The sequence below is a fragment of the Amborella trichopoda genome, chromosome 11 (genome assembly GCF_054954075.1).
Source record: "Amborella trichopoda isolate Santa Cruz 75 chromosome 11, AtrichopodaSantaCruz75HAP2 v2.0, whole genome shotgun sequence".
Classification (NCBI taxonomy): Eukaryota; Viridiplantae; Streptophyta; class Magnoliopsida; order Amborellales; family Amborellaceae; genus Amborella; species Amborella trichopoda.
The window spans coordinates 46,487,378-46,618,723 of NC_142346.1; the positions used below are offsets into that span (position 1 = coordinate 46,487,378).

Consider the following 131,346-nt stretch of genomic DNA (forward strand, 5'->3'; position numbering starts at 1 on the left):
AAGAATTCGATATAAGACCAATTTTATCATCCAAACAAGTTAATAATCAATTAATCATAAAAAAAAAAATTCAAATTTTCAACTACAAACATACATACAAATATATCATATATGGAAAAAAGTTTAAAAAAATAGTCAAATAATTCAAAACATAATTTGCTGTAGCATAAGAAAAGTAAAACCCTTATTCAAGTATCATAATAGTATAATGCTCTAAAAATATCAAAATGAAAACGATATCGGCTCAAACCGCATCTATTCGATAGCCAAAAGTCCTTACTATTGACCACTAGAAGCTTCAAAACTGCCATGAAGCATTGCCTTTGATTTCGGAAAAAATCGAAAATTTATCGATCTTTCAATAAATCACAAAATAGAAGGTTTTGAGGAGTTTTTGTCTCTCTAGATAGCACGGATTTAGTTTTGGGGGTTTAGAATGTCCCCCAAAACCCTTTACCCTCCCCTTTTTTTTTTGGAGGGGGGAAAGGGGGAGGGAATTACTATTTTAACTGTAGCAGAGGGCATTTTTCTGCTCTCAGCAACCTGCATCGAGGCGGCACCGTCGCTATAGCGCCTAGGTGGTGCCTTGCCCGCCTAGACGCAAGCCTCCTTGGTGCTTCACCTAGGCGTTTCAGGCGTTTGGCCACCTAAGCGGCTGGGTGGCCGAATTTTCAAACACGACTCAAATAATTACAAGCAATGAATGTACATCTTTACACTTGCTGAAATCTATATAGAGAAGAACCTTAAAATATATATAAAAAATAAAAAGTAAAACAGAAAAATTAAAAAGAAAATGGGTTATGAGGAGCTAAATGCCTTTGATGCAGCATAAAGAAAGTCCAAGAAGCCTGTGCCCCTGAGGAGTCCTTTCCCAGTCAACAACTCAAAATCAAGAAGCAAGAGAAACCCAATAACAGCAGCCTTTCCATTGATCAACTCATTCTTAGTTGTGAAACCAAACCCCTCCAACCCTTCATCAACCACCATTCTCACCTGCATATCCATCAATCTTTGTATTAACAGTCATGGAATTCTAGCTGGAGTCTCTCCCAGAGAGGCTGTCTATGTAGAGAGATTGGGAGAGGAGACAGAGGTCTTTTAAGTAGAAAGAACATAAAGTAGAGAGAAAGGGAGGGGGGGGGCTGCTGTATATGTAGAGAGAGCGAGGAGAGAAAGAGGTCTACTAAGTAGAGAGAACATAAAAGTACATAGAGAGAGGATGAAAGGTTTTCTATGATTTCCTATGTGAGAGAAGATCACTTTGGAAGAAAGTAAGTTCATGCCAAGTGCCATCCATGTTAGGATCGGATTCACCATGCGAAATCCTCATACTTTCAAACCCAAATACAAAAATCACTTAATCGCTATATAAAAAAAAAACAAAAAAGAACACAAAGTTCTGCTGCTGCAAGAAAAAAGTTATGCAGAGAGAGAGAGAGAGTGAGAGAGAGAGAACACAAGAAAAGAATACCTCATCCAGACACATATCTGATGCACTATGTATCCATAACAGTAAAGAGAGAAAAATTAAGCCGCACAAGTATTACCTCATCCACATTGACATCAGATGCAGTGACACCAGGTTGAGCTTTCCCACTGAAAACTATCTCTGCAGAGCCTCTTGATCTCACCCCTCCTTTCATGCTTATGTATATGTTCTCTGAGTCTGTTTTCACGGGATAAACAAGGAGTGTTCGAAGAGGTGGAGTGAGAACTCTGAGAACTGGGTTATTTGGGTACCATTCCTTAATTGTCCCAGTCCTTAAATCGAACGTGCTATCTGTTGAGGGGCAAACTATGCATCCATCCTACACAGAGTTCACCATATTTATAACTGAAATTGTGAACGACAAGTCAAAACTGCACACGAATTCACAATGTTCATGACCAACATATCAAGCAACATTAAATAAATCTATTATCGAAATTTCAAATAACAGGTAAACTTAAAAGATGAGTTCCATCTCTAATTAACCACTGTAATAACATAGGCATTAACAAGAGTTCTTACTACCAATATTCAGATTATGAAAACAACAAAAGAACTGTGGCACTACTCTTTATATTAATGTCCATATTACATATACAGACAGGCATTTCACAGTCAAGCAATTGGGTCTCAGGAGAGAAATTTCATCCATGCAAAGAACATCAAAAGTTTAAAAGCCTGCATTCACTAGTAGATCTTATTATGAATGAGGTTGAGAACTACACCAAAAAGCAATAGTTCAAAATTCACCCTACCAACTTAGAAGAAATTCAGTCCTATTTTATTAGTAAAATTGGAAATTCGATTCATCCCTACCAGGCTTTAGAAAGTTACAAAAGATCTTACCTAATTTAGTGTCGAGGAAATTCAGTAATGAAAATCTTGATATGTTTTCGTCCAACTATATTTGACACAACCCAGGCAATATTTGACACCACCCTCGTGCCTGGGTTAGAAACCACTAATATGGAGATTCGCCCAAACTATCCAGTTTTGACTAGTTTCAACAAAAATTGGTCTCTCATCCATCCAGTCCAGAACTCTCTACACACACTCGGGATCAAATTCAGCAATTTGTAAACCATGCTTTTCACCAATATGTTCAATATTGTATTAAAATCAAAGAAGGCCCAAATCTACCCAATCCCTCCAACATTTCACATTCCTATGCATTTTATTTTCCTAGGAGCCACCCTTTTCTCTTGTTCCTTGCATAGCTATCCTCATAACAAGGAATGGGATAAAAAAGAGTCAAAGATAGTTTCTTGGTTGGCAAGAAAATTTACTTCCCAAAGTAGCTAACGGAACAATCTTTCATCTTCTTTCCAATGAACTTGTGCACCTCAATAGGTAACTCCTACCATAAACTTCATCATCATCGTCAAAGCCTTTTCTCAACTAATTGGGGTCAGCTACACGAATTCCGGACTGCCATTCTACTCTATTAAGGACCATACCCTTAGTGAAGCCATAAGTCCCTATATCGTTTCTCACTACTTCCAACCTCGTTCTTTGGGCCTACTCCTTACGCTTTTTTAGCCTTCCACTTGAACTAATTCGCACCTCTTGAACTAATAATTGAAAATTTCTTGCTCCCTCTTTCCCTCCTTAAACAACCGAATATGTTTCATTCCATCATCAACCATCAACTTGGAAGATGAATGGCCCACGATCATAACAACATCAACAAACTTAACTTTTCACTTCCCAGAGTCTATAAAACCATTCTGATCAATGAGAGGGGATCCTTCATATTTTGAACATGGTGAAGCACAAAGCAAACCCCCAAGCAGCACAAATCATTGTTCTTAGAGTAACTACAATGAAAACTCATCCATCATATATCTCAAGGGTGAGGCACAACGGCTCAGCGGTATTATTCTGAGTACACTTCCTTTAACTTGGAATGACCGATCAAGGGGGTTCTTGCTTGCCTAAATGAGTTGGTGGATGTAAATGAAACAAATGTCTCTTCAGTAGCATTTAGAATTCTTCTCGAATAAAGAGATTTCGAATTTGTTTCGTCATTGTGTTGTCTTCTCTGGTTGTTTTGGGGTTTGTTTGTTTTCATATCCTACAAAGACACATTTGACCATATCACCCATAAAAATGTAAACATTTCTAAGAAGTGTTACCAAGACTGGTGCCTTGGCCAGTTTGGTCCAAGAAAAAGCTAGATTTGGTGAAAAATTGATCTAAACCAATGCTTGATCAGTTGGACCAACAAACAAGATTAGGTAGACTTTTTGTAATATATATATATATATATATATATATATATATATATATATATATATATGAAAAAACCTAAAACAAGCCTATAATCGAAGTGCTGCAGTGTTTCGTCATCGCCACGGACTTGCTATGTCCGTGGCAGTTCATTGAACGGACCCACAACAGACAACTCGCCATCTGTTGCGGTTTCACGTGAATTTTATACCGTCACGAACCTAGCATATCCGTGAAGGTACCGCCATGGACATGCTAGGTCCGTGGCGGTCAAAAAATGCACGTCATTTGATTTTTTTGGACGGTGATGAGCCTATGGGCGAAAACACTATTTATTTTTGCCCATAAGCATTGCTAGTCTCTTCCATATATATATATATATATATAATTTTATTTTATTTATTTATTATTATTTTTATGGGCAAAAACACTATTTATTTTCACCCATAAGCATTGCTAGTCTCGCCCATAAGCATTGCAAATTATTTTTTTTATATTTTTATTAGGTGCGGCTTGATGAGAAGAACACACGCTCCAAATTTCAAGTGATTTGGATTTGTAAAAAAAATTAAAATTCAAACACTACCGGACATCTGTGATCGTCAGATCGGTCCAGATTCAATTTGGATGTTGGGCTCATTTTTTCTTGTGAGCTAGTGGGCTCACCCAAGCATCTTCTTATATAACACATACACACACACACACACACACACACATACACACACACACACACACATATATATATATATATATATATATATATATATATATATATATATATATATATATATATATATATATATATATATATATATATATATATAATATTTTCTTACTATTTGAAATTGGTCCAATCAGTTCCACTAGTGGTCAGACCACTTTTGACTGGATAGGTCGAACTGGACAAGATCTTTGACAAGTCATTGGCTGGTCCGGCACTAAAGACATTGTTTCTAAGTGTGAGTGCAGAAGAGTTGGTAGCTAATTAAAAGTTCAAGGGACATCATCTAAGATACGATGTTACATAACATGCTAAACATACAAGTGTTAACCAAACTTCCCATGATACCTATAGTATATGATATACAATACGAATAAATAAAATTATGGATTTTGATGTGATTAATCAAAATTTATGATACGTCTATACAGCATGATATAATTTGAATATTTTAATATCTATAGCTAGAGCATACAACATGATACTCAAATATAAAGCAGGCAAGGTACTAACAAAATAAAGAACCATAAAGATATATCATAACTCTATAGCTATATATCATAATTTAGGTACCATATAAGCAAACTCATACTTTGTATGCCTGGCCTGGATTTTTTTGATATCCCAGCTCCATGTATTATGTCCATATCTATGCATTTTAGGCCAGCATGTTGTCATTTTCTCCAATACCTAGACAGATAGGTAGAGATCTCATGGCTCTAAAGCAGTTTTAGGAACAATGCAGCTGTAGTAGGCCTTGCCATACATGCTCTTTCCTTCATGCTGTCATCCATTTAAAAGTTCCTTATTGAGTCGCTCTTCCAGCTTGATCCCTAAAAGATCTCGAACAAAAAGTTTAGATAATCAAAGAACTTAGGACTACCATTGGTATTGTTCCAGAGATCTAAGGGAGTTCTGTTGAAGCTTATCGGCAGTTTAAGAAGTATGTTTAGTGGACAGCCCCTTCATCAGGCTCTCTTTGCTTTCCAAGGGCTTGTTCTTCTAAATTATATTTTCCTTATTTTACAAACAAAATTGTTTTAAGTTCCCACTGTGCTCAAGTCAAGTAACACAAGGAATCTACAATCATGTTGACAAACAGGGCGTTGAGCACATATGATTTAACCTCCTAGGGAGGTTTGTTTCAATTTAGTTCTCTCTCCTATTTTTTCCTTGCATCATGTCATCCTATTTGTTTCCTTTCTCTCACTCTCTCTGGAAAGCTCATCGACTCCTTTAAGAACTAGCAGTTTTGAAAGTCCAATTTCTTTTTCTGAAAATTGGAAAATGTCGTTCTTGAATATTTTGTAATGTCTTCCTTGCAAAGTCTTATGGTATTGCATCAACCCACTAGATAATTAGTAGCAACATGATTTTAATGCTTCTTAATTGTTCTGTCTCATGTAGGGTTTGATTCAACTGCTTGTACTGTGAAAAGTGGAAGCATTTTTCATTGCAGTTGGAAATTTATACCAGTCTGTTATGGTGACCATAGTAGAACTCCGGACGAACATTTAAAAAACCAAATTATAACCTTGGTAATTCAATAAACCAATGCTCAATTACTCAGCATGGGCTCAGGAATCAGCCCCTGCCCAATCTGAGTAACTCGGGCAAGTCGGAGTGTATGCGCCTGAGTCATGTAGGAGCCCAAGAAGGGTAAAAAATAGAGAAATAAAATATATAAAATTTGCTAAAAAAATCAGTAAAAAGCAACTGAAGCTATGGTAAGCATTTAAAGTCCATAAAAATGGAAAAAAAAAAAAAAAAAAAGTATAGAAGAGGGAATATGAAAAAAAATTCATTTATAGTTTGAAACAATTCAGAAAAAATAAAAAAAAAAGGAAAAATAGAAAAATACGGCATATAACCAGAAAAATTCATAAATAATCATAAAAAACATAAAAATTATATAGAAATATATTTATACATCATCTCTTAGCGATTTAGTAATAAAATTATATAGAAATAATATCACTTTTTAGTTAGTACACCAAATTCGCCTCGGCACCCTGCCAAGGCCAAGTAAATTGGCTGACTTGAAGTCGACACGGCTGAGTCTTTGAACACTTCTATAAACACATAGAATGTCAGCCAATTGTCTCAAGTGCTACTTTAAGCAAAAAAGTATCAATATCTTTGTGACACATATTGCTTGAGGAAATTTTAGTCGCACGAAGTGAGAAGTAGGGGAAAGAGCAAGTGTACGTTGTAAGGATTTCGTGGAGGATGGCTAAGATTGAAGAATATGGTAAAGAGGCAGTTCCTAAAAATCTTGAGAGAAAATGTAGGTTTTAAGGATTTGATGGAGGATTGCTAGGATTGAAGAACTGCAAAAGGCATGAAATCATGCCTAAGGTTTTATCTCCTTCCAAAAATTAAGCAAATAATTGGTTTTAAAACACACAAGAAAAGGGTTCTTTTAATACTATTTACACAAGAATATGGAGCAAAATGTGAATATATCCAGACCGGCACTAAAGCACCAACTGTGAATATGCATTATCTATCGCCAATTCAGTGATCTAGGAATGTTTTCCATCTACATATGGCGCAAGCATTCATATATAGAAAGCATCAGGAAGAAATATAAATGGACCTTACCACAAGTTTAATAAACTTCAAGTCTTGAGAAGCCTACTGTTATTATCTTCAAGCATGAACATTTAATAGCATAATAAATTATCAGTGGTCTCCAAATGCATGCTCGTGTCGAGGATGATATCGTTGAGATATCCAAAGAAAAAGTTCAATTGTAAAGAGAACAAAAATGAAGCAAAAAAATCATCTAAATTTCAGAATTCCACTTTCCTAATAGACCAAATTTCTGGACTACTTGAGCAACATCACAGCCCAAATTTATGGTACATTTCAGGCAAATTCCCCATCTTCATAATTCTAGGCCAAGCCAAATTTCAGCCTGAGTTCATTGAACTTTAACCAATTCATTCTACCAACTATTCCTCATTTCCTGGGAGGTTTGGGCCAAATTTTGGAAAATTTTCACCAAATCTGCCAAAAAAAGAGAAGAAATCTAGCGATTTCAGTGCAATTAATAAAATGAGATTCTTATTGTTGCCAGATTTTGATCCTAAGTATTGGCATTATTTTCACCACCAAGAAGGGTCCAATAAAAATATCTTCCATTAAAGCGATCCCAACTTTCACCTTATTTTCGGCAAACTTCAGACCTGACAAAACCCAATGTAATCTATGTTTTGGGAAAAATTTCAGTGAAATACTTCTATCTCGACTCCCATCCAACATCCAGTGAAATACTAAACTGCTGAAACAAAATATCACCAAATTTTCAGCAAACTGTTTCTTTTTCCTTTTTCTTTTCTTTTTTTTACTTTCTAGGGAATCCATTATTCTACCTAATGAGAGAGAGAGAGAGAGAGAGAGAGAGAGAGAGAGAGAGAGAGAGAGAGAGAGAGAGAGAGAGAGAGAGAGAGAGAGAGAGAGAAGACCTGTGTGAGCTTAGCATTCAGAAGGCCTTCACTGTAGGCCCCTTCCGCCGGAGACCTATTCTCGATGGCTAAGACGTCATCTTTGTACCATAACAGCAAAATGGTCTCTCCACTCTGTATAATCACACGCCTTTCTCCCTTTGGCAGAGCAGCCAAAGGGACCACAGGAACCCAATTCACACCATTGGAATCAGACTGCTTCTCTTCTTCATCTGATACAACTGAAGCCTCTGTTGCATCGCATTTTATGGAGAGATGAATTGACGGGGGATAGCGTTTCGTGATGAAGGATTTGTGGGGGACAAGACAAAGAGGAATTCGGGCTGAGGGGTATTTTCTGGAGTTGAAGGGAGGTGGAATTTGGGGTCGAGGAGTGAGAATGGCTGTGAATTCCGAGGCCGCCATGGTTGGGGTGGAGAGAGGAAGGATTTGTCAAAAAAAAAAAGAAAAAAGGAGAGAGTAAGGGGGGATGGGGTAGAGTATAGACCCCACTTAGACAGAGAGAAGCATTATGGATCAGGTTTGGGTGAAGAGAAAGAGAGACCAAACTGAGAGACAGAAAGTTATGCGTGTAAATTAGTTTTAACTTTAGAGAGAGGAGAGCATAGACTCCACACAAACACAGGGTCAATGTGGTAGTATTCCAGAGAATCCAGACCACAAAGAAAGAAACGGCACTCTGTGTGTGTGAGAGAGAGAAGTCTTCCAGAAAACAAAGAAAGAAACGGCAATGTGTGCGTGAGAGAGAGAGAGAGAGGGGGGGCACCTTGGTGCAACGATGGGGGAATGAGTAAGCAAGGCCACTAGTTTGGAAGTGTAGACAAAATCAACCGTTTGATAGATTTTAAAAACAATGACCAAACTGCCCATTACTATCAACGCAAGCATCCCTACTCCTTGGGGCCCATGATCACTAACACTCTCTCTCTCTCTCTCTAGAATTTCTTGTTTCCCCTTCTCTCCCTGGAACTCTTCCTCAACTTCATTGTAAGTAGAATCAGTTTCGTGGTCCTCTTCTATACCCAATTTGCTTCAAAGCAATTGAATTGGAGCCAAACTCACTATTCTCTTCCATACCAGCAATCTCTCTACAATTCTTACCTTCAAGTCCTTAAACCATCATTCTCTCTCTAGAACTCTGCCACCATGTCATGGATGTAATCTCATTTGGTGGTTCTCCTCTGCATCAGAAACAATGTATCCCCACCCCACCTCTCTCTCACCAAACCATACTCCACTACTCATCAATGTCGAACAAATGCAACCTTCTCTCCTATTCATGACCTTCCCAAACCAGTCCATGCTTCAACCCCTCCAATACAACCTGCATCTCTCTAAACTGCACGTTCGACATATCCCCAACAACAAACTCGTGCCTGACCCCGTATATTTCGATTGAGCTGCAGCCCGGCACCTTTCTCACTCCTCTCTCTCTCATTCTCTCTCGAATTTCTTCTTTCTCTCTCCACCTCCCAGTCGCCCCATATATATTTGAAAGCAGAACATAAGAGCTACTTTCATAAGGCTCCAATTCTATCAGTTCCTTTGCTGCAAGCTCTGCAATTGTGATATCCCCATAGTTAACGCAACCCCAAAGTAGAGCTCTCCATATATATTCATTTGGCTTCAAGGGCATGGCCAGCACCATTTCTGTGGCTTTCTTTAGTAGACCAGCTCTACTGAGAAGATCAACCATGCACCCATAATGTTCAATTTTGGGTTCGATTTGGTGCTTCTCTCTCATCATCTCGAAACATATATAGCCTTCTCTCACTAGCCCCGAATGGCTACAAGCGCTCAAAACACTAATGAAGGTCAAATTGTCGGGTTTCACCCCTTCTCTCTCCATCTTTAGAAACAATTCAAGTGCTGTTTGCCCATGTCCATGTGATGCCAAGCCTCCTATGATTGAATTGTAGTGATCCAAGCTCTTTCTAGAGAGAGAAAGAAACACTTTCAGAGCAACCTCCACACTGCCACACTTGCAATACATGTCTATGAGAGCAGCTCCAACCACCCACTCAATGGAAATATTCTCTCTTTCTATGTAGCCATGGATCCACTGGCCTTGCGCCAAACTACCCATGTCAGATATTGCAGAGAGCACCGTACAAATTGTGGATTCATCAGGACTTTTTCTCTCTACAAGCATTTGTCTAAAAAGCCCAACTGCCTCAACATTTCTGTTATTCCTTCTATACCCCCCAATCATGATATTCCATGAAATCACATCTTTTTTGGGCATTGATTCAAATAATTGAGCTGCACTTTCATGAAAACCAGCATTCATATAAGCAAAAATCATCGAATTATACGAGACCAAATCTCTCTCTGGCATTTCTTCAAAACAAGTTTGAGCATTTTCAATATCACTATATTTTGAATATCCATTGAGCATAATGTTCCATGTGATTGAATTCTTGCAACCCATTTGGGTAAAAAGCCACAGCGCCTCGTCAATTTCGCCATTTTTCAAATAACCAGCAATCAAGGAGTTCCAAGCTATCGGGTTTTCTCTCTCTTGAATCATGTCAAAAACTTGGCGAGCCTCTTTGAGATCGCCCCATTTGGCATACCAATTGACCAAAATGCCAAAAGAGATTTCATCTTTTATCGGGCTCTCGTCAAAGAACCTTTGGGCAGATACCATGTCCCCCATTTTTGCATAGCCCTCAATCATCGCATTCCATGAGAACCCATCTCTCTCTACCATTTCATCGAACAGCTTACAGGCTTCCTCTAAAAAGCCAAGTTTTATATACCCATCAAGTATTTGATTATAGGCCATCAAATTCTTCACAGGAATCAGTTCAAAGACCAATTTTGCAGAGCTCATTGATCCACATTTTGCATACATATGAACCAGAGATCCCTGAGCATGGATATCATACTGTTTTGAGGTCTTGGCTATGCGACAATGAACCATTTTGCCCTCATTCAAGGCTTTGAGGAGAGCGCAGGCCTTGAGGGCAAATGGGTAAGTGAATTTGTTAGGTAAAACTCCATTTCTGATCATTTCACGGAAGAAGAGGATGGCATAAATGGGTTTTCTTCTTGAGTAAGCTCTGATAATGGAGTTGAATTCGATCTGGCTTAAAAGAGACCATGAATCGTTTAGGCCATTTACTATGAGTTGGGCATGGAGAATCTCTGGCTTTTTCACCACTTTCATAATGGATCTGCATTGTTTGAGCGGATGCAGTGTTATTTGGTGCTTTCTTTCACCTTTTTTGAATCTGAAAATTGAAAATGGCACTTAGGATTCGCTTTTTGTCTTAAAAAAAAATCTATCAGAAAACTCAATAAATGCAGTAAACATTTGGAAAACAACTGAAGAAAAAGAAGGAAAAAGAAAACCTTAAATTATTTTCACTTGGTTTCATAAAAAATTGATGTTCGATTATTCTTTTTGGATAATTTGTGTTGTTTATTAATGATTGTATAATGTCATCGAGATATGAGATAATCAAAACAATCAAAAGAACGACCCTCCTCAATCCCTTTGCCAGAATTTAGCAATGATGTCATTAAAATACCATTTCTGATCAGTTCCATAGATGATCTCAAGTAAGAAGAGAAATGGGCCTAATGTCATGGAGACACGAGAGGACCGATTTCTCTTAGTTGTTGAGTTAATTGCCTTAATGATAACTATCTCCTCACCCGCTTGCGCTTCTTACTCTTCAACTTTCTCTTGGTGCAAAACTTTCGAAGGCACATTAGAAAGGTTACAAGAAAGGAGCTTCTCACTCGAAAATGCTTATTGGATGAATCGCTCAGAAGCATTCTCTGTACCTTCTTGATCATCTTCTTTCACCCCAAAGTACAAATATCAGCTAAATTATTTGTTCTTTTTGTATATGCTTTCACCCGAAAGTATAAATATCAGCTAAATTATTTGTTCTTTTTGTATATGCCGTAGCATGGAAGAATTTTATATTTAGATTTTTATATTTAAATTATTTTACTCTTGACCTCCCCCTCTAATAAATCTCAATTTTGTATTTAGATTTCCATATTTGAGTTATTTTGCTCTTGACTCCGCCTCTAGTAAATCTCTTCTCATGGAGAGAGTTTTGAATGATGATTCTCTCAATGCACTTTATTAAGGTTGAAATTATCATCCTTGATGCAATCAAGCTCTAAATTTCTCCTCATGAAGTTCTTTATCTTAAACTTCACATGATTCTCTCAATGCACTTTATTAAGGTTGAAATTATCATCCTTGATGCAATCAAGCTCTAAATTTCTCCTCATGAAGTTCTTTATCTTAAACTTCACATTGTACTGGCTTTTTCTATTCCATTGGACTAAGCACTTGTTTTGGTTTGATTTATGATATCTACCGCTTCTTTTTTTGTCAAGCCACTCAATTTCGAACGTGAAAGGTTTGAGGCCAAGCCTTTTCTTCTCTAACATAATCCTAAATCCATAGGCAAAAATAAATAAGCACATGCTTCTCTCTTTCTAGTAGCCATCAAGAATGGATTAGATAAGTGGTCGAACCGGTGCCTTGGTTGGTATGACATAGGTTAAAAAATGGTTTTGGTAAAAAGGGTCAAAACCAGCAATTGACGAGTTTAGTTTCAGCCGATTCGATTGGTCGATTTCAACTTTTTGGACAGCCAAAAAAAAGTACGTAGTACATATTTTTAAACTATTATTCTTTTCTTTTTTTTTTTCATATTTTCAATATTTAGTCAAACAGGTTTGATTGACATTAGTTTGGTTGCCAGTACTATATTTTAAACTATTATTCTTTTTTTTTTTTTTCATATTTTCAATATTCAGTCAAACAGGTTTGATTGACATCAGTTTGGTTGCCGGTCCGATCTTGATAATACTACTCTAAAGCAGTGTTTAGAATCTGTTTTGCTTAAGTGAAAAAGCTATGTACCACGTCGTTTAGAATTTGTCTTGCTTAAGTGAAAAAGCTATGTACCACGTCCCAATCATCTCCCGAACTTATCTCGACGACTTGTCTGACTCATTTATTTTTTAAAAGAAAAAAAAAATAGAGAAAAAAAAAACACATAAAGTGATAAAATCAAAACCAAATATTCTACATTGTCTAATTAGGATCTTTCAATAAAAAAAAAAGAGTTAAAATAAAAATATTTTAAGAAAATGACAGACAATAGCAAAAAAACATGGATCTTGGATAATTTTTATTTCGATTCAAAAAAATATTACCAAGGCTTTTGCAAGTCAAAATCTTATAAACATTTCGCAACAAATTTGAACAAACCTATTGGAATTTGAGTGAGAAATATCGAGGATTTTTTATTCCAGGTGAACAAATATGTTATAACTAGATCTCTCCACCTAAGGGCTCTGATCCAACAAATTATGTTAGGGAAAATATCTCTATACCCCCCATTTTTAAGTTTTATATCTCAATAGACCTAAGGTTTCAAAACATATATTGAATCATAAAAATTCTAAGTTTTATATCTTTTAACCCCTTAACCTAACTTTATCTCCTTTAAATCTATGTTTTGCCCCAAACAAATATAAGAAAGACATATCCTTTCTAAATACCGTCTTTTCTTTCTCTTTACGTGATTTTCTCCTAAATCACTCTCTATCTCTTTTTCCACTTTCTCTCCCTCGTGTCTCTCTCTCCACCATTAGAGAGACTGAGAATGAATGTTAGAGAGAGAGATATTTGAGGGAATATATCACCTAAAGAGAGGAAAAGTTTAGAATGAACATATCTTTTTTATATTTATTAGGTTAAAAAAAAAGTTAAAAGTGGGTAAAGTTAGTCTGGGGGTTAGCAGATATATTTTGAATCTTTGGGTCTATTGAGATATGAAAACAAAAAATAGGTCCAAATGATCATTTTAAAGCAACTTTCAAAAGATTTGATGGAGAATTAAAGGAAATATCGATAGAAAGGTGAAATGGGTTTGAAAAATAAGGGAAAGAAAAGGTGAATTGTTATTTCGAGATTTCTTAGATTTTGGGTTTTGATAGGAAAATTTCTTTATTGTTATTACATATCAACAAGATATAAACAAATCAGGACAAGGAGAAATAAAAATATTTCCTTTTTGGTTTCTAAAAAGTGGGGCGACTGGCCAGATTTCTATTGGGGAATTGGGCCAATCTCCCATTGGTTTCCATTTGAATCGATTACTTCTAGCAATTTTTAAAGAAAAAAGTTTTTATACAGCCGAGGCTCTAAACAATCAAATTAGAGTCCACCTCAAAAATTTTATTGGACTAGGTTATTTTGATGCTCAAATATCATCAAATTAATCATCTCGACATCAAGATGCATGAACATACGAAAAAAAATGGATTTCAAGTGTTGAAAATAGAGCATCTTGTAAAGCATTTTTGGACCGTTAATTTTCAAGATTTTCAAGTTTTCATATATCTGCTCGATCTACACTAGTTTTGAAGCTTTAAATTTTATAATTAAAGGTGAAAATATATTTTAAGACTATCACAATGATTTCTAGTATTGAAATCACATTTATTGACACTATCTAAAGGTGTGCTTTACTTTGATTGTTTAGTGCCTTGGCTCTATACAAACCGCACCCATTTTTAAAACCTTTCTCTAAAGAAAACCTTTCTATGCGGGCCCACTCTCATGTAAAATATATGTTAATCTTATTGTCAACCATATGGTCTAAATAGATGGTTAGGATAGCTTCTGTCATAGTCGTGGCTAAGATAATTTTGTTTTTAATCTATTTTCGTAAATCATGTTGCTAAAAAAATTTCGGGTGTTTGCACAACTACCTACGAGCATTAAGAAATTATATTTTTTAGAAAACAAAATGACCAAATTAACCCTACAAGTGTCATTTTTATTATTGAAATTATTGTTATTTTTTAGTTAGGAGCACCTTAGTGAGAAGGGGAACCATTCAAATTTCATGCCAAAATTATTTTGTAAAAGAAAAAAGAGAAAGGTACTAAAAGTCAAATGCTCTTAGATGTCCGATAAAGATCAGACGATCAGGGATATTTTTGTTTGGTTGAAGGAACTTCTTTAAGCACACGAGCAAAGGTATTTTTATTTGATTGATGGAACTTCTTTAAACACAACTTTGTGGTGTAAGCTAGGGCAAAGGGTGCCATGGTGAGGGTGTCATGTTAGCTTCATCAGGTCTGGGTGCAGTGTTTGGTTCATGTGGCCTTTAAAGGTCTTATGAGTGCTTGTAAAATGAAATGATATAGTGTAACATGAACTCAGTGGGAGTGTGATCCCTCGTGGACCATATTAAGCAAACGATGATTTGCTAATACCGATCTGTGTTTAACGATCTAAGCCAGTCGGTTGGAAAAAATCCATGTTACTTGGGCATGAAGAATAAACCAATGACGGTTTATGGGTTAGCCCTTGATGAGGTCGGAGAATATGTCCGGATGAGTGAGCCGAGGGACTGTATAACCCTTGTATGTGATGGTGGCCTACAGAGACGGGGGCCAAAGCCTCATCCATATGCCATCACACGACATGAATATCGATAGATCGTTCTAGAAAGCCAGAAATCCAACTTTTAGGGTGAAGTGTATGCATATGCGAGAGATACCCCTATGCACTATAGGAGCTATGGTTGCATCAGGTCTAGGTGACCTTAACTCGTCTCTAGGGGAGGACCTAAAATCCACAGACTGGGATTATGATCCATTGGCTCATTGACTGGACTTTGGTGACTTGCTAATGAGCCCCTGCTTGGACTGTGGGTCATAAGAAACACTAGGTCGGTCTGATAAAACAAGTGTGGTCTGTAGTCTATAGTTGAAGGTGGAGTGCCCCATGATTATTGATTCCTAAACCATATGGATCATTTTCCCATCAAATTAATTTAATTGTATTTGTTTTATAATGAAAATTATTTTAAGATTATTATTTGAATTTTTATGAACCATTGGATATCTTATTTATAATTTTTGGATTTATAAAAATAAAGATATTGAATTTACAATTATTTAAATATTCAAATAATATTTTAAAATCCTTTAATTAATTTTAAATATATAAAAATATTATGCAGGCCCATTGTACATATGGGCCCGCCATATTTTTAGAAGGTGGGGCCCATGAGTGCCTCTCTTGGGTGGCACGCCCCACCCTTATTCTCTTTCCTTCTTTTTTTTTGTGATATGACATGTGGCCATATGGTTGGAAGATATTGACTAACTATTGACTAGATATATCTTTGAAAGATTTTGTTGAAAGATTGAGTAGACTTGTACTATTTTATGGTATGCAGAATATTTTGATTAGATTTAATTTATTTAATTTTTATTGATGAGAAAATGGTTTAGGAACGGGGGATAATCGTTCATGCACCTTCTATAATGTTGATGGCCCATCTATGGAATGGATGGCTCAGATCTCTCACCCCACAAGTCACCCTTGATCGACGGTCTATGTTCAATCTCACAAGAAGAAGCAAGCCAAAGAAAACCCTAATAAATCCTAATTTTATTCAAAAGCCTATAAAAGTGGATGGTCTCTACTAAAAAATCTCTACACCTTATCTTTCTATATCTCTCTCAAGAAAGAAACCCTAATTTTATTCAAAGCTTACAAAAAGGGATTGTCTCTACCAAAAAATCTCTACACCTTATCTTTCTATTTCTCTCTCTTAAGAAAGTTTATCTCTCTCATGTTTGATCTCTCTCTCCCACATTGTGAAAGAACCTAAGGGTTTAGGTTATGGAGTTATTCTCTCCTATCTTTCAAATATGGAGCTATACATTGTGAAAGAACCTAAGGGTTTACGTTATGGAATTCTGCTCTCGTATCTTTCAAATATAAATTTATAGCAAAGGGTTTTAGGGTTTAGCAAAAAGAGAATTCATCTCTCTCAAACTATGTTTCTAAGAGAATTCACATAGGGTTTGAGTTTGTGATCAAAGGGGTTCATGTTCCATTGGTGTGGCTTGGACGAAATTTACTTTCTCGATTCGAGATTGAAGCTAGACCGTTGATCCCACACCATCGGATGGTGGTGACTCGGTGTGGGGTGTAATAAGCCCGGTTGAAGTAATCTTCGACACTTTTCCTTTTGTTTCTTGCAATCTTATCTTTTATTCTCAAACATAGTACATCGTTGTTTCAATGATATCAAGTTGTTAAGATCTTGGTTTTATTGTTATGTTGATTTTATTTTGAAATTTATCTTATTATAATAGAGACCACATGTAAGTGAACTTTGTCCAAAAGAAAGAGGTGAACAAAAAAAAAAAAAAAATATTATTTCAAACAAAATTGGTTTAAAGGGAAACTCCATTATGGTGGAGAGAAAAGACAATTTTACTAGATAGTGTTCATCATGGAATTCTGTAGTATGATTTATTTTGTGACATGAATGTCACTTATTTATTTCTTTAAAGAAAAATATTATTTGAGATTCAAACTATGATGTTATGATTTGGTTTTGAGTCTAATTTTCAACATTAAAGATTTTAGGAAGAAATTCATTGAGAATTGAGAGAAACAATTTTTTATTGAGAGGTGCTCAATCTGATTTTCTGTTGAGAAAATTGTATTGTGACCTAAATATCACTGAAACGGAGACTCACTATATGGAATGATTTAGAAATGGGACTGAGCATTATTTTATATTTTTGAGTCTATTTCAATACTCAAAAGAATTTGGAGATAAGTAATTAAAAGATGTGGCATGTTAAGACACATCTTTGGATTCTTAATTATGAAGACCTTTTTTTTTGGAGAGGCTCATTTAAAATTTTTTTATAGTGTGCTATGAGTATAGTTTATTATAATAAAACTTCAGAGAGAGGTAATATAGAGTTGACAGGATATGACACTCTATGTAAAGAGTATTCGATCTGGGAATAGCAGAAAGAAGAAGAAACACAATATCTATAAAAACGTCTTGGTTTCTTCGAAATGAAGGGATATATAGAGAGACTTGGTGGTAGCATAGAAATTCTAAAGGTCAGTGGAAGAATCGAAATTGTGATATTATAAATAATGGGATGAAGAAGATATTTTCTTCACGGCATAAGACAAGAGAATCCAAGTGCCGAAGAGATGGACACTTCGTGACATGTGAAACCAATGACCAATATATTCTCCATCAGTTGTGCACTTCCAAGATTACAAAAACTTGCCAGCAAATAAAAGCGATGAATCAAGAAAGCCCAGGTACCACACTACATGGTTTTGAGGTATGAAATTTATCCCACATTATATAGTAAGGTCATATAGGGAAAAAGGATTCAATAACTTTGTTTAATGTGCTTTGGTTATATTTTGGCTAATTGTTTTATGAATATGTATGGACATTAAGTGATAAGTGCTAACAAGTTTGAAAGTTTCGGTTTTGAATACCTTGTGTTTTTGTACCTCCTTGTGCTTGAGTATAAACTACTTAAGGTAGTGATACACAAGGAGATGTGATTTGATCAAGGGCTTTGAGCCCTAAGGATAAAACACGAGAGATGGGTGTGGCTCATTCAAATATGTAAGCACAAAGGGAGTGTTCTGATGGAACTTGGTCTTAGTGACCATCCTTTCAATAATGTCTATAATATGATGTATTGCATGTGATGATGATCTCTTAATAAATTCTCCATAATTGCCAAAAAGGAAATATTTTGTCGATGCTTTAATAGACATTATTTAGTCGTGCTTTATTTTGGATAAAATTATAAGATGATATATATGATTTGTTTTTATGACCATGAACTTAACTTGGTATGAAATTAAAAGTGAATGCGGTAAAATGATTTATGAAGGCTAAATATGTATTTTATAATTAAATTTGATGATTTGAGAAAAGCTTAAGTCTATGAATATGGTTTTGAGAAAACCACATAGTTTTGCAAGGTCCATTAAGTCTTTATGAAAATCATTTAAACTGTCATACTGTTATATAACTATTGTTTGTAAATGCATATATATATATATATATATATATATATACACCAAGTAATTTTTTTTTTTATTAAAAAGAAAAACATTTTGTCTGGAAGGTATTTATAAAAGTGGGAGAAAAACTATCATGCATCGTTTTTTTTAAAATACCTATGTGCCTTGACTTATGTTTCTAGTTATTTAGAATCCTCGATTACCCAAGACTTTGAACCATAGGGAATGTTGTAGGAATGTCATCATGTTGGGCTTCCCTAACACATAGTGTGTTGATTAGATAACTTGGTTTATATGAATTTACTATCAAAATGTCTAGTGTGGTTGAACCTTTATGGTTCATGAAGGTTTTTGCATATTGTGAAACCAACGGGTATTGAATTACATATTACATAAGACTTGATATACTACCTCATGATATATGCATAATAATGTTGAAAATGTATATGTTGTATGTGCAATAATTGAGTGGGAGCTTCTACAGTCCTATTTTTTTTTTAGCTGCTTGGATATATATATATATAGGTACAAGCTATCTCACAGATCCAGGTGATGCGAAGTCTACATCTGGATATGTGTTTATGCTTGGAAGGGGTGCAGTTTCTTGGAAATAAAAAACAACAGAATGTGACGAAATTGTCCACCATAAAGGCAGAGTATGTGGCATGTTGTTTGTTGATCGAGGATGCTATATGAATTAAGAAATTTCTTAATCGACTTGACTTTCACCTCGTACGTTGTAAGGCAGTAAGAATTTTCTACGACAACACGGTGGCGATATGCGTGTCAAAGGAGCCACGATTCCATAAGAACTCTAAGCATATAAAACCATGTATTTATCACTTGAAGAATGAGGTGAGATTGAGAAAGATCGGGATCCAGATAAACTAAATATTTCAGTAGGAGCACCTGCTAGTATTTTGTATGCCAAATGTAACAACAGACTATAATGTTGTTCACCCATGGAACCCAAATATTTTGTACTAGTTGTATGGCTACAAAATAGAGCAGCTTATTTGAAGAACTCTTTTGAGCCCATGAATATACGACCACATGCGATGAGGGTACGTGATGGTCTTTTGCGACAACAGGTCCATGATTCACGATGTGATGTGAAAGATGAGCTACGACCAATTTTGGGATGAGATCCAAGCAGCAAAAAGGAAAATATGTTGCCTTTATGAATCCTTTTGTGAAAGGATTGATGGCGAAACCGATGATTAATGTATTGAGAGAATAAGTAAAACTGTTTGAGAGATATTGTAATTGGGATGGGAATGAGAGAAAATGAGAAAGAGAGAATATAAGGCATTCAAAGGCCAAGTGAGAGATTTTGGGTTTATGTGGCCTTTAAAGGCCTTATGAGTGCTTATAAAATGAAATGATATAGTAGAACATGAACTCAGTGTGAGTGTGGTCCCTCGTGGACCATACTAAGCAAACGATGGTTTGCTGATACCGATTTGTGCTTAACGATCTAGGCCAATCGGTTGGGAAAAACCCATGTTACATAGGCATGAAGAACAAACTGATGAGGGTTGATGAGTTAGCCCTTGATGAGATCAGAGAATATGCCAGGATGAGTGAGCCGAGGGATTATGTAACCCTTGTGTGTGATAATGGCCTACAGAGACGGGGGCCAAAGCCTCATCCATATGCCATCACACGACATGAATATCGATAGATCGTTCGAGAAAGCCAGAAATCCAACTTTTAGGGTGAAACGTATGCATGTACGAGAGATACTCCTATGCACTATAGGAGCTATGGTCGCATCAGGTCTAGGTGACCTTGACTCGCCTCTAGGGAGGACCTGAAATCCACAGACTGAAATTACAATACCTTGGCTCATCGGCCGGACTATGGTGACCCGCTAATGAGCCCTTGCTTAGACTGTGGGTCCTGGGAAACACTGGGTCGGTCTGATAAAACAAGTGTGATCTGTAGTCTACAGTTGAAAATGGAGTGCCCCATGATTGTTGATTCCTAAACCATATGGATCATTTTTCCATCAAATTAATTTAATCGTGTTTTTTTTATGATGGAAATTACTTTAAGATTATTATTTGAATTTTTATGAACTCCTAGATATTTTATTTATAATTTTTGGATTTATAAAATTAAAGATATTGATTTTACAATTGTGTAAATATTCAAATAATATTTTAAAATCCTTTTATTAATTTTAAATATATAAAAATATCATGGGGGCCCATTGTGCACATGGGCCTGCCATATTTTTTAAGGTGGGGCCCATGAGTGCCTCCTTTCGGTGGCACGCCCCACCCTTATTCTCTTTCATTTTTTTTTTTTGGTGATATGGCATGTGGCCATATGGTTGGAAGATATTGATTAAATATTGACTTGATATATCTTTGAATGATTTTGTGAAAAGATTTAGTAGACTTGTACTATTTTATGGTATGCACAACATTTTGATTAGATTTAATTTATTTAATTTCTATTGATGAGAAAATGGTTTAGGAAAGGGGGATAATGGTTCATGCACCTTCCATAATGTTGATGGCCCATCTATGGAATGGATGGCTCAAATCTCGCACCCCACAAGTCACCCTTAATCGACGGTCTATGTTCAATCTCACAAAAAGAGGCAAGCCAAAGAAAAACCTTAATTTTATTCAAAACCTATAAAAATAGATTGTCTCTACCAAAAAAATCTCTACATCTTATCTTTTTATCTCTCTCTTAAGAAAGAAAGCTTAATCTTATTCGAAGCCTATAAAAATGGATTGTCTCTACCAAAAAATCTCTACACCTTATCTTTCTATCTCTCTCTTTTAAGAAGGTTTATCTCTATCATGTTTGATCTCTCTTCCACATTATGAAAGAACTTAAGAGTTGAGGTTATGAAGTTCTTTTCTTCTATCTCTCAAATATGGATTTATGGTTAAGGGTTTTTGCTATATATTGTAAAAGAACCTAATGGTTTAGGTTATGGAGTTTTTCTCTCTTATCTCTAAAATATGAATTTATGGCTAAGGGTTTTTGCTATACATTGTGAAAGAACCTAAGGGTTTACGTTATGGATTTCTTCTCTCCTATTTCTCAAATATGGATTTATAGCTTTAGGGTTTAGCAAAAAGAGAATCCATCTCTCTCAAAATATGTTGCTAAGAAAATTCACCTAGGGTTTGAGTTTGTGATCAAAGGGGTTCACGTTCTATTGGTGTGGCTTAGACGAAATTTACTTTCTCGGTTCAAGATTGAAGCTAGACCGTTGATTCCGTGCCATCGGATGGTGGTAACTCGGTGTGGGGTGTAATAAGCTCGGTAGAGATAATCTCCGGCACTTTTCCTTTTGTTTCTTGCAATCTTACCTTTTATTCTCAAGTATAGCGCATCGTTGTTTCAATGATTTCAAGTTGTTAAGATCTTGGTTTTATTGTTATGTTGATTTTAATTTGAAATTTATTTTATTATAATAGAGACCACATGTAAGTGAACTTTTGCCAAAAAGAAAAGGTTGAAGAAAAAAAAAAATTTATTTCCCAATAAAAGATCACATATGTCTTTCTTTCATGCACAACATAGATCATGCTTCTATTATGGGAGTATCTTTTCAAGATATTTTATGGGAATGTCTTTTCAACAAATTTTCAGGGAAGAGAATGAGTTCGTTGATTCTCTCTCGCTAGGAAAAAGGCAGTGCTCAATGTTTTGGTTGTTATTGATAATGTAAACTCTTTTTTGTAAAGTCAGTTTTGATTAATAAAACTATCAGATATTGTAAAAAAAAATTCAGACGATCAGAGACTAACTTGACCTCAGTTTTGATATATAAAATTATCAGATATTATAAAAAAAGCTAACTTGACCTCAGTTTTGATTAATAAAATTACCAGATATTATAAAATAAAAAAAATAAAAAATCAGAGGTTGAGAGACTAACTTGTAACATTAGGACTGAAGCTACCTCATTCATTATTTAGATAGAAAGGGAAGATGAAAGCTACCCATCCATCCATCCATATTATTATTTTTCAGATAGAAAGTGAAAGGTTTGAAGGTGACAAATACCATCCATCCATTCATATTATTATGATCGAAAGAGAGAGGTTTAGAAGAGAAATACAAATATAAAGATACAGGCTTGGAAGTGAGAGCTACCCATCCATTCATATTCATATTATTATTATTATTGAAAGAAGGAGGTTTAGAAGAGAAATACAAATATAAAGATACAGGTTTGGAAGTGAAAGCTACCCATCCATTCATATTATTATTATTGAAAGAAAGAGGTGATACATGAAAGCTACCCATTTATTCGTATTATTATTATTGAAAAAAAGAGGTGATACAGATTTGGAAGTGAAAGGTACCCATGCATTCATATTATTATTATCGAAAGAAAGAGGTTTGGAAAAAAAAATTTCTGGTTATATATCTAATTATTATTAATTATTATTATTGAGAGAGAGATTTGGAGGATAAATTTTCTTTATATTATTATTGAAAGAAAGAGGTGATACATGTTTGGAAGTGAAAGCTACTATCCATTCATATTATCGAAAGAAAGATGTTTGGAGGAAAATTTTTCTGTATATATATCTAATTGGTTTGGAGGAAAATTTTTCTGTATATATATCTAATTATTATTATTGAGAGAGAGATTTGGAGGAGAAATTTTTTCTATACATATCTAGTTGATATCTATTTTTGTGTATCCATATCTAGTTTCATTCTTGATATATTTATCAGTCATCATTTTTTGGAAAAAGTTAAGTCTCCTCCCATGTTTAATTCATATGCTATTAGTATAATTCTTTATTTTATAATACATTATCATAAATAAATATATTACTAATTTATTTTTTTTAGCTTAAAACTACCTCATTAACCTCTAAAATCAGTCCCTAAGAGTCGCTAATGATATTGGTTTATATTTCTAACTAATGTATTCTAAATTCAAGCCACGTCTGAGCCTTTCCAAAAAGCATGACAGGATTTTATATCCATGCATCGTTCTCACTTAAAATTGCAAAAGCGTGAGAGGATCCTATGATGATGCATTGTAAGTATGGTATGATATTCTGATGATGCATTGTAATATGGTATGGAAAATCTAATTCATAAGGGCCCACATAATATTATTCAGGTAGCCATGATAATCAAATGCCCAGGAGGTCATGATGATATGACTGTGCATATCCATATAAATATGGGGAAAAATATGAGGTAAAAAACCACTATACCTTATCAATTTTACCGCTCCTCAAATTTCCAACTTTTTTTTTTTAAAAAAAGGTACGATTTATATAAGGTGGAAAATAAGGTTACAATTTTTTTAACTATCTACTCCAGTTGGACAGTATAGGTTAGATATGTTTTTTTATAACATTCTCAAGAACTTGAGACCTAAAAAGTCGAGAGTTATACTTACCCAAAAACAAGAAGTTCTAGAGTTATTTTTTTTTTCAACGCGAGCCTACTTTGTACATGGAAAATTCGAATTTAAAACTTCGAACTTTTAAGGTCCAAAGTTACCGAAGTTTTTTTTTTTTACAATTTGAGGTCTTGAATGTATCCATGTCAAAAAGAAAAAACGTAAAAAAAAAAAAAAAATGACTTCGGTAACTTCGAACTTTCAAGTTTCGAATAGAACCAATTTGGGACCTTGAACATCTTGTATTTAAAAATAATAATTTCTTGAGACACAAACATAAAACTTCGGGTCTTCACGATCCAAAATAAGGGAAATCTTGCTAAAGGAACTCCAAAATCCAAACTAAGGCAATCTAAAACCCAAAGAATAGATGATCATCATCATCATTATTCGAGCTTTATCCAAACTAATTGAGATTGGCTTAGTGAAATAGATGTGACAAAAGATTGATATTAACTATCTAAAAATAAATAAATACGAAAGCAATATCAAACTTTAATTTATAAATAACAATAAAATTTTCAATTTTAGACCATGAAATCCAAGGCTATATTTTTCAAATCCACCATTATTGTCGTTGAAAAAGATCAAAAAAGAAAAAGAATATTGACTCGAAGAGTTTGGAAAAGCCGCTTTATCCCCTGAAGTTAGAGCCCACTTCAAATAGGTAGGGATATATTGCTTAGTTGAGCATAAATCCGTTGTAGTCTAGTTGGTTAGGATACTCGGCTCTCACCCGAGAGACCCGGGTTCAAGTCCCGGCAACGGAAATCTTTTGAGGGGTTGTGGTTTGATTTCAACCGGAGCTCCCTACACTCATCACCGTAAGAGGTTTTGACACCCAGGCTTTTTTAATCATGGCCAAAAATGATAACTTTTTATCATGGCCAAAATTGATCCAAATGGATAGTCTGGATGATGTTTTAGAAGATGAACTTAGGTCAAATGATTAATCGAAAAATTTTTTATTTATAAATCTATTTTTAGATAATATGTTAGAATATGCACTATTTTTTAGAAATTGAATTTTATTTTTTCTTTCATATTCATACATATCGAGGTCAAATGATTAATTGGAGATTTTTCTAGTGACGAAACAACATTTTTCAATGAGTTTTTTAGATGCACCTCACTTTGTGCTAAATAGTTTAATTACTATTATTGCTAAATACAAGGTGCTAAATACTTTAATTATTGTGTATACTAAATGCCAGTAAATACTTTAATTATTGTGTATACTAAATGCCAGTAAATACTTTAATTATTGTGTATACTAAATACTTTAATTATTGTATTATTGCTAAATACACGGTGCTACATACTTTAATTATTGTGTATACTCCGATGAATAATTCAAGAAACGATGCTAAATACTTTAAGTACTTTAATTGTTGTGTATCCTCCGATATATTTTTCAAGAAACGGTGCCAAATACTTTATGAATTTTTTAAGAAACGGTGTTAAATAGTTTAATTATTGTGTATACTCCGATGAATTTTCATATTATGTAAAGGGTAAGCTTTCCAAAAAAAAATTTCAATTCTTTTTTTTTTCACAAAAATTTATGGTAGTTTTTACACAAAAGAAAGGGATAAACATGGTGTCAAAGAATTATATTGTTAAAATGCAAGTTTTTTTCAATTCGTTTTTTTTTTCACACAAGTTTATGGTAGTTTTCACACAAGAGAAAGGGATAAACATTGTGTCAAAGAAATATATTGCTAAAATGCAAATTTTTTTTCAATTCTTTTTTTTTTTACAAAAATTTAACACATTTTTCACACAAGATAAAGGGATAAACATGGTGACAAAAAAATTATATTGTTAACATGCTAAATACTTTAATTATAGTTTGTATTCCGATGAATTTTCATATTATGTAAAGGGTAGGCTTTTCATATTTCTCCTATTGTATAAAACTTATATAATTCTCCCTATCCAACTGTTTATTCTGAATGGAAAGCTGAGATGGTCCAATCACAATGTCACTTCTCTACAATATTATACAAAAAAAATTTCTACTAAAATAAAATGATCGAAATACCCTTGAACACTTTAGAGGTATTTTGGTTATTATATTTGTCAAAAATATTTTTTAATATTATTTTTAGATGCACCCCATAGAGATGATATCACATACCATATTTTATATTTATATAATTTGTAGAAACATACTACCAATTAAAAGGCATCAGATTTAGATTAAATGGCCAGTGGCTCACTTGATCTAAATTGGATGGCTAGATGGTGAGGGGATATATCTTCTATACAGTGGATGAAGTATAGAAATATTTCCCATATGTACAAGATGTGTGATTTATATAACGATGCATGTGGTGTTCTACCTAATACATTTTAGTTGGGTAATGTAGATTTGACCTACCTTTTTAAGATAATGTCAAAAATGTCAAAAAAATTCTATATATGTTGAGACAATGTCATATCCACATTGCTCAAACGTAATAGATAGTGTAAATTACCAATTTGAAAATATTTACAAAGGTTACTTGTGCCGGTTGAAGAGAGGTGTCATGCTAATAGAAGGGGCTGTGGTTGTGCTTGTAGCACCACCACACCCTAGTCAACACGTTGTCATTTTCATTCCCGTTGCACTACCTGTTAACACCTTCAAGAAATAACTATTAAAAAATAGGTAGGGGTATCCTAAAAAGAAAAAAAAATAAAAAGGGGCATCTGGGATTATTATCAAATCATTTTAGTGATGGACGTAGCTCATTCAAATTTAGGTGGTTTGCCGTTATTCTATGATCTTGACCATTCATCTCAATTAAATTCAATCGATGGAAAAACAAGATGCCACCATAGCATAGGCTTTAACGTGATTAGCTTGATTCGAACCATTTACAATGAACCTTACTAAAAGTTTCTCTCTATGCCTTTACATAGGAATGCCACTATATTTGCTCTATCCTACTCAAAATAAATTGAAAATTTGTATTTCCCTAAAGATAAAGGGAGAAAATGATCAAAATACGCATATGAGATGAACTATTACTATTGTGTCCATATTGTTTAAGTTAATTTCCAACTACCCATAAATGTAAAATACTAATAGTACATCTATTTTGGGTATTTTTATGAGTCTTAGGACTCATATGTACAAATGAGTGTGCTCTTAAAAATCCATTTTTGAGATAGATTTTAAACCTAATTTTTTTAAAATATATAATTTCTAACATGGAGATCATGAATATATATAAAAAATAAATTTTTAAAAACTGAAAATAATAATTTTATGAAGAAAATATTTAAACAAATAATTTTAACTTTGTTTGGAGGGACACTCATTTGCATCCATCTTTAAGATAAATGTTTTATTCTAATAGATATAGGAGTGCACCTCCTATATATACAACAATTATCTTTTTAAGAAAAGGAAGCAGCACTTAAGAAAAGCAAAGAGCATTTTTTACCACATCCTCTTTTCTTCTTCTTTTTTTTCTTTTTTTGTTTGAGTATGTCATTAGCTAGAGGGAAAAGTTTATATAGAGCCTAAGCTCTAAACAATCAAATTGGCGCCTACCTCAAAACTTTCACTAGAAGAGGTTGTTTTGATGCCCAAATATCATCGAATTGATCATCTCCACATTAAGATGCATGGACATGAGAAAAAAATAGATTTCAAATTTTATACATAGTGCATCTTGTAAAGCATTTTTGGACGGTGAATTTTCAATATTTTCAAGTTTTCATAGATCTACTCGATCTACACTATTTTTTAAGCTTTAAATTTTATAACTAAAGATGAAAATATAATTTAAGACTATCACAAAACTTTCCAGTACTGAAATCATATCTCTCAACACTATTTAAAGGTAGGCTTTAACTTGATCGTTTAGAGCCTTGGCTCTATACAAACCGCACCCCTAACTAGATCCATATAACTTTGTTTAAAATATATCCCATGTGAAAGTGGAGAATAATGTTGAGTTATGGGCTGTTTATTTGATTTGTGCAAGTGACTAATATCTTTATCCCAAGTGCTTGCCCTTTGTCTCTACTGATCTATCCCCAAAATCAGAAATTGATGGTTAAAATCTTAGAAGTCCTCCTCTTTTAAAGAATGGCAAACGTACCCATAACATTTATGAATATCATTTGTTAAGACACTAGGCATTCTTGAATAAACAAAAGAGCATGCATAGTATGCTATTTGTGGGAGCATATGTTATACACCTACTGCCTCTGTGAGATGACCTCCTTTGGAAGATCTTTTTAATTTTAAATTTTGAGAACCACCCAAGAATCAATATATGATTAGTTTTAAAAGAAATAAAACTTGAATTTACCTTCTAAATTAAACGGTCTCTGTTCAATCTTGAGACATTATTTTTTTCAGCTTGGCAATTTTGAAATCTTTTTATAGAGGCTAGTCTATAGATGAAAACAGACATTATTTTTTTGAAAAGTTGCAATTTTGACCGGTCAGTTTTGGTTGTCCGGCTGGGTATTTTTATCTAAATCTCAGCCCAATGGCTATATATTATAGGATATTTTGATGCGCTCGATTTATCTTTTTAATCAAGGATCAAGCGTTAGTTTAAGCATAACCCCATCTTGGTCATTATGCAATTTTCACTTGCAGCTATCATGAATTTGAAAAAAATCAACGGTTATCCATGAACCTATCCCGGCAACGGTGATGTATATTCATAGCGAAGGCCACAACCGCACATTAATAAAGATTAAAATTTGTTTCAATTAACAATAATCCGTTGTAGTATAGCATGGTTTATATACTCGATTCTCAGTCAAGAGATTCGGGTTCAAGTTCCGGCAACGGTTATATTTTTAAGAAACGGTCCAATTATTATTTAAATCATATTTGTCTTATTTATTTATTTATTTATTTTACAACCTTTTTTTAAGAAACGGTCCAATTATTTTTTTTTGTAAATCATATTTGTCTGCTTTTTTTTTTTTTTTTTACAACCTTTTTTTTTTTTTTTTTTTTACTTTAGATTTTACAAAAATTCCTATGAACATGGTGTCAAAGAATTATACTTCTCCTATTATATAAAACTTATATACTTCCCTCTATCTAATCCTTCAAAGAATTATATTGTTAAATACTTAAATTGTGAGCTCTATATACTTCTCCTATTGTATAAAACTCGTGTATTTCTCTCTATTCAATCCTCCATTCTTAATGAACAACTGAGATGACCCCAATCACAATGCATTGCCTCTACATTATTTTATTTTATTTTTATAAAATATTTTGACATCAAATTTTGGGTGTTCACTCTTCTCTTAAACTCTCTACAAGTAAAAAAATATAAAAAATATTACCAATAAAATAAAATAACAAAAATACCCTTGAAAGTTTTACTATATTGGCTCTATCCTACTCAGAAAAATAAAATAACCAAAATACCCCTTGAAAATGTTATTATATTTTCTCTATCCTACTCAAGATAAAAAGGAAATTTACATTTCTCAAATATAAAAGAGAAACTTATAAAGAATACCCATATAAGATGAAGGACCCATATTGTTTGAGTTAATTTCAAACTACGCATAAAAAGGCTCATGATCATGAGCTGGAATAGTATAAAAAAAAAGAAGTAAAATACTAATAGTGCATCTCTCGTGAGTATTCTGATCAAATTTCCAAGATATAAAAAATCATAAACGTTTTCACCACATTATAATTTGCTTTTAGTCTATGTACTATTTGTACACAGCTTCTATGACTCCTAGGACTTGTATATAAGAATGAGTATGATATTAAAAATTAATTTTTAAGATGGATTTTAAACCTAATTTTTAAAGAATATATAATTTATGATATGAAGATCATGAATATGAAAAATAAATAATTTTTAAAAACTAAAAATGATAATTTTATGAAAAAATATCTAAATAATTAGTTTTAACTTTGTTTGGAGGAACACACCCATCTTTAAGATGGATGTTTTATACTAATAGATGTAGGAATACCACTCCAACGCACACAACAATTTTCTTTTTTAGAAAGGGAAGGACCCTTTTTTAGTAAGGGGAAAAGCACTTAAACCTTCTTCCATTTTATTTTATTTTTGTTTTTAAGTGTCGAGGGAAAGAGCACTTAAATGCTCTTCTTCCTTTTTATTTTATTTTTTGTTGGTCTGTTTGGACTATTGAGCACTAGATCATTGTTCGAAAAATCAAACTCACCTCGAAAATAGCCAAGGGCGGGTTCCAAGTAACCGGTAAACCAGCTGGTTCAACCGGCCTAACTGGGCAAGTACAGGCCGGTTAAAAAAGTGTTAAAAAATACAAAACAACTCTAAAATAAATGAAAAATATATTTAGAGCATGATTAAAAAAAACAAATCCAAATGAAGTTGAAAATTAGCGACAAAATTGGATTTTAAAAAAATCAATATGTGCCCAAAGGTATTTATGAAATTTTTTTAAAGAAAATGAAAAAAATGTAAAAATAAGTATTCATGGCCAAAACACTTTTCAATCTTTGTTAAAATGTTAAACAACATTAAAAAATACATTACAAACAAATCCTTTATATTTTGAAATTTTATATATTTTTTAAAATTTATTTTTAAAATATCTGACCAGATCACCAAAAACCGGCCAAAACTAAAATCGGCCACTGCCTAGTTCCATTGTGACGGGCGGTTGAACCAAGAACATCGCTAATGGATATGAGCTTTATTTAAATTATACCCAAATGAATGGCGTGAATAACGTGAGTTGTGGGTTGTTTGTTTTATTTGTCCACGTCACTGTTACCTTATCCTAAGGTATGCAGTTAACATGAAGTCAATCATAGAAATGTGGGTTTGGAAATAAATATATTTTTTAAATATAATTTAATTTTAATTTTAAGATAATAAATATATTTTTTAAATATAATTTTTTTTTAATTTTTAGATAATATATAATATTTAACATGAAGATTATAAATATGAAAAAAAAAATTAAAAGTTAAAAATAATAATTATATTAAAAAAACATTTTGATGGTTAGTTACAATTGTTTTTAAATAGACCATTTATTTGTATTTATCTTTAAAATGGATGTTTTATACCTTTGGACCGCATATCATAGAAATGCAATCGAGCCCGCTCCCAAGTGCCTTGTCCTTTGTCCCTAATCTACCCATGGCTGGTTAAAATCTTTGACATCCTTATCTTTTCAAAGAATGACAAAAGTACCTTTATCTTTTGTGCATATCATTTGTTAAGATACCAACTTTGAACAAACATAGGTACATGTAGCTATTTGTAATTTTTTATTTTGGAAACCGCCCAAGAATCAATAGATTATTTTTTAGAGAAAAATTATGAATTTCACCTTCCAAATTGAACATCTTTGTTCAATCTTGAGGAATTATTTTTTTGAAAAAGGCAATTTTGAAATCTTTTTATTGAGATTAGTCTAGAAGAGGTTAGATCCTCAAATTTTAAGGTCCTAACATTACTCCTAGATCGGTTTTTACTCGAGGGAGTAAATAGTGGATTATAAAATCTCTTAAAACTATAAATAACAAATATTAAAAGCGTCTAGAAATCAAGAAAATCATTTGTCCGCCCTAGTTTTCTAGAGATATAGGATCCCAAACACATATGAGAATATTATAATTCCACGTTGGCCTCAAATTTATGATTTTGGAGCACCCAAAAATACGAAAATCTGATTATTGTTGAATAATTAAAATAAATTTTTTTTTTACTATGAGTCCATTTATTATTGATACAAGGTGGTCACCATTAATCTTGATCATTAGATGTGACATTAGATGGCTGCATTTAATTCATTTGCAAAGCTCAAATTTCAAAAGAGATTTTTTCGAAATTTGTGATATACCCATGATATCAAATTTCACATCGGATGGTTGCAAGTAATTGTGACCTCCTTGTATCAAAGATAAATAATTTTATTGTATATAACCTTTTAAAATCCAAAAAAAAAAAAAAATACAAAATAGAGCTCAAGTTCTATTTCTATATTCATAGTCATGGTATTATAGGTGATAGAACTGCAAAATTATGGATCCATCCCTAAGATGTACAATACGTGGCCATCAAAAAATAAACTCAAAGCTCTCTATCCCATTTTTCTCTTAGCTTGTGCGTGTATGTTTGACTCACTCTCCTCCTTGAATCAGTTAAAAGAGGAAGATGTGGCATTTGATGTTCTACAAAGATAGGAAAAATGCTATTCTATTGGAATTTAGTTTTTAAGCGCAGCATCGGTAAGGCCTAGGCCTAGGCCTTATTAAAAATAAAATAAAATAAAAAATAAAAAAAAAAAAAAGAAGAAGAAGAAGAAAATAAGTAATGCCTCACCTCAAAACATTGTCCGGGAAATACTTTGATCATGGGAAATCCCTAAGATTGTTCTAAAATTTTTTTTCACTATAGGTTATGAAATTTGTAGCTAAAAAAAGAAGTACAAATCATGGAAGATCTATGAACACTTGGAAAATGACGGTCTAGATAATACGTTACAATATTTTTGGGCTTGGGCTTGAAATCCTAATTTGTTTTCGCAACTATAATGAGAAGGTTGAGATGACCGATTTGAAGGTTTCCGGATATTAAAACTATATTTTTGGATGAGTTTGAGGTGATGCTTAAATTGTTTTTTATAAAGCCCATTTTTTTATGCATTTTATATTTTTAAAACTGTTACTTCTACTGTTGTTCCTATTTTCTTTTTTTTTTTGTTTTACAAAATTCGATCCAACCTTGTCGACCAGTAGTTGCGTCGGTTTTGTTGATCGTACTTATAACCAATTCAGTTGCTAGTCGGATCTTGAAAACACTGGTCAACCCAATTTTTTTTTTTTTTGGGTAGATACAACCCCAGTTTTTCTCTAATATCGATCTGTTGCGCAAAAACTTTGTTATTTTTCATTTCTTTAATGCATTAGTAGTTGTTTAAAATTAGTGTCTTAATCGGATACGATTGTGATGTGTATGGTTGTAGTTGTTTAAAATTAGCGTCTTAATTGGATACGATTGTGATGTGTATGGTTGCCATCATAGTTAGCAAGACCGGACTAGATCATGCAATCAGACTGCGAACTTGTGTTTTGGCTGATCCAATCTAATATATATATATATATATATATATAATTTGGTCATAAACCAATTAAATCAATATTAGAGCGACCAAATTTCAACCTGTTAAACAATGTTGAGAAAAAAAGTTCTAATATATTTTATATTTTTTAACTAGTTGCAAATATATTTTGAAATCAGTTTGACCCAATTCAATCGATAGTTCGACGAATTTAGATTGGACCAAATCCTTCACTGATTTAGTGGCCGGTCTAATCCAGATAACTATGTTTGTAATATTTATTACTATTTGAAGCATGAATTTGAGTTATGCGAAACAGTGTCATTGTGTGGGGAAAGTAGACCTCTACCTTGAGAGAAAGTAGAGAAGTTTTTTTTGAAGTCGATTATTCTTTCTATTGTGTTTCAAATCGATTATTTGCTCTTCCTTAGTATAGGTGTGGTGTTATATTCACAAATTAACATTTGATGGCTCTATTCTTTAACAAGTTGAAGAAACACACAAGTGCAAATAAACTAAGAAAGTTAACCACAACAAAAAATCTAAACTAAGTTAAACATGAGAAAGAATGTCAAGTAAGATTTAAATTTAAATGTAGAGTAGTAGAGTATTACACCAATAGCATTCAGCCTTTCTCGGTCCCATACCATGCACATGTCTCATGAAAACATTGTGAACCAGGCCTTTGGTCATAGGGTTGGCTAGTATAGCCTCGGTGTATATATATGCCAAATCAATTTCACCAGTCTCGATCCCATCTCTTATGTAATAAAACACAGCTTTTATATGCTTCAACTTTCTAAGAAACCATATGAACGCATTCGGTATCTACAAAGTGGACAGGTATCAGCCTTCTGAAGCCACTTGCATATGCAGGTCTTATGAAATACATGGTTGCAACCCATTGCCCTAACATCAAGAGGATCACTGCAAAATTCCCTGAGACAAATAGAGCAAAGATCCCCTTCACCTATATCCTTCACTGTCCTCAAGCCTTTCTGAATACTATATTCGAGCCTTTCATCGTCCATCTTCTCAAAAGCTAGGACTAACAAACTTCACAAAAAGAAATGAAAACAAAGCATAAGAAGAAAAACTTGTCAGAATCTTGGAGAAATGGAGAATTAGATTGGTTTGGGATGGAGAGCATTCCTATAATTAGAACTGAAGTATTCCTACACAAGGTCTAAATTTCTAAAGTAGATGTTAAAAAACAAATGAAGATCAGAAAACCACAAAATTGTCTACATTTCAACCAAAATAAATAATCAAACTTATGCGGAAAATGATTCAAGGGAAAACCTCTCTCTCTCTCTCTATGGTGGGAAATGATTATGTAAAATTTAAGGCTTTTCTATGCACATTTAAGAAATAAGATTATATATAAATAAACTATTTACTTGTTGTACAAAGTGGTCACAGTCATTCTAGTCCTTTAAATTTCAAAACAAGTGGTTATAAGAGTGCTGTTGAATAGATACAAAGTTTCAAAAAGATAATTCTCAAACTTTTGTGACTCTATCCAATTTGACATCTAATGAGTAGGGAGTAAGGATAGTTGTGACCTCCTTGTAATGAAGATAATGGTATCTTTGTAGACAATCCTTAAGAAATGATCTAAAAATAAGGGAAAATATAAGAGTAAGTAGTTATGGAAAAATATTTTTTAATTTTTTCCAAAATGATAGAAAACCTAATATATACAACTAAATTTCTTCTTTTTCTGATTTTTTATTCCATTTTTTAAAGATCCACCGCCTAACTTGGAGATACTTGGACGATTCAGAGTTACTCAGGCAATCCGAGTTGGCTCGCCAGAGTTTTTGCACATTGCTCTCTCTCTCATACAACAGAAAAAGAAATGAAGGAAAAAAAATTAAGCGCAATATGGAGCAAGAAGAACATCAAAAAATTAAAGAAAACTGAAACTGAGCAAAACTCAAAGAAAGGGAACACTAAGAAACTGAGAATCAGATTACAGAGGGTCCAGAAAAGCACAATTCAAGAAAGGACAGAACAAAATGGAAATAAAGCAAAGGCAGAAAGAATTATTGCGAAGAATTATTGCAAAGAAACAAATATTTTTTCCATTAACCCGCATAAACCAGAATGGAAATGAACTTAAGAAATTGAAACATAATAAATTTACTTCAAATTATGACAACGATTTGAATTTAAAAAGAAAAGGAAAAAAAAGAAAAAAGAGTGTGAAGCCTAACGAAGATGAAGAACGTCCCCAACGTGGAGGAGTCTTGAGGAATTGAACAAGCAAGAAGGCGACGAAAGTAATGAAGGTCTTTCTCTCTCTACCTCTCTCTCACTATATATATATATATATATATATATATATACGATAGTAGGGTGGTTGAGTAAGGGTAAAATCAAGAGAGAAAAAAAAGATACTTTCTCTCTCTAAAGAACTGTCCTATCTTCGCTGAATAATCAATATCCTCTCTCTCTTATTCATAAATTAATCGGTACATTGATTTATTGGACCAGCCAAACCGGCCAATCAAAAAAGTGTAAAAAAATTAAAAATAAATCAAAGTATCTTAAAACCTATGAAAAATATAACTAAAGCACGATGAAAAAATATACCTAAAGCACTAAAGCACGATGAAACAAAACCCATACAAAAAAGTTGAAAATTTACAAAAAAAAAAAAAAAAAGAAATTTGATTTTTGAAAATCTATTTTTGTCAGAGGTATTTTTAAATTTTTTAAAAAAAATGGGAAAACGTAAAAATAAGTATTCATAGTAAAAACACATTACAAACAAATAAGCTCAACTTGGGCCATGGATCACGGCCAGCCTAATCTGACCCTGTGTTGTATTTTTTTCTCTTTTATTCTTTCAGGCCCAGACTAGTCTGATTCTGACCAAAGTTGGCCAGTGGTGGGCGAGCCCAAGGACGGTGCCAGGGGCAGCTGAGGCTAGAGCACAAAGGTGCCACACATAGAATACAAAATAGATAAAGCGCGTATGTTTATCAAAATAATTGAGAAGAATGAAAAATGGTGGTAAACTCGGTTAATTTCCATATTGTTTAAGTTAATTTCCAACTACCCATAAAAAGCCTCTTGATCCGGGCATAGTGCCAAAAATATAAAATACCAATAATAATAGTACATCTATTTTGGGTATTTTAATATATTTCCTAAGAAAAAAAAAAATCTAAAACGTACCCATCACCTTATAATTTGCTTTAGTCTGTGTACTAGTACACGGTTTCTATGAGTCTTAGGACTCATAGGTACAACTACGTCTGCTCGTAAAAATCCATTTTTGAGATAGATTTTAAACCTAATTTTTAAAGAACATATAATTTCTAATATGGCGATCATGAATATATATAAAAAGTAGATTTAAAAAAACTAAAAATCTTAATTTTATGAAGAAAATATGTAAACAAATAATTTTAATTTTGTTTGGAGGAACACCCATTTGCATCTATCTTTAAGATGAAAGTTTTATTCTAATAGATGTGGGAGTATACCTCCAATGCATACAACAATTTTCCTTTTTAGAAAGACAAGGAGCACTTTTACAACAATTTTCCTTTTTAGAAAGACAAGGAGCACTTTTAGAAAAGCAAAGAGCACTTTTTACCACCTTCTCTTTCATTCTTTCATTTTATTTTATTTTATTTATTTATTTATCTATTTATTTATTTTTTGAGAATGTCATCTATTTCTTTTTTTTCTTTTCTTTTTTTTTCTCTTTTCTCTCTTTTGAGAATGTCATCTATTCCTTTTTTTTCTTTTCTTTTCTCTTTTCTCTTTTTTTTTTTTTTTTTTTTTCAAAGTGTCATTAACTTGATCGATATAAACTTTATTTAAATTATATCCCATGTGAAAGGGGGGAATAATGTTGAGTTATGGGCTGTTTATTTGATTTGTGCAAGTGACAAATATTTTTAGGGCAACCTTTGTATACTTCCTCTACAACATCCAAGTTCTATCCTCCCTTTTATCCAACTATCCATTTTGATGGACAGCTAAGATTGCCCCAATCACAATGTCACGTCTATACGCTATTTTATTTTTAATTTGTTTTCTATAAACTATTTTGACACCAAATTTTGGACGTTCATTCCTCTATTAAACTTGCACTAGCGAAAAATATAAAAAAAATATTCTCATTAAAATAAAATAACCAAAATACCCCTGCAAGTTTCTAAGAGTATTTTTTAATGTTTTTTATAGGTGCTGCCCAATGAGAAGATAACACATACCAAATTTGATATTCATATAATTTGTATAAAAAACACTAAAAAAAAAATATTTTTAGACATCAGATCTAAGATCAAATAATAAGTGACTCTCTTGATCAAAATTGAACAGCTAGATGGTAAGGACAAGATAGAACTTCTTTGCCTTAGAGAAAGCACATAAACCTTTCCCAAAGCACATAAACCTTTCCCATATCTTTCTCCCAAGTGCCTTGTCCTTTAGTCTCTACAAGCCAATCCCCAAAATAGAAATTGACAATTAAAATCTTAGAAGTCCTCCCTTTTTCAAAGAATGGCAAAAGTAGACATAACATTTATGAATATCATTTGTTAAGACACCGGGCATTCTTGAATAAACAAAAGTACATGTGGCTATTTATAAAGAGCATGCAGAGTATGCTCTTGTGGGAGCATATGTTATACGCCTACTGCCTCAGTCAAATGACCTCTTTCGGAAGAATTTTCAAATTTAAAATTTTGAGAACCACCAATAATTTTAAAAGGAATAAAACTTGAATTTGTCTTTTAAAGTGAATGGTCTCTGTTCAATCTTGAGAAATTATTTTTGTGTTCAATCTTGAAAAATTATTTTTTTCAACGGGGCAATTTTGAGATCTTTTTTATAGAGGCAACCCTATAGATGAAAATGTTAAATCCCCAAACTTTGAGTTCTTAAGATTACTCCTAAATCGGGTTTTACCCCAATGAAGGAAACAAAGATAAAATAAAAAGATCAAGAATTGCAATAAAGCCAACCAAAAAGCAGATGAGTCGAACATCACGATATTCAGATTTCACCCAACTAACTCAAGAAACCAAAGAACATGGTGCAAGAATGTAAGAAATAATTAAAAATAAAGCAAAGAAAAAGACGGAATTACACCAAAGAGAATAACATTCACCTGAAAACACAGAAAAACCAACTGAGATTCAAATAAGTGTTCACAAGCTAGGCCGGTCCAACTTGGAACCGGCTGGTCAAACTGGGCGGTTTTGGTTGTCCGGCAGCCGGGTATTTTTATCTAAATCTCAGCACAACAGCTATATATTATAGGATAACTTAATGTGCTCGATTGATCTTTTTAATCAAGGATCAAGCGTTGGTTTAAGGATAACCTTCTCCTGGTCATTATGTAATTTTCAATTGACAGCTATCATGGATTTGAAAAAAATCAACGGTTATCCATGAACCTATCCCCTTAAACCCTCTCCTGGTCATTATGTAATTTTCAATTGCAGCTATCATGGATTTTTAACAAATCAACGGTTATCCATGAACCTATCCCGGCAACGGTGATGTATATTCATAGCGAAGGCCAGAACCAAACATTAATAAAGATTACTATTGTTTCCATTGATAATAATCCGTTGTAGTATATTATGGTTTTCTTTTTTTTTCACAAAAATTTATGGTAGTATTCACACAAGAGAAAGGGGTAAACATGGTGTCAAAGACTTATATTGCTAAAATGCAAAAAAAATTCAATTCTGTTTTTTTACAAAAAATTATGGCAGTTTTCACACAAGAGAAAGGGATAAACATGGTGTCAAAAAAAAAATTTTGTTACCATGCTAAATACTTTAATTATTGTGTGTATTCCGATGAATTTTCATATTATGTAAAGGGCAAGCTTTCCGTATTTCTCTTATTCTATAAAACTTATATAATTCTCCCTATTCCACTGTTTATTTTGAATGGACGGTTGAGATGGTCCCAATCACAAAGTCACATCTCTACAATATTAAATAAAAAAATTCTTAATAAAATAAAATGATCAAAATACCCTTAAAAATTTAAAGGTATTTTGGTTATTATATTTATCAAAAATATTTTTTAATATTATTTTTAGGTGCGCCCTAGAGAGATGATATCACATACCAAATTTTATATTTATATAATTTGTAGAAAAATATTACCAATAAAAAGGCATTGGATTTAGATTAAACGGCTAGTGGCTCACTTGATCTAACTTAGATGGCTAGATAGTGGGGGGATATATCTTCTATACAGTGGAGGAAGTAAAGAAACATTTCCCATATGTAAAAGATGTGTGATTTATATAACAATGCATGTGATGGTCTACCTCGTACATTTTAGTTGGGTAGTGTAGATTTGACCTATCTTTTTAAGATAATGTCAAAAAAATTCTACATATTTTGAGACAATGTCGTATCCACATTGCTCAAACATAATAGATAGTGTAAATTACCCATTTGAAAATATATACAAAGGTTACTTGTGACGACTGAAAGAGAGGTGTCAAGCTAATAGAACAGATTGTGGTTGTGCTGGTAGTAATGTTCGCAAAATCGAACCAGATCGGTTAACCAGTTTTGGGGCTGGGAGCGGTTTGAACCGGAACTGGACTAACTGGAGCGGTTAACTGTTTTAATCGGTCAAGTAGTTTTTTTTTTTTTTAAAAAAAAAGGGTAAAAAATGTCCAAAAATATTTTAAAAAAAATTGAAAAAAATAGAAAAACTTAGATTAAGTATATACTATTATATTACATACATTTATCTTACAAAAAAATTTGAAACAACTTTTTATATAAATTAATATTTGAATACTATGAAGATATGCAAGACAATTTAGAATTTGACATTAATTTCAATTAATGAATTAAGTCTAACTAACAATGCTAGTAGTAATAAGAGCGGCGAGGGGGATCATGGTATTATTGTGCTTCACTATCAGGATTTACGAGGAGAAAAATCTGAGTCAGGCTTGGTGGAGTCTATAATGCCGTAGTTGTGCCCCCTCGTCAGTCATGAATATTTCTTATAGTACCCCTTTGGCCAAAGTCTCCAAGACTCATCCAGCCTTCATGCTCTCCTCCACCCTATTCTTTGTTACCCCCACCCTGTTCTATGTTACCCGCACCCTGTTCTGTGCTACCCCCACCCTGTTCTGTGTTAGCATATTCAATATTGTCATCATCATGAATAACCAGGTTACGATAATGGTTACGGCTTCATCTTCCCTTGTTGAGTAACTCTTATGCCTCAGTGCCTGGACTTCGTCTCGAGCCAATTTCATTAAATCTTCCTGCTCATCAGGCATCACATCATGTTGCGCCCCTTCACATTCCTGGATGACTGGTTCTTGCCAATTGTTTTCCATTGTCCTATCTGTTTCATCATCATGTGCCTCATCTTCATCCTGTGTATAATCGTCATCCATGTCCATTATCATGTCTCCTTCATTTGATGCTGTAACATTCACATTATTATTCATATCGGCAACTGCCCCTACTAAGAAAATCTTGGTCTAGTAGTGGGGTCCTTAGTGACACCTACTCATCGACGAGGTCTCTCCGGAAGATGTAATCAAGGTTTATCAGCGTGTAGTCTGTGGGGGTCATCTTTATATGTTTATCTCTCAATTTCAAATTATAATTAACGTACACTAAGTTGTGCAGCGTCTATGTCTTTAACCTATTCCGCCTCGAGGCGTGTATCCACTGAAATGTACTCCAGTTTCTCTCACAGCCCAAGGCAGCACAAGTTTGACACAAAATTCCGACGGCAATCTTTTGCAATTGCTTTGTTCGAATTTCGTGTATCGTCCACCATTATGCTGGCACAGACAAACATAGAAATACTTAACAATAGAAAATAAATTGATTTTAAAAAAAACCACAAATAATAGTGTACTAAACTATTGCAAGTTTTAACTTAAAACTAACCTGAATGTAATTTTGCAACTGCTTTTTTGGCATTGTTGTATGCAAAGTCCCCATTTTTTCCCATGTACATAATAAGCTAGAAATAACAATATGCATATACAAGAAATTAGTACTATATAGAAATGCAATTCATTATTGTAAATGGAAATTTTATTACATACGCGTTTTGATTAAGGTTTACCTGTTGCATACACTCCATCTGAGTCTCAATAAAAAACATGCATGTGTGCCTCTAGACCATGAAAGCTAAAAAAGCCATGCATGAGGGGAATGCATTAAGAAATGTGGTGAAATATGTTTTCTAGAGGGCTAAGGTCAAGTAAATCCTTCAATGGCGAATATGAATAAAAATAAGTTCCCAAATCTTTCCCAAAGTACATGGTACACCATGAAATTGAATAAGAGCAGTAACCTATTAAACAAGAAGTAATTCATATAAAGATACCTCAATTCCTGATGAGCGGTTTGCGTTTCATGTGATAATGACCCTTGCCATGAATAGATATTCAAGGTAAAAAGTATTTCTCAAAAGGTTCTAAATGGATGCATCAGAAAGGAAAAATAAATCCACTTTCCAAAAGTGGAATTTAATACCCTCCTTGCTATAAGTTTAAACTATAAAGCATGCATTGCTCCAAGGAGTTTTACAAGCTAGTACAATAGATCAATTCTGTATGTTGATCAAAACTAAAGATCCGATATGATGCCAAAACTGAAACCTCTATAAAAATGGGCTTTAAACACAATTAAAGTTGAACAACTAAATATATCCATTTTTCATAATATTGCTGCATACATAAAGATATAAAATGTTAATTGCAGCATACATAAAGATATAAAATCTTAGGGCTTTATGACACAATTGCGTAATGAAGTATTGCCAACAGGTAGTCCGATACTTAAAGAATACTTGGAATACTTAGTGTTTTTTGAATCAAAATGACACCACAAAATCAAATCATTCATAAAAAATGTCTCCCTAAAATTTAAAGAATACTTGAAATACAAATTTTTTTTATTGAATATATATATATATATATATATATATATATATATATTCTCATATTCATCACAAAAAAATTATTTTTATAAATATATGTATTATATAACATTAAAAACAATCCTCACAAAAAAAATATCAATTTTATTTTTCATTCAATAAACCCTAAAATCCCGAAAATCCCCAAAATCGACCTCCAAATTTTTGTTTATATTCTAAAATTCGTTCATTTATTTTATGTAATCAATAATCTCACACAAATATTGTTTATATATATTCTCATAATCATCACAAAAATATATATTTTTATAAATAAATAAATAAATATATATATATATATATATATATATATATATATATATATATATATATATATATATATATATATATATATATATATATTATATAACATTAAAACAATCCTCACAAAAAAAATATCAATTTTATTTTTCATTCAATAAACCCTAAAATCCCCAAAAATCCCGAAATCCCTAAAATCCCCAAAATCGACCTCCAAATTTTACTTTATGTTCTAAAATTCGTTCATTTATTTTATACAATCAATAATCTCACACAAATATTGTTTATATATATTCTCATATTCATCACAAAAATATATATTTTTATAAATATATATATTATATAACATTAAAAACAATCCTCACAAAAAAAATATCAATTTTATTTTTCATTAAATAAACCCTAAAATCCCCAAAATTGACCTCCAAATTTTTGTTTTTGTTCTAAAATTCGTTCATTTATTTTATGCAATCAATAATTTCACACAAATATTGTGTATATATATTCTCATATTCATCACAATATATATATATATATATATATATATATATATATATATAATAACATTAAAAACAAAAAAAAAACCCTAAATTCCTAAAATCGAACTCCAAATTTTGTTTTTGTTGTTAAAAAATCGTTGTTTTATTTATTGCAATAAATAATATTAGTCAAATATTGTCTGAAATATCCTAAAACAGCTGCAAAATTAAGAAAAAAATTAAAAAAATTTGGGTTTGGGATTACTTTGTATGCTTCAATCTCAAAATCGAGCCCCAAATCTCACAATTTCAATGAAATCAGGAGTATTGAAATATATATGTACCTCTGTGATCATCAAAATCCCCAATTTTTTATCGAAAAAAACTGAAAAACCAGGCCAAAATCAAACTAATGGCGGATTTTTCATAAGAAAATGAAGAATACAAGAAAACGCACCAAAAATTTGCCAAAATTGATCTAATCTTGGAGTTTTTTATTCAATATTGATGGAGTTATAGAAGATTTGAAGGACTGGTACAATAATTGAACCAAAAAAAGGACAGAAAAAAGCATCAAAAGCTGCAAAAAATGGCGGATCATATGTTCTACCCAAATAACGGGCACTGTTACAAATAATGGCCGTTATTTGCTGTGGTGCCATTATTTTGTTATATCGCCAAACCGGATCGGGTTTTAGAAAGCCGGTCGGTTTGGTAAAAAATCGTCGGTTCAAGGCCAAACCGGCCGGTTATTTAGTCGATTTTTTTCAGTACGATGTGTTTTTTTTCTAGTACACTAAAACCGGACCTAACTGGAGTCGCCACCCCACCGATAGCGAACTAACTAGCCGATTTTTCAAACACTGGCTGGTAGCACCACCACACTCTAGTCACCACTTTGTCATTGTCATTCCCATTGTGCTACCCGTTAACACCTTAAACTTACTCCTAAACTACTTAAAAAATGGGTAGGGGTATCCTTAAAAAAAAAAAAAAAAGAGGCGTTTGGGATTATTATCGAATCAATTTAGTGATGGACCCAGCTCATTCAAATTTAGGTGGTTTGCCCTTATTCTATGATCTTGACCGTTCATCTCAATTAAATTCAATCGATGGAAAAACATAGAGTAGGTTTTAACGTGATTAGCTTGATTCGAAACCTTACAAACAGTTATCTCTATGCCTCTACATAGGAATGCCCTCCCTCCTTTGATTGCACCACCCTCGTAATAACATTACAGACCTCAAATGGCCAACACTCCAACGGCCTTTGAGGGTGGGGACATAAACATCTCAAATGTTCTCGACGACAATTGGCTGGATTCAGGTGACGTTTCAAAGGATTCTGGGGAAGAAGACGGGGGTGGATCCCTGGATTCCGGCGAGAATGCGTCTTTTTGGGAAGTGCAGCGATGCTTGGTAGAGGTACAAACATAGAGCAAGAAGATCAAGAATTGCAGTAAAGCCAAGCAAAAAACAAATGAATCGAAGACCACGATATTCAGATTTCACCCTACTAACTCAAGAAACCAAAGAACATGGTGCAAGAATGTAAGAAATAATTACAAATAAAGCAAAGAAAAAGACAGAATTACACCAAAGGGACTAACATTCACCCGAAAACACAGAAAACTAACTGAGATTCAAATAAGTGTTCGTAAACTAGGCTGGTCCAACTCGGAACCGGCTGGTCAAATTAGCCGGTTTTGGTTGTCCGGCCGGGTATATTTATCTAAATCTCAAACTTCAAAATAAATTTTTTCGAACTTTGTGACATACTCATGATTTCATATTTCACATCAGATGGGTGCAAATAATTGTGATCTCCTTGTATCAAAGATGAATGTTCTTATTATAAACTTTTTAAAATAAACAATAAAAAAAAATACAAAATAGAGCCTTTTAAAGCTCAAGTTCTATTTCTATGTTCATAGTCACATCCCTAAGATGTATAATACCATCAAAAAATAAACTCAAAGCTCTCTATCCCATTTTTCTCTTAGCTTGTGCGTGTATGTTAGACACTCTCTTCCTTGAAAGTTGAAACAGTTGAAAGAGTAAGATGTGGCATTTGATGTGACACAAAGGTGGGAGAAATACTATTCTATTCGAATTTATTTTTACTACTAGTTGTGAAATTTGTAGCTAAAAAATTATAAATCATAAAGATCTATGAACGCTTGAAAATTGACGGTCTAGATAATACATTACAGTATTTTTTGGGCTTGGGCTTGGGCTTGAAGTCCTTATTTGCTTCACTACTATAATGAGAAGGTCGAGATAATCGATTTGAATGTTTTCTAACATTGAAACTATATTTTTGGGTGAGTTTGAGGTGATGCTTAATTTTTTTCTATAAAGCCCATTTTTTAATGTATTTTATATTTTTTAAAATATTATTTCTACTGTTCTTTCTTTTTCTTTTTCTTTTTTTCAAAAATCCGATCCAACCGTTTCAACCAATAGTTGGGTCGGTTTTGTGGACCGTACCTCTGACCAATTCAATTGCTAGTCGGATCTTGAAAACGCTTGTTAATACAATTCAAAACACACAACCCAACTTTCTTTTCTTTTTTTTTTTGGGTAGATACAACCCCACTTTTTCTCTAATATAGGTCTGTTATGCAAAAACTTTGTTATTTTTTATTTCTTTATTGTATTTGTAGTTGTTTAAAATTAGAGTCTTAATTGGATACGATTGTCATGTGTATGGTTGCCATCATAGTTAGCAAGGCCTGATTAGACCACGCAGTCAGACTGCTAACCTGTGTTTTGGCCGGTCCAATCTAAAACAAAAATATAATTTGGTCATAAACCAATTAAATCAATATCAGAGCATCCAAATTTCAACATGTTAAACAATGTTGAGAAAAAAAAAGTTCAATTTTATTTTATAACTTGTTTCATATATATTTTGAAATCAGTTTGTCCCAGTTGAATCGACAGTTTGATTAATTTAGATTGGACCAAACCCTTCACTGATTTAGTGGGCGGTACAACCCTGATAACTATTTTCGTAATATTTATTACTATTTCAAACATGAATTTGAGTTATGTGAAAAAGTGTCATTGTGTGGGGAAAGTAGACCCTTGAAGTTTATTAATAGGTTTTGGGTCTACCTTGAGAGAAAGTAGAGAAGTTTTTTTTGAAGTCGATTATTCATTCTATTGTGTTTCAAATCGATTATTTGCTCTCCCTTAGTATAGGTGTGGTGTTATATTCATGTGTTTCAAATCGATTATTTGCTCTCCCTTAGTATAGGTGTGGTGTTATATTCACAAATTGACATTTGATGGCTCTGTTCTTTAACAAGTTGAAGAAACACACAAGTGGAAATAAACTAAGAAAGTTAACCACATCAAAAAATCTAAACTAACTAAGAAGGTTAAAACATGAGAAAGAATATCAAGTAAGATTTAAATTTAAATGTAGAGTATTACACCAATAGCATTCAGCCTTTCTCGGTCCCATACCATGTACATGTCTCATGAAAACATTGTGAACCAATCCTTTGGTCATAGAGTTGGCTAGTATAGCCTCGGTGTATGTATATGCCAAATCAATATCACCAGTCTCGATCCCATCTCTTATGTAATAAAACACAGCTTTTATATGCTTCAACTTTCTAAGAAACCATATGAACGCAATCGGTATCTACAAAGTGGACAGGTATCAGCCTTCTGAAGCCACTTGCATATGCAGGTCTTATTTCATGCAAGTCTTATGAAATACATGGTTGCAACCCATTGCCCTAACATCAAGAGGATCACTGCAAAATTCCTTTAGACAAATAGAGCAAAGATCCCCTTCACCTATGTCCTTCACTGTCCCCAAGCCTTTCTGAATACTATATTCGAGTCTTTCATCTTCCATCTTCTCGAGAGATTGGACTTACAAACTTCACAAAAAGCAATGAAAACAAAGGATACGAAGAAAAACTTGTCAGAATCTTGGAGAAATGGAGAATTAGATTGGTTTGTTTTAAAATTTCGCAAGAGGAGGAGATGGATGGAGAGCATTCCTATAATTAGAACTGACGTGTTCCTACACACAAATGAAGATAAAAAAACCACAAAATTGTCTATATTTCAGCCAAAAAAATAATCAAACTTATGCGGAAAATGATTCAAGAGAAAATCTCTCTCTCTCTCTATAGTAGGAAATGATTATGTAAAATTTAAGGCTCTTCTAAGCACATTTAAGAAACTAGATTACATACAAAGAAACTATTTACTTATTGTACAAGGTCACAATCATTCTAGTCCTTGAAATTTCAAAACTAGTAGTTATAAGAGTGTCATTGAATATATACAAAGTTCCAAACAAATATTCTCCGACTTTTGTGACAAGCCATCTAATTTGACATATATAATGAGTGATAATAGTTGTGACCTCGTTGTAATTAAAGATATTGGTATCTTTGTAAACAATTCTAAGAAATAATCTAAAATAAGGAAAAATATAAAAGTAAGTAGTTATGGCAAAATATTTTTCAATATTTGCTAAAATGATAGAAAACATAATATATACAACTAAATTTCTTTTTTCTGAATTTTTATTTCATTTTAAAAGATTCATCACCTAACTTGGAGATACTTGGAAGATTCAAAGTTACTCCAGCGAGTCCGAGTTGGCTCGCCAGAGTTTTTGCCCACTGCTCTCTCTCTCTCGTACAACAGAAAAAGAAATGAAGGGAAGCAAATTAAGCGAAATACGGTGCAAAAAGAACATCAAAAAATTAAGGAAAGCGAAAACTGAAACAGAGTAAAACTCAAAGAAAGATAAAACTAAGAAACCGAGAATCAGATTACAGAGGGTCCAGAAAAGCACAATTCAAGAAAGGACAGAACAAAGTGAAAATAAAGCAAAGGCAGAAAGAATTATTGTGAAGAAACAAATATTTTTCCATTAACCCGCATAAACCAGAATGGAAATGAAACTTAAGAAATTGAAATTCATTTGGTAAGACTGTTCTAATTCACCAAACAATCCACACAAGACTAAATTTATATTCCTAATCATGCAAAGAGGCTAAAAAAATAAAGCAAGGGCCAAGCAGTATGCATTCATTATTCATAAACGAAAAAGAAGCACAAGAAACATAATAAATTTACTTCAAATTATGAGAACGATTTGAATTTTTTCAACACTTAACATAAAAAGAAAAAAAAAAGAAGATAAGAGTGTGAAGCTTTACGAAGATGAAGAACGTACCCAAAGTAAAGGAGTCTTCAGGACTTGAACAAGACGAAAGTAATGAAGCCTTTCTCTCTCTACCGCTCTATAGGGTGGTTTATGGGTAAAATCAAGAGAGAAAAAACAGGATTCTTTCTCTCTCTAAATCACTGTCCTGTCTTCGCTCTCTTGGCCTGAGTAAGAAGCTATCCTATCCTTCTCTTTTATTTATAAATTACACTCTATCTTTATGTGTTATTTTTTTTTCTTTTTAATCAAGGATTGGTTTAAACTTTAAAGATAACCCTATCCTAGTCATCATGTAAATCTCAAGAAAATAATATTATTTAGCAAAAGGCCCTATAATCTTGGAGATATTTTTGGTAACTTTTTCCAAGTTAGTAATCGGTAAATTGATTGATTAGACCGGCCTAACCGGCCAATCAAAAAATCTTAAAAAAAATAATGAAAACTAAATAAAAAAATATCTTAAAACCTATGAAGAGTATATGATGAAACAAAACACAAAGAAGTTGAAAATTAGTGAAAAAATTTTAATTTTAGAAATTTTATTTTTGTCAAAGGTATTTTTATAAATTTTCAAAAAGGACGGGAAAAAATAAAAATAAGTATTCATAATAAAAACATATTACAAACAAATAAACACTAGTTGGGCTAGGGATCATGGCCAGCCTAACCGGGCCTTGTGTTGTATTTTTTCTCTTTTATTCTTTTAGGCCTAAACTAATATGATTCCAACCAAGGTTGGCCGGTAGTGGGCCCATCCCAAAAACAGTGCCAGTGCCTGTTAAGACTAAAGCACAAAGGTGGCATAGTAAGAATATAAATCCCTGTATTTTTTCGAACTAGATAAACCCGGTGTAAAAAAAAATAAAAAAAATAAAAAGAATACATCATAATAGAAACTAGGAATGAGAGAGATTACTTAAAAGTCAAGGAGTAAAAGGGGCCATATCAAAACTCAAGGATGGAACGGTCATTTGGTACAAAGGCACGGTGATTTCTGACCCTTGAATTGGCTATATAAATTCTTAGCCTCTCTCTCTCGTTTGATTCCACCATCCTCGTAATAACATTACAGACCTCAAATGGCCAGCACTGCAACGGCCTTTGATGGTGGGGACATAAATGTCATTATCTCAAATGTTCTCGACGACAATTGGCTGGATTCCGGTGAAGTTTCACAGGATTCCGGTGAAGAAGAGGGGGGTGGATCCCTGGATTCCGGCGAGAATGCGTCTTTTTGGAAGGTGCAGCGATGCTTGGTAGAGGTAATTTTGGGTTTTTTGTTTTTTCATAAAAAGTGATGAATGATGAAAAGTCCTTTGCATGAGATAAAATTGTGAATTTTACTCAAATTTAATTTGAATAAAAGTAAAAACCCTTTTAAGCCAAATCTTGTGCATAAAAGCTTAATTTTTTTGTTGAATATTAAAAAAAAAAGATTTATAGTTACATCGGTTAATGGTGTGTTTGAATTAATGATAATTCAGACAAGATTTGGATAAACATCTTCTTTTTTTCTGGATTTGAAAAATGATAATGGAATAGGTAATGAATGTATTGTTTGATTTTTAAACATTTTATATGAAAATTATTCAATTTGTGATAGAGTTTTGCCTCTTTTTTTTTAGAGATAGATCGATTGATATATCCTGTCTGGTTGCAAATTTTAGATCTCAAACGCTGGTTTAGATGACTGAAAATCTCTTAGATTTTTTTTTTTTTTTTTTTTGGGGACTCTTCAAATAATATTTGAGCTTCTTAAATTAGAAGATGATTCTTAATTCTTTGTTATTTTTTGGCTGACCGTTTTTTCTATTTTTTAAGAAACTTTGATATGGCATTTAATGTGGATTTATGAATGTCGTCGCTGTTCTCTTGATTTATCATCTAGAAATTAGAAATTAAGAGAGAGAGGGAGAGAGAGGATCACAGAAAATGGACCACAAAAAATAAGAGAGAGAGAGAGAGAGTGGACCACAAAAAATGAGAGAGAGAGAGAGGGAGGATGGAACTAGAGAGAGAGAATGTGGACCATAAAAAAATGTGAGAGAGAGCATGTGGATCACAAAAAATGAGAAAAAAAATGAGAGAGAGAGAAAGGTGGTGTAACTAAGGCCCACGGAAATAAGACACATGGCGCGAGTGAACTTGGATTGTGGACCACATAAAAGAGGCGATCATGGTTTACATATTGATTGGTGAGAATCACCCTGCTTGCCTATCCAAACGGTGGTAAGTGGCCACATCATCAAGTAATCCAGGCACAAATAATATTTTTTCTATAGGATTGTATATAATGGAATTATTTATCTTTTGTATAAGGAAATCACAATTATTTACAATAATATGATGTGAAATCTGATAGTTTAGACATGTCATAAAGTTCGAAAAAGCTGTTTTTGAACTTTGAGTTTGGTCAATGAAATAAATGTAACCATCTAATTTCACATCCAACGGTCAAAACTATTGATAATCACCTTGAACCAAAGATGAATAAAACAAAATTTATTTTTAATCCATTTCTACCAAAATTTAGGTTAGACAATAGGCAAACATGCGCACCAGGGCTAGCATTGGGCCACGCACTCTGTCCGGCCCAACTCTCAGCCTATACTTCAAAACTAGGGCTACGCCACAAATTGTGGCCCGAGAATAGGGCATGGATAATGGTCACAACATGAGCAGCCATGTTTTTGCTTTTGCCTTTTTGGCCCCAGCCGGTCCAAGATTGGGCTAAGACTAAGCCCAGGCCGGCACTATAGGGACCCAAGAGTCACGACCAAATCCAGCCTGCTACCAGCCCAAATAGAAGAGAGATTTCCTAAGTGATAAACACAGGCAAACTGTCCCCTAATGCAATAGAGCACACACAAATGAACTAAAAAAATTTATGGTATTGTATACAACGAGATCATTTATTTTTGACATAAGGTGGTGACAATTACTTATAGTCATCCGATATGAAATCCGATAGCTTGGGTGTGTCACAAAATTCGAGAAATATTTTTTTGAACTTTTAAATGTAGTGACCGAATTTTACATTCAACGGTCAAGTTATATACTTTTGCAAAACTTATTCTCTAAAAGAAAAATATAGAAATATGATCTTTATTTGAAGTCTTTAGATTACATAACTGCAGGAGTTCATAGAAGTAGGCAATTCAGACGAATCAAAACTCCAGCAAGACGTGATCGGGGCCCTTAAGATTGCCAGATCCTCGGAATTTTGCACTTGTGGGGGTGGCCCATGCACCGCATGCTTGAAGCACGAGGTCGCACACCTTCTTCGAGTTTCTGGCTATGATGCAGCTCTCTGTAAATCCAAATGGAGGACCACAAAACACATTCCTAAAGGTATTTTTTTTCCCTTTTTTCGTTTTTTATGTTAACGACAACTAAAATCAAAATCTAGATTAGTTAAATTTATTTGGAAGCCATAAAAAAGAAAGCACAATACATTCTATAAGAAAATGTTTTAATAAGGCTGCAGTTTTCTACAATGCCCAAATGATAGTAGTGGACTAAACATCGTGTAGTTCTATAGTCCATTGAAACTGCACTGTCCAAGTAATAGTATTGGACTGTATTATATAGTCCAACACTGTATACTCCATTGCAACTGTAGAAATTTATTGGTCCAGTAGAGCTTGTGAATTACATTGATGAATAGTGAGAAAGGCAGAAAATTGGGGCCATGTTATGTTAACTGTTGGATCCACTTTTTCGCAGCTACCATCTTTTGATCAAGTCATGATCTAAAGATTGGATGGTCATGAGCTAATAATAGAATGTGATTTTGATAATCCCATGGCACTAAACTTTGTCATGAAATGAATAATTTAGTACGAGCGCAAAAGTGTTGTTTTCGCAATGGAGAACCCTCTACATAGGCGATCTGGATACAAAATCACCGGGTTTTAAAATACTACCCAAAAGTGTTGTTTTGGTGTTTGAGAACCCTCCAATTGATCATCTCGATCTCAATATTTATGAAAGGAAAAAATTCAAATCTTAAAAATAGTGAATCTTGTAATATGTTATCTATACCATCCCTTCTCAAGATTTTCACGTATTCATTGATATGCTTAATCTCCATTGGCTTTAAAGTTTTAAAATTCATAATTATAGATGGAAAGGACCCGGTTTCTATGCGGCCAAGCCTGCATATGTAGAAATGTGGGCCTCTTAATCAATCTATTTTTGAGATGGATTTTTTTAAGGAAACAAATTTTCAGGCTATCATAAATTTTTTGCACTAGAACTGCTGAGTTGAAAGTGCAGGTTTGATTTCTAAAGGTGGATGCCTTACATAAACAAATTGTATCCTAAACTAAATGGTATAGCATATTAGAAGACCACTTACTTCTTTGTATATGGATATCACAATCAGCTTTAGTCATCCTTTGTGAAATTTGACAACTTAGAGGTGTCAAATAATTTGGAAAATTTGACCCCTTAGGGACTTGGAAATTACAAGCATCATATGGCGATTTTCAGCATGTAGATATGGTCATGTAGACGTAGTGACATTAGAACCATGTAAATCTTGACATTCTTATGATTTTCAACTTCCGGGTCAGGTTTATATAAGGTGCCCATCTTATACTATACAAGCAACATGCACCTCCAAATTTTGTCAAAAGATGTAGTTTTCATGTTCAAAAACCTTAAAATGACTTAAAAATCTGCTTTTCTCCCTAATTGTGAATTTTTAAATTTAAAAAAAATGTACAAATTAAGGAAATCTATGAACTTTTGAAATTCTTAAAAATATATGGTCCAAACAACTTGTTATAAGATGCAATATTTATTTGAATTAAAATTCTTTTTCTCTTCATATCCATAAAAGTTAATGGTCAAGATTCAAGATGATTAAATGGAGGGTTTTCCAACTTTGGAAACTCTGTTGTAATGGATTTTTTTAAGTGCCCATTACTTTTATAGTATGAGGTTTGTGAGAAATTTCTCTCTTTTCTATATTCAACTTCTGGGAGAAAATCCCATATATATGTACAGAGGTAGATACATTATACCGTGTGACATACAAAAAGGTGTAAAAAAAAAAAAAAAATTAATATAGCCAGCCTGATTAGGGAAATATTACGTAACTACAAAATATATAAAGAAATGTACATGATTTCATAAGGTTATCACCTGATATAGACTTTGTCCATTTCTTTTGATTATATTTGCTTTGTATTGTTGATGTTCACTGTTGTTTTCTCTTGTTTTCTACACTGCCATTAACCATCTGCTATGGTGCTAAGGTGTTCTGCACAACAACTCATGCATTAGCTCTTAAGACATTAACCATCCTCTCCCTTTTTTGAATGTTTTACCAACCTTTCCCTGATTCCTGCCTCTTCTTTCTTTTGCAATTTCAGGAAAACATGAATACTTAGATGTAATCCTTGCCAACGGATCTCGACTCATTATCGAGCTCGATTTCAGGGCCGAGTTCGAAATTGCAAGATCTAGCCAAGACTACCATAGCCTTGTCAACCTATTACCGGAGGTTTATATCGGAAAGCCTGACCACCTAGAGGCCATATTATCCATAATTTGCGAGGCCGGAAAAAAGTCATTGACAGAGAGGAAAATGCACATGGGCCCATGGAGAACTCGAAGGTACATGCAAGCCAAGTGGCTTGGGCCCTACAAGAGGATGGTCGACCCCACGGATTCGCCAAAATTTACTTTCTCCGCAATGATTCCAGCAATCGGGTTTCTCGGGTCACTGGAATCTCATTTACCGGCTATTATTCCAGCCACAGTGAGAGTGGCTTGAGGGTGTTTTTGAAATTTTGTAATAACAATGATAAAAAATACCCTCGATTTTGAAATAAGTAAATTTTTCCCTTATGCAGTTTGAGCCACGTCATTTACTTGAGATGAGGCTTTGTAATATTAGTTGGTGAGAAATTTTTGGTGCAATGTATGCAATTTATGAGTATTTTTTAAATATATTATTTTAAACTTGTTCTCATTTTGAAGTGCAACTTTACCATACATCACAAAACTTATGCCACTGCCCTTCAAAAATCGCACCCTTTAGGCCTATTTAGATGTACTCTTCATCACTAATAATTTATTATTCGATAAATTTAATTTCGAGAATGAATTATCTATATTTTTGGCAATGTCTATGGTTAAGTAATATGAGATAAACTTATAATAAACACTTTTATGCATTGCCTAGGCTCTAAACAATCAAATTCGAGCCTACCTTCAAATAGTGTTGAGAAATGTGGTTTCAATACTGGAAATCTTTTTTATAGCCTTAAAATATATTTTCATCTTTATTTATAAAGTTTAAAGCTTCAAAAATAGTGTAGATCAACATATTTATAAAAAATTGAAAATCTTGAAAATTGACGGTCTAAAAATACGTTACAAAATACACTATTTCCAAAACTTGAAATCCATTTTTTTCTCATGTCCATTCATCTTGATGTCGAGATGATCAATATGAAGATATTTGGGCATCAAAACAACCTCTTTCAGTGAAATTTTTGTGGTAGGCTCCACTTTGATTGTTTAGAGCCTCGGCTCTATATAAAATTTTCCCTTTTTTTAAAGCTATTTTTATTTTATTTAAAGTACTTTTCTTGAAATCATGTGTTTTTAGAAATTGCTAATAATAAAATATAGATCACCAAAAATTAAGTAATCAAATAATATTATATACAATGCAAATTATGTACCAAATGTCAAATGTCTAACAAAATAATATCACCAAAATATATTAATTTTAGATAAAATAGTATACTCTCGACAAAATTAAGCACAACTTCAAATAATATTTGTGGTACTAATTTGGGATTGTATCGTATACTTTACTATGATATGACAAACTCATTCTTCGCTATCAAATATTATTCGCAAGGGACTCGTTTTCCTACCCACTTTTTCAATGCCTCCCATTCTTCTCCTACTTTCAACCAAACACCTATAAAACCACTAAAGGAAAAATTAGGCGGTCTAACTGATAACCGCTTAGTTAGATTGAAACCGACCCAGTAAAGGAAAAATTAGGCGGTCTAATCGATAACAGCTCAGTTAGATTGAAACCAACCAGTGGTCAGTGGTTTCGGCCAGTTTTGATGGTTGGAAACTTATATAAAATCATAAAAAATAAGATATTTTGTTTGTAATGTATTATTTTTTAAAAAAAATTTCATCATTGTAGAAAAAATTAGAAATTATTTTGGCTATTATTTTTAACTTTTTCCATCTTTTTATAAAATTTTAAAAATAGCCCTGGGTACAAAACAATTCTTTAAAATCCATATTTTTCATTAATTTTCAACTTCATTTGGATATAATTTGTTTAATCATTATTTAAGTATACTCTTCAAATTTTATTAGATTTTTTTACATTTTTTTAACATATTTTTTTTACTGTCTAGGACTTATACGGTTAAAATGGTTTAATTGATCTGTTTACTAGTTAGGTTGAACCGCTTCCGGGCTGATGTCAGGTTAACCATTCCACTTCGATTTTTCCTAAGATAAAACTTCCACTTCGATTTTTCCTAAGATAAAACTCAAATAAGGTCATCAAGGTGACCTAATTGGGGTAAAACAAATAGGGTTATTTTTTTCCTTTACATAGCAAATCCTTCCCTTTCTATCTTTCTATCAGAGAATCCCTCACTCAAGGAGAGAGAATTGTTTACCAATCTACTGTGTCATGTTTGTTTTTATGGGAAAGTGGATCTAAAGAATTTTAAATGTTTACACTAGTATTATCAATTATATTATATTAGCCAGTAAATATTATCAAGATCGGACTAGTAATTAATAAGTGAGGAGTTTCGTCTAATTAAACCAATTGACTATAAGTAGAGTCATTTGAATTGTATCTTAAAAATAGGAAAAAAAATAATAAAAAATTAATTTAATATATATATATATATATATATTAAAAATTTATCAAACTTTATTTAACTGGTTGAACAAATCGGCAGAACTATCCAAACACTAATTTTGACTGTCGATCCAACCTTCTTGTTATCTAAACCAAACCAATCAAAGCAGCAGTCAACCCATTGTGCTGATCTTGATAACTATGTTTCACATTACCATGCAAATTTACGACGTGCCATGGGAAAGTGGTTTCATATCCTCATGTCTAAGCATAAAGCTGAATTCTTGAATTTCTCTCTGCTTGGAATATTTTTCCTTGAACCAAACATGAAAAAAAAACCATTTTAGAAATGAGAAAATTTTTCCTTGAACCAAACATGAAAAAAAACCCATTTTAGAAATGAGAAAAGTTTATCTAAGGTTGAATCTTTAAAATGTAGAAATACCGATGCACCTAAAAAATCCATCAGAAAATATTGTTTTATTGTTAAAAAAACCCTCTAGTTGATCATCTCAACATAGAGATGTATGAATATGACAAAAAAAAAAGATTACGATCTTGGAAAAGGTGCATCTTACAACACATTATCTAGACCGTCCATTTTCAAGATTTTCATATGTTTGTAGATCTACTTGATTTTAACTATTTTTGAAGCTTATAATTTTATAACTAGATATGACAATGGATTTTCAGATAATAAAATAGAGGCTCTATCGTTATTAAACAAAGGAAAATTGTTTGATTGCATTTTTACAATAGGCGGCCCTAAAGTATAAAGCATTTATCTTAAAAATGGATGTAAATAGGTTGTCATTTAAAAACAATTAAAACTAATTATCCAAATATTTTTTAAAAAATTTTTATTTTTAATTTTTAAAAATTATATATTTTTTTATGTTCATAATCTTCATGTTATAGAATATTTTTTTAAAAAAATTCTTATTTTTAGTTTTTAAAAATTATTTATTTTTTCATGTTCATAATCTCCATGTTATAGATTACATGCCGTTAAAAATTACATCCAAAAATCGAGATTACATGCCGTTAAAAATTACATCCAAAAATCCATCTAAAAAAAGATTTTTAAGAGGACTCATTTTTATATGGATTCATATAAACCGTGTCCTTAAATAAATTCTAGGGTATTTTAATTGTGAGAAAACAAGTGGCCTAAAATTGAAAAGAAGGGCAAGTGGTCGGTGACAACCAGGCCTAAATCTTTGGCGCCTCCGCCTTTTCATGACTTCTAAAAAGAGGGAAAACGTATTAAATTAAATAAATAAAAAACAAACTTTTTCCTTCAATTTATAAATGCACCATTTTCCATTGTTTTATCTCTCTTATTTGCAGGAATTCTCCTGCAATTATCTCAGAAAAATCCCCTTTTTATTTGTCCAGTGCAAATTTGAATTATGGTTGATTTGCAATCAGTTTGAAATGGCGGGAGCTTTGAATATTAGTGTTTGTGGGTGTGAAAAGAATGCTGGATTTGTTGCAGAGAAATTATGGTTTTCTTCTTGTGAATGCAGAGGATCTAGAGTGTGTTTCAGGCTTTGTAAGGTATGGAACTGATGGATTTATCAGTTTGTTTTTCTTCTTTTTATTTTTTATTTTTTCTATTGCATGGTTTGAATATTAGATTAATTTTTCGATGATTTTTAGTTCAAGTTAAGGATTTTTGGTGTCTTCGTGGCCATTAGTGGAGAAAATAAGCTTTTCTCTGGATAATTTTGAGGACAGAGTACTGGTTTATTGGTCTTGTGCGTGTACAAATGATGGATCTTTTGAGAAAATATTAAATTAAGTTGAAATTAGGGTCGATTGATTTGTTTTTGCTGTTAATGGATAGGATGAGCTGGTTTTGTTGCATTTTTATAAGGTACATGGTGGATTAGTTCATCTACAATGTATAACCAGATGGATACTTTATTTCCACCTTATTTCTATTATGTTTTAATGCTTTTCTATGGCATACAAAGTATGAAATCTTTGCCATGAGTTCAATTCCTTTTTTTAAAAAAAATGGGTTGTATTTTTTTTTGTTCTTCTATTTATTTATTTGTATGACTGGTTATTTCAACAGGGGGCCATTTGCAAGATCTGTTTTATCTTCTCCTTGTGTTTGAATTTCTATTGTATATTTTCCTTTTCCCTTTGTTGTTTTCATTTGTTCTTTTTCTGCCGTTACATGTGTAATTGTCTTAAAACAATTCAAAAAAAAAAAAAAATCGCCGCATATAGAATTTTCCTTTCAGTTTGGTATAAATTTCATGGTTCCTTTCCTAAGAGTTGGAGTGATTTGTTTCATTAATATTTCTAATCCTCCTTCTCTCGCCTTATTTTATTGATAGAAAAAACAGACCAAACGACTGCGATTGGGTTTTCTTCGCTATTGGGACATATCATAAATTTCAAAATATCAATTCTAATCTCCACAAGAGAATGAACATTGTTCTATATATGAACTTCTTTGTGTTGGTTTAATTTACCCACCAAGTTTGTGTTCTATTTATTTATTCATTGGCTCTGCTTCTTTATCTTTCTTCAAAATTCTCGACTGGCCATTAGCTTTGAAGGCTGTTAAATTGACACCTGGTGAAGCTGCTGTTCGCCAACTGGGGTAGAAGATTTTTATGCCTGTGTAAGATGAAACCTTTCAGAGCTTGTGTAGATAAATTTTGTAGTTTGGGAATTGAGCTTGGCATAACTTGGGCTTTATAGATGCGGTAGCTTTCATGGTGATGGTAACAATATGACCTGATTGAATTCCTTTGGCTCCTGCTGCAGCCTTTTCTTAATGCACATCTTTCTTTTGAGTGGTCTTCTTCTTCTTTCCCTTCTTGTTCTTCTTTGTGTAAAAGATTTTAGTTCCTTTCTGGGATACACCAGCAGAGATCAGATGTTCTTGACAAGGGGGTTAACAACTTTATTAGTTTGCAAAGTTTTATTTTTGATGGTACATCTCTGTTCTTGCACAAAGAATTATCTGGAAAGAATAGTTTGCATATTAGATGTATAACTATGAAAAGAGAATGGTGCTGATCGGTGTACTTGTGCAGTTGCTTGTGTTTGTAAAACATGTATATTTGATGTAACAAACTTATCTTTTGCATTTAGGATACATCATTCAATGGAAAACAATTAGTTTTAAGTCGTTCAACTAGAACTTTTCATGGTGTTTCAAGGAAGAGTTCCCCAGTTTGCATGACTATGGTCGACGAGAGACCTCCACTAGGTCAAAATGTCAAGAAACATGCCGGTGTCTTGGTACTTATTATCTTTTGCCTTTTGTTCACTTATCTTATTACTTGACCTAGTCTCTTACCTCTCAGTCTCTGCACTGCCTTTTTATCTTTTTCCCTTTTTTATGTATGTGGCTCTTATTCTTTACTTTTGAGTTTAACTGAGTACTTACCGTTTCCTAAACTATTCCGTAATTTCACGCAGGCCTACGATTTGGTTCAAGGAGCTCTAGTAAGTTCATGGTTATATATCCTTTCCCTTGCCCTTTCCAAAGCTTGCCTGATTAATTAAGTGTTTTCTTTTTAACAAACTTTTTTGTTCATGGATTGAAAAACCATGCATCCTGTATTTTATCTTCCATAATCGTGGATTGGGTATGTAATAATGAATATGTAATAATCAATTCTGCATTATTTTTCTATTCCCTTATTGACAATGTAGCTTTGCTTGTAGCACGTGCTTGTGAAGTCACTTGGAGTAACTGGTTTATTTGTTGCAATCAATTGAGGGGTGAAGTTGTTTGGGTTTCAAAATGCAGTTGTAACATACATCTATAGAAATAGGTAAACTATAAACAAATTTAGGAATTTTGAGATCTGATGACCCCAATGATTTTAAATCAATGTTCTGAGACTTCGCTCAGACCTTGAACTTGGCCCTGGCTTTATCTGAGTTATAGGGCTGAGTCCACTCCTGCACAACACCAAAATAGGCTAAAAAATCCAAAAGAAAATGTAAAAGAATAAAAAATAGCAAAAGCTAAAATAAGTAATAGAAATCATTACAAACTATATTTAAGCAAATTTTGTGATTTTTATGGGATTTTAAGCAGAGGATGCCTTAGGAGTTTGGATACGGTACGATGCACTTTCAAATCCGTAGTCGGACAAATATGTGTATCTTGACTAATGGCCGATTATAAAAGACCATCAATTCATCTTAATTCGAGTAGACTTTGGGACATATACTCCCTAGACCATGATACGCCTTTCCACATGATATTAAACGGTTCGATGCGGTACGATTCGTCTTTTGAATCTGTGGGCTACTAAAGGAGTATTTGTCAGATGGAGCATAAGGAAACCTCACCATATGATATCACATTGAGGTATGTCCTTGCAAATCTATCCATTGCAAAAATCATACAAATTGGACATCATTCGGCCCACTGGCCTGATTCATCAATGGTCAAGATATGCCTTGACCAACAACCCTGAACTTGATAGTTTGGGGATTGATCCAAATCTCTTGAGAAATGATATTTGAGGAATTATATCCCTCATCCTAATGTTTCAGGTCATTCGGAGTTGGCCTAACTCATCATCCGCATTCGTCGGTAGCCAGATTCTTATGCGTCGACTGCCAGGCAGAAAGCCACGGTACCTCCAGTCACTAATATTGAGATTTTTCTCTTGAGACCTGGACCATTAGATTCCTAATCCAATGCCCTATTATCCATAAAAGTGCAGCATCACATCAATCTCTTAGGAGAATGTGAGTCATAAAAAACTATAAAAGAGTTTGACCGCCTCCGAATGATTTCTCCCATGATATGGAGAATCTTGAACCCGATTTTTTTGGAGATGTGTGTCATAGTCCCCTCCATAAGATTATTATATCCCCAAGGTCTATAATCCCTTGTGTTGGAAGCAGTTGTACACGGAATCCTTAGATTTGCTGTTGTAATTTGCAGCATAAATGAGTTCACTATGACAAGCCATATCTCTCTTGTTTGTGATCCATTTGAAGTGAGGTTTGAACCATTGTGTTCATCTTTGAGTCCTCTATCATCTCTCAAAATTCAAGAAGAATGAATTCGTCATTAGAAAGTAGCAGAGGAAACACTCAGACATGTCAACATATCGTTCTGCAAATTGATTGACAATGGATAAGAAATAACTGATTACCTCGATTTTCTCATCAATATCGCGATAAATCTTGGCAGTTGCGTATTCAAATTCGAACATCAAGACAAGATCAAGATCAAGTAACGACAAAGTTATCATTAAAACCATCCGGAAGCGTTTTGAAATTCGAACAAATATACAAGCTTATCTTTTTAAACCGAATCCTGAGAGATAGATGAATATGGTCAATGATTTAGATATGCTTCACAGACTTTCATCCTTATCATTTTAGGAAGTCTATTTAAACCCACTTCTCAGTGAGAGGGGAGGAGGGCGAAATTGATACATGCCTCATTTCTATTTTGTGCGTGATAAAGAGATAAGAAAAGTGATTACTCATTGGACCGTCGGTCAAGAAATAGGCCCTCGATATTGCCATCTTCTGATCTGTGGTGCAGAAATCATTAAGAGAGAGGAAGGTTGTTGATCCCACCTCACTTGAAGCCTCAGCTCAAGAAGGAGCAGACCTATGGACAATACCCTTGCACATAGTCAGGTATACGGGCACCCTACGCCCTTGGTATTGATGTGTTTTCCACTTGTCTATGTATGTGTCCTTTTAGAACTGTGAATATATAAGCTTCAAGGCCTGAATCAAGGGTGTTCGACCTTGCATAGCAGGTTGATGTAACAGGACTTGTAAGTTCTTGGACTCTGCATGTACCCAGTATATATGTAAAAATAAACCTTATTGTTTCCATGATATGAACTTAAGGGCAAATTGGGCCCCGTTTGTGTTAGTCCACTGGTTATTTCTCTGATATGGAGTCATAATGTCTTAAGCATAATCCCCCTAATACATTTTTGGAGCGTCCAATGACATGATGACCCTTATGACTAAAATAATGTTCTTTTTTTCATGTTATGTACACACTACTTCAAGCTTTAGTGGATATACCTAGGGAGAAGAAACTAATATATCTTAGAGGCCATAGGTAAAAATCAACATTATGCTAGTATGTGGAAAGGTTTGTATTGAATCCAGTAATGAACTTCTTCCGGGCATTTTGGCTATAGACCTCATGTGCAAGCCTTATGGAAGAAAAATGTGTGTCCCTTTCCCAATCATTCATACACGTGAAATTATAATAAAAAAGAGAACCTTCGCGGACCTTTCTTTCAAATTGTAACTTAATATATTCCCAAAGATTTGTTTAGGAAAACAATACCTTCTTAATATATTCCCAATGATTTGTTTAGGCAAACAATACCTTTTCTTTTCAGATGCTCAAATTTGGGAGCAGATTAGGCCACTCCACTCATTTACTAATAGTTCACTCTACACTATGGGCGGCCATCACATAAGACCTGCGTTGCCCCCTAATTTTAGGGTGGCATAACAAGAACCACCAGGTCCCCCCTCCTCCCCCCCCCCAACCCCCACACCACCAAAAAAAAAATTGTGTTCTTAAAATTTCTAAAAACAAACTTAGTCATTGAAAGTCACTTGATGACATTTAGTAATCGCCACTCAATTTTCTTGGATAAGTAACATCCATTTAAATTTAACAATAATGCTATTAAAATATTATAGTAAATTTGAAGAATTACAGAGCTGACTTGTAATTATCATAATAGCTAAAATAATCCAACTACAAAAAGGACATCTCCAAATAAAATATGGCTTCTTAACTTGCAAAAAATATTTATAAGAACAACTGTCCTGGAAAAAGTTAATGTGGGTTGTGTGGCATGATTCAAATATGGGCCTGTAGTAGACCAAAGGTATTAATTTCATGCACTTTACATTTCACTCTTCTGTATTTCCTTTGTACATCTTTCACGCATCAATTCAACTGCTGGGTACCCACTCAAAACTCTTCCAAACATGACAGAAAAAAAAAGAAAATTATTTGGTTACTTACTGTCGGACTATTTTTTCGACACTAACTTCTTATGATCCAAAGTAAGCGATTAGTGCACTCTACGACCATACATACCTTTCACTGTGAATCAAAGTTAATGCTTTCTGTTCCTAATCAACACCTAGATCCAGTTCTAACATCTAAAGTTATGATGCACAATGTCTGGCATCTCAGTGGTGGAAACTGCATGTACTTTGTATGTGTACTACGAAGAGTTTGAAACAAAACACAAACTTCTACCTTCTAAGCTCACAATCACCCATTTGCATGGATTACATTTGTCTGGTATTGGAGTTGGTATAATATATGACTCACGGTGAGGGATTCACTTGTGTTCCTTGCCTCTTAGCAGACATCTGTATAACATGCGAGGCAAGCCATGGGGTGCTTCTTGTCCTCTAACAAGATGCAACAAACCAATTAATTTCTATTATCCTTCCCTACAAACTGCTATTCGGACAAGTAGCAGCTGTTAATAATTAACCAGTAGGAGAAAACCACCTGGAATGCTTGGCTAAAGAGTGTATGTGTGGAGAATCTTGACTACCAGGTAAGAAATTCTATAAATCACGAGGCTACATGGCCATGTATGCTTGTGTGGAATTCATATAAAAAGGAAACAAACGCGTTTGCAAGCCATAATCTTAGACATTGCCCTCCACCTTAGTAATTGCAGGTATTTGTTCCTTTGGCTCAAAGACAACTTACGAATTTCTAGTAGGCATATAGAATCATAGATTTGCTTACTTCTATTTCATATATTTCATTAATTTAATGTTAAACATAGCCCAAGATAATAACCTGAACTAGAGTTTCGACACATGAGGTCATGTATGAATATACGACTTTTGTATTCAAATATGCAACTTTGGATATGCAGTTTAGATGGAGCACCGTTATGGACAGGGCAATACCAGATCCACCAACTGCTGTTCTTTTGCATGGTATTCTTGGTGCCAGGAAGAACTGGGGTATGACTCTCACTGAAGCAGTTTATATTTCATTTCTGTGGTCTAGAAATTCACACAATTTTTAATTTCATAATAGCATCTCTTATGTCTAGAACCCCAACACTGCTTAATGTGGATCATTATTGCTACTGTCTCAAGTATGTCTTTATCCAACTACTGACAAATTAGTGCAATTTGATATATTAAACCTTGAACAATGGATCAAATGTGTCATATGTTCATGAGTCTTTAAATATGCTGCTCCTTTTTCTTTATATTCTTTTTTTTTCTGGCACTCAAAAGAACATGATTCAGCGGTTAAGTGTGTGGTTTGGCAACTGATCGAATTTTTGTTTTGATTGTCAAACATCTGCCGTTGTATCCATTTTGGCAGTATAGTGGAGTTACTGTGAAGTACTGCAAGTAGTTCAGGGAATGAACTTATTCTTCTTTGTTCAAAAAATTTAAATTTCTTTTCTAATTTTATTAAGATTCCAACTTGTGAATGCAATTTATGCTTCAGGATCATTTGCAAGAAGACTGGCACAAGAATTTCCCACGTGGCAGGTATGTTCTCTTAAGCTGGAAGACCTAATTGACAGGTTGTTTCTATTTTTCAATATTAGCTCTTACAGTGATTGTTTTTCCAAAGAATCACACTTTACGTGGAAGTATATGTAGATATGCTTTTCAATTGCCGAAGTGAAGTTGTTCAACATTCTCGCCTAATGCTTTATGCAAAACATGGGCTGTCCGGATTAGCTCTTATGTAAATCTTTGCTTGAAATTAATGAAATATATAGGCTCTAATTTTATTTCGTGCAGTTCCTCTTGGTCGATTTGCGCTGCCATGGTGACTCAGCTTCAATCTACAAAAATGCTCCTCATACAGTTGCCTCAGCAGCACTGGACGTTTTAAAGCTGGTTAGTTGTTGTACCATGGAATTCCCTTTCTTACTGAGTGAATGCTGAAAGAAACAAGCAAGACCTCAACTCCCATAAATCATTTCACACAATTCATGAGAAATCTCTCAACCAGTATTTTAAGCCAAGGACTCGGGTTGAGACTTCCTAGGGTCCTGAGCCTGAGTAAAGCAAGTTGACTCTACCAATTCTGTCAGAGACTCAGCTAACTCTTAAGAATTCACAATACAACCTTGGGAACAGTGAGACTTAGCTGGCACCGGTTCCCAATGATTCTGTTCCTAACTGGACAGCTGCCAAGTAACGTTGCGTCCGAGTCGGACACACATAGTTTACAATTAGTGCCCTTTATTAACATGAAAGTCATCATTATCCAAGCTGTATCCCAACTATTTGGGGCCTTTATAAACATGAAAGTATTGCTTTCTAATTTATCATGCAAGCTTGAAGATCTATATGTATCAAGATCAAAGTGAAAAAGTTATTTTTGTAATATGAAATATGGAGGAGCTTTGCAAGACTTTCAAGAAATTTATATTGCTGTAATAGGCTCTGGAGGATATTTAGGATTTTCCTTTGCTTTATCTTTTTTATTTATTTATTTTTTTTTTTGAAAATTTGGGATCTCAATTTTGTTAAGAATCTAAGATTAAATATTGGGTTAGTTTGAAAATGTGTTCAATAATGACCCATATTTCCTCATCTCACTATAAGTTAGCTTATCTAAGATTAAGAGCTATTGTGACTGAACTTTGAATGGTACAGGTAGCACAGCTTAGATTAACTCCTCGAGTATTAGTCGGTCACAGCTTTGGAGGCAAAGGTATGTCTTAATAGCATATTGGTTTCCCACAAATTGTGTTCTCTACTAAATTTTTTGGAAATCAATAGACATCAATACAACTTGATTCTTATTGATACTTAAAGTAGGTTATCAGTTAACTTCGCCTGAATTCTCAAGCAGTACCTGTGAACAATTGTAAATCTCATATGCAATGCTTTTCCTTAATGATCTGTGCAGTTGCCTTGAGTATGGTGGATCAAGCTGCTAAGCCTCTTCCTCGTCCCGTTAGAGTAAGAGTACAAGATCTGATGGAGAACTGTTTCTCTGTTTGCACTATGCTATTTAGAGACAATCATAAAGATATGCACTGAATTATATTGCTGTTGTAGTAGGTTTTCCAATTGTTTAATGGTGTCGAGCTCGAGCTTCACATATTCTTGTTACTATGTTAGTCCTATTTGTATATGTACTTAAGGAATAACTGTGTGCTTGTCTATGGTGTCCTCTCTCTCTTTCTCTCTCTCTATCTATCTATCTATTTCTCTCTCTCTCTCTCTCTCTCTCTATATATATATATATATATATATAAGATTGATAACTCAGCCATCCTTGTACTTTTGTGGCCATTGGGAGTGATTTGGGATACATAACACCAGTTTAGTAGCTCCAGTAAGGTAGTTATGGTTGGGGAGCTTGGACAGATGTAACCTTCCAAAAGGTTCCACAGGGATCTATTCTTCCTCTCTCCTCCGCCTTGTATCTATAATATTTGTCCCTATTCAGTCAAACTCAAATTCCTGATATGCTTAATTGTAGAAATTCCCTGTTGTATTTGCTATTTTTCCCTCCACAAATAGCTGTTTTATCTCTATTATGTGTTTTTCAAGAATCATTTGCTAATTTAGATGATCATGATGTTAATTATCTTATTTTCTTTTGAAGGTTTGGGTATTGGATGCCACTCCAGGTAAAGTTCGTGCTGGTGGAGATGGGGAGGATCATCCTGCTGAACTGATTGCTGCCTTAAGTAAAATGCCAAAACAGGTGTGTTGATTATTTCTTCATTGACAAGGGGACACCAAAATTGTGCTCATATAATTTGGATTCCTTTCATTCTGGGTAGATAAGTTGCAGGACCACCTCCTCTGACTCATTAAATATGCATGCTCTTAGCACCATATTCTACATTATTTTCTTTTGCCAGTCCTACTCAATATTAAACCTTACATTTGCTTTCGAAAGTTAAGATTGTTGGTACATGTACCCTGTGATGGAAGGATGATATACATGCCTGATGCCTTCATTTGATTGGCAGAAAAAAAATACAGATCTTTGTTGTATTTCTTGGGTATTAAGTCACTTATAATATAAATATTTTCTAAATTTATCTTTGGGATGATAAGTGTTTTGAAGCTATTGCACCTGTTTGGTTCTGGTACTGTTTCTGTTCTATGTACATAGGGATCATCACCAGTCTGATAATTTGTTTGGTCAAACCTAGGACTTAAGAGAATTTCATAATTGGAGACAGCTTTCTGGATGTTATTATATTTGAAGTATTGCTTTGTCCCCTTGATCTTATCTTATTGGGAAATTGATCAAAATGCACCTAACATTTCAACTATTTAACATTTTACCTATTTCTACCATTCCAAGTCAAAAATCAAGTGTTTTTTTATGGGCATTTTGAAATTACTTCAAAACATATGGGTAAAACTTTACATAGGGTTTTGACAAATGCCCATATCTTATTTGCAGATTTTAGTAATATTTTGCACCATATTAAATAAAAAAATTGATTAGTTGTTCTTGACGTGATTTATAATATGGGACATGGGAATAAAATTGTTCGATGAGAACAACTCATGAGTGAAACAACAGATGCTGAACAATTGTGTATAACATTCGTATTGAACACCTTTGACGCTATATAATTTGTACTGTTAAAGATTCCACCAAATGGTATTTTTTAATAATCACTCATTGAAGATCCAATTGCCCCTTATTTTGAAAATGTAGAACCTTGCATCACCTCATCTGGAATGGGTTGCTGACCTCAAAACCCCCTTATCTACGTATTCTTGCATGGTCTGTTCTCCTGCATGAGGGGCAGTGGCAGGCATTCGTATCGTGTGTGTGTGTGTGAGATAGAGTGAGAGAGGAGGGGGGGGAGAGGGGGAAGGGAGAGGCTACTGTAGCTAACCTTGTTCCATTGCTTCAAGTGCATAGCTTAAGTTGTTTTTATTTTCCTTCTAAAAAACAAACTTATTTTTATTTCAATGCAGTTTCTTTGCCTTATTTAGTTACATTCTTTTTCTAGGTATCATCAAAGCGGGTTGTTGTTGAAGCTCTAGTTCAAGAAGGCTTCTCTAAGGATGTGGCGCAGGTACTATGGCTCAGAAATTTAAATATTGAATGTCAAAAAAGTTGTCTACTATTTAACTGGGTAATGCTGTATTTACTATAACTTTATGGTTGATTTGAAATTTCCAAATTTTTTATCAATTTGCTTCACGATGTGTATATTTCTGTGGTCTATACTCCTTACAGTGGGTGGTTACCAATCTCAAACCTGCTGGACCTCCTGATTCAATACCAGCAAGCTTTTCTTGGGTCTTTGACCTCAATGGCCTCACAGAAATGTACAAGTCTTATGAAGAAACAAACCTATGGTATTTACTGTCAATCTCGTATTCATATGCACCTCTTTCATAATTCACCATCAAAAACATCAAAAACATGGATCTTTATATTATTCACACACTCATAGAGAGAGAGAAAGAGAGAGAGAGAGAGATGGGGTGTCTTGCATGCTATTTTTTGCATGTTTAAAGGTGTGTGTGTGAGAGAGAGAGGATGGGGTGTCTTGCATACTAATCTGTGCATGTTTAAAGGGGTGTGTGTGTGTGTGTGAGAGAGAGAGAGAGAGAGATGGGGTGTCTTGTATACTAATTTATGCATGTTTAAAGGTGCATGTGTGTGTGCGCACATGAAAGAGAGAGAGAGAGAGAGAGAGAGAGAGAGAGAGAGAGATTTGCACCTTGACTTTTTTTTTTCATTTTTTTATCAATACAACAGTGAGAAAGAGAGTGAAACGTTTGTGAATTCTGAAATAGGAAAGTAGTAGAAGATGTTCCACGAGGAGTTCATGTGAACTTCTTGAAAGCTGAGAGAAGTTTGCATAGATGGGCACTCAAGGACATTCAGAGAATACATGCAGCCGAGGAGCTGGCTATAGACGAGGGCGGTGGGGTTGAAATGCATGTGCTCGAGGATGCCGGACATTGGGTATTCTCATTACTTTTATTAGTCAATAGTCATTATCTCTTTAGTAGTACTAGTAGTAATAGTAGTGGTAGCTACTATTATTATTATTATTATCATTATCATTGTCATTATTATTATTATTATTGTGATCAGTTGATAGTCTTTGTGTTACTCGATATCTTCATTGACATGCTCTCTCTCTCTCTCTTTACCCTGATGCAACATTTTCAGACTTTAGATCAACAACTTCTTGAGTCTAATCCTTTTACCTCTTGTTTATTTTAGTTGGAATTTTATACTCTGATAGCTGTGCCCTTAACAATATTGTTTTATTCCCCCTTTCTTATTCGAGGGGAAGTATTCTATGGTTGTACTTAATTTTCGTACCATTTGCCAGCACTTCCTAGCCATCAGATGCGAACAACGGACAATTGGGGTTTGTTGATTCTCCTATGCAAGTCCAAAAATTTGGACAGACTATGAGCGGAGGACATACAAATTGAGTGGAGAAACTACACACTCCAGTTATCTCTCACTAGGGAGGTGCTAGAAAACTGTTGGAAACTGAAGTGCTTGCTGCATATACAAATTGCATATACAAACTGCATACTCTTTCTCTAGTGTTTCTCCACATTTTCAGCTATTATACTTTTTTAGTTTTCATATTTTTCCTTTTTTCCTTTCATTTTTTAAATTCACTAGAAGTCGTTTAGATGCCCAAATATTCTCAAATTGATCATTTCGGCATCAAGATGGATGAACATGGGAAAAAATGGATTTCAAGTTTTGGGAAAATTGCATCTTGTAACACGCATTTTTGGATCATCAATTTTCAAAATTTTCAAGTTTTCATAGATCTACTCAATCTACACTATTTTAAAAGTTTTAAATTTTATAATTAAATATGGAAATATATTTTAAGGCCATCACAAAGATTTTCAGTATTGAAACCACATTTCTCGACACTATTTGAAGGTGGGATCTAAGTTGATGGTTTAGAACCTCAGCTCTATACAAACCACACCCTTATTTAAAAAAGTCGATAGTTGATAAAAGATTTTGGGAGAATTGATTAACTCTAGCTAATAAATATGGGGGCGCAGCTGAAATATTTGTGGTAGGAGCCACATATTTATAGGTAAATTTTAAGTTTGTAGTAGAAATTATTTAATTATTGGACTAAACCTTTGGTTACTTTGGCAGGTACATGCAGACAACCCAGATGGGCTCTTCCGAATTCTCTCATCTTCCTTCAATGGTTACAAATAGCACCTGTAATTCTAGATTCCAACTTGGAACTCTCTCTCTAAGCTATATGCTAAATGGTGGGGATTGTTAACCATAGGAGTTGTGCTTTTTTATCTTTAAATTAGAGTTGAGGATATTGTTATTTCCTATATAAATTTAGGGGAGGGAAGAATAGGGTTAGGTGTATGTATGTATCATTTTTTATTCTTTGTTTAGTGTCATGGACCTCAAAATATGTAAAAATTTTGGGTTTAATGGTTTGGCTTTGCTCAGACAGCCAATTTTGGTTGATCCCCAGACCCACTTGTTCTACTATGTCCGGCTTTCCAAATCCGCCTTGGATGTGAATTTTAGATTCAAAAGTTCTGAGGTCTATCATCTTGACCACCACAATCATGAATATGCAATAAAGAAATGAAATTTGAGCAGATCCATCTTGTATCTTGTTTTTTTTGGATTGTTCATTTCAATTCGTCAAAGGTCGTCATATCGAATCCATCGGTGGAATTCCATATTCGTGGTTTAGATGCAGAAATGGATTTGTAGCGATTTCTGATGTGTTTTCGATCTTAAAAGCATTTGAAAACTAATGCTGATGCATTAAAAGAAGGCTCACCAAAAAAAACTCTTCATTACCGTTTCGAGAGAGAGTAAACCTTTTTCTTTTGCAGAATTGTTTGGTAAGAAAATTAGCCAATGTTCATGCATATTATAATATGGAAAATTGTTTGTGAACCAGATTTCTACATATACGAGGTATAAAGCATAAAGCATCCATTTTAAAGATGGATGCAAAATAGGCAGATCATCTAGAAACAATTGGAACTAGCAGTCTAAATGTTTTCCTAATAGAATTATTATTTTTAATTTTTAGTATTTACTTATTTATTCATATTCATAAATTCCATATTAGAGATTACATGTCCTTAAAAATTAGGCCCAAAATTTCATCTCAAAAATAATTTTTAAGAAGTGACTCATTTCTATATGGGCTTGTGAAACCGTGTCCTTATAATATTATAGATACTGAGCGGATTAATAAACATGATTAATCATAGCAAAGCTTTTATTAATTATATTTAAGTTTATATTATTGTCGCTATACAATCACAATATATTATTGATAATGAAAATTTTTAACTAATTGACAATATCATTTAGTTAATATAATTTATAAAACTAGTGAAATTATAATTGGTAGTCCCAATGCCAGAATTATCATATTACAGAGTTAGAATAAACTACAATAAAACAATTTTTAATGTGATATCCATAGTATAAATTTTATAGTTATAATCTAATTGTATTATCAATATTAGCTTATTATTATTAACTTAATATGATAATCACATTTTTGTTAGTTATATATGTAATAATTATGTCATGGTATGAGTTACATGTTAGGACTCAAGAGATAGACTCACTACATACATGTAATTGGTTTCAACCTGTTAATTTATTTTCAGAAAAGAAACAACTTATATAAAATTTAAAGAGGCAAAAGTTTACATATTGTTGGAACCTTAAAATGTGGAATTAGAAGTACGCCTAAAAAATCCTCTAATTCATCATCTCACAATATGTATTAATATAGAAAGAAAAACAGATGTCACCAATTCTTCCAAGTCCATAAGAGTGAGATGAACGAGCTTCGGAAATCCTTTAATGCCTTCTTCATCTCCCATTTTGTCCCTTGTATGACTTCATAAGCACAAGCTCCCTCAAATTGGGCAATTTTGAGCAATTTTTATATTTTTATAAGGCTACGAGTGGATCATCGATTAGGGCAGAAGGAGTACCGAGAACCACCAATTGGACGTCAATAAGTCGTGTCCATGATATTCTACGGAAAACTAGGGGTGGTAATGGACCGGGACCCGACTTGGGACTCATCAGGTATACCCGACACATGTCTGGGTATGGGTTCAATATTTGGACTTGATCGGTCGGGTCTGGGTCCAAACAAGGATTCGAGCTCTATTCAAGTCCAAGTCTGGGTCCAGTTGTACCCATAAACTGTTGGAGATAAAATACTTTACTTTAAACCCTATTAAGAATTGTGGTCATCTTTAGCTATTAAACTGAATAATCATTGAAATCTAATGACAAGTGATTATACAAAAATAAAAGCTCATAGTGAGGGTGGCACTAGACCCGATCAGAATCAAGACCTGACAAGGTAGACCCTGGACCTAATGGGTACGGGTATGAGTCCAATTTTTGGATCCAACGGATCAGGTCCGAGTCCAAAAACTGAACCGGAATAGTTGGGGTACAGAAATGAGTCCAATTTTGGATCCAACGGGTGGGGTCCGAGCCCAAAAACTGAACCGGAATAGTTGGGGTTTGGGTCCCGATCCAGCTGGACCCGACCCAACTTGCTCATCTAACCAACCTTGATTCGCGATCCAAGGATTCAATACGAGATCAATGGGCGGCGACCAGCCCCACTAATACAATGTTTCATACACTGGCTTTCGCCATTAATTTTACGAGAGAGAGAGCTTACAGCCTTGGAAGCTCACGTCATGGATGAAGGCCATATTCTGAGCATTTCGCAAGTTAGAGAGAGGTAGACGTTGCATGATTGCTGACAAGGTGTTTTCTCCACAATGGGCCAAGAATCAAAGAGAGAGAGAGAGAGAATAGGCATGAAGATCGCCTCATGGGTAAACTCTTGGGCGAGAGAGAGAGAGAGATGGATAACAAGTTATAGGGTTGGAAGTTAGCACACGGGTGAACGAAACCTCATGAGCTGCTAATGGAACCACCCCTCACATTCTCACTTACCTATATTCTTCTTCTTCACCAAAAAAAAACGGAGTTCAGAGTTGGTAGGCTCATCTTCCAACTCCAATCCCTCCCACCATTCTTTTTCCCTTAGCATTTGTGCTTCTCGGAGACCAAGAGGGAGCCTCCTTCTCTGCACTTCCTTGACTTTGAGATTGAGAAGATGATGGTCTCCATCTCCCTTCCAAAATTCTCCTCACAACTGGAAAATCCCATAGCGCCAAAGCATTCAAGCTGGGAACAACAACATCGAGGGCAACAAAATCCAATTCATAACATCTTTCATTCAATATTCAGAAAATTCAACCTTTTCATGGGCTGGGCGGTAGTCTTTGCTCAAGACTACTCAAACCACCTTGGCACCCTTGTACCCCTACTCCTTGTATCTTATCAAATATCTTTCAATCCCATTGTTTTTTTTTTTTTTTTTGTTGAAAAATAGGCGGTTCCCATTTCTGCTTATCCTTAAGCGCTCCAGCTCTTCAAATTCCTCCCAACATCCTTCTGTGCTACTACATTTTTGTCCTGTATCCGCTGTACATGACGTCCAACTCCTCCAGAGATGATAGCTTTGATATAACCCCATGTTTTATGGATTCAAGATCAGGAGTCCATCCTAGGTTTCGAAGCTTTAAGTTGGTTACTTCTCCCATCCTCTCTGGCAATCTTTTGATTCCGAAATCCAGCACTTGGAGTTGCTCTCTGTCCTCCTACAGGAGGAAGGTTAACTAGGTTGGTTGGCACAAGCGTGCAGAGAGAGGTAATGGAGATTCTTCAAGTTGAATAACGATTGTGGCATCGATCGAACACCTTTAGGGGGGCGTCCATACATTCAAAGAAGCCCTCCGGAATGTTATTCAACTTTTTATTTTCTCTGAGTATCAATGTCGTGAGAGCTCGACACACTGGGTGATTTGGAAGTCTCTCCATTTCATTACCCATCAGCGATATGCATTGGACCTCTCCCCATTCTTCAACCCTACGTGATTCCTTTAGTCCCAATCCTGCTTCCACGATGAAACCCCTGCCCTCTCTTGTGGAGCCGATACGCTATGGCAACATCTCGGATCACATCGTGGAGCTTCACACGAGATACATCTCCAGCTACTTCCTCTATCATCCATGAGTCAATTAGACCGTGGCCTTTGTTTCTAGCATCCTTGAGATTATCCACTCTGCTTAGGAGCCCCTCACACATCCAACACTCAGCCAAATTATTCTTTTCAATTTGATAGTCCTCGGTGTATAGTGAGCAATACAAGAAACATTGCCTAATGCTTTCATCTTGTAATTCGCTGTAACTATACTTCAATGGCACAAACACTTCACATTCCATGTCTTCAATCTCCAATGTAGAAAAACCCATCTCTAAAATTTCAAGTGATTTGAATCTGTAGAAAAAAAAAAAAATTCAAGCACTACTGGACATCAGTGATCGTTAGATTGGCCCAGATTCAATCTGAACCCTTGGGCTCATAGAGCTAGTGGGTTAATCCCATCTTTTCTCTCTCTCCCTCTCTCTCTCTATATATATATATATATATATAATTTTCATATAACACGAGATGGAGACGATCAATTAGAAGGTTTTCTAATGTCAAAAAGCCTTATGCGATGGATTTTTGAGATGCACCTTACTTCTACATTTTAAGGTCGCAACATTACATAAATTTTTTCCTTCTATTATTCCTTTTTGTTGACACAAACATGGCTTGAATGTTCAAAAGACGTTGATTTTGATGTTCCCACCCATAACCTACGTGGGAATAATGAAATTATGGGTGCCAATAGCACCCTTCTTGTATGTTTATTTGTGATGTTAGCTAATTGTTGCCAATGCACCTATTAAAAAAAAAAATGGATGAAGGATTAGATCATGGCCCTGAACTCATTCTCCAATTGAAGTCTTTGTGGTAGATTTTGTTGTTTTGGTTTGCAGTTTGAAAACCACCAATTTCGAGTAATGCACAAAAGTCTCAAAATTTAGATCGAAAAATTAACTCCCAGGTTTTTTTAACTCGTGGATCTAAACAAAGGCAATATAAAAATCTAGGTTATGTCCAATCCAAACACCACATACCTCCTAAAACCTAGGTTTAGATTATCGGATACTGAAGCTTTTGAGTTTATTTTTGCGTTAAGTAAGACTTTGGCTTTCAAAAAAAAAAGTCTCCACAACCTTAAATAATCAAAAGTAAGGCACACCTCTAAATTGTATGATGCTGTCAAAATTTCTTTGGATAATGTAAGAATCTATTTTTATCTCTAATTTTAAAATTTTGATCTTTAAAAACATGAAAATCTGAAAAATGGAAGGTCTTGAAATTATGTTGCAAAATACACTATTTTTTGGACTCCAAATCTTTTTTTTTTTTTTTTTTTTCATATTCATCCATCTCCACGTCGAGATGATTGATTAGAGAGCTTGCCAGCACTAAAACAACCTTTTTCCAATAGATTTTTGGGGTACACGTTTACTTTATATTTTAAAGTCGCAACTTTATATAAATTTTTTCCTTAAAAAAAGAGGTAATTAACTATGCCACAAAAATCATATTGTACCTGCATTTCTACAGTAGTTCCATCAGATATGTTGCTCAAAACATTGAAAACGAGGGCTTGTTCAAATACGAGCATGCAGGACTTATGCCCTAGAAAGTAACCAAAACTCAAAGCTTACATACGGGTGAGTGCAAACATGGAAATATGTAACCCTAGTTATATCCATATGTCATCCAAACAAACATATACCCAATACCAAGTTGAAAATTACATCGTCTTAGAAAAGGCAAGCTTTTTATGCTTCCCCTACAGCATACAAGTTCTATCATCTCCCTTATCCAACCTTCCATTCTGAATGGAGGGCTAAGATTGTCCCAATCACAATGTCACGTCTCTACACTATTTTATTTTTAATTTTTTTATATAAATTATTTTGACACCAAATTTTGGACGTCCATTTTTCTATTAAACTCGCACTAGCGAAAAATATAAAAAATATTTTCAATAAAATAAATTATCAAAACATCCCTGAAAGTTTCAAGGGGTGGTCATTATATTTTACCAAAAAATTATTTTTAATATTTTTTTATAAGTGTGTTCTAATGAGAAGATGGCACGTATTAAATTTCATATTCATACAATTTATATAAAAAAAAAAACTAAAAATAAAATACTCTGAGACATCGGAACTGAGATCAAATGGTGAGTGACTCTCTTGATTAAAATTGGACGGCTGGATGGTAAGGGGAGGATAGAACTTCTATACTGTAGAAAATACATAGAAACCGTTCCCCTTAGAAAAACCCTAGGTTTTGGATAAATCCGAGGTTTTTTTTTTTTTGGCAAACGTTCCCTTATGTGACTCTAGTTGGATTTGGCCGGTTGAGCCCCGAGGAGGCCCTGCCCTGGTCCTAATTGGATCTGGTTGGTACTATTGGAACAGCTTATTGGGCACAGTTCCCTTGTATTATTATGGACACAGTTTGTGAGACACCGCTTAAAAATCTATTTTTGGGTTGGACTTTTTGACCTAATTTTTAAAGTATAGAGGACCTAATTTTTAGAGCACAGAGGTAATTTGACTTGCACGTTCCAACACATGGATTGGATTCTGATAACCTTCGGAGCCACTTTGTTATTGTGATTACTGAATTGGATTGGATTGGAATTTTTTTAAAATTTTGAATGATAGTATGCATGCAGATTTGTTAATACTTCAAAATGGATGGTCTAGATAACTTAGTGAATATATTATTTCATAGCTTGAAACATTTTTTTTTATCGCCCCATACCATTGAGAAGGGGAAGTTTATAAGACTGCTTTATGACGAGCCTTTCTTTATAGGGTAGAATGTTGTGCTGCCAAGAAACAACATTTCCATAGGATAAACGTAGTTGAGATGAGGATGTTGAGATAGATAGATGGCAAGACAAAAAAAATGATAGAATTCATAATAAATACATACAAGGAAACTTAAACGTGGCTTCAATTGGCAATAAGATGAGGGAAAATATACTTAAGAGGGCTGGCCATTTAAAACATACGCCTAATACAGCATCGATTTGGATCGCCGTGTACCGTTGAGACTGAAGGGGAAGTTCATATGACTGCTTTATGACAAGCCATGCTGTATGGGGCAAAATGTCGTACTATCAAGAAACAACATGTCCATAGTACGCCTAATATAACACGGTTTGGAGGTGTGGTTTGGTTCTAGTAGAAATATCTAGATAGGGAAGATGAATGCCTAAAACGATATAGAAAGAAGTAGTAAGAAAAGAAATTGAGGCTTTTGGTTTTACAGAACTTATGACCTTGATAGAAAAGAATGGAGTATATAGCAGACCCTAATTAATTGGGATAAAACTTGGATGATAATGAAGAATTATTTTATTTTTTTTTACAAAATTTCATTCTTGTCAAGGTCATATGATCAATTTGACAGAAAAAGACCTAAAGAAATAAAAATAACCGTAAGAGTAAGTTAGAAGCACTGAACAATGACTCCTAGAGCCAAGTAGATTAGAAATGAAGGTTAGATTTGGCCGAGTAGAAGATCAAGAAAACCATAGTGAAAAGAAGGAAAGATCATTGTTTTTGCCAAGAAATGAAAGGGAGTTGGAGAGATTGTTCAAAAACTTGAAGATACGCTTACAATCAAAACCAAAAAACTTCAAGAAGTGGTTAAGAATTACTCTTTATAGATTACAAGAGACTTGACACTTTGAAAGGAAAGAAAGTGAAAGGGTGGGACTTCATGGTTTGGAAGAACTAAACCCAAGAAAGAAAGAGAGGAGAAGGTGCATGAAAGAAAAGATAAGTAATGGCTGGTGACAAATAATTTAGCATTTGAATGGAAGATAACAAGAGTGGCATTACACCATAGAATGGGTCCACCCAACGTACTAATTCAATTACTTTGTCCAAACCAGCTAGCACTTCTTGGTACTTTTAGGGTGGAGAAAAAAGATGGAAGGAAAAATATGAAAGATGTGAATCTTATACTGTTAATACATACCCAAAACCCAACTGAAAAAAAAGCTGTTGGAGAATCTCCAAGTTCATCATCTCAACCTTGAGATGATGTTTCCTAAAAAAGAGAGAAAAAAAGGATTTTAAGCAATGCTGTCATCTTCGTGTTGTTTCGACTGCAGTCGTCAAATTCTACAAACTACATTCTCTGATTTAGCCTGATTTTTGCATAGTCTGATTTTTGTAATTTTATAATCTTTTTAAGGTCATTAAACAATGGATTTTTATATGGAATTGTATATAAAGAGACTATTAATCTTTCGTACATAAAGGTCACAATCACTTTAACTCTTTAGATGTCAAATTGGATGGCTTGGAGTGAGTCGCAAAATCCGAGATTTTCTATTTTAAAACTGTCTATTCAATGACACTCATTGGACCACTCATTTTGAAATTTAGAAGACAAGAATGATTGAGACCTCTATGTATAAAAGACCTATGGTCACTTTTATAGACAATCCCTTCTATTAAAATGCTTGTTTTTTTTTTTTCCTGCCAAACTAAAAAAAGCTCCGAAGCGAACCAAACAATATTGTCTCGTATAACACAAACTATTAAATAACACAAGCCAAAAGATTTTAGAGGGTAATAGTTTCCCAAAATGGAACTTTCCCGTGAATTTAAGATAGAAACAAATATTGTTTTATGTCACCCAAGCAGGAATTCAACGAAAGGAACATAACCTCGAGGGCATAAATCCGTGCTTGGAAAATTACATCGGCTAACTCTGGACTCACCCCAGCCAACTCGTACTAGATCAAAAGCTAGGCTCTTCTGTGGGAGAAACTGCCAAATGAACTGAGTTTTTAAAATTTTTCATATAAAAATTGTCCTCTCTAATTCGGAGTCCCTTGAGGTGACTCCGTGACGCTAGTGTTCGTATTCGGTTTAGTAATAGTCAAAATTACCATACCTATATTTCATTCAAAAAATTTGAAAGTATTATGGGAAAATAAAAAACAAGCTTCCTTAATGAACGAGAAAGAAGCCTACGTGATCCATGTAAAAGAGTATAGAGGGTTAAGAAAGACATAATATTCATTCTTTTGAAGGTCGTCTGTCATAAGGCTGGTCGTAAAATCTGAAAGTCTAGAGTGTGTCAAGTAGTTTTGAAAAATTTTCTTATAGATTTTAGCTTGTAAAGTGTATCACATTTATTTTTATTTGAATACTTTGGAGTTTCACCTTCGGTGGGAAGTATTAAGCTCCCCAACTTTTATACCGAAGTAAATCATGTTGCAGTATAATTTTCCATTAGTACAATTTTGAGTTCTCTTTTTTTTTTTTTTTTCCCTTTACTTTCTTTTCAAATTTTCTCTATTTTTTCTCCTTTTTCCGCTTTTTTTCGTTTCCTTTTTCCCTTCCCCGAAAGGAAAGGGCACTTACAAAGAGGGATGCAATGTTAGAAGTTGGGAGGAATGATGCTTATTTTTTTTAATTTGTACTTATATACACCAAAGAGATCAAATTAATACAATTTTTTCACTACATAGTATGTGGATATATAGACTTCTTAAGATCTTTCTAGACTCTATCTACTTCTTAAGATCTTTCAAGACTCTATTTATTTCTTATTTTCTTTTTAGACTCTATCTACACCTCGTCTATCCTCCACTTTGGAATGATGATCCTCTCTTTGGAATTGTTACGTTGGAATGATGTACTAAGAATTTGAAATTGTCGTCTTGAAATTCTACAAATTTCTTAGTACATTATTTTAAAATTGTCCTTAACATAAATTTCTCAAAATATTTCATATATTTGAATAGAATACTCAAAATGTCCTAAATGAAAATCAAGCTTATTTTTAACACCCCTCAAATTTTGAATATTTAAGGGATTTTGTAAAAATGTCGGAAACTTGATCATGTGTCTTTGTTTAAACAAATTCAACTTTCTTCTCTTTAACTTGTCTCAAATGAAATGGAACTATGCATCAATATGTTGGCTTATCTCATGAAACATTAGGTTTTTTTTCTCACCAAACCGAAGAAGACTTCGAAGCAAATTTGACAACATTGCTTTTGATATCACCAATAACATTTCTCTGTGTTTTCTATATAAATTTTAAATCAATGGCTTTGTGGCCCTTGGGAGGTGTTGTAAGCTTCTATATGTCATTCCCCTCTCAATTGCTTCAATTTCTTCATCCGTGTCACACGTTACGTTTACATGCTTCATCAAAACAAATAGGGTCTAAATCTGTATAAAGGCAAAGCAATGTGAGATCTTCATTTTCAACATCAAACCTACAAGTAATCAAATAAATATTTTGAAAGCTTTTTGTTTTTTGTGGGCCTATGAGATGAACTACTTATTAAAGAAGTAGATTGGCCGTTGGAAGAAAAATCACGAATAGGACTCAACAATCCTTCTTGTTGCTCAATTTCTTCGTTATCTTCCACTTCATTAACCTCAATAGTTTTCTTTTTTTTATTACTTTTCCAATCCCATACTCTATTTTCATCAAAAGATCACATCTCATACCATTTTAATGATGGGATTGTACAACTTGTAACCCTTTGTGTTTTCTCCATAGCCTATAAGTACATATTATTATATTATTGATGAATTATATTATTATATAATTATATATTACATATTATTATATGAGTAATGATCTTATAGGACCTTCCTCCACTCATGTGTGTGGGACCTCAAAAGATCACCATAAAATTTAGCACGGATCTCTAAAAAAGTTATCACATGGGTGTGAGACATGACTTTTTTAGAGATCCGTGTCAAATTTAATGATAATCCTTAAGGGTTCTACACACATAGGTGAAGGAGGGTCCTATAGGATCATTTCTCTTATTATATTATTAATGAACTATATTATTATATAATTACAATATGAAATATATTATTACATAATTTCACTATTGGTATTATTTATGTATAAATTTTGTATAGTGACAATAAATAGGGTGATATTTCCCACCCACGAATTCAGAGATGAGAGAGAGAACACATAGGGATTGTGTGAGAGAAAGACTACCTCACCTAGATAATAGATTGATTCTAGAAGCCAAAAAAAATTCGCAAAAACCAGTAAATACCAATTTTTGTAGTTTTAAACTAAAAAATGGGAATTAATTTTGGGAGGACGTGCACTTGCAAGTTTTAATAGGAGGTTTGAATTAAAAAACAGGAAACAACTTTAGGAGGACATGCACTTCCACATTTTAGAAAAGAGTGAGATCAAACCAAAAAAAAAAAAAGTAATATCTACGTCTTAGGAGATTTAGAAAGAAAGGAAAATAAAATTTGGAGTGGACTTGCAAATCTAAATTTTCAGAGAGGATGGGATTTATTTTTGGAAGCATAAAGGAAAAAATGTTAGGGAGAGCTTGCACGCCCAAACTTTAGGAATGGAGGAACTTAGCACCCTCAAAATAGGACCTTAGAATATAGGAAAATAACTTAGAGATTTAAAATAACCTTAAAATATAGGAAAATAACTTTTGGCATAAAAAATTATTTAAAGTAATGGATATACTTTCACATATTTGAAAAAATCCTGGTTCTCTTATCTTTCAATGACCCAGTTCATGGTTACTATGTCTTAAGTCTAGGATTTTTTGCCCATCATCTCTCTTGGCCCATTTTTATTCTTACAACATATGTCCACTTTTTAATCTTAATAATGTAATATCTAGAAAAAAAATATTCTTTGATACGTGCAAGATTCTTTGGTATGTGCAAGCTTACACCTATTACTTTGCAGGGCTTGGAGATCTACACCTTCCACTAAAAAAAAAGTGTAGATATTACGCCTTAAATAATAGTCTTCCAAATCAAAGGTAAAATCAACAAATCCAATATTTTTTCCCAAAAATATAGTTTTTTAAAATTTATTTATTTTTAGATATTAATGATGTGCATGTTAAAAATTATATGTTCCTTAAAAATTAGGATTAAATTCTATTTCAAAAATAAATGATTAAAGGGCCCGCATTTATCATGTGACTCCGTGGACTGACAGATACCGAGTCCAGAGATAAATGCTTGTTCACCTTCTGTCTCCTCTTTAAAAGCAAGCAGCTCCATAAATTTTTTAGGACTAGAATACAATCCTTCAAATATCTCTCGTTTCCACTGCCATGGATTCTATTTCCCACCAAAACCGCACTCTCTCTCCTCTGTCATCCCTGCCTCTGAAACCCACATTTCTCTCTGTAAAATCTAGCAGCTCCGTGCCCACATGATGACCCCTTAGCCCATGACCACAACCCAAATTCTTACAAATCCCATGCTGCCTGCCTCTCTCTTTGGCAGGCCAAAAACATGGGCAACAACACTCTCAATCTCTCTCCAATCATCCATCAAAGTCTTCACTGACAAGGGCCAATTTGACAAGGCCTTCAATGCTTTCTCTCTCCTCCACCACCATGGCTTCCCACCAAACCCCCACTCTCTCTCCTCTCTCATCCATGCCTGTGGAACCCTCAAATCTCTCTCTAGTGGCAAGCAACTCCATGCCCAAATCATAACCTTGGGCCATGACCACAACAATCCTCTTATAATCACCAGACTTGTGACCATGTATTGCAAATGTGGCAGCCTCCATGATGCACACCTCATAGCCCAAAATCCTCTCTCTAGCGATGTCATCCCATGGAATGTGTTGATTGCATCCTATGTAAGAGATGGGTTTTTCAGAGAAGCCATTGATGCTTATAAACAACTGGAGAAAATTGGAGTCGATCCGGATAATTTCACCTTCCCATCGGTTTTGAAAGCTTGTGGGGAAGAAAGTGATTTGAGAATGGGAAGAGAGATACACAAATGTGTAGAGAGAAGTTGTCTCAATTGGAGTGTCTTTGTGCATAATTCTTTAGTTGCAATGTATGCTAAATGTGGAGAGATCAAAACAGCTCGTAAGGTATTTGACGAAATGATGGAGAGAGATGTGATTTCATGGAATGCCATTATTGGGGGCTATGCACAATTGGGGCAATGGAATGAAGCTTTTCAAATGTTCGACAGTATGCACACTAATGGCCTCGAGGCCAACACTGTGACTTGGAACACTGTACTGGGTGGAAATGTGCAAACCCGGAATCATATTGGGGCACTCAGACTGATATCTCATATGAGATGCAAGCTGGTAGAACTTGATTATGTCACATTAACAATCGGCCTTAGTGCGTGTTCTCATATGGGGTGTGTAAAACTTGGCAAAGAAATACACGCATCCACAATTCGATTCCTTTTTTATGATATAGAGACAATTACAAATGCATTGATCACTATGTACTCAAGGTGTGGTGCCTTAGACGATGCTTATATTTTGTTTATGAGGATCAAATCTAGGAGTTTGATTACTTGGAATGCTATGATAGCTGGTTATGCACATTCGGCCCTTTGTGAGGAAACATCATTCCTTTTCAGAGAGATGGTTTTCTCTGACTACAAACCCAATTTTGTAACAATAGCCAGTGTTCTCCCTTTATGTGCCCGTGTAGCTAACTTGCAACATGGAAAGGAGCTCCACTCATACATTATAAAAAATAAATTTGAGCCTCATCTTCTAATTTGGAACTCCCTTGTCGACATGTATGCAAAGTCAGGTAGAATATCAGAATCTCATAAGCTGTTTGATAGGATGCAAGAGCGAGACGAGGTCACCTACACTGTATTGATTGCTGGTTACGGAATGCAAGGAAAGGGCAATGAAGCTTTGAAACTATTCAATGAGATGCTAAAGCACAAGATAAAACCTGACCATATAACCATGGTTTCTGTCCTTTCAGCCTGTAGCCACTCTGGCTTAGTAGCTCAAGGCCGCTGGCACTTTGAGAGAATGATCACTGATCATGGAATCATGCCAAGGATGGAGCATTATGCATGCATGGTTGACCTCTTTGGGAGAGCTGGCTTGCTGAAAGAAGCCGAAGAGATTATGAAAGGCATGCCATTTGAACCAACAAGTGCTATGTGGACTACTTTGATAGGAGCTTGCAGGATCCATGGAAACACAGAGGTGGGGGGTTGGGCAGCTGAGAAGCTATTGGATATGAGGCCCGAAAATCCTGGTTATTATGTGTTGATAGCGAATATGTATGCGGCTGCCGGGTTTTGGGATAAGTTGGCTAGCGTGAGAATTATGATGAGAGATAGGGGTCTTAGGAAGGCTCCAGGGTGCACTTGGATAGAGGTGAACAACATTTTCCATCCCTTTCTCGTCGGAGATACTTCTAACCCACAAGCAAGAGAGATTTATGCAACGTTGGCGAGTCTGGCTGAGCAAATGAGAGAGGCAGGCTATGTTGCTAACATGGATTTTGCATTTGATGATGGTGATGAGTGATATAGGTTGTAGAGATTTGTAGAGTGATTTCATTGGCTGCAAAGCTCGAGGTACCAGGGTTACCCCATAAATTTTATCGATTAAAAGTAAACACATTTTAGGTATTCATGGGAGAGAAGATGGTTTATGCCGTGAACGGTTGGTGGAGAAAGGATTTATTGAATGTTGTGGAGAGTGGGAAATGTATATGAAAGCAATTATATTGAGGCATGACCCATAACATATGAGATGCCTTTATTGGCCTGAACGACTGGGATTTAGGCTTGAAGCCCAGCTTACCAACCAAAGAGCAAAAAAAAGAAAGAAAATACTTGTATTCTTTATGAAGCAGACAGAATAGAAACAATTTTGGTTAACACTTAAACAGATATAAATTCATTTGGTTCATTGGAGTATGGACAATTCTATAATTCCAAATTTTCAGAATATATTTGGAGGGTATTTAAGATTCATAAGATGTATTTTCTTTTCTCTTTTTCATAATTTTTTAATAAATTGCTTCTATCTGATCTATAAATGATTGGGCTTTCTATTGTCATGAATTATAGAACGCATACTAAAATTCAGAATTTAAATATGTCTACAATCTATGGTGAATTGAAACTGTTTCAGAAACCAAGCAGTTAATAGAAGGGACTTTAGGTGATATAACTCGGGGAGGGTGTTCAGTTACAACCTTTTCTTTCTTCCCCTCCAAGTAGGCCTATAATCTATGTTAAATTGTATTTATCCATAGCAATGCACTTGGTTGGTGACCTCCACCCAGCAAACTTAAAAAAAAGTAGTCCTAGAAGGGGAGAACTTGTGATGCTAATCAATAAATTTTTCCAGTGCAAATTTATAGAACATATCAGTAGCATCGCTGCCTTAATAAATCTAGCACTTCAAATGACATGTACCATACCGGAGTGAAAAATGGTGGAAGCAATACATGAAGATTGATCAAATGGAAGCAGTTTATTGGAAAGAACTGAATTACATCTGTAATGGCGAACAATATGAACAACATAAAATAAATAAAAAACCACTATGTGTAAGACCCTAGACATGATATTTCTAGGGCTTAATTCTCAGAATATAATATTACAAGTTATCTGTTTTCAAGACCCAATTTGATGCTTGTAGCTTGGTTGAATTATGAGCAGGAACAAGTCTTTTCATAAGCGGTCAGCCAGCTGTGGAAACTGTTTCAGTAGCCAGGTTACACCCTTGATGGCTACCTGCTCATTAAACCGGGAGATTACCAATCTGTCAGGGAACTAAATCTCTCTCTCTCTGTCTCTCACACACACACACAGATTGCTTGATGCCTGGGCTCAAGTCATGTCACATATATCGACAATTTCATGCTGTACAGAAGAAATAGAGACACCATTTGTAGGAGATATCTTGCACAAGATATAGAAGCATCTTAACTAGTATTTACATGCCAAACTTCAAAACCCGTATCATATACTTATGCAGTCAAGAAGGTTGTGCTTATTCAGAGTGGGGAAAAATCATCCCAACTAGATGCACCAAATCACAGACTACATGTTTTTATAGTCTGGTTCCTTTTGCTTGTAAATTACTCCTGGTGCGTGAGTGAACTTTCGAAGCCAATTTCTTAAGAGTGCAGACATTGGAATAATATTAAGGGCAATTTATCAAAATGGGTGTGGTTTGTATAGAGCCTAGGCTCTAAACAATCAAATTAGAGCCTACCTTCAAAGAGTGTCGAGAAAAATGATTTCAATATTGAAAATCTTTATGATTAACTTAAAATATATTTTCATCTTTATTTATAAATTTTAAATCTTTAAAAATGGTGTGGATCGACAGATTTATAAAACCTTAGAAATATTGAAAATTAACGGTCCCAAAATGTATTATAAAATACACTATTTCCAAAATTTGAAATCCATTTTTTTATCATGTTCATGCATCTTGATGTTGAGATGATCACTTTTGAGGATATTTGGGCATCAAAACAACCTTTTCTAGTGAAATTTTGAGGTAGGCTCTTATTTGATTGTTTAGAGCCTCGGCTCTATATAAACTTTTCCCTATCAAAATACCCATGTGAGATCAACAATTTAAGATTTTACCTATATTGTTTGTCTCAAAATACTCATCAAAATGCACCATGACCAAAATGGAATAGTTGCCAATGTGTAAAATGTTAAACAATGCATCTCATACGGGTATCAAATTCCCATAATATGAAAATATATAGAATACACTCAAACTGTAATTTCTGGGATAAAAACTTATCTAAATAAACCACCGGAAATTCAAGAGAATCGACGTGTATTCAAAGGTTAGATGCCTTAGCAAAAGGATCAAAGATGAGAGAATAAAGATGTTTCTATAAGCGTCAAGCCATTTTTTTGTTTAAATCGACAGTAAAAAGTACGCCATTTTTTTGTTTAAATTGACAGTAAAAAGTAGCATCTCCTACAACTTGTTCCTCTAGAATGCCTCAACTAAAACCATTTTCCTCCATAACTCCTTTTTGCATTTCGTGATGGTGCTACCCAACTATCATTTTAACTGAAATTGTAATTTTAATAATGCAAATTTTCAAATTAAATTTTATGGTTGGGGATCTGCAGACTGCAGTGTAACTACACCCAGAGAAAGAAAAAGAAATCCTTTTATGCACCACATATTGTTTTTAGGTTACTATTTCAAGATTATGCATTAGAGACTGATAAAAAACATGTTTTCCATTTTGTAGATATCATAAATCTATCCTACAGAAGTGCATTATGATCCAGAGGACTATGGAAAAATCAAAGTTCGTTAAGTTGATTGCTGTCCAATTCAATGATGGGTGGTGGGGTGAAAGAGAGGGAACCACCACTGAGGTCACATCCTCTCCTTGTACATTGGACTCATTCTCCAACACCATCCATCATTCAATGGATGACAATGACCCAATGTATTATGGTTTTCTGCCATCGTCCGCTGGAGTATAGAATACTTGCCATTATCCATGGCCATCACTGAAAATACCTGCCAAAATCTTCCACTGATATGGAAAATAATGAGATCAGTTGGATTTTGATTAATGCAAAGGAGGAACTATTAGAGGTAACAACCAAGAATTTAGCTAAACAGTAAAATCTGCAATTTAAAAGTATGATAAACATATAGCATAAATCAACTGCATAAGAATATGGGAAATCCTATGCATACCAATGCCGTCTCCCCAGGCTTAATGGAAGGTTCAACGCTATCTCGTCCGTAACTATATTCAAATAATGGCCGTCAGGCTTCCATGTATTTATTAGCAGGCAATGATATCAGACAACTTGTATGCCCAAAACTTACACTATTTGTCTTTTTCCATTGAATACCTCCGAGCGATAAAAGCTACAACCCTTGCTAAATGGAAATTCCTTCCCCTGCCATTCTATTATAAAATGTTTGTGTGATTACACCACATAGATCAATACGAATATGATTAAGTATCCACTAAGAGATTTGATTCAAAGCCATTTAAATGATAATACCAAACAAAAACATAAATCTGATGCTATGAAAAATGAAAAGAATTTATCTCTACTACTCACCCAAGTGCCATTTGACCCCAACAGCTGAGGAATCTTCATCACTAATGTCATCAATAACAAATTGCAAGTCTGTGGTTATGGAATCAGTGAACTTCTTAAAAAATTCAAGAATGGCCTGCTTCACAAGAACAGACTTATGATCAAACAAGTAGTTTAATATCTAATATTTCAATTTTCAAGAGATGGCAGCAAACAGGAAATTGATAAGTTCACATGGAACCCTCCCAAAAAAAGGCAGAAGAGGTCAATTATAAAAATAAACCTCAAGACTCAAGTTGAGCAAAGCAGCTGTAAATTACCATCCCAGAACTAAGATGGATTGTGAGTCATCCTTTAGAAAGAGAAACACTTAAATATCTATGTTGTCTATTTTGAACAATTTTGTCCGCCAGAGGCAGTTGGTTTGGGACATGGCCATTGTTGGTACTTGTCACACAAGTCATGGATTGGATCCACAGCAATAAAACACAATTTCACATTATCAAAGATTTTGACCTGGCGGATCATGCCAAATGCATCACAAATCACCAACAGTTAACATCCCAAAACAATATTAGTCCATGATTGTAAGTTTTGATCAAGTTTAATTTATATTGCAGATTGAATGAAGTGAGGAATGGTTTTCAACCTATATTCTACTGGTGGTGTCAGTTACAACTCAAGTGACTATTTGGCTGAAAACACAATCATCTCTTAAAATTTATTCTCTTACTTTCTGTACTTATTAAGAAAGCTTGGTCACTACAAAATTTCTCCACAGTCATTCAACAGTACCGTTCACTTACAACTCAAACCAAAAGATTTCAAAGGCACACTCAAGCTAAATGTAGGTCTCTCTTCACATTTATTCATTTTATGAGAATGAGGTCTTATCTGACCATTTTCAGTCCATTCAATCTCTTAACATTGTCTAGAGGGAGAAATCGTGCATGCAATTATGTTATGTCTAGATATTTAGTCTATGGACAGATTTGTATCTCAAGATATATGACATTAGTACAGCTTCTCATGATTTTTCCAGAATTATCATACATCTAATTATGGGTTAAATTACAAGTAAAAAAACTAGATGCGATGGTCCTTAGAGAGCTATGGAGATTTTTAGGAATCGGTACAAGTGGAAGACAATATTGTAATGCAGCATAGGTATACAAATCCATAAATACCTTCTTCGTGTGGTCAATATGTTCACTTATAGATTCAGACCTGCAATAAATGAAAAGAAAGATGTTGAAGAAAGATGAATTTATTTTTCCATACCAGTCGATAACCAGCGGAGTTTAAATAGCACTTACAGTAACTCGTATGACCATAACTATGTAATAACTTTATACACCAGTGTATGAAGTCAACTCGGGAATCATACTAGGAGGCCACAGGAACTCTCAAATTAGCAAAGGAAGATACTTTGTAATAGCATCATTTCTATCGCTCATGATCTTTCATGCTTATAGTCAATAAACTTTTGATCTTATATAATGTGGCATTCTTTACTAATTGGATGGTGGATGTTCCTGCAAACCCTGAACTCGAGGGCATGGTTGTCACCATTCAGAAACTCCGAGTTCTGATCTCTTCAGATGTAGATGGGATTTCAATGAGTCCTATGCCCTTTCCGTTCCAGCATCAATCAAAACCTTTATACAGAAGTTGGTGGAAGATACAACCTCTAATGATTTGGAGTAAAATAAGGAAGTTGGTGGTGAAATTTTGCAACATAGCGCCACATTGAGTAGAGGAAAAATACACCACTCTCTATAACGGGCTGTAGTGAAAACAAAAATTGGACGGGAGAGTGATGGCTCCTCAGGGTAATAACAAAGATACCATTCACATGACGAACTACATGCTTCCCTCGTCTGATGAAAATGAAGGTATTGAATCAGTCCCATCGGGCCGAAAAGGTGTTGCTGGAAAGTTTGATAAATCCTCCGATGTCGATGTGCAGGACTTGCCCTTAACGAACTTACATACAATAAATCAACAGTCTGGAAAGTCTATAGAGATTGTTGTTGACCCTCAACGTCATGAAATTCACCGTGATACGACAAAAAATCTGAAGGAGTCCAAAAAATTACGAACCGTGAAGAACCACAAGAGTTCACCTTCTACAATGAGTGCCCGCTCTTCTAAAATGGGTACGCCACTAAACTCTTAATTATATGTCAGTCTTATCTTGGAACGTTAGGGGCATCAATGCCCATGGTAGATTGTCTGACATTAAAAAAATTTGTCTGAGCATGAAATTGGAATTTTATTTCTTTGGAAACAAAACTAAACCATGACAAAGTGGATAAGTGGTCTCATAAGCTTGGTTTCTATAACTCTTTTGTTGCGAATAATGTGAATGGGAAATCCAGAGTCTCTCTCCTATGGAACCTGAATATATTCTCAGTCCATATAATTCACATTTTTGACGAAGCCATCACAATAAAGGTGTGCAGACCGAGCACAGGTTCTTCATTCAATGTTACTGGGGTGTACAGCAGTAATTTTGTAGCTGACAGGGAACTATTATGGATCCACCTGAGAGACTTACAAATAAATATCTTTGGTCCTTGGCTAATTCTGGGAGATTTCAATTCTATGATTGACAATTCGGAAAAAATAGGAGGCAGTGCGGAAATTTCATCTGATGTAGAGAGCTTCTCAAAGGTATTAGTGGGCTGTGGTCTCATGGATCTTGGATCCTCTCGGGGCTGGTTTTCGTGGTCTAACAGCAGCATTGGCAGCAGACGTATTAGAGAAAGATTGGATCGGGCCATAGCAAATGCATATTGGATTTTTTTCTTTTCCTGAAGTTATTACCTAAGGGCACCTCAGACTCCTGAAAAGACTATTCCAATGGGACCCAAACCTTTCAAATATTTGTAGCCTGGCAGTCAACTCCTGATTTTAGGGATCTCATTAAAACTTCATGGCGAGGGCGAATTGGAGGTACTCCTATGTATCGTTTTATGGCTAAACTCAAACGTCTCCGGGGTGACATCAGTTGGTGGAATAAATTAGTTTTCGGAGACATCACAGTCAAAATCAGGGAGTCCCGTGAAAGATTATCAGAATTGCATGACCTGCTTCACAAAGATCCTCTAAATCATGCTTTGGCTCAAGAAGAAAAAGATTGCACCTCCTCTATAAACCACTTTCTCTCTCTTGAGGAAAGCTTCTGGTGTCAGAAATCAAGGGAAGTCTAGCTCAAAGAAAGTGATTCTAATACCAGGTTTTTTCATATGTCTACTTTGGTGAGGCGTCAAAGTGATAGGACTTTCTTTCTTAACGATGCATCGGGAAATGCTATTTCTAGTCATCTCGAGGTAGAATCCCATATATTGTCCTTTTTTCAAGAACTCCTTGCACCGGTAGATCAAGTCCACCACAGGATGTACCATCGCTTTCTGATTTCTTACCAGAGGGGTTACTCTCCAGTCAGCAAAGAGAAGATTTATCTAGAGAGATCTCGATGGAAGAAATTAGGGAATGTATAAGGACTATGACAAGCGAAACTGCACCTGGTCCAGATGGTTTTCAGGTTGAGTTCTACAAATTTAGTTGGGATATTATTTGCCAGGATCTTTTTGCAGCACTCAGGGATTTCTTTAACAAAGGTAAGTTCTTAAGGGCGGTTAACTGTACTTTTATTTATTTAATTCCAAAGAGTAAGTCACCTCGTACCACGAAGGACTTTAGGTCCATTGGTCTATGCAATGTTATTTACAAAATCATGAGCAATATTGTGGCTAGCAAACTACATAGAGTCTTGGATGCTCTTATTATGCCCTATCAAGCAGCATTTTTGAAGGGTAGACTTATCACTGATAATGTATTGATGGCTAATGAAATTATTTCAATGTGCCACAAACTAGCTAACAAACCTAAAATGTGCCTCCAATTAAATCTATGAAGTGCCTATGATAGGGTGTCTTGGGACGTTATGTTGAAGTGGTTGGCAGCTTTGGGGTTTCCTAATAAGGTTATAACCTGGGTGAAGCATTGTGTTCGTACGCCTAGCTTTTCCATATTGGTTAATGGTTCGCCTAAAGGTTACTTCAGAAGCAAGCAGGGGTTGCGACAAGGTGATCCTTTATCTTCTTACTTATTCTTAATTGTTATGGATTTTATAAGTAGGCAATTGGAGGAGGCCTTTAAATATGGCTCCCTACAGTCAGCTTTTCCCTCTGACTCGAACTATGGGGTTTCCCAACTACTATACGCAGATGATGTCCTAGTTTTCTGTGAGGCATCCCCTAAGGCTGTCCTAATTTTCAGTGAGCATCCCCTAGGGCTGCAATTGCAGTAAGTAACATCCTAGATTCTTTATGTGGGGCCACAGGGTAAAAACTCAACGCTATGAAAAGTATAATTTTATTCTTTGGATGTGGTGATGGACTTAAATCATAAATTATTCATATTCTTCATTTTGGGGAAGGGGATCTACGAGAAATATCTTAGGTTACCTTTCTTTCATGGCGCTCTAAAACACTCCCATTGTCAGGCTTTGGTGGGAAAGACAATTGCTAAACTTGGATCCTGACAAGCTTTAACATTATCTTTTGCAGGTAGACTTCAGTTGATTAAGTCGGTCTTAAGTGCTTCCTCAATTTACTGGACTCTATCATTCCTTCTGCCAGTTAGGATATGTCAGCGGAACTTTCTTTGGGCAGGTTCTTCAGATATGAAGGGACTGCATCTTCTAAATTGGGAGAGTATATGTCTTCCCTTTGAGGAGGGAGATCTTGGTATTAGACATCTACAGGATATGAACCTGGCTGGCAAGATGAAGCTTGCTTGGAGGCTAGCACAGGTATTTCAGAACCAGGTTGTATAATAGATGGGAATAAGTTTTCCTTTCTTTCCTTTTTTTTTTGGTTTTTGTGGTGGTGGTGGGGGGGGGCGCTTCATGAATTACCTCTAAATTTAAAGGATACTAAAAAAAATCAACAAGGAAGAAGAAGAAAACAGTAGGCATCAGAGAGAGAGAGAGAGAAAATAGTAAATTTCACGAAAAAACCTCACAAATTACAACTAAATATCAAAGGATACTAAAATAAGTCAAGAAGGAAGAAGAACAAACAGAATGCATCAGAGAGAGAGATAAAGTGTGTGTGTTTGAGAGAGAGAGAGAGTAGCCAATTTCATGGAAATAACTTCACAAATTATATCCATATTTACAGATTACGAAAAAGGTTAACAAGGAGCTGAAAGAAGACAGTAGGCCTCTGAGAGAGAGACCATGCACAAAGAAATTTCAAACAATAAGACGAAAAAAAAAAAGAGGGAAAAGAGACCCATGCAAACCTTTCTTCCAACAAAGGGCTCGGAGAAAACAAGATCTTCATATACACAATTCTCTGCAATAAGCTCCGAAACATAGCCCAAATTGTGGCGATTAATGCCGCTATAAAACCCCTTAACCACTTCACAGCATAATTTAGGTGAAGAACTCTCAGTAGAAGAATCAACAGATAAAATGACAGGAGAAGAATTTTCAGGAGAATAAGAACAAGAAACTTGGGTGGTTTTGGGCATAACTGAGAATTGGGTTTTGTAGCAAAGACTGGTTTTGAGGTGGGTTTTGGATGAAAATGAAGAGGGATAAAGGCGAGGGGCAGGACTCAGTTGAAGGGAAGCCATGACAACTATGAGGGAGATTTAGGCGCAAGCCGATCAAAATCTTTTAAGATTGAAAGCGCCAACAAATAACTAGCTGAACAGGAACGGTTAACCCCACCGGCCTAACCGGAAACACACTGATAAAATAAAATAAAAAATGTAAAAATAAAAATAAAATAAAATAAATAAAAAAACAAAAATCTACTAAAATTATGAAAAGTATATAAAGAATTATTAAAACAAAACACATTCAAATGAAGTTGAAAAATAAGAAAAAATAAAATTTAACAAATCGATTTTTGAATTAAAGTGAGTAGTAATAGCCAAAATAATTTTTAATCTTTACTGTGATGTAAATAATATTAAAAAATATATTATAAACCAAATTTTTTATTTTTAAGTGTTTACATATATTTTTTTGAATTTTTTTAAGTATCGGTTTATCACCAAAACAGCCTAAAATCAGAACTGGCCAGTGGACAGTTTCAATCTAACCAAGCGGTTAGTGGTTACATCATCTGGTTTCCCAACAGTCGAATCTATCCTAAAAAATTTCTTTTAGTCAAATTTTGGAAATCACTAGGGATGATTATTTTAAAAAAAAAAATTAAAATTTTGAGTTTTCCAAAAGTTGAATACGTAGAATGGATGGCAGAGACCTCATGATCACTTTTTGTATGGTCATTGAATAATGGTGCACTTGCCCGCATATAAAAAGGGAAATTCTTTTTAAAATAAAAAGGGCAAATTTTTATAGGAAAAAGTTTATTTTTTATTTTTAAGTAAGGTCCTGGTCACCCCGACTTGGTGCCACCCCTATTCTAAATAAAAATGAACCAACGTAGGAGGACATGCATCGACCAAATAGACCATTTATCTTTTATACAATGAAATTACAATCATCCCCACACATTACCTGTCAAATTAGATAGCTTAGGATAACTGACAAAATCCGAGAATATTTTTTTTTTTAACTTTGTGCATATTCAATACCACTCTTATAACCACCTATTTTGAAATTTAAGAGACAAAAATGGTCGTGACCTCTATGTACAATAAATATATGATCTCTTTGTAAACAATCCCATATATTTAAGATGTATCATTTTAAATACTTTCCATTCTCTCTATATCCATGCATCCTGAGGCCGAGTCGATGACAAATTAGATGATTTTCCAACAGTGAAATAACCTTCTCCAAATTTTTTTGTTTTCTTTTACAATTTTCAAACTTGTATAAACTTTTTGAGCGTGTATATTATGGGAAGCATATAATCTAATCCTAATTATGTCGTTAGAAGACCAACTTTGGAATTTTATTTAATCTAAAATCATAGTAACGACCTAAAAACTCGTTTGAATTTTGAGTTTTCTAACCCTTAGATTTAACTTTTTTAAAATTGGGCAGTCCATATTCAATATTGAGATTAGAACTAGTTTTTTTTATTAAAATTTATTTATAGGTTGAAGAAGTTACTAATATCTTAAAATTAATCCTTGATCGGATTTTACTATGAGGATTTTCCTATTGCATAGGTGTAAGTGGTAGAGGATAGAGAGCTGATAGGAGGTCCAGTGTTCGCAAAATCAAACCGGAACGGTTAATCAGACATGGGCCTGGAAGCGTTTTAACCGGCCTAACTAATAAACCGGCCGATTCAAGCGCTCTAACTAAGCAAGTCCCAAACGGTCAAAAAAGTGTTGAAAAAATATAAAAAACATACAAAAAAAAAAATCTACTAAAATATGAAGGGTGCGGTTTGTATAGAGCCGAGGCTCTAAACAATCAAATTAGATTCTTATTTCAGATAATGTCGAGAAATGTAGTTTCAATATATAAAATCTTTGTAATAACCTTAAAATATCCTTTCATATTTATTTATAAAGTTTAAAGCTTGAAAAATAGTATAGATCGATATATCTACGAAAACTTTTTTTTTATGTTAATAATTTTATACAAGATAATATAAAGATACTCCCCCTTTGGCCAGACAGCCCACCATCGAGTTTGCTTAGCGGTAAACATGAGTGAATGAAACCGTAATGGTAGAGGTAAGGTCCATGTAACCAAAGAGATCTAAGTTTCTACGGAATGAACGGTTCATTATTACAACACTTAATCACATTAAGAGAATCCCCTCTATCCAACATGAAAGGCCAAAGTTTCTCTATCTAAAAATCTTCAAACCTTGATAAAGCCAAAGCAATTCACCTTGATAAAGCCAAAGCAATTCAGCAAAGTTTGCCGTTGCATGCCATACTAGCCCAACAAACGAGAAGAAAGTATTACCATCATAGTCTCAAAATGTCACAAATATCAGTTAACCTTGGATTGCCAAAAAAACTTCTATAACCATGGATTGTGAAAAGAACTTCCATCAAAATTAAGTCTGAACGCCCACAGGAAGTGCTATCCATAAGCTTTTAGGTTTAGACCTAATGAAACCCAACTGAAAAATATGGTTGAGGCTAACAAACAATCAAAATACACTATTTTCAAAACTTGCCATCCATTTTTTTCTCATATCCATATATCTTAATGTTGAGATGATCAATTTGAAGATATTTGAGCATCAAAACAACCTCTTCAAATGAAATTTTTGAGGTAAGCTCAAATTTGATTGTTTAGAGCCTTGACTCTATATAAACTTTTTCCAAATATAAAAAGCATATAAAGAATGATTAAAAAAAACACATTCAAATGAAATTGAAAAATAATAAAAGAAATAGATTTTAACCCATTTTATATTTTTCAGTGGCTATTTTTAATTTTTTTAAAAAACGATGAGAAAATTTAAAAGTGAGTATTAATAACAACGATAAATTTTAATCTTTACCATAATGTAATGAATATTTAGAAATACATTCTAAATCAAATACCTTATTTTTAAAAATATATATATATATTTTTTATTTTTTCTTAAAATACAGATCAATCACCCTATGGCCCAAAACTGAAACCGGCTTATCTAACCGAACCGTTAGTGGAGGTCTAAAACAAATCCACTTTGGATGGTAGGAGATTGCTGATTTTTAGTATAAAGAGATCACAATAACTTTTATTAGGGGTTATAATAATAAAAAAAATTATTTTAGAATCTAGTAAAAGATGCATCTCCAACCCCACAATTTTACATCCAATGGCTTGTAAAAATTATCTGCCTTCTTGTACGATATAGATTTCCGAAACACCGTGAACCCGAGGAAACCCAAGCCCATTTTGACCTCCCCCAACAAAAAAAAGGAATAAGCAGTTAAGAGAGAGAAAGAGAGAGTGGCGCTTACAGAAGCTATTCTAGAGAGAGAGCAAAATCTACGGAGAGAGAGAGAGCACCATGTTGAGGTTAGCTCCCCGTCTCTTGAGGAGGTCCCTTGCACGCACCTTCGCTGATGTTCCTGCAACTCCCACCCAGGACTCGAGCTTCGTGCAGGCATGGCAGAAGATCAACCCGAACCTCGACCCACCAAAGACGCCTCTAGCTTTCATGACCCCTCGCCCTCCCACCCCTTCCTCCATTCCATCCAAGCTCACTGTCAACTTCGTCCTGCCTTACCAGTCCGAGCTCGCCTCCAAAGAGGTACGTTTTTCTTTACTTTCTCTCTCTAAAACACACACACAGACACGCTCGATCTCTTGCCCCGATTTTATCTGTTTCTCTGTCCATGATATACTTGCTTCTTCTGATTCTTTTTTCCCCATCTCCTATTTGTATGGTTTTTGCTTTGATTCTGTTTTCTTCTCTCCATTTCTATTTTTCTCCCTCTGTGATGGTTTGTTTCATTGATTGCCCAATCATCTCTTTCATTCACTTGATTTTTTTAGTTATTTCGATTTTCCCCCATTTTCTCTCTCGACCAATCGAGCACTTCGCCCATTCTCTCTCTAGCTCTATGTTTCTCTTTAATTGCATTCTCTCTTTAACTCGATTTCGTTCTTTAGTGGTTTCTTATGTTCGGTCCTATTATCTGCTGATATCTCTTAGATTCATATTATTCGCATCACTTTTTACTTTCCCCCATTTTCTCTCTCTACATCTATCTCTTTCCCTTAATTTCCTCTGTGGGCTCATCCATTGATTCTACTTTCTCTAGTATTTTTCTCCAGTCATTAGTTTTTTTTTTTATTGATTCTCTTTTTTCTCTCCCATCAATAGGATTTTGCATTACTTCCAAGTTTTTTCACTTTCCTTTTTTTCTCATCTGGTCAAATATCTTTGAATGAATCTCTGTTATTTTGATAGTTCATATATGATTTGAGTTACATTTTGTATAGCATTTGTTCACAGATTGATGTGAATTTTACAATGGGATGGATTGAACATTTTGCTTGCTTTGATATTGGTCTGTGCCTTTTTTATCTTTTTTCTTTGTCGAATGTGTTGGTGGTCTTCCAATGGTGTTGTTTGATGTATATGTTATATTATTTATATAATAATTTATGACTATATGTGTCTTCTAAATTTCTTTCGATTCAGTGAAATAATTTTTCAGTTTGTAAATTTGGGATTTCAAGTAGTTTTGTTGGTTGGTTAATCGGTCACATTTTATTCATCAAATGGGTCAGGAGTTTTGCAGGAATTCATGTTTCCAGCATTCAAATTGATATATTAAAAAAAGAAGCTTTCTATTGGTTTATTGGTTTATCTTTACAAATTATGGGTAGCTTGTATTAATTTTGGTATTTGTAAAAGTTTAGTTCCCTGGCACTAGAATTTCGATCTGGTTACTATGGATGACCAGCTGGGTTATATGATCAATTACAGAAAGAATTATGGCATTATTTGGCACTACATTGGTTTCTGTGATAAAGACAAAGAAGAAAAATGTGACTGTGGTTTAAAATAAAATAATGAAATTATCTTGGATCATATGTATGTGTTAACAACATTTTGTTGAAGTGCCCTGAATATGGATATATAGGAACACAATTTTCTGTTTGGTCTGTGCCTGCTATAATGCTATATGGGAAACATCTTAGAAAGACGCAATGTGTATCATGATTCTTACAATCGTGGATGGGCCTTGAGAGTGCATCAATTTGTTATGGACTAGGCCTCTTGAGAATAGTTAAGGCATAAAGATTGCTAATTTCCAAAGTCGTTCAATTGTGTATTTCTTAGTTGGCTTCGTAAAAAATATTGCTAATTAAAGGGCATATTGGCTCTAAGGTTTGCCTTAGGATAATCAACTATCTTTCATCGTGAAAGTGTATGCATCAAGCTGAACCAAGATTACGGACAAAAATCAAGATGTATCATGAATGGGGAAGAAGATACACATTGAAAGATATTGTCAATATAAACTCTTTGACAATATGATCCCTTTGTACTCCTTGTTTGGCCAATAAATCTGTTTCACTATTTATCTCTCTAATGTCATGTTGAAGGATATAACTCGTATCCTTAGACCTTACTAGAATTAATGTCTCCTCAAACAATTATGTCACCCTCCATGGGAATAGATTCTCACCACTAGTTCCTTTTATAGCATTAAGAGTGTCCTTCCCACTATAAATGGTCCCAAATTTGAAAGATACTCCCTAAGGCCTGTCAGAAGCACTAAGCTCTCTTCAACATAGAGTCACAAATACCTGCTGGTCCAGAGTAGGTCTATCAAATCTGGGCCAAAGCTCTCCCTAGCAAGACCTACCCTCCTGGTCACAGGTTGTCCCAAGAGCTACCATCAAAGATCATTTTGAGTGTGCCCTCTGGTGGTGGATTCCAACTAACCTCATTGTCGCTGTTGGCCATGCCCTATGAATAGTTGATGCCCAATCTTTTGTGAAGTTCCACATGGTTAAATCCCTTGCACTCATGCCTAGCCAGGGCCCAACAACTAACTAATGCTGGAATCGCCTCTACTATTGCTTACCATAAGGATGCAGGCATTTCATTCCTTCCTAATGCTTCAAATAATTTGTGGATGAGCAAAGTCTCTAGCAAAGTGCACCCCATAGTTGGTGGAAACGCCTGGGAACCCGAATTGTTCTAAGAATTGGAATCGCGGAATTGCGGCCACCTAGAGATTTTTGTTTTAGGAATCGACGTCCGTACAATGGGAATTGCAGGGAATGAGATTCCTAATTCCTGGAATTGTGTCTCGACCACAATAGGTTCGAAATTCATCCACATCTGAAATCGAGATTCCGACCTCCTTGGAATTGAGATTTTCGTCCCCTTGGAATCAACACTTGAGGAGTCAAGATTCATTGGTATGTGGAAGCGAGATTCTGACATCTATGGAATCAAGTTTCTGATATATGTGGAACAGAGATATGTTGCAGTTTAGAATCATGATTCCAACATATTTGGAATCGAGTTTTTGATGTATATGGATTAGAGATCCATGTCAGTTTGTATCGAGAATTACAATAGTATGGAATGCGTTTGACCCCTATAAAGAATCAAAATTTCAATTTTATGGACCAGGAAGCGCCATACATTACTTGAGCCTTATCAACTTTAAAACCTATATCATATGTCTCTTATTAAAAGGGTTCCCAAATTTTAAAGTGATTGTGTTGACTATTGAACTTAGGGTCAAATAATCTACTAGGAAAATTATATGCAAACGACAAGTATTTCTCAATTGTGATTTTGACTTCATTATTATAAAGACAAAATACGATTATGTCTATGCCATGGTTTTATTTGTATTTGTTGTATTTACCAGTTATATTTTAAAGTAAAGGCCGTCCAGGGTAGCACAACTAACCCTGCTACCATTAGAAGCATTCAAAGGAAGATTTCTACTTCAATTTATTCTAGAAAGTGCATAACCATCATAGAAATTGGACATTATGTACTTTGAATTGGTTTTTTTTTGGGGAAAATATCTCCGTACCCCCTATTTTTAGGTTTCATATCTCCATAGACCCAAGGTTTCAAAACATGTATTAGGGCATAGAAATTCTAGGTTCTATATCTTCTAACCCCCTAGACTAACTCTACTCACTTTAATCTTATTTTTTTAACCCAAACAAATTGTAGAACGACATCCTTTTTTAACCCATCCTTTCTTTCTCTTCACCTGTCAATCCCCAAACTTCTTTCTCTCTCTCTCCCCCATGTGACTCTCCCCAAGCCACTTCTCTCTCTCTTTCCGTATTACCCCTCTCTCTTTCTCTCTCCCCCCGTATTACTTTAAAAGACATAAGTTTAAAAGGGAGTAATGGTTCATGTAACAAAATGGAAGCCTATGAACGGTGAAGCATTAGGGTGATGTTAACGAGCTAGGGAGGTGCCCCTCAATTGGTAGCAAAAAAAAGTTCAACAAAATTTCAAATGTGAAGTAAATTCATATCGAAACCAGTCTACCACTATAGAACCCAGCTTATGGGGCGTTGGGTGGTAAATCAAGGATGAGCATGGTGTGGTTCAAAAGGCATTGCTGAGTTTGATAGGGACATGGAGAGAGAGAGAGGGGGGCTAATACAGAGAGAGAGGCAAAGAGAGAAGAGGCTTGGGGAGAGTCACAGGGGGAGAGAAAGAGTGAGAAGTTTGGGAGATTGACATGTGAAGAGAGAGAAATGATGGGTTTAGAAATGAATGATTATCTTTTTACAATTTGTTTGGGTTAAAAAAATAGGATTAAAGTGACTAAAGTTAGTCTCAGGAATTAGAAGATATAAAATCTAGGATTTCTTTGCCCCAAGATTTGTTTTGAAACCTTGGGTCTATAGAGATATGAAACCTAAAAATTAGGGGTACGGAGATATTTTTCCTTTTTTTTTGTTACATCTATTTTATTTTTTTAGTTAATTTTTTTCCTCACATTCACATTATTCCATAATGGTAGAGGAAAAATTAAGTCTGAACTCTAAACATTAAGCACACATATGAATACATATTGCATGCAATAAAAAGCAACATACGTGGATAAAGAGAGATTTTGACGTCGAACGGTAGCTAGAATTTATATATTGTATAGTATAAAACACTAAAAGATACAATACTTATCAAAAAAAAAAAAAACAAGATACAATACTTCTTATATAGCTTTAAGTACATGATGATGGGAACATTTTTGGGGACCTGGGGCAGGGGGGGGGAGGAGAGAGAGAGAGAGAGAGAGAGAGAGAGAGAGAGAGAGAGAGAGAGAGAGAGAAGAAGAAGAAGAAGAAGAAGAAGAAGGGAGGGGGACTACAATTTGTTCCTTCTTCCACCCCGATTTATGGAGGTCGAAACAAGATTCCATATTGATTGAATCGCACTTCCCTACTCCTATCAATCGATGTACTATATGTTGTAGATTCTAGATTCAAAACCCTAACGAAACAAGATTAATTACATGTGGAATCATGTATCACTCAACATGGACTCAAGATTCAATCTCAGCTGGAGTCAAGATTCGATATATTTGGGAACAACTTTCCAAATATAATGGGTTCAAGATTCTAAAGATGTGGTGAAACAAGATTCCTAAATCAAGGAATCGAAATTCCTTGGTTCTGAGAAATAGTTTAGATGAAGATTCCTTAACGGAATCGCCTAATCGGATTTCTGAACCGGCATTGCTGGGTCAGCAAAGAGATTCTGCAGCCTCTACTGGCAGGAAACAAAATCTTTTGGCTCTAAGGATTAAAAGTTGCAGAAGGCACTCCACAATTGTATTTTGGAAGGAGGGCCAGTATGAGTGCTAGGTGAATTTTACAAGTGTTACTCACTATGGCTGACTAGGTTATATATGTCGCATTCATTAGTTGATTTAATGTGTATCACTGTAGGACATGCTCTAATGTACCCATGGCATCACACTGGGACTCTCCATGGTTTTTATTGAGAAACTTGGATTTCCAGTTTTTAATTCTTGTAGTATGGAGATATAGTGGAGACATATCTCACTAGTCATTATGTTAATAGTACAACGCCCAAGATCCTGATGTCTTTGGAAACAATATATCATGTATTTTGATTCATAATCTATATCGATAAAACCTTGAATGGAATGCATTGAGTTTGAATTTCTTAGTTAAATTCTTTATCTTCACCCTAAAAAAGTTCTTTAGGATAGATAAAACAATCTCTCATTGGATGGTTGTTATGGGTCATTTATGCTTTACTTGTCTTAAAAGACCAAGATAGTTCTGTGCAAGTGCACCTTTGGTTGGGCTTATCCATAAACTTAAGACCATGATTCTCAAAGCAGATTTTTTTCTCAAAGTGTATGTTATGTGCTGGATCATAATGATCAGGTGACCTATACTGAGAAACATGCAACTTCTTTCCTGAATGATTCACCTTTTTTAGTTGCACTCTATCCTCAGGGATAGCAATTGCTATGCATTTCTCAATTGTATTTATCAAAATTGTTCTGCCCTTGTCCATGTGGTCATGCTTTTACTTCCAGCATAAGTATGGGTCTTAGGGCAACATTGAACACTTGCTGGAAACTCCTAAGGAAAAAGCAATGATAAAGAAAAAGCTCCTTAGGTAAAGGTTCCTTGTGGATAACGGTTAATATTCTAACTGGGACTAAAATGGGTATTTGAAAACCAGCCAACACTATGAGCGATATTCTTATTCTTCTGTCTTTTGTTATTAATGTTGTATATACTGACCTTTAAGGGGCCAAAATTGCTGCACACATTTACTGTTGCACACATTTACAACTATAACAAAATTGCACAGATGCTTTTGTATCTTGTAATGGACTGATTACAGAAGGTTTCCTTTTTACAGTTTCCTTATGCATGTTTTGCATGCCTTTTATGCAAAGGCAACATTTTGTTCTTCTGCCTCGAAGGTTGTTTGATACTCTGAGTTACAACACATTTGTTTCACCAAAATGCTCTTTCCTGAGAATTCGTTCCTCAAGAGAGCTCTGTCACATAGGAAAGTGCTTTCATAACTAAAGAGGTATGAGGCTTCTTTCTTGTGTAAATGCATAGGGCGGTGTTTAAAAGTGGGACGTGCTTTGCAATGCACTACAGCGTCTACTGCTTTCCTATGAAAGAAATATGGGAAAGGATTGTATACAATGAGACCAATTACCTTTGGAATAGGGACGTCACAATTACTTACAACCATCCAATGTGAAATCTGATAGCTTGGGTGTGTCACAAAGTTTGAGAAAAAATCTTTTGAACCTTGAGCTTGTTCAATGAAATAAATGCAGCCACCCAATTTCACATCCAACGGTCAAGATTTATTGTGACCACCTTGTATCAAAGGAAAATGGTCTCATTATAAACTTTCCCATATGGGAAATGGGAAAGTGGTAGTCCAGAAGGAAATAACTTTCTCATAAAGTTCTTTCATACCAAAAAGATGTGGCCCTATTGTCTACCATACATAATCTCACAAGAGATGACAGTTGCATTTTTTCTGAGACCATGTTTGCTCACAAAGGTGGGGTGGTATGTAATCCTGTAGAAAAGTCATATGTGGGGGCCAAAACAAAGTTGATTGGAATCATGTCCCCTAAATATTTTCTGGCAAAATGTAAAAGAAAAAGAAAAAAGTATTTACAGGCCATTGATAGCATAGGGTTTACCCAAATACACCAAATAAGATTTCATTTTTACTGTCGTCTGTGATGCTAGGTCACGGTAAAACTACTATAACAACTCATCCAAGCACATCTTAAAGCTATGATTAGAAACATGAATTTCTATTTATGAAAACATTTTTAGAGCAAAATTCGATAGTAGTCATGCTCTATTTAAAGCAAAATTAGATAGTTTGTGATTCATCACAACTTATTCTGTGTAATCAGTATACTAAGGGTAGTCTTATCATTTCTTTCTTTGATTATATTGCCTTATCTGAGGATATTTTAATCATTTAAAAATATATTAAAGCAAAGTACAACATTGGTTAGGCTATGACGTGCCACAACCTCATCATTCCTTATTCACACGCTAATAGGACAATAGACAAAACATCTGTTTGCTACAACCATCAAGTACGCCAAAACTACCCAGTGAGAGAGTCATAAATGGGAATGGAATGGCGAGGGTTAGATGCAAAATCCCATGTCAGTAATCCTGGAGATGCCAATTTATGTCCAACTTATAGACTGATTTTGGTTTGTCTACGTGTATTATGAATTCAGTTTTTTCAAGAGTTGTCAATGCTCCATCAAAAGAAAAACAAAAGGAAAAAGTTCGAGGCTCCATCCAAAACTTTTTCTCACATACAAAGGCTCCAGGGCAGTGGTCATAATTGCGAAGTCGCCTCACCGGCACTTCGGCACTGCACAAGTAAAATCATTTTAATAAGCTGTTGACAAAATTGATCCACTGAAAATCCGTGATTGTGTCTACCTCACAACATTGATCCATCGAATATCCTTGACAGCCTCTACCTTGTTAATTTGCATGAGTAGTGTAACGATGTTTGCTTTCATCTCTCTACGGGTTAATGAATTTTGTTTCACATAATTAGTTTACTCTTGATCAACACGTTTTTCTCTTCTTTCAGTACATTATAAGGCTCCTTATGGATGGCTATATGGCTGTAGCCCCAGAGCCTTTTCTATGCTGAGGTTCAGTTCTGGCTGTAGCCCCAGGGCCTTTTCTATGCTGAGGTTCAGTTCCTCTGCCCCACCTATTGCTTATCAAGGGTGCGCTTTAGAAATGTTGTGACACATTTAAAGAAATAGCTAATCCTTACATTCCAGCTTTTGTTGAAGAGCGAAAACATTTCTCAATGGAGTATTTTGGGAATTTCTAGGGAGTAGAGAATTAAAAAGATGCGCTTGGAGAGGAAGGGACTAATAAAAAATGTGGACTAGCAAAGCTAAAAGGATATTTCTTCATCATCATCATTTGAGTGAGCTTTATCCCAACTATTTTAGGTTGGCTACATGAATCATGTTGCTCCATTCGGCTCTATCAAGGGCCATATCTTCAGTCAAGCCATAAGTCACCATATCTCTTCTCACTATTTCCATCCATGCCTTTTTGGGCCTTCCAGCTAAAAGGATACTTGGAAAAAAAGGGCTCATTCAGCGGATATTCAAGGAAGGCACATAATTTGGACAAATTGCTCAGCTTAGCTTGCATACCTCAAGTAGTATCTTGAAAAAGGATGGATAGTTGACAAAGAGAAATGCTGTTTACTATTCTGATGACTGCAACTACACGGTTCTTGGTAAACATATAAATATGTTGAAAGGATTCACAAAACCACAAAAACCTAAAGTACATGACATGTGCAAAAGACATGTCTTAATGGAAGGAGCAGAGGTCCATGGACTAGTGAGAAATGCTTGAGCTTCCAATATGTTACCCAATGGGCCTGAATTGCATTTGTGCTTCCCGCCTTCTTCATCCCTAAAAATCTTAGCCATAATTATGTTACCCAGAAACGTCTTCATGGTTGTTGCATCGCATTTCAAAATGCAAGACATCACAAACATGGCTAGAAACATTATATGTACATTATCTTCCCCCAATAAAGCGCTTGTGTGGTGGCTTAATGGTTATGGCATTGTTGTGCAAATAACATGTCTTGATGGATGGAGCAGATCCATAAATATCTAACCATGCATGAGACTCCAATGTATTACACAATGAAACCAAATAGCAATTGAGCTTCTTGCCTTTTTCATCCCTAAACAACCCACCCTTACCCTATGTTGCCTTGAAACATCTTCTTGGTTTCTAGGGTTGGCAATCGGATTGGCTCTGCTGGCGTGTTGTCCCGACCAGTGTGCAAGTTCAGGTTCTCGTGGCACAACAGGTTTCTTCCAGATCTTGAAGAGTGGACTCGATAGTCGACCAGGACCCGAACTGATATCATTAGGTTGGATCTTGGTCCAATTGACTTGTACCTGAACAAGTCCAGGTCAGGTCCGAGTCAACCCTCTCAAATTTTTCCGACAGGTGTGGGTAAAACTTGGACCATCCTGACCCATATACACCCCTATCGGTTGCTGCATTACATTTCGAAACACGTAATGGCAAAAATGCATCTAGATATGTTATACGCATATTGTCTTCACCCAATAAAGCACACTGTTGTACGGCAAGTAAATGGTTATGACCGTGTTGTGTGAAAAACATGTGTTGGTTTTGAATCTTACCACTTTTTAATGTGTTAAGGTTGAATCCTATGCTTTTATTCATAATTAAGGAGTGCCGTTTTTCACATTTTACGTCGTTTATGTTTAATAATATTTTTATCTTTTATTTAACTTATTGTACAGGCATTTCTTCGTGTTTCAGAAATAGAATGTGCTTTATTAGACAGTTTAGATATGTCTGAGACCGACGCATGTGACATTATATGGGTGCCATTTACTCAGACCTGTCGGATTTGGATACTGCAAACATCCATCAAATTTTGACTTAATAGTGTCCTCTTCTAGAACACCCAAATTATACTAGGCTGAGACAAGGTCGGACCTGATAAGACAAATTCTGGTCTTCTTTGTTACATTCAAAAAGAAAATTAATTCAAGGTATGAAAAAGGTTTGCTAACAATTGCCACTTCAACTTTTGCCTCTGCTCTACTTCCAAGTTCTCCTAATCAGTGATGACTTAAGTTGCTATTCTGGGACGAAGACTTCTAGTCCCTCAGAAAGTTGTTTTCTCTACATGGAAAATGTATTTGAGCCTCTTCCACTTTGCGTTTCTATATATTGGTTTCCTTCTCCCAAAAGATATTTTGCATGTATGAATCAAAAAGATAAAATAAAAACTCTGCTATGGAATTTAATGATATAGGGCAACGGTAATATATTGTTTAGGAAACATTAATGTGAATACTACATTTTCTATTATCCTGTCACAGAAAATGGGGGGAAAATGTGACCTTCCTTTTAGTTAAAATTTCAGATATGTCTTTCTTCTCCTTCTTCAGCAGGGCTTATGGAGAACTCTTTGGCAGTTGATTGTGTTGCTTGTTGTTGGAAACCAATGGAAAATAAGATCTTAAGTTACAACTCTTCTCTATTAGTGATACTGTTAAGGACATGGTGTACATATTGTTCGAGACTTCTTACTTTATTGAAGTGATTGATGTGTGATTTAGATTTGTTGCATACTGGGTTTTAAATATGGGAACCAGACCCTGAATCCCCAGGGGACTGATTTCGAGAAAGACCGATCGTACTCAGGTGATTCCCAAGTCAGATCCTTGTATGGATACAATAGAAAATAAAATAATTTCAAAAACCAGGGGAATCGAGTGACTCCGGCATTCCTCAAACTGTAACTGCCCACCTGCTACGGGTGATTTTGATTTGGCTTGGAGATTTTTAAGCCCTGCTTGTGTATATAGATGTCATAAATATATAATTATCTACTATAGAATCCACATTTTGTAATTAGTTATACTGTTCTTGGGTCCTGATTTGTGAGAGTGTGTGTGTGTGTGAGAGAGAGAGAGAGAGAGAGAGAGAGAGATGGGAAATACAGAATGGGAAGGGTCCCATTGAGGACCAACAGTTGTAGGAGCTCTGCGTTTGTTGGGTGGAGTGTGGAGGGTTTTGATGTGAGTTCAAGGTTTGTTATGGAGGCATGGAATGTGAGAAGCATGAGAGCGCTGTTTAGTCGAATGTAGAAGTGACATGGTGAATCTTGGAGAGATCTGCGTCTCACTTGTTTGCCGAAGAGAAGGATAGGTATAGTATGATCTTGTGGAGTAAGGAGAGAACAAAAGCCGTTATTTATTGGATCCAATAACCATACAAGGTTACAGGCAGCGGAATTCTTAGAATGGATCTTTGATGAAAACTTTTAGGTATCAGGGGATCTTGTCATGGACTGGCTTGCCAATGAAGTGGTGTAATTTAGGTAGTTGGAGAGAGGCTCCAAAGTTTTCTTTTTTCTTTTCTTTTTTTTTTTCTCCTTTTGTTGGGGGGGGTGGGGGGTTGGTTGTTGGGCGGCAGGGTGGTTTGCACCAGGTCCTCTGGTGCTTGTTTTGATTTTTAATATAAAAAAATAATTATCACCTTTAAAAAAATGTAAAAAGATTCTCATCCAAAAATTATACGAACTGAAGAAAAAAGTAAGAAAATGACAAATGCACTGAGAAAATGTAAAATAATCTAGGTGTCCAATTTGAAATTGAGGATCATCTATTTTTTACCATTACATTATGACTTGGTTATCTATTGATTAAAAGTAAGGGAGGCCACATTTTCTGGAAACAAAAAAATTCACTTAGAGTAATGGAATCATATTGGTGGGTTTTATTGAACCCTTCCAAGGCTTCTCCACCCTGAATAGGAAATTTAGACCCCAAGTTTGGTAAACGGTGAGAGTGATGAAAATTGCCCGTCAACCTAGAATTCCTCTCTGGTCAAGCACAAAGGTTTCCGGGATTTGATTTGGGCACCTCCATTATGACATCCAGGTGTGCTGTTGCATCTTCAGCTTGGAGGCAATGCATGCTTGCATGTAATTACATTGATTATTAATTGAATCATTATTATAGAATTCACTCTTTTATCTTTCACATTGTTAGGGAGGCATTAGAGGAATCCTCAGGATTTTTGTTGATGAAGTGTTATGGGCATTAACATAGAAAAATTGCAATAAGTAAATTGTTTATAAAACCCGAGAAAACATTTATAAAGCGCCACTGCTGCTGCCTGTGTAATTCAAAATAGAAATTTACTTGAGATTCCGGTAATCGGATGGGTGTTACTTTCCCTCTGGCTCTTCAACCCGTGCACACCCTCTGGCTTTCCCTCTACCTCTACATTATCCAACAATAGTAGCAAATTAAATGAGTTTATGTTGAACAAGGTAATGGCTTGTTTTCTCTCTAATCGTCTAACCGTTTTACACTTTCTAAACCTCTATATTATTCAAAATAGTTAAAATTACGTGATATTGTAATAAGTCTGATAATGGATTATTGTCCCTCTAGACCCTCTTTATAATAAGAAACTGGTAATTCGGTATGAGATTCTGATAAAATCAGATAATGGTTAATGTCCCCTCCAGTCCCACAATTCTGCCTTGCACTTTCACTTTCTTTCCTTTTTGAAAAAATATTTCTTCATTGGTTATTTTTCCTCTATCCGTCAGGTCTGACTGGTTTTCTCTTCCATTTTCTTTTTCAATTTTTGGTTTTGTTTTCAGGTAGATATGGTCATCATCCCCGCAACAACTGGCCATATGGGTGTCCTTCCCGGACATGTTGCAACCATTGCTGAGCTAAGGCCCGGTATTCTCTCAGTTCATGAGGGTAGCTCAGTGACCAAGTACTTTGTGAGCAGTGGGTTTGCATTCATTCATGCAAACTCCTTTGCCGATATAGTAGCCGTAGAGGCAGTTCCAGTGGATCGATTTGACCCAACCCTGGTTCAGAAGGGGCTCGCTGAGTTTCAACAGAAGCTGGCCATTGCATCAACTGACTTGGAGAAGGCGGAAGCTCAAATCGGAGTTGATGTGCACAGTGCTCTCAATTCTGCACTTGCAGGCTAGTAACCATAAAACCAGTAATGAATCTTTTGAAAAAATGAGGTAAACAAGAAAACCATAAAAACCCAAGATTCTCATTCCCTTTTGCAAGATTCTTTTTTCCGCCTTTTTTTCTGGGTGAGACTTGGAAACTGTTCTATGACATGTTGATGTTATTTTCCATTTTGAATTGGGTAGTTTCTACCCCTCTTTTGCTTTGAAGTTGGCTGTGCATGGTTCTGTTTCCTGTTTGTCTCAGGGGAATAAAATAATTGGATAAAGGAATAAGTCATGTGCACATGTTCTGTGCTGTTGTCATTTCTTCGTGGTCTCCATCTGACTGGGTTTGATGTCCACAGTGTGCCCTCAATATTTTCCTCATAAAACCCATGATGGAGGGCCCTTAGACTATGATCCATATGGTCATGAAAACTTCATGATCTAGTGGTTATCATAGTCCCATCAATGGGTTTGATGATGTTGGAGGAAGTGGATCCCACAGTGCAACTTCAATTAATTAACTGTAGGGCCCTACTTTCTCTCATCACTGTCCGATCAATCTGGTTGTCACTATGACCATATCATATTGTATTTTCCTCTTTTTAATAGATAAACCCAAGATGTTCTTTGCTTTCGGCAAGATTTTTTTTACCCTTTTTTACTATATTTTCTTTTCTTGCTGAGATTTAAATATGGCTCTTTGACACCTTCCTTCTTATTTCGTTTTCTATTGAATGGACTCTTACCTTCTACATTATTTCTTTTCCATTTGTCTTCTTTAATCTGAAGTTGTTCTGTTAGGGTTGAATAAAATGATTGAAAGAAAAACAATTTGTTGTACACTTTCTCTTACTCTAATAAAATATTCATTGGTTTCATCTGCTTGTATTGTAGTATTTGTTTGAGTGGGAATACAAGCGAAAGTCATACTTATTTATTCTCCCTCAATGATATATAGATTATGTGAAGTATTTGATTTGTTGATCATATTGTCAAATGTAAAGGGGTTGTAGGATGAAATAGAGAAAGGTTTATTTGTAAGATATAATGATGACTTGCCATAATCTAACAAATGTCCATGTTACTTAGGCCTCCAGATTAACAACATGCTCTAATCAATTATAAGGAAAATATGCAATGAGATTGTTTATTTGGAGGTCACTATCACCTTTAGTCGTTAGATGTGAAATTAGGCAGTTAGGGTTGATCATTTTCAAAGTGTCAAAAAATAATTATTTAAAAAAAAAAAAAAATGAAAAAAAAGAACTCCTTTAACTTAGGATATTATTGGCTTGTCTAATTTCCCACTGTAAAGGGTGATTGTGATTTTATACCGATATAGGTGATTGTGATCTTATATCGATGTAAATTGTTTTTGTAGGATGAAGTTCCTTAATTACAATGTATTTAGGTTGACTCATTTTTCATTTATGTTGAGAGTTATCATGGGAGTTGTTTCAACTTCCACCCTGGAGATCCTTGGAGGATTTTGGATGTTTATACAAGTATTTTAGCCTACGAATCCTACGAATTACACAAGGTTGAAACGTTTCAGGAGCAAACCTAGCAAGCCAACGAGTTAAGGTTAGAAAAAGTTATAAATTGATATTTTAAATTATGAAAAAGTTTATATAAGGCCGACACCTTAAAATGTAAAATTAATGTGCATGTCTAAGACCTTTCGAGAAAGGTTGTTTTGATGTTGGAACAACATCTTATTGATTATGAGATAGAGATATATGGATATGATGGAAAAAAGAGTATCAATGAGACAGAGCAATATAGATATGAAGGAAAAAAGAGATTTCAAGTCCTAATATATCTTGCAACACATAATCTGGATCATCTATTTTTAAGATTTTCATGTATTTATACATCTATTTGATTTGAACCATTTTTAAGTTTAAAATTTTACAATTAAAGATAACATAAATTCTCGCACCATCCGAAATTTTCGACATCAAAATTGCATCTCATGACAAAGTTTGGAGGTGCACTTTAATTTGATTGTTTACGCAAACCACACCGTTTAAAATATAAATGGGTGGTTCAAATAAGTACCCTTGTTTTTTTTATGGTTTTCTTATGTTCTAGGAAATTTTTGGTCTGGACTTGACCCAATTGGGTTGTAGCTAGACCTAGACCTAGACATGGGTTGGGTCCAAGTCATTGGATTGGACCGTATAGTTTGGTCGGGTCCAGGCTAGAAATTTAATTCACCAAATATATATATATATATATATATATATATATATATATATATATATATATGTGTGTGTGTGTGTGTGTGTGTGTGTGTGTGTGTGTGTGTGTGTGTATGTGTGTGGGAAAAGATAGGATTAACCCACTAGCTCATATGAACATATGAGTCCAGCGGCCCAGATTGAATCTGGGCCGATCTGACGATCACGGGTGTCTGGTAGTGTTTGAATTTTATTTTTTTTCTACATATCTAATTCACTTCAAATTTTAGGTGTGTGTTCATATCATCAAGGCACACCTAATAAAAATATAAAAACTTTTTTATAAAAAAATAACCAAAATACCCCCGAAGCTTTTCGGGGGTATTTTAGTCAATTTATTTCATGTAAAATATTTTTTTGATATTTTTTTAAGATTCATCTATTTTTAATGAACATATGCCTAAAGTTTCAAGTGATTTGGATATGTAGAAAAAAAATGAATAAAATTCAAATATTATCGGACATCTATAATCATTAGATCGGCCCAGATTCATTCTGGGACGTTGGGCTCATATGTTCATATGAGCTAGTGGGCTAATCTCATCTTTTATATATATATATATATATATATATATATATATATATATATATATATATATATATATATATATATATATATATATATATATATATAAACAAGTCTTTCCAACGCTTATAGGCGAAAATGAATAGTGATTTCGCTTACCCTCATCTAATAGTATTTTATTTTTTCATTTTTTTTCTACAAATTGGAATGACCTGAAATTTGGAAGGTATGTACATCTTACTGAGGTGCATCTAATAAAAATATATAAAAAATATTATCCATGAAAAATGAATTGACCACAATACCCCCAATATTTTTTGGGGGTCTTTTGGTCAATGTTTTTAATGTAAAATATTTTTTTATAATTTTCGAAGATTCTTCTATTTTTTATGAATACATGCTTCAAATTTCAGATCATTTCGATTTGTAGAAAATAAAATAAAATCATTATTCATTTTCGTCTATAGATGTTGTGTAGTGTTTATATATATATATATATATATATATATATAGCGAGAGAGAGGGGTGATCAAGTAGATAGGCACTAAACCAAATCCAATAGGACCAGATACAATATAAGGGACGGGCAGACCCAACCTAAGCTTGCCTAGTATCCAGGCTAGACCTAGACCCGGCCCAGGTCGAAGCGAACCAGTTGACACCCTTATGTTCTACGCAAATTTGTTGGTCATCAATGGTAAGAAAAAGTAGCATTTATTATGTGATGTTACTGGTGCTGCATCCTTGTGAACCACAATTGGAATTGTATCATGTAATCAAAAGAGCTTCAATTAATAACACCTAGAGCGCATGTGCTTTTACAGTATCATGTCCTATCAAAACTATTTTAGTATTAAGTCTACCTATTTAAGCATGAAGGTGTTTCTTATAAATTCACAAGCGACTTTGTCCATTGAATTCTTGTCAGTAAAAATTTCTAAACATTCATTTTGAAGGGATTTTTTGGAAAGAGCAAACCAAGCCAAATATGTAGAAAGTTAAAATATTTTGTAGAAACTGGTCTCGCATGATTTTGAAATATTATGAAACTTAAGAAAATACATATATTTTTTCAAGATAAAAACAATGTATTTATCTTAAATAGTCGAGATAAGGGCCCAGACAAATGATGATGATAATAAAGAGATTGGTTGTCGCTTCGGTCATATTTGGGTATGCTTCGGTCCGATTAGGCCGAAACTTCTCCCTCTTCGGTCTAAGCAAATTTTTTGAAAGTTTTATTTTTAAATTTTTCATTACTTTTATATATAAACCCATACTTAATTTATATATATTAAATTAAACAAAAAAATGAAAAATAAAATCCCCAAAGTCTTCCCTCAAAGGGGCTAAAGCATTTCAATTGCTTCATTGTTCTCACCAAACTGAAGAAGTATCCCAAAAAAATCTGACAACATTGATTCTAACACTAAAATATTGGTTTATGAGGTTTGTTAAGGTTGGACTATCGATATTTGTAAAACTAAAGAGTTTCAAGACATTGTTGTACTAAAACAAAAATAAAAAGTTTATAGGGACATTGTAAAACAATTTGGATGGACCATGCAAATCTAGGTCTTGGGCACAAAATCAGTAAGTGGTCCTTATGGTTGGAACTGGTTGTTGGGATATTGTACTCTGGTGAAAGGCCAAGGTACTTTTGGGAGACTTTTGGCCGGCCAAAAAGGCCAGGTTGATGTGATCCTATGGGACCCAAACCGGGCTTGAATCTGGCCCGCTGTTTTTGTATATATATATATATATATAAACAATCAAATTAGAGCCTACCTTTAAATAATGTCGAGAAATAGGATTTCAATATTAGAAATCTTTGTGATAGCCTTAAAATATATTTTCATTTTTATTTATAAAGTTTTATGGCTAGTTTGGATGTCAAATAAAAAGAAATTATTATCCAATAAAAATACAGTTTTTTAAATACCAATTGTAAAAAATACCAAGCTTTTTTTCTTTTCTTACAAAACCGTTCGAGTGTTAAAGTTTAATTCTCTTTGTGATTCTCTCCCTTTAACAATAAGAGGATAACTACACAATTAATGTTCTTTCTCTCACCTTGCTGCGTGTTTTTCCCTCTAACCTTGATGCAACCACAAATCCACGAGCATAAGAATGGAGCAAACCATAATGGTGAATTAAACATCTCCTTGTTTCTCTCTTCTTTTCTCCTCTTTAACATGAGACCCAAGCTAGCAAACCCTAATAGTAAATTAAAGATTTTCTTGTTTCTCTTCTCTTCTCCCCTTTAACAAGAGACCCAAGCTCATGTTATTGTTATTCTTCTTCTCTGCCTTATTTAAGCTTCCTCTTTTACCTATGTTTAGAGGTATGATGAGAGTATGCGCTTGGTTTAAAAAAGAGAAAGATAGAAGGGAAGAGCTTGGTCATTCTCGAAAGAGACAAACATCCTTTAATCCAGCCTGCTGTAGAACTTCTATGAGCAAACAGAAACTCGAGTGGCTATCTCCTTCAGAATTTCTTTGTAGCAATTGATTTTCCTTTGAAGATTTCAGGTTAAAGTAGTTTAGAAAGAGGGAGTAGATTTGGGGTTTTTGAGGTAGAGAAAGAGATAGTAGATTTGGCGTTTATGAGGTAGAGATAGAGTGGATTTGGGGTTTATGAGGTTTCACGATGTGGGTTGTTGGATCAAAAGGTGGGGTTTGTACAGGGGTGAGAGAGCCGCACTTCCATAAAAAAAAAATCAACTCTGATTTAAATAAATTCAACTCTGACTTGAATTTTTTTTTGCGATAACTTTTGTTTTGAGATTGTAGAATTTTTTATTTCAATCTAAAAATCCAATAAAATCTTGTGGTTGTCCAAACACTTCAAATCTATTTCACGAGATATTTGAATTGCAATCCAAAAATATCACAACTTTGGGTACATCCAAACTAGCACTAAAGCTTCAAAAATAGTGTAAATCGAGTAGATATATGAAAATCTTGAAAATTGACGGTCCAAAACTGTATTACAAAATGTACTATTTTCAAAATTTAAAAACCATTTTTTTCTCATGTCCATGCATCTTGATGTCGCGATGATCAATTTGAGGATATTTGGGTATCAAACAACTTTTCTAGTGAAAGTTTTTAGGTAGACTCTAATTTGATTGTTTAGAGCCTCGGCTCTATATAGAATTTTTCATATATATATATATATAGGTGAATTGCTAGTGTTTCGCTCAAGCATGTCCGTAACAATTTTGCCTAAAAACCGCCACAAACCTACGGGAGTCGTGGCGGTCCCCATATATTTTTTGCGTTAATTTTGTATAAAAAAACCCATCACAAACTTGCTATATCCATGACGAACTGCCACGGACATGCTATGCCCGTGACGGTCTTTAATCCATGCTGTCTAAAAAAATCGGACAGTACCGAGCCTATGGGCAAAAATATTGTTCATTTGCACCCATAGGCGATTTATAGTCACTTTCTATCTATATATATGGCATGTCTGTGATGGGTTTTTTTCAAGCAAAATTGATACAAAAAGTATAAGGGGACTGCTACAGCTCCTGTAGGTCCATGGTAGTTTTTAGGCAAAACCGTCTGTGATGGAGGGGAAACACTTTAGCAATTCGCCTATAGGCATTTTTAAAACTTTTTCATATATATATATATATATATATATATATATATATATATATATATATATATATATATATATATATATATATATATATATATATATATATATATATAAGATATTACAAAACGCCTATAGGCGAAAGTGAACAGTGATTTCACCTACCCTCATCACCATTCAAACCTCATCGCACGGTCACAGTTATTCGATAATGTTTCATTTTTCATTTTTCTTAACTGATCGGAATGATCTAAAATTTGAAGTGTGTATACATCTTTTTAAATGCACCTAATAAAAATATGAAAAAAATAATTCGTAAAATATAAATTGATCAAAATACCCTTGTAAATTTATCGAGGTATTTTGGTCAATTTATATTTTGTGAATTATTTTTTTCATATTTTTATTATGTGCTCCTCACTAAGATGTGCATATGCTCCAAATTTCAAGTAATTTGGATTTATAAAAAAAAAAGAAAAATGAAACACTATCGGACAATCGTGACTGTGCGATGAACTTTGGACGGTGATGAAGGTAGGTAAAATCACTATTCATTTCGCCTATAAGTGTTTTGTAGTATCTTCCTCTATCTATATATATATATATATATATATACCATGATTGAGTATATATACAATCATCATCATCGCCAAAGCTTTTGCCTAACTAATTGGGGTCAACTACACAAATCTTGATCTGTTATTTTGTTCTATTAATGGTCATACCTTTAATGAGGCCATAAATCCCTACATCTTTTCTCACTATGTCAAACCACTTTCATTGAGTATATACAATAGAAAATCAAAATCGTTTCACTAAGTGTGACGTGGTCTTGGTCCAGCAAGAAAACTACGTTCATTGAGTGTATACAATAAAAAGTCAAAATCGTTTCACCAAGCGTGACAAGGTCTAGGTCTGGTTCAATTTTCTTACGACCATGGTGAAATGATCAGAAAATTAAGACAGTTCATTCAAATAGCACTGACACGTATGGCAGTGCTTCGTAGAAATTGAAACCCTTACTCCAAGGTCAAGACCACCATAAAACAGCTCTCTCTCTCCACGTAGATAGTGCATGCAACCTGGATACATTTTGACTCCTACCTTTAAACCAATTATATATTACTCAGTTTGGTGGCAAGGACGTCAGAAATTGAGAGAACAAATATAAAACAGGAAACCAGAGTGGACCTGTCGGTGGGTTTTCAAAGATCAATGAGAAAGAGTAGAAGGAAGATAGAGAAACGATTTGGAAAAAAAAAGGAGATAGAGAGAGAGAGAGTTGGTGATCGTCTCCACTTCCTAGTTGTTTCTTAGATACCCCACTGCCTCTCTAAAGATAAGAGAAGCATAAAGAGAGGTTAAATAACATGAATAAAGGAAAGCAATTGGATAAAAATGATGATCTATATAATAATATGTTTCAAAAAAGAGCAAAAGAAAATGATGGATGATACACTAATTGGTGGTGTCCAACCCACCATTAGTGCACAGGGGCCATCACTAAGAGAGGGGTTAGCAAATTCAAATATTTAAAATGATGAAAGAGATAAATGTAAAATATTGAAGAAGAGGAGGAGAAATCATCAATGTCAACATCATAGCTTTTTTTCGGATTAACCAAGATTGGCTACATGAATTTTAGTATGTTAATCTACTCTAAACTTACCACCGCCTCTTTCCATTTATTAAAAATCAGGAAAGTTCCACTTGAAAACATGGTGTTTTCAAATACCGTATAATATTTTCCAAAACCAAAATATTGACTGACACCCCCATGTTGTCCAGAACAGGGACCATTTACTGTCTCCCAAAAATTCATGACTTTCATTTTCTGCCAAGCGAATTCCTAGAGCCGGTTCTCTCAATCCGACTCGAATATTTAGATTGCCGGGAGACCGAGTTCTTTTTTTCTTAAAAAACATTAAATCTCCAAAGTAAATAAAAAAACGTGGACCCAAATAATCATACATGTTTCTTTGCTGATGAAAGACTTACAAAAAAAGAGTCATAGGTCTTTGGTAGGCGAATACAAGGCTCAAGCTAAGGCTTTACAGTTCAACAAATAGTCACATTCCTTATTATAATATGTGATGTGATTTTGAACAAGTGACAAAACTAAAGATTGCTTGGAACACGTGGCATCCACTCCTACATTACAGGAATCTTCGGATGGGCCACGTGTCAATTATAAAAATTACGTTGATGATATATTAGTATGATGTCTAAAAAGCAAAAGGATTTGGAAAATGAAGTCTAAAAAGCAAAAAGACCACCCGAATCCCACATTGTTCAACTAAATTTTTGATCCATTTATGAAAGGAAAAAGTTTATGTAGAGCCGAGGCTCTAAACAATTCAATTGGAGCTTACCTCAATAATTTCACTTGAAGAGGTTGTTTGATGCCCAAATATCCTCATCTCGACATCAAGATGCACGGACATAAGAAAAAAAAGGATTCCAACTTTTGGAAATAGTGCATCTTGTGACACATTTTTGGACCGTCAATTTTTTAGTTTTTCAAGTTTTCATAGATCTGTTCGATCTACACAATTTTTTAAGATTTAAATTTTATAATTAGGTATAAAAATATTTTTTAAGGCCATCAAAAAGATTCTCAATACGAAACCACATTTCTCGACACTATTTGAAAGTAGGCTCTAAGTTGATTGTTTAGATCCTCGGCTGTATACAAACCGCACCCCAAACAAAGAAGGCAAGTTAAAGGTAACTCGCAAAGGTTCCTGTTAGAAGTCGGCGGGCTCTGTTAGGGTATTAGTCGATATGGCCCCACTTTTTATTTATTATTATTTTTATTTATTAATTTTATTTTATACTTTTTTTTTTTTAATTGTCCGATTTATTATCGATCTGGACAGTCCATTGGCCAATCTTGATTGCTTTTCTAGATGAGCGATTCGGATAACCGATTAGTTTTTGAAACACTGGTTCAAGAAGAAAAAACATTGTTACAAGAATCATATTGGCGACCATCACTATATGGGCTGTTTCAAAATTGGTCTATTCATGAGTCACAAGGTTGAACAAGAGCTTTTAAAATACAAATAGCAAATCAGAAGAATACAAATGATACCTTACAAATAAAAAACACTTGCTATTATCTTATGTAGTCAGTCTAATTGGTCAAAAGAAACTCTACAATTTTCGGTTCCAAGGCCATAATAGAAAAGTGGAGGGTTATGATAGGTTGCAACCAACAAAAAAATTTTATGGCATTTCTATCATGAAACGTGATAAACTGATCAAAATATTCAAAATCAGCTGGTCTAATCGATTAATGTTTATCAAACATCGGATTTGATCAATTGTCATTCAACTTTAATTTTTTCATGACTGGCCAAGACACCAGCTAATGATCCGGCGTATTGGATCGATCGATCCAATAGGTCATACTAACAACAAGAGAAACCACCCATAAGATCTCATATGGTACTTGAGGGAGATCATGCCTAACAGAGATTATCCCATCCTCATAAATAAAACTTTTGCGCGATAAAGCAAAAATTTTCACTTCTTTATGTAACACAAAGAAAAAGAATTTTGAGCTCTTAAAACTCAAATTTTGGTAGTCCAAAATGGACCACGGAATTGATTTATAGCATTTTTAAGCTCGAAGTAATTTTTCTCTCTCAAATTCATCTTGGTGTTATGCCTAGATGAATTTAGATTTATGGGGGGGGTCAGACAAGTCCCCCTTAACATGGGCTTTAGGCATCGAGGACCAAATATAGAGTTTGATCCCACAAGACCACCGAATCTTATTTCCTATAATTTTCTTTACAAGTAGGAGAGAGTGTTTTTTTTGTTGGGAGAAAGATTAGGAGGTCTAGTGGGACCAAGCTGTCTATTTGGATCCATGTCAAGAGACTTTGCTATGAGGGGGTGCTTTGAAATTTTTGAGATTAAATATACAATTCAGTCCTGCAGGACCACATATGCAGCACATTAGTTAACCAAGGGAGAGAGTCCACTTAGAGGAGAGAGAGTTCTAAAGTCACTCAAAGTTCATTTACATACTAAATATACGCATCCCACATCTATCCAATTCTTCAAATAAAACTTCAAATTAAATGTACAATTCAGTCCTGCAGGACCACATATGCAGCACATTAGCTAACCAAGGGAGAGAGTCCGAGAGAGTTCTACATTCACTCAAGTTCATTTATATACTATATATATATGCATCCCTCATCCATCCGATTCTTCAAATAAATCTTCAAACTCAATGTAAATATACAGTAACAACAATTATAAAATGGGAAGGGCTTCTCCATTGTAGTGAAGATGTCTACTTTCCTCCCCATTCAGCCCTTTCAATTTAGATAAAGTAAGTCACTTACCGTTAGATCTAACACTTCATAGTATTTTATTTTCAATATTTTTTTACAAATTATATGAATATGAAATTTGGTACGTGACATCGTCTCAATGAGGTGCACTTAAAATTTGGTCATTTTATTTTATTGGGAACATTTATTTTATACCTTTTTTATAGATGTGAGTTTAAGATAGGAGTTAGCGTCCAAAATTTGGTGTTAAAATAAAAAAAAAATATTAAAAATAAAATAATGTAGAGACGTGAAATCGTGATTAAAATCATCTCAGACATCCATTCAAACTGAGCGGTTGGATAAGGAGAAGTATATAAGTTTTATACAGCGGATGAAGTATAAAAAGCTTGCCCTTATAAAATAAAGGTTGCATACAATGAGACCATTTACTTTTTATACAAGATGATCACAATTCTTTACAACCATTTGATGTGAAATTTGATAGCTTGGATATGTCATAAAGCTCAAAAAAATTTATTTTGAAGTTTGAGCATGGTCAATAGAATAAATGTAGCGAGTCAATTTCACATCCAATGGTCACGATTATTGTGACAACTTTGTATCAAAGGTAAATAGTCTCATTCTATTCTTTTCTTATTAAATATATAACAATTTTATTTTATACTTTTTAAATTCTAGACCTAAACCAGACATGGACCAACTAACTTGGACCTGACCTAAGTCTAGGTCCAACTTAAACGTAATCGGGTTGGGTCTAAGTCCACATTAAACCAGCCCCAACCCGACCTATTGCAAGCCCTATATCTCTCCAATTCTCCATACAAAATTTGAAACTCTCCATTTCCACCTCTGGGTGCAACCTAAACGTGATCGGGTCGGGTCGAGGTTCGCATCAACCCATTCCAAGCCCTTTATGTCTCCAATTCTCGACCCAAAATTTCAAACACCCTCTGTTTCCACCGCCGTAGGACCCCCTCTTTCTATTTCTCTCTCTCCATCGCCACCACCGCAGCTGTCACTCTCTCTCTAAAAAACGTGCACAAAACCTAGGGGGGAAAAGGTCACCGCCGCACATGTACGTACATGGTCCCTCAATTCAAAGCACGACAACGTCTCATACCGTCAACGCGGAAACTCAAATCCGGATAATGCAAGCCAGCATGCGATCAGCTGTTAATCCAATTTTAACCCCTTTTTGTCACTTCAATTGCAACACCCACGAAGCATCCCCAATCCTTTTATCCGCAGTGCCACACTTCCCTTCCCTTCCCCCCATAAACTACATATACCTGACTTCACCCCTACTCTGAATGTCGCCGGAAAAATACTACATTTTGTAGCTGTACTTCCACCAGAAAATATTTTCGAACCAATTCTTCGAGCCTTGACGAAGGCCTTTTTCGAACTAATTCTTCGAACCTTGGTGAAAGCCTTAGCTCGGTGCTTCGAGCCTTGGTGAATGCCTTTGCTCAGCGCTTCGAGCCTTGTTGAAAGCCTTAGCCGCTTCACGAAAACCTTAGCTAGGCCATGTTTCATAACTGGATGAGTAAGTAAACTAGTGGAAGCATAGGTGATGATAATCTTGAAGCTCTAGAGCCACTCACCTTAGTTTAGCCCGGTGTCTTTCTAGCCGGAATTAACTCCAACTTGGCCTGAAAATACTTGTGCTTACTTAGAAGTTAGAGTCCTTGAGTTTGTGGGTGTAAAATGTTTTGGGGCTTGATTTTCCGACTTGTACTTATTTAAAAAACTCTGGTTCTAGACTTTTAGAGTGAGTTTAAAGCCTTAGTGACTGCCACTCTACTTGGGTCCTGTTCAAGTCTAAGAATTTTTCACAGTGCGTCCTCTTCTTGACGAAATTTCGTTTTCCAGCCATTTCTCGTCGGACATTGCAGTCTGGGATCATTTTCATTCTCTTTAGAGTTGCTGTTCTGCTTACTTCGTAGCTTTGAAACTTTGTTATTCTGTTTTCCTGTTGTATTTTTGTAATTCCTCTAGAATATAAGAGCTTGGTTTTTGAGCTCCCTTCTCATCACAAAATCTTGTTTTTGGGTCCTCATCTCACTTCAAAAGCTCAACTTCTGCCTCATTTTCTCATTCTAGAAGTTCTCCATTTCCTGCTTTTTTGGTCTTCTTTTCGTGGGAAAGTCCTCTGCTACATATGTTTCACCAATTCCCAGCCATGGATTTCTTCAACACTGAATGCAGTCAAAATCTCACTGAGAACCGCATTGAAAAAGCCGGAGCCGAAACAAGCTGCACCGATAAAAAGCAAAGTCTCACCCGAGATTACAGAGAAGAACGCAGAGCTTACAGGGGAGTTCGTCGAAGAAAGTGGGGGAAATGGGTATCGGAGATCAGAGAACCAGGAAAGAAGTCGAGGATATGGCTTGGAAGTTTCGAAACACCGGAAATGGCAGCCTCTGCCTATGATGCAGCTGCTCTTTCCCTCAAAGGAAGATCGGCTCGCCTCAATTTCCCTGAATTTGCCGATAAGCTCCCAAAGCCATTAACGAAAGATCCGAAAGACATAAGGTCGGTGGCTTTAGAGGCAGCTAGGAGCAAGAGTAGAGAGAAAGAGCTTTCGGGCGAAAACCAGAGCTTCCCAGCGAGCTTTCCGGTCATCCAGGCACCAATTAATCAGTATTCCGGCGAGTTTCCGGTGGGTTCTCCGGGAATGTGGTCGGACTTAGCAGAGGCTTTGTTGCTTTCGCCTCCAGTTTTTGTAGGAGAGGAGAGCGATGAGGAAGAGAAAGATGAAGGGTGGCTTTGGAGCAATAGTATCTGATTCGAAAATCTGAGGAAAATGACACTGGTTTTTCAATATATTACTAGCCTTAGCACTTTTAGTTTTAATAACGTGTTTTGATTTGTGTGGCACCCCTTTTAAAGTTAGCCATGTAATTTACCTTCACTATGCCTAGCCAAAATAAAGTTTTAAAGCTAGAGAGAGAAAAACCTCTCTCTCTCTCTCTCTCTAAAGCTAGAGAGAGAAAAGTACGCTTTTTCTCTCTCTCTCTCTCTAAAAGTATGTTCTCTCTCTGTGAAATATTTAGGGTTGGACTGGTATAGTAGATTGAGTTCTGCCTCCAATGGGTATATACATATCCTCTGAAAATTTTTGTTTCCTTTTTTTGTTGTATTGTGATTTAGGAGACATGTTGCAGTTTCATATTTTCTTATTTTGTTTGTAAGTGACACTGGTTACAAGGGCAAAGGATCCTCAAAATCACATGGATCCTTTTTGTTACTTATGGATTGTCCATAATAAGTGTGGTGGCTTATCCAATGTAAACAAAATGTGATTTGGTCATTAGGTTGTATTCTCATTTTACTTAGAAAAGTTATTTGGTATTCTATATAGGTAAGTTGGTTCATAGATACTTCTTGACATTCTAAAAAGAAAAAAAAAGTTTATATTAAAGTGTTTGCCTTATACCGTACAAGTAAGGTGCACCAAAAAAACCTATTGAAAAAGTTATTTCGTCACTAAAAAATACTCAAATTGATGATCTTCACTTCTATATATGAAAGAAAAAATGAATTTCAAGTTTTAAAAGTAGTGCATTTTATATCACACTATCTAAACCATCTATTTTTAAGATTTTTCGCTTGCTCATAGATATCTTTCTCCCTACTATGAGAGTGTGTATAGCATGCTCTCATGGGAGCATAATGTATATTTATTCCCTCGGGCCAAAAACTGCTCACAAGGTTGTCTTAGTTGGAGATTTTGGAATCCCTTTAGAATCACTGCATGAATTTTTTCACAAAATGAAAATTGGATTTCAAGTTCTTAAACACCTAGATCCAAAAACTGGCATTTCAATCTTAGGACTCATTCATTTTAGGCACACATATAGTTATTTTTTTGCCCTTTCTTCTTTTTTTTATCTTCTTTTCATATCCCAAAATTGTGATCCTTCAAACCGTCATGAATAAGGTTTTAGCAGAGGAGTAACTCTAGGATATGGTCCTGCTGGAGCATATGATCTTTTCGCTATGTCGAAAATCAGATGGATGAGAGAGAGAGAACCTGAATGTTCATAGCAAGGTTGCAATAACGATTAATAGTATGTGCTTTAACTATTATCGCAATAATAGCGGTCATTTACAACAAATAATCCTAGATACCAAGTTATATTTGAAGAGGAAAAAGTTTTTGTTAAGGGCCCGTTTTGATCTTTGTATTTTTCAATCTTGGGAAAAGTCGATCCTAGAATTGAGATTTACTGAAATTGACATTTCCTTGAATATGGTGTATGTTGTTTGGATAAGTAGAAATAAAAAAAATACGAATTTCTTGTTTGGACTGTTCGGAATATCTTTTTCTTGAAATTTTCAAAATTTTTTATTAATTGTTATTATTTCAAAAAATTAACCTTTTCCAATAATGTGATTATTGAATAATAATTTCTAGTGTTTGTCCAAGTGCACATTTCAAAATTACCAAGTTTGCAATGTCCTTGTTAATAACACCCAAAATTTGACATGACATATTACTCCCAAAGGCATTTTATGGCGAAGCACCAAAGAACGTGATAGATTTGTATTTCATTTTTATATATGGTAAAAGCTAGGTTAGTCCAATAGTTCATATGAGTCCAACGGTCTAGGTTGAATATAAGCCTATCTGACGGTCACAGATGTCCATCAGTGTTTGAATTTTAATTGTTTTTCTATAAATTCAAATCACTAGAAATTTTAGGTGTTGTTATGCTCATCAATTTGCACCTAATAAAAATATAAAAAAAAAATTATTCACAAAAAAATGACCAAAATATCTTTGTTTCGGGGGCATGTTGATCAATTTATTTCATGTAAAATATTTTTTTTGATATTTTTCGAAAATTCATCTATTTTTTATTAACACATGGCTAAAATTTCAAGTGATTTGGATTTGTAAAAAAAAATTAAAATTCAAACACTGACAGACATCTGTGACCATCAAATCAGCCTAAATCCAACCTGGGCCATTGGACTCATATGAACTCATATGTTCATATGAACTAGTAGAGCTTTTTCCTATATAGATATATGGTTATGTTAAGGTGCTCACACTATGGAGTAATTTATCATTGTACTCAATAAATTTTAAACACTTCTATATTTACAAGAAGCATTTTTAATAAAGAAAAGTTTATATAGAGCCGAGGCTCTAAACAATCAAATTAGAGCCCACCTCAAAATTCACTAGAAAAGGTTGTTTTGATGCCCAAATATCCTTAAATTGATCATAGCAACATCAAGATGTATATACATAAAAAAAAATTGGATTTCAAGTTTTGAAAATAGTGCATCTTGTAGCGCATTTTTGGATGGTCAATTTTCAAGATTTTCAAGTTGTCATTGATCTGTTCGATCTACACTATTTTTGAAGCATTGAATTTTATAGTTAAAGACGAAAATATATTTTAAGGCTATCACAAAGATTTCCAATATTGAAACCACTTTTCTCGACACTATTTGAAGATACACTCCAATTTGATTGTTTAGAGCCTCAGCTCTATACAAACCGTACCCTTTTTAATAAGGCCATTTTTTGTAATTAGGAAGAGCGAGACGTAACTCACATGAGGTGTGACGTTAACCACATATATCACACTAGTGGCATTTAATGCTCCATGTGGATGATGTCACACCCCATGTAGATGAGGTTACACCCCTCCTAATGACCAAAAATACTCTTACGAAAAGAGTTCCATATACAAAACAAAAATCTATAATGTCTAAATTTCTTTAGTACAATGATAAATTACTCCATAATGTGAACATCTTAACATAACCCATATATATATATATATATATAGAGAGAGAGAGAGAGAGAGGGGGGTCCGAATTTCATTTTCTCATTCATTCACAACACATGCTAATCCGTGTCACTTCATTCACATCACATTCATTCAAACTGAAGTACAAGATGATTTTATGTAATGGAAAAAATTATTTCCAAAAGGTGTGGGAAGGCAATAGTTGGCCAGTATTAGCAACTCTTGTACACAACCTTTTAGATATGTCATTTCCATTACAACACCTGGTTAGTTATGTCCTGAAAAAAATTGAACCATTTTTTTAATATACTTCACTGTAAACCCACCAAAGACCAGTTCATATTATTATATATAATTTACATAAAACCAAAACATGACTACAACACACATTGAAGCCTACATCATGGGAACTCATCTATATAATTTGAAACCTATTTTCTAGACATGATTTTCTGAATATTGGGAAGAGAGAGAAGGGATTAGTTTTCAGCATTGGTTATATCTCTTCTAGAGCCAGTTTTCAGTCTTCAACTCTTGGTATATATATCTTTTATTCCTTGAGAATTCTCAAAAGTCATTCCTATGCCATCCTGTTTGGTCATTTTGCACAGGGCACCTAAGATCAGATGAACACTGGTAGATATTTTTTAATGAGGTTCCATTTATCAAAAATAGAAAGGGAATAAACAATGACAAAAATACCTGGCTGGACATTTCATCAAAATTGCATCAAATATCAGAAATAAAAAACCCAAAGATCTTTCAAAGCTCATCAGCAAAACCCATAAAGCAGAAAACCCAAAATTCACCATGTCATAAAATTGCAGATAATTAAACAGAATTAAGATTTAAGAAATAAAACTTTGAGAGTTACTAAAATTACAAATATTGCAAACTAACATGCAAAACCATCATATCAAAGAAAAACGAAAAAGGAAATATTAGATGACCCAAGTCCAAAAAGCCCAAAAAAGAAATGCAGAAAAAACCACAGAACAGGAAGAAAAAAAAAATGAAAGCATGCACAGTTCAAAACTCGTGCTTTGAGCTAATTTCAGGCCTCAGTTCAATTTTCACTTTAGAATATCAACTAACTAAACTTCAAGATTGTACATATGTGGCATATACAAGAGAAATGAAAAAGGCAACCACTTACCAATGTTATGCTCATGGTTAGCACTGTCAAGTTTCAAATCGCATGCTCAAACTGCATTCGCCAAGAATAGTAGAGTTTCAAAGAACCCCAAGAGGCAAGCAATTTACATTTGCCCACATAATGGTAAATATTGCTTTTCCTATTGGCAGCACATGCATAAGATCCATGCCAAACAAAATCAGAACCCATTTCAAGCACTCTGTTCTCTTCATGCTCACTAATTCTTCTTATATGACAACTGAGCAAGTTACCATGATTGCAAAATCTACTTATAAAAGTCATATAGTTTCCTTCTTATTCTACCTAACATATTCTATTGAAAGTTTAAACAACCTATGCAAAAGAGATACCGAAATGAAGCTACTTTTCTGTTAAAGCAAAATTGTTCTCTCATTACCTGTATGAATAGACTCTCAGAAAAAGCTCAGTATGTTATATTCAAGAGGAGAAGACGTTGGGGGAAAGACGAGAGCAGCAGGGAAGGAGGGAAGAGAACTCACTTAATTTATGATCGTGCAACATGTCTTTGTAATGCATGAGATTGAAAATAAGAAGAGGTAAGATGTTGCTGCTCCTTTAATTCATTTCGTCGCTAAATTTCCGCTCTCCTAAGTAGGCCTGGAAGAAGCCAAAGAGTTGAAGACAGAAAGCATAGTTGCAGACCCAGGAAAACAGTAGCAAGTGTTGGTGTTTAGAGAGACCCTAGAGGCATATTAATGGCTTTCCATCCTTTGAGTTCCCAACCAATTGGTTCATTTGGGTTGGATTCTGAGATCCCATGAATATTTCCTACGTCCATGCGAAGTTTGTCATCCGACTATGAAACAGTAGGCATCCAGTTACAAACGGAGCTAACTGTCCTAGAGTCCAAAACTGGCTCCTAATTGAGGCCTAAGAGATGATAAGTAGTCCATGATCCTCGGGTCAAAGTCCTCACCCACACAAAACTATCGAGTGGTTAGCAATGTAGGGTAAAGCATGTGATAAGAGCCGCATGGGTTGCATAAAATGTGTACTCTAATAGTGGCTAGATATAACTATGTTACTGTTGTTAAGGAAGTCTGTCCACAAACAGAGTCCAACCATGATATCTCAAAATATCTTGAGACGAATAGTAGAAAATATGACCAATTACCCAGATCCTTTCATAGAAATTGTCGTTGCAGCGCATAATCAAGATATCTTAGAGGCATAATTACCTGTAATTGTAGAAACAACGACACTGACTAAAGGTTCGTTTAGATGATAGTCCATGAAGAACATTAGCCAGAAAACAGTCTGACCAAGCCGTTTATATTAATTTAAGCCCATAATTCCCAGATAACAGACCAAAGAAGAATTGGCAATATAACTTATCACTAAGCTAAACAGGCCATACAAAGATCTCATGATCAACTCCATACCTTTCAATAAATCCCTTGATCACCAGCCAGCCATTATATCTGCTAAAAAAATATCCATTAGATGCAATCTTTATCTTATAAACCATCTTACATCCAACTGGTTCTTCACCAGTAGGAAGTGCTCAAGTGTCACAGTTGGTTTGCATTGATTTTAATTACATGATCATTCTTCACAAAGTGCTCACAGGCACAAGGTTTCACTAAAGTAACTAAAATATGATAGCTAAACAAGGAAACAAAACCATCCTTATAGAAATCAAAGAACTGGAAAGAAGAAAAAGGTGATGATAGAATGCATAAAGTAACGAGAATAAGGAATGGTTTTGCTCTTTAATGTTGAAATACAAGCCAATGAGTTGATAAGCTTTTCTGCAGTTGACAAATAGATAGATTCTATGGAGGTACCATTTATGACAAGTCTGCAAGTCTCTTTTCCTTCTTTTCTTGGATAAGTCTAGATAGAGAGTCTTCAAGTAATAGAGTCAGAATGATGCAGCAATTGAAATATAGGCTCAGCTAAGTTTCAAAATCATGTAATGTATGGAACTGTTCTCAATAAATAATGTTAGAAGCTTTATATAGTTTCTAGTTCATTGGACATGCACTATACACGTGAAACAGGTGCTTACCACTATGCTGGTCTTTCCATTGGAAACATGGAGGTGGTACACAAACTTTTGCCACTCAAATCCTGCTGTTGAATCCACTTCTAAATACTTATCAAGAAAAAAAAGAGGGTAAAACCAATTCTAGAATTTCAATAAATGGCCTGGAAGAGAGTAGTTCAGAAATACAGCATCAGTCAGATTAGGACATAATCTGCCCCATGTACTCCAACCCGAATGAGAAACCTGCCCATCAGCAAACTTAAGATAGAAAATCATGAATCAATGCATTCAAGCCATATCCCCCATCTCTACAAATGATGATACACTTGTTTTTTAAATCAGTAATGCTGTGCATTGGCCCTTGCTCAAAGTTGGCCATTCGCATTTATGAGTTCCACAAATATAGGGGAAAAGTACAAAAGAAAAACACTTAAACCTGCAGTTCATCAAGAATTCAAAAACATCAAGACTGATCGGAAGTCACATTCATGAGCTCTTTTTCTATAAGACTGATGTATAATTAAAACCAGTAATGCTATGTCATGAGCCTCAAAATGCATAATTGAAGGTGTACTAGAGACCAAACTCTCCACAGAGCAAAATGCATAATTAAAGCAATGGACAATCATGGAACAAGGATTCATGAAGGCTCAATTCCCAAATACATCAACAAATTCTCATGCACAAAAAAAAACATATAACCTGTCATAACACATGTCCAATGTTATAGAGAGATTGAAACCCATCCACGTCATAACCCGAAAAGTAAGACATCCACAACCATTTTTAGATGGTACCCAAGAGAGAGGGGAGAGAACAAAAGGAAGACACACACACACACAGATAAGTCAAATTACATATCTAAAGTTTCCATAAATAAAATTTAGAGAAATTGAGAGAGACTCTGAGAGGGCCATAGGGATGGCATAGTCATCAGGCATCGGTTACGATCATTTGATCCACTTCCATACTTGGACTGAATCCAAGCCAAATCATTCATCTTGAGGAAGATCTTGCCCTTATTCGCATCTGAGCCAATCTCCATGCCCTTGAAGTGACATCATCTGACACACCATCAATATGGAAAATGACATCACAGACCTCATCGATGTGAGGATTAAAATGTTTTTATATTCCTTAACTGCAGACCCTAGGCCCGACACTGCTTTGGCAATCATTTCTATCGTACTAGACATTGCTATCGTCTTCCTCTTCGTTTGTCGACTTGAAGTTGAAGCTGTGGATTTACCCTTCTCACTAGCCCTTGAATGTGTAGGGGTCTCACGAATGCCCCCCTCTTCAACATCCCTACCAATGTCTTCACCAACCAGAGCTTCCCATAACACTCTCACCTATGGGTTCATCTTCTCGCGTTGCATCTCGCTCAGCCATTGATGTTGTCCTCGCACCTACCCCATCGGCCATTGAATTGCTTATGATTATGCTCAATTCCTATTGATATGCTTGACTTCTAGATGTGCCTATACAATACGGACAATTATTAATGCATAATATTGAAATACACAATACAATTCATAAATACCAAAGAACAGAAAGGAATAAACTAATCGCAATGCATTGATCCCAAAGATCCTCGTTACCAGTCACTGTCTGTCTCACTGAATCCCACCCAAATCTGTTGTGGTTTATGATAACTGTAGGGTAGTTTTTACCCCAAGTCTTAAGCCTATTCTTGCAGTTCTCTCTCCTTAAAGCCATGCCTGTTGCCTTGGTGAAGGATTTCTCTACAGAATTCCATTGTGGCGGTTTGAAATCCTTCTCTGGCTTGCCACATGGCTCTACCTGCTCTACAAGCGCATCTAACAAACCTATTTCCATTCTATGAGTCCAC

General features: G+C 34.6%; 9 protein-coding genes, 1 long non-coding RNA gene and 1 other non-coding gene across 35 annotated transcripts in view; 6 read left to right on the forward strand and 5 right to left on the reverse strand.

The window, feature by feature from the left end:
- Window positions 1-668: 668 nt before the first annotated feature.
- Window positions 669-8,652, reverse strand: LOC18427695 (Rieske (2Fe-2S) domain-containing protein). Its single transcript, XM_006836744.4, has 3 exons — window positions 7,913-8,652; window positions 1,551-1,811; window positions 669-996 (listed from the first exon to the last, which is right to left on the reverse strand). Exons 1-3 carry the CDS (start codon window positions 8,315-8,317, stop codon window positions 802-804), a joined length of 861 nt encoding a protein of 286 aa, XP_006836807.2. The 5' UTR covers window positions 8,318-8,652; the 3' UTR covers window positions 669-801.
- Window positions 8,653-8,909: 257 nt separating this feature from the next.
- Window positions 8,910-11,084, reverse strand: LOC105420159 (pentatricopeptide repeat-containing protein At2g45350, chloroplastic). The gene is made up of 2 exons (XM_088850644.1): window positions 9,382-11,084; window positions 8,910-9,000 (listed from the first exon to the last, which is right to left on the reverse strand). The coding sequence occupies exons 1-2, from the start codon at window positions 11,082-11,084 to the stop codon at window positions 8,910-8,912; spliced, it is 1,794 nt and encodes a 597-aa protein (XP_088706770.1).
- A 13,799-nt stretch (window positions 11,085-24,883) lies between these two features.
- TRNAE-CUC (transfer RNA glutamic acid (anticodon CUC)) lies at window positions 24,884-24,956 on the forward strand. Its single transcript has one exon. It is a non-coding gene; the product is annotated as a tRNA-Glu (tRNA).
- A 21,376-nt stretch (window positions 24,957-46,332) lies between these two features.
- On the reverse strand, window positions 46,333-48,319 carry LOC148779957 (uncharacterized). The gene is made up of 2 exons (XR_016043517.1): window positions 48,154-48,319; window positions 46,333-46,837 (listed from the first exon to the last, which is right to left on the reverse strand). It is a non-coding gene; the product is annotated as an uncharacterized LOC148779957 (long non-coding RNA).
- Window positions 48,320-49,186: 867 nt separating this feature from the next.
- Window positions 49,187-54,127, forward strand: LOC18427699 (uncharacterized). Its single transcript, XM_088851058.1, has 3 exons — window positions 49,187-49,406; window positions 51,282-51,495; window positions 53,526-54,127. The coding sequence occupies exons 1-3, from the start codon at window positions 49,224-49,226 to the stop codon at window positions 53,927-53,929; spliced, it is 801 nt and encodes a 266-aa protein (XP_088707184.1). The 5' UTR covers window positions 49,187-49,223; the 3' UTR covers window positions 53,930-54,127.
- Window positions 54,128-57,347: 3,220 nt separating this feature from the next.
- On the forward strand, window positions 57,348-70,627 carry LOC18427700 (alpha/beta-Hydrolases superfamily protein). 15 transcript variants are annotated; one of them, XR_016043740.1, is made up of 14 exons: window positions 57,348-57,571; window positions 59,129-59,278; window positions 59,459-59,485; window positions 61,560-61,657; window positions 63,907-63,997; window positions 64,500-64,543; window positions 64,802-64,900; window positions 65,666-65,723; window positions 65,922-65,980; window positions 66,627-66,728; window positions 68,005-68,070; window positions 68,235-68,356; window positions 68,801-68,972; window positions 69,349-70,627. XR_016043740.1 is itself a non-coding variant. In XM_088851066.1 (14 exons), exons 4-14 carry the CDS (start codon window positions 61,631-61,633, stop codon window positions 70,218-70,220), a joined length of 900 nt encoding a protein of 299 aa, XP_088707192.1. In that variant the 5' UTR covers window positions 57,348-57,571; window positions 58,580-59,278; window positions 59,459-59,485; window positions 61,560-61,630; the 3' UTR covers window positions 70,221-70,627. The 15 variants fall into 15 exon arrangements, 14 of the variants coding, with proteins under 14 accessions (XP_088707192.1, XP_088707190.1, XP_088707193.1 ...); XM_088851066.1 differs by having other exon boundaries at window positions 58,580-59,278; window positions 65,922-65,974; window positions 70,155-70,627; XM_088851064.1 differs by having other exon boundaries at window positions 70,155-70,627.
- Window positions 70,628-82,003: 11,376 nt separating this feature from the next.
- LOC18427703 (Tetratricopeptide repeat (TPR)-like superfamily protein) lies at window positions 82,004-84,701 on the forward strand. The gene has a single exon (XM_011622662.3). It carries the CDS (start codon window positions 82,247-82,249, stop codon window positions 84,335-84,337), a length of 2,091 nt encoding a protein of 696 aa, XP_011620964.2. The 5' UTR covers window positions 82,004-82,246; the 3' UTR covers window positions 84,338-84,701.
- Window positions 84,702-85,275: 574 nt separating this feature from the next.
- LOC18427704 (Nuclear transport factor 2 (NTF2) family protein) lies at window positions 85,276-93,618 on the reverse strand. Of its 3 annotated transcripts, none has more exons than XM_011622663.3 (5): window positions 93,190-93,618; window positions 87,895-88,009; window positions 87,653-87,734; window positions 87,518-87,569; window positions 85,276-85,557 (listed from the first exon to the last, which is right to left on the reverse strand). In XM_011622663.3, the coding sequence occupies exons 1-5, from the start codon at window positions 93,523-93,525 to the stop codon at window positions 85,495-85,497; spliced, it is 648 nt and encodes a 215-aa protein (XP_011620965.1). In that variant the 5' UTR covers window positions 93,526-93,618; the 3' UTR covers window positions 85,276-85,494. The 3 variants fall into 3 exon arrangements, with proteins under 3 accessions (XP_011620965.1, XP_088707198.1, XP_011620966.1); XM_011622664.3 differs by lacking the exon at window positions 85,276-85,557 and adding an exon at window positions 86,991-87,350; XM_088851072.1 differs by lacking the exons at window positions 87,518-87,569; window positions 87,653-87,734 and having other exon boundaries at window positions 93,190-93,616.
- Window positions 93,619-96,780: 3,162 nt separating this feature from the next.
- On the forward strand, window positions 96,781-110,186 carry LOC18427705 (ATPase, F1 complex, delta/epsilon subunit). The gene is made up of 2 exons (XM_006836753.4): window positions 96,781-97,082; window positions 109,545-110,186. The coding sequence occupies exons 1-2, from the start codon at window positions 96,840-96,842 to the stop codon at window positions 109,887-109,889; spliced, it is 588 nt and encodes a 195-aa protein (XP_006836816.1). The 5' UTR covers window positions 96,781-96,839; the 3' UTR covers window positions 109,890-110,186.
- A 12,390-nt stretch (window positions 110,187-122,576) lies between these two features.
- Window positions 122,577-123,933, forward strand: LOC18427707 (Integrase-type DNA-binding superfamily protein). The gene has a single exon (XM_088851074.1). It carries the CDS (start codon window positions 122,718-122,720, stop codon window positions 123,342-123,344), a length of 627 nt encoding a protein of 208 aa, XP_088707200.1. The 5' UTR covers window positions 122,577-122,717; the 3' UTR covers window positions 123,345-123,933.
- Window positions 123,934-130,148: 6,215 nt separating this feature from the next.
- The window catches only part of LOC18427709 (uncharacterized), a 12,106-nt gene continuing 10,908 nt past the window's right edge, over window positions 130,149-131,346 (reverse strand). For 4 of the 9 annotated variants that reach the window (XR_016043744.1, XR_016043745.1, XR_016043748.1 and 1 more), the window contains 2 exons: window positions 131,096-131,346; window positions 130,149-130,975 (listed from right to left, as the gene is read on the reverse strand). The exon at window positions 131,096-131,346 is cut by the window's right edge and continues 58 nt beyond it. Coding sequence is in view for 3 of the 9 variants with exons in the window: in XM_088851077.1 (XP_088707203.1) it covers window positions 130,947-130,975; window positions 131,096-131,346 (280 nt within the window). In the remaining 6 variants the exon portion in view is untranslated. The other 5 variants (XR_016043743.1, XR_016043742.1, XM_020663344.2 and 2 more) reach the window with 2 other exon arrangements.

Excerpts from the sequence above, each read along its gene's own strand:
- LOC18427695 (XM_006836744.4), bottom strand. The coding sequence starts at position 8,317 with ATGGCGGCCTCGGAATTCACAGCCATTCTCACTCCTCGACCCCAAATT. Across the intron at positions 1,812-7,912 it reads TGAATGCTAAGCTCACACAG|GATGGATGCATAGTTTGCCC; the intron begins GTCTTCTCTCTC and ends AACTCTGTGTAG. Across the intron at positions 997-1,550 it reads CTGATGTCAATGTGGATGAG|GTGAGAATGGTGGTTGATGA; the intron begins GTAATACTTGTG and ends ATGGATATGCAG.
- LOC105420159 (XM_088850644.1), bottom strand. The coding sequence starts at position 11,084 with ATGAAAGTGGTGAAAAAGCCAGAGATTCTCCATGCCCAACTCATAGTA. Across the intron at positions 9,001-9,381 it reads ATATATGGGGCGACTGGGAG|AGAGATTGCTGGTATGGAAG; the intron begins GTGGAGAGAGAA and ends TAAGAATTGTAG.
- LOC18427699 (XM_088851058.1), top strand. The coding sequence starts at position 49,224 with ATGGCCAGCACTGCAACGGCCTTTGATGGTGGGGACATAAATGTCATT. Across the intron at positions 49,407-51,281 it reads TGCAGCGATGCTTGGTAGAG|GAGTTCATAGAAGTAGGCAA; the intron begins GTAATTTTGGGT and ends ACATAACTGCAG. Across the intron at positions 51,496-53,525 it reads CACAAAACACATTCCTAAAG|GAAAACATGAATACTTAGAT; the intron begins GTATTTTTTTTC and ends TTGCAATTTCAG.
- LOC18427700 (XM_088851059.1), top strand. The coding sequence starts at position 57,449 with ATGGCGGGAGCTTTGAATATTAGTGTTTGTGGGTGTGAAAAGAATGCT. Across the intron at positions 57,572-59,128 it reads TGTGTTTCAGGCTTTGTAAG|GATACATCATTCAATGGAAA; the intron begins GTATGGAACTGA and ends TTTTGCATTTAG. Across the intron at positions 65,724-65,921 it reads TCACAGCTTTGGAGGCAAAG|TTGCCTTGAGTATGGTGGAT; the intron begins GTATGTCTTAAT and ends TGATCTGTGCAG.
- LOC18427703 (XM_011622662.3), top strand. The coding sequence starts at position 82,247 with ATGACCACAACCCAAATTCTTACAAATCCCATGCTGCCTGCCTCTCTC.
- LOC18427704 (XM_011622663.3), bottom strand. The coding sequence starts at position 93,525 with ATGGCTTCCCTTCAACTGAGTCCTGCCCCTCGCCTTTATCCCTCTTCA. Across the intron at positions 88,010-93,189 it reads AGCCCTTTGTTGGAAGAAAG|GCCATTCTTGAATTTTTTAA; the intron begins GTTTGCATGGGT and ends CTTGTGAAGCAG. Across the intron at positions 87,570-87,652 it reads AATGGAAAAAGACAAATAGT|TTACGGACGAGATAGCGTTG; the intron begins GTAAGTTTTGGG and ends ATTTGAATATAG.
- LOC18427705 (XM_006836753.4), top strand. The coding sequence starts at position 96,840 with ATGTTGAGGTTAGCTCCCCGTCTCTTGAGGAGGTCCCTTGCACGCACC. Across the intron at positions 97,083-109,544 it reads CCGAGCTCGCCTCCAAAGAG|GTAGATATGGTCATCATCCC; the intron begins GTACGTTTTTCT and ends TTTTGTTTTCAG.
- LOC18427707 (XM_088851074.1), top strand. The coding sequence starts at position 122,718 with ATGTTTCACCAATTCCCAGCCATGGATTTCTTCAACACTGAATGCAGT.